This window comes from Heptranchias perlo, chromosome 16 (genome assembly GCF_035084215.1).
Source record: "Heptranchias perlo isolate sHepPer1 chromosome 16, sHepPer1.hap1, whole genome shotgun sequence".
Lineage (NCBI taxonomy): Eukaryota > Metazoa > Chordata > Chondrichthyes > Hexanchiformes > Hexanchidae > Heptranchias > Heptranchias perlo.
In genome coordinates, this window is record NC_090340.1 from 36,060,063 (window position 1) to 36,204,241 (window position 144,179).

Sequence of the window (144,179 nt, forward strand, 5' to 3'; positions counted from 1 at the left end):
CTATTCCCATATCCCTTGATTTCCTTGGTGTCCAAAAATCTATCAATCTCTGTTTTGAATATATTCAATGACTGAGCATCTGCAGCCCTCTGGGGTAGAGAATTCCAAAGATGCACAACCATCTGAGTGAAGGAAATTTTCCCCATCTCAGCCCTAAATGGCCGACCCTTTATCCTGAGACTATGACCCTAGTTCTAGACTTTCCAACCAGGGGAAACAGCCTTTTAGCATCTACCCTGTCAAGCCCTCTAAGAATTTTATAATTTTCAATGAGATCACCTCTCATTCTTCTAAACTCCAGAAAATATAGGCCCGTTTTACTCGATCTCTGCTCGTAGGACAACCCCCTCATCCCAGGAATCAATCTAGTGAATCTTCGTTGCACCCCCTCTAAGTCAAGTATATCCGCCCTTAGGTAAGGAGACCAAAACTGCACACAGTACTCCAGATGTGGTCTCACCAGAGCCCTATATAATTACAGCAAGACCTCCTTACTCTTACACTACAACCTCCTTGCAACAAAGGCTAACATACCATTTGCCTTCCTAATTGCTTGCTGTACCTGCATGTTGACTTCCTGTGATTCGTGTACAAGGACACCCAAATCCCTCTGAATACCAAAATTCCTTGTCTCTCACCTTTTAAAAAATATTCTGCTTTTCTGTTCTTCCTACCAAAGTGGATAATTTCACATTTCCCCACATTATACTCCATCTGCCATCTTCTCGCCCACTCATTTAATCTGTCCATATACCTTTGCAGCCTCTTTGCGTCCTCCTCACAGCTTACTTTCCCACCTAACTTTGTATCATCAGCAAACTTGGATACATTACACCCGGTCCCCTCATCTAAGTCATTGATATATATTGTAAACAGCTGAGGCCCAAGCACTGATCCTTGCGGCACCCCACTAGTTACAGCCTGCCAACCCAAAAATGACCCGTTTATTCCTACTCTCTGTTTTCTGTTTGTTAACCAATCCTCAATCCATGCTAATATACTACCCCCAATCCCATGAGCCCTAATCTTGTGTAACAACCTCTTGTGTGGCACCTTATCGAATGCCTTTTGAAAATCCAAATATACTACATCCACTGGTTCCTGCTTATCTACCTTACTAATTACACCCTCAAACACGATTTCCCTTTCATAAAATCATGTTGACTCTGCCTAATCATATTATGATTTTCTAAGTGCCCTGTTACTATGTCCTTAATAATAGATTCTAGCTTTTTCCTTGCTACTAATGACAGGCTAACTGGCCTATAGTCCCGTGTTTTCTCTCTTCCTCCTTTCTTGAAGAGCAGGTTTACATTTGCTGTCTTCCAGCCCATGGGGACTGTTCTAGAATCTGGGGAATTCTGGAAGATCAAAACCAATGTATGCACTATCTCTGCAGCCACCTCTTTTAAAACCCTAGGATATAGGCCATCTGGTCCAGGGGATCTGTCGGCTTTTAGTCCCATTAATTTCTCCAGTACTTCTTTTTTACTAATCTTAATTACTTTATAAGTTCCTCACAGTCATTAGACCCTTGGTTCCCCATTATTTCTGATATTTTTTGTGTCTTCTATCATGCAGACAGATATAAAATATTTGTTTAATGTCTCTGCCATTTTCTTATTCCCCATTATAATTTCTCCTGTCTCTGCCTCTAACAGACCCACATTTATTTTCGCCAATCACTTCCTTTTTACTTACTTGTCAAAGCTCTTACAAACTCTTTTTATATTTCTTGCTAGTTTACTCTCATATTCTGTTTTCTCCCTCTTTATCAATTTCTTGGTCATCCTTTGCTGATTTCTGAAAACCCCCCAATCCTTAGTCTTACTATTCCTTTTGGCAACATTGTAAGCATCTTCTTTTAATCTAATACTATCCTTAACTTCTCTAGTTAGCCACGGTTGGATCACTTTCCCGTGGAGTTTTTATGCCTCAAAGGTGTTAAGCTTTATGTCTCTGTTCCAATAGCTTTATTAATCCTTGTCTGCCTCTCTAGTCTCAAACCTAGATTTATCTCATTCTGTGCCATATTATCTTAAATCCCCCCTCCCCTCTGCTCTTTTTATCCTCTCTACAAGGACATCGGTGTTGGCTCAGTTCAGGTGAATCTGTCTCTTCGGTATAGCCATTCCTTGTTCCAGAAGTCAGTCCGATGCCTCAAGGATGCAAACTCTTTGGGCTCGATTTTCGGGTCGGGTTACCTGCGGGTTTCCAGCGGGGGGGCCCCGAAAATCCCGATATCCGGTCACGTGACCGGATCGCGCCGAAATCCCGGCCACTTCCGGGTACCGCGCTGACGTGCGGGGCTGCACGCGCAAGCCCCGCTGGTGGGAATCCCGCAGGCAATTAAAGCCAGCGGGGTTCCATTTGAGTGTACTTACCTTGCTTGTTGAGGACAGTTAATGAGCTGAAGCAGCTGTCAATAGAGGAAGTGTGGGATTTTAGGTTCAAGGCAGTGAGTTTCACACACTGGGGGAAACAGTCTCTCTCCAACCAGGCGTGTTGCAGCCAGCAGCCTGTGGCAGGTGCCAAGGTGCACTCCACGGGGGAGAGCCCTCACCCACGCAGGAGGCCACCGCGTCACATAGGGTAACTCCTGCCCCCCACCACCCCCCACCAAGCCAGAGGACAGACCGACACGAAACCGCAGCCCCAGTCCGAGGAACCACCCACCTACCCTGCACAACCCCTCAGACCAACACCTGCCAGTTGGGTGGTGCGTGGACACCCTCGGAGGATGAACAGCATGACCAGCACCAGCTGCCTCGCAGTCCACGCCGTCCGCCGCAGAGACGTGGATCCCCCCAACACGGTGTTGTTGCACGCCCACCTGCACAGCAGGAGGGAGGGCTACCGCAGGGAGAGACGCATCGCAGGGGGCACTACCCTCGCCACAGGGTCCACAGACCGAGGCGCAGCTCCCCGGACCTCTCCGAGCAGCAGTGCACAGGGAGGCGCAGATTCACTCGACATGTAGTCGTGGAGATCTGCAGGCTCTTTCATGCCGAGCTGCTCCTGGCTGGCCCCAGCACCAACTGCTTACCTGTCGCTGTCAAAGTCACCACTACCCTCCACAACTTCTCCTCCGCATCCTTCCAGGGTGCAGCCGGCTACACCGCCGATGTCTCTCAGTCGTCTGCGCGGAAGAGCCCTGCAAATACACCTGCACCTACTCTGCAGTAACACGATGGGTGGCATCAGTGGTGGGTCCTCATAGTGATACCCAGGAGCGGGCATTATTGGACACAACGGACAGGATTCGCGGAGACATGGCAGTGGTGGTGTCAATATAATGTTTGCTGTTTGTTGCTCTGAAATTCAATATAGGTAACACCCAGGACAAACCCTCAGACACCCTTGTGCACCCCCTTCATGCTCACGACACATTTGCCTTACGCTGCCTACTGCACATATGTGATGCATGCCCTGTGGCTGCAGCACAGGTGGTGGCAGGTTGAGTGAGGCTGGCCGTGAGGGAGATGCACGAGAGGGTGAGTATGGGATGGAGCAATGAGATTGTATGAGGATTGGGTTGCGTGTTAGTGGCAGGATGAGTACTGGCGAGGTGAGTAGGTGGAGGTAAGATGAGGATGGGGTTTGAGTGGGTATGAAGGGTGATGTGACAGAGTAGTGTTGGCGGTGCCGAAGGAGATGTGGGGTGGGGGCAGTGTTGTGGCAGACGGAGTGTAGGGGAAAGACTTCGTGTTCTCACTGTGGCTGACCTACTGCGGTCATTGCAGCGCCTCCTGCACTGTATGCAGGTGGGCCATATGTTGGTGGCGCAGGTGACCCCCTCTGCCACCTCGAGCCAGGCCTTCTTGGTGGCAGAGGCAGGCCGCTTCCTCCCGCCCGCCGGGGGGAAGATCTGTGTCCTCCCCCTCCTCCTCACCCCATCTGATGATACCTGGGGTGAGGCATCATTAAACTGGGAGCAGCCTTCCCCCTGGGCTGCTCCATGCTGCAATTTGTTCCATTGGTTGCAGCATCTGTCAGTGGAGGACTGCCCCTTTAACTAGAGAGCCTCCAGCTGACAGATCGTACTGCGCATGCGCAGCCCGCCCGACGCGCAGACCAGCAGCGTGGACCCCGCAGGAGCAGGTAATTGATTCCTATTGGTGTGTTGCCTGCTACGATCGCGCGGGCAACACACTAATTTCGCCGAGCGTGTTGACCACGCTCCCGGAGGACCACCCGCTGGGAACCCGCAGGCCTGCTAAATTCGAGCCCTTTCTCTTGCATCAGTCCTGCAGCCATGTGTTGACCTTTCTCATTTTCTTCCCCATACCTATCCAGCATGTGGCATGTGTAGGAATCTGGAGATGATCACCCGGACTCATTAAGTAGACCTTAGATGTACTTTTATCTATGTCATTGGTTCTAATGTGAGCTGCTGTCCCTACCTTTTCCCTGGCACCAGGGAGACAACATACCATACGCGACCCCCAGTCACAACTGGGAAAAGAAATAAAAACAGATAATGCTGGAGAAGCTCAGCAAGTCAGACAGCATCTGTAGAGAAAGAAACAGAGTTAACGTTTCAGGTCGAAGACCTTTCGTCAGAACTGGAAAATGTTAGAGAGTTAAAGGGCGCTAAATTGGGCCGTGTAGTGCCCATTGTTTCGGTGCTACACGGCCTCTCCAACATCCAAGATAGTGTCTTGGATACGCACACACATTTCCAGCGTGACGTGCGCCAGACTCCATCTCGGTATAGGAGTTAGAGCAGGCACAGATAAAGCACGCTGAAATCATGTAAAGTAGGGAGAAAATGGCTTCAATCAGTGTGCAACGCTGATTTAAAGTGATAGACACCATTTTGGGACTTAACGCTCAACTCAACGCACAGTCTTAACCCCAACCATCTGAACGTGCCTTAGAGTGCCTGGAGGACCCCCATCATCGCTATTTAAAGGGACCATGCAGGATTTACAGGTTAGTGGCTGGATTATTGCTTCTGGCTGCCGAGACATTTGTAACTGTTTTTGGAGGTCTCCTAGACTTGAATATTAGGACGCGAGGACATAGCCTAACATTTAGAGCCAGGACGTGCAGGAGTGAAATTAGGAAATGCTTCTACACGCAAAGGGTGGGAGACGTTTGGAATGCTCTTCTGCAGACGGCAGTTGATGCTAGCTCACTTGTGAATGTAAAATCTGAGATTGATAGATTTCTGTGAACCAAGGGTATTAAGGGATATGGGGCTAAGGCAGGTATATGGAGTTAGGTCACAGATCCACCATGATCTCATTGAATGGTGGAACAGGCTAAATGCCATTGCCACTTGCTGCCTCTTTCTCCTGCAAGAAAGCGGGACGTGTGTCTGGGTGATGTGCCTGTCATGGTTGAATAGCTGCTTCTCAGACTCCTCACTCCAGGTGCTGCTCAATGGGGTCAGGAGGAGGAGGGAAACGTTTTTCCCAGCGGATGGGAGGAAGTGGCCTCCCTCTGCCACCAAGAAGGTCTGGCTCGCGGTGGCAGACGAGGTCAGCAGCAGCAGTAACATTTCCCGAACCTGGGTCCAGTGCAGGAAGCACTTTAATGACCTAACCAGGTCAGCCAAAGTGAGTATACTTACGCATTCTCCCACACTCCGTTTTCCACATCACCTCCACCACCACACAACTCCTTCTGCACTGTCACCACAATGCTCTCGCATCACTCCTCACATCCACTCAACTATCATCCTCACCTTGCCTGCACTTACTCACCATCCCAGTTCCCATTCGAACACTACCACGCAACCCAATCCTCATACAATCTCATGGCTATGTCCCACACGCACCCTCCCATGCATCTCACGGTCACCCCCACCCACACCAATGCATGCAGCGGGTCACTATGAAACCATCACTCAATCACGCCTCTCTGTGTTTTGCCTTGAGAGGAGAAGAGATGTCAAAAGGCCCAGGAGAGAGATGATAGCGAAAGAGGACATGGAAGTGGGGACGCCACTCAAAGCACTCCCACGTCTCACCCATTGCCCCCCTCTCAACCAGTACCCGCAATGCTGCCTCCTCTCCAGGTGGCTGAGCCTGCCCCTGCACAGGTGCAGGTGGAGCAGTCTTTGGAGGGGCCCTCACGGGCATCGAAATCCAGAGGGCGTCCGCGCAAAGCATCTCATCGGTCAGGGCATGGACAAGAGCAACCTGCCACTACCTCTGCTGAAGCCACAGGGATAGCACCACGTTGGGGTTCCCGTAAATGTAAGGCTAAGGTTTTGTGAGCACAAAGGGGATGCACAAGGGTGTACGACAGAATGTCATGTTTTTCATTTAATTTTGTTTGTTTTGCCAAGCACATTAAAATTTGTTATCACCACTACTGCCACATCTTTGCAAATCTTGTCTGGTTTGTGCAATAATTCCCTTTCCTAAGGATCACCATGAAGACCCACACCTGATGCCGCCCATTGTGTCACTGCAGAGTGGGTGTAGGTGTATTTGCAGGGCTCTTTTGTGCAGACGACTGAGAGACACAGGCGATATCCCCAGTGGCACCCTGGAAGGATCCGGAGGAGAGGTTGTTGAGGTCAGTGGTGACTTTGACAGCGACAGGTAAGAAGATGGTGCTCGGGCCAGCCGGGAGCAGCTTGGCATGAAGGAGGCTGCAGATGTCCACGACTACATGTTGAGTGACTCTGACCCTCCATGTGCAGTGCTCCTCAGAGAGGTCCAGGAAGCTGAGCATCGGTCTGTAGACCCTGTGGCGAGGGTAGCGCCTTCTGCGACACATCTCTCTCTGCAGTTGCCCTCCCTCCTGCTGTGCAGGTGGATGTGTCACAGCACTGTGTTGTGGAGCTCCACGTGTCAGAGGTGGATGACGAGGCTGGTGATGCTGTTCGTCCTCCGAGGAGGTCATGACTGCAGCTATGGCGGCCCCCATCCGGAAGATGTACATTTGAGGGGGTCTGCAAGGTAGGTAAATGTGTCTGCACACCGGAGTTGAGATTCCAAGTTGGTGAATTTTAGTGTTAGGAGGAGGGTGGTGCAGGCCAAACTTTGTCCAAAGTGACAGAGTGGCCTCCTGCAATGAGTGAGGGTCTCCCCCCACCACCTGTCAAATGGACCTTTGCAGCTCCCACAGGCTGGTGGCTGCAACACGTCTGTTTCAATTGGGAGTGTTTCCCCCAGTACGGGACACACGCTCAATTGACATGAAAATCGCACCCCTCTTAAAATATCCTTCCAATCAGGTCTGCAAACGACCTGAACTATCAAATTAATTGGTTTAAGTGGAATCCCGCCGGCTTTAATTGCCGGTGGGAGTCCCGCATGCGGGGGCTGCGCGCGCATCTAAGCGCGTCATTGGGGAACCCGGAAGTGGGCGGATTGGAGCCGGGCTCTGGACCCGCCCCGGGAATCCCGAATTTTCTGAGCCCCCCCCGCCACGAACGCAACCTCTCGCCCATCCTAAAATCGACCCCCAAGTGTTTTACGAATAAGAACACTTTGGTTGCATTATTCACAAATTAGTTTGAAAATGCCTTTAGTTCAAGGTAAGCTTACATTACTCTCTCGATTGACTGCCTTTATCTAAGCTAGCAGCTCATGATGTGCAGGGCTGCAGGAGTCTGTTGACCTTTACCAGTGGTTTCACAGTTAACAGTGACAGACGGCAGCACAAAGCTCCCTCGCAGCTTAATCTTGTTGTCATCATCCTATTTCTTCTTTAAAGTTCTTGCAACAATGGCCGCTACTGATGCATATGCAGCAGAAATCTGATAACATAGACTCCAGCACGAGATTCTATTTTTATTCCACTTAGAATCACCATATAATAGCTGTCTCTCTTTTTATTACAAAAATCGTTGTTTTCATTCCCCTGGGTTATATTCTTTTTGTGCTGTCACAGCTGACACACTCCATTAATACTTTATAAAGTCATTCTCAGGGAGGATAGTATGTCAAAATCACACGGTGTAACTGATTCTGCATCTCTAGCCACTGCCTAATTCGTTTTGACTATGTTCTGGACCACAGGTTTCTTGTCGAAATTTTAATAATCAGTGCTGTTTCCACGGCGCATTGTCATTTAATCAGCGAGGTTTTAACTGAAGTTTTAACACTGCTTGAAAGATAAATGGTCTGTTCCTTGAAAAATTATCTGCACCCTTTGAAATAATGCAAAGTAAAAAATAATGTCAGATGGTCTGTAAAATAGGAAAGAGAAGAAATGAGGTAGTGGCAGAAGAAAATACAAACAGAAAGCCGACAAGAGTACAGAACATTTATAAAAAGTTAAGACACTGAAGAAACATGAATTCTTGAGTGTTTAGACAAGGAGAAAGTGTGTTTGACAAAGAAAGAGAACAGGCAACTAACACATGGATATTTAGCACACACTTGTCACTTCAAAATCGCTATGATTAACACAAACTTACTTGTACATTGTAAAGAAACAGGTCCAAGCAATTTCCGGAAATATCACTTCATACAAAATTGCAAAAAAGGTAAATGTTTAATTAGCTCTCATTATTTCACCCCGTCTCCTGTCTTATTGATATTACCATCCAGGAAATAGGCAGCGAGCATACTTGGCATGTATATTTTGGTTCGATATCTGTGAGGCATATATACCTGTCATCCCCAACTACCACCACCCAATGTTATTTGAACATGTATAAAACTATTGGAAATTATCAATAATACCTCATTCAAACCTATTCTTAAATGGCTTCAATCAGATCAGTTTAATTATAATTCATTAATTAGTTAATATGTATGAATCTGAACCAATTTAAAACAACCATTTTGAAATGCCTTTAGGTGATTATGTATCACCCATGTGAGTGAAAAATTAGGGATGCGAAAACCATGTTTTAGGCAGATAATGAAAGGCATGTGAAGGAAAAGAAGTGTTTGATGTACTGAAATTAGATTGAAATAATTCAAAATGCTGCCTTGCAGAGGAACATTTTTAAGCTTTATGTATATTTTGAATTATTTCAAATTCACGTTCAAAACAGTCTAGTCTTTCATCTTGAGAGCACTTTCACTGATCACAAAGTTGCAACAGTATTTGCACTTTCTCATTTATCTGTATTTTAACAGGAAAGTTCTGCTCTGAATCCATTGGAGTAGTTTAATATGTAATGCAATAGGTCAGCATGCAGTCCTCGCAGTCTGAATGTTAACACTCCTTTTACATTTAGTTGAAAAAGTCTAAAACACAAATAATAAGCAATACATTTTATTGTATTCAGCCACTGAGCATTACAAACAAAATATTATGTTATCAGACATCATATAAATTTGAAATATATATATTATCAACAAAATATGCCCAGCATATTATCTGAAAAAAATATGTATTTCATATCATCAATAAACAGGTTGAAAAATAAGTCATTCACCCAGGTGGTATGAAGGCATTACATTTAAGTGAGCGTATATGGAATTTATAACTGAAGCTTTACACCCATTAAGGAGCTTCATTAGACTTTAATGAACCCATTTTCCCTGTAGCAACCTGATTGCTGACAGAAGCACAAAAAAATCTGAGAAAACTTACTTTACCATTGCTGATACTTTCATTAATTTTGCATCTCAAAGGCAGATAGGGGGTCTGGTTCATTTGAAGATGCTTCCATTTCAATTGATAGCAAAGAGTCCCTGCCGACTGGTATAAAATAAGTCATTGCCATTTTTTACTGACTTCCCTGTGGACGCCAACAATATCCTCTGTGCACAGATTTTCGAGTGTACTAATCTGTGGCGATATTTTGGTGCGTCTGATACAAATTCAATTTGGAGACATATTTCTGTTTGATTGTTTCGAATGTATCTGGTGGATTTTGTCAGCAGTTCTTCTTGTGCTGTTATCCAACTCTATGATTTTGAAATAATTTCCCTGTTCTCAGATTCATTGTGAGTGCTTTGTAAACAAAGGCCCTCTTGTCAATTAATCTGGCATCCTTGACCTACTGATGTTCCCTTTTCAGATTTGTTCAGCTGCTGCCTTTGTGACAGAAAAATGGTTTCTGTAAATTGAAATTAAGTCTTGTATTGGCGACTGGATAGAGGAGATTGGGGTGCCTGATTCTTAAAATAATTTTGATTATGTAGTTATATTGACTGAAAAAAGGCATGTAACGTCAAAAATATTTGCCAAAGTTAAAAAAGGCAGCGCAGCATTAAAATGATGCTTAAAGCAGCAACAAAAGCCTTTTAAACTGGGAGTTATCATGGTTTTAATACCAAATGCTGGGTTAGATTTAATGGTGGTTTGTATCATATTTAAAATTTGACAGCATTATTTTATGTATGAATATTTTTCAGAGAAATAAAAGTACAGTATGTAGATTGTTCATTTTGAAAAAAATTATGGATGCATTGTGCTTATTTACTGAGTGATGCCAAGGGAGGTACCTTCAAACCCCCTCAAATGGCCTAGAAATTTAGCCGCACAGCTCCCGTTTTTCATGTGCTAAATGGCCTCCTACGCCTCCAATATTGCGGGCACGCTCATTACGAGCCAGAAGTGCGCCGCTCGCCATATTGGTAAAGGCCAAAACATCGGCATGCAGTGCCTACACCTGCAACAGGCGTTAGGCTCTTTGCACATGCAAGTAAGGGACCTAACTCCTGTTTGAGGCCCTCACTGCAAGATTGGTTTGCCCTGAGGCAGCACTCAGGAAAACCAGGTCAATATGCGGCCTGACAGGTGGTCCTTAAAGGACCGCCTGTTAGTCCATAACCAACAAAGTAAGGTTTCAAAATATACTTACATGAATGTGGAGCCAGGAGGAGCAGCAATGCACCTCCTGACCCCACATTTAAAGTATGTGGGACACTGCCAGAGACTGACCACTGCATCCCCCGCTAGCTACCACTACCTTTTGCTCCCCGGCCACCGCTACCTTCCCCCCCCTATCACCGCTTACTTCCTGATGCCCCCATCCCGATGCCCCCCACCCCCCTTTAATCACTTCCTGAGATGAGCTGCTGGTATGACAGCAGCCCAATCTTAAATCCCACTTCACAGGCAAGCTGCCTATTACTGTTTACAGCTCATAAGATCAATGGTAATGAGGCCCGAGGCCCATTGATGGGTGTGCCTTGGACCTCACCATTCAGGCACAGGGATTGCTCCCTGCGCCCCTCGCTTTCCCAAAAATGTGTGTGCCCAGATTTCTAGGCCATAATGTTTGCATATGCAGTATTTGTTCCACATGCATTTGCCAAATACCCCACAGAAAGGTGTGAGTTGAATAACAAAGGTTTTTGACAACTAATTACCAGGAGACCAGAATATAACCATATTTTTCAGAGTTACATTACCATTTAAATGGATTTAAAAAACACTGGAAGAAGTTTTAGTCACAAATCTGCACCTTGTGAAAATATCAATTGTTTATATTTCTACTTAACGTTAGTGACCAGCAGCAATTAAGATGCGATTAATAATTAGGGCTAGGATGCAAAGAAAAATGACCAACTAGGAGTTTCTACCATAACTTTATTCTCTTTACTGTCTATGAAATGTGTCGAATAATCTAAGAAAGTGCTCTTGTTGTCAATGCTCTGAGCGTGGCATTAATATTTTTGAGCCAATTGTTTTTCATCTTAAGAAATACTCGACTGCAACTAACATATAAAACCAAAGGCTACGTTGGCTGCCTGAATGAGATATGTCCATTATATCCATGAGTCCTTACAGATTATTATAATTATTATAATACCTATTAGTTTGTGTAGTGGTCATCAAATAACATGACAGCATCTGCTCTTTTATTTGTGCCATCAAAAGACGCTCATGCAGTTAACAGTCAAGTCATATTGTCCACACAGTAAATACACAAGGATCCTTAAGACAGTGGTGCAGCACATGAATCAAACTTGAGCAGAAAGTGAAGATACAACACACCAAGGGGTAGTTCACAGCCTGATATCCTACTCCAGTATGGAAAAATGTTTATTACAAAGGGATAGAAATTCTTCCGTGTTATTTTTAATGAATTAGTTAATGCAGTTGAGTGAAATTTCTCTGTTCTTTCTTTTAACAAAGTTGGTAACCTTTGGAAATAAACATCCTAATAGCTTTGTTAAAATAGCAAACAAAAGAGGCAACATTAACTTCAGGTTGGAGTGCGCCCATCACCCGCCCGTTGTTAACACCGTGAGGCCCAAGCCATTTTGAGGCCTGGGCCTAATTTACATGCAGATGGCTAGTTGTGGGCATCAAACCGGTGCTCCGAGGCAGATGGCTGATTGATGTGGGTGGGAAATCAGCCGGCTCCTATGCAATATGGCCAACAGTCGGAGCCTGGAAGGGTCGGGGGGGGGGAGCCAATTGGGGGCAGGGGGGAAGGGGGCAGATTTTTTTGTACAATCCTACTCCTCCTGGCGCCACAAAAATAAAAGTTAAAAAGAAACTTTGGCCATTTTATGAGCGGCCTCGAGCGACCCCTTTAAGGACTGCTGATTAGGTAGCTCAACATCGGTACACAATCTGCCCATTTGGGGGCGATTTTAACTAAGGAAGGAAAAGTGGATCTCGGGGAAGAGTCTGAGAAAATATTAAAAAAGGCTTATAGGCTATTAGAAATGTCAGTAGGTACTAGAGGCAAACATGGTAAAGGTTGTTAAGATAATAAGAAAAGTTTTTTTTTGAATGTTATAACAGTTAAAGAAATAGAATAAGGCAGTAGAGTCTTGGATCACTTGAAATTTAGAGAGGATGGAGGATGGGAGGCCAGCCAGGAAAGCATTGTATCCGTCAATTCTGGTGGTTGCAGAGACAAGGAGGAGAGTTTCAGCAGCAGGTTATGCTGAAGCAGGGGTGGAGGTGACTGATGCTATGGAGGTAGAAGTAGACAGTCTTTGTGATGAAAGCCCCATATGACAACCCTCTCAATTTCATTCACCAAACATCCAACACATGCCAGTCACCTTATCATGCACAATAATGCCCTCTACCTAGCAAGATATAATGACAGTTTTATCATGCAATAATCCACCATATCAGTCCTGATGTCCACATATATTCCATGTATTCCCATTCCTTGCGCCTGCGAGAATCTTGTCAGTCTATAGAATTGGAATGCTTGCTGTCCTTGTTTTGCAGGTTCCACTGAGAAGGTAATGAACTGTGAGACCTGCTTGAATAGAGCAGCAGTGATCTCTAAACAGTGGTGAGCTGCTGCCCGACTAATGTGATAAAGGTCAACTGAGGCTACCTGGAAAGATCCAATGCCAATAAAATTCCTGATAGTGGTCACTTTTACTGCTACAGATAATGCTGATCTCCTCCAAGCATTGGGCTATAGATCTGCAACTAGCAGCCGGCATTACTCCCTAGTAGCCTCGGTGAGAAGTGCAGCCTTCTGAGGCATTGACAGGTAGAGAAATCAAAGTCATCGCTTCTAGGTTTGTAAACCTCACAGAGTGGACATTGACCATACCTGGAGTACTGTGTACAGATTTGGTCTCCTTACCTAAGGAAGGATATACTTGCCTTAGTGGGGGTGCAACCCAGGCTCACTAGATTGAATCCTGGGATGAGGGGTTTGTCCTATTTGGAGAGATTTAGTAGAATGGGCTTATATTCTCTGGAGTTTAGAAGAATGAGAGGTGATCTCATTGAAACGTATAAAATTCTAAGAGGGCTGGACAGGGTAGATGCTGAGAGGTTGTTTCCTCTGGCTGGAGAGTCTAGAACTAGGGGTCATAGTCTTAAGATAAGAGATTGGCCATTTAGGACCGAAATTAGGAAAAACGTCTTCACTCAGAGGGTTGTGAATCTTTGGAATTCTTTACCCCAGAGAGCTGTGGATGCTCAGCTGTTGAGTATATTCAAAACTGAGATCGTTAGATTTTTGGACACTAAGGGAATCAAGGGATATGGGGATAGGGCGGGAAAGTGGAGTTAAGGTTGAAGATCAGCCATGATCTTATTGAATGTTGGAGCAGGCTCGAGGGGCCGTATGGTCTACTCCTGCTCCTATTTCTTATGTTCTTATGACATGTTGGAAACAAACGTCTCTTGTGATGCTTAACTCTAAGTACCTCCAAACTAGCCCTTTCTATTTCCTCATCCTCCTTCTCTTCATAACACAAGGATTCCCATTTCCCTAATCCAAAATATAAAAGTCTCCAGTACTCACTTTAAAAGGCAGGAGAATAATTTTGTGAAACTCCAGCGCTCAAAGCCAAAAAAAATTCTGTCCTGGGAAAATGTTAGAAAGCTGCACTAAATTCAACAGAAGTGGCTTCCTCTATGTGTTATCCACCTCAGGGATACTGCTGTGTAGCTCATACACCACATGTATAATAATGGTGATGTTTCCTGATGTTGGGTTAGGGGCGCTAGTTGGGGGAAATTGTAGAGATAGCTTAGCCACACCCACTCACTATCATTTATATATGGTGGGGTGGAGCGCTGGGGCTGGAGATGTCCAGTGAATAAAATTTTGGGTTGCTATTTTTTGGGGCAGAAAAATGGTGGTAGGTTACATTGCCCTATTTTACTTTTCAAACTGCCTCAAAACTGCCTGAAAATGGGTGGCATTTCAAAAGAAAATCCATCCTATGACATCTCTTTCGGTGTTGCACAAAGTTATTCTATTATCTAATGGGCAAATAATCTATTCTTGAATTTGGATATGCATTTCTGTCAAGGTCTACCTCAATTGGTCCTTATTTGGAGTAGAGGAAGAAACTTCTCATTTCTCTTGGATGGTATCATGTGACCTGTCAGTGCTAATACCGCCTGCACTTCAACAAAAAAATAATAGTGACAATTGCTAACACTGACACATCAATCTTAATCTCTCTGCCAAGCACACAGTGGCATAGTTGCCCCCTGTCTATGCCTTCACCTTTCTAAACATCTCTGCAGCTTCCCAGTACACAGGCTCTAAAATCTATTGATAACAAACAGTGGACTAGCATTTTGCTGTTATATTATTTAATTAGTTTAACAGTGCATGTGTTCAAGATGAGTAATGTGGAGTTGTATAAAAATTAGTGCAAGTATACAGCATTCTTAGATAGAATCTTAATGGGCTTCCCTCTGGACCTGCAAAGATCCACAATCAGTTATAATTACCTTCTTAAGAGTACATCAATAACATTCTTCTTCTGAAGATGAGACAAGGTTGACAGAGTCACAGATTCGATCAAACAAAATAGAAAACAAATCAATATTCAGCAAAACTCGGGCATGACAAGAGCAGCAACAAACTGAGGCTGAGATAGAACTGCTAATAGAATAATAGGATATCTTTTCAGACCCTTATAAACTCATTGAAAGATTACGAATAATTTATTATTTTTTTCATTTCAAGTTAGCTCTATTGTACATTAAAGGCTGTCTCACTTGCACCTAATACTTTTTCCATTGTTAAATGTTTCACATTTTCCTGGACCAAGTGGTTGATAGCAGTGATGAAAAGTAATTTGTTAAATAATTGATTCACATGTGTGGACTGCTAAATAGTCAGTGATATAAATAATACAGATTATGTCTTTCATAATGAAGAATATTGAAATAGGGAAAGCATATCAAAAACATTTCTTAAAACCAAATTAAACACAACAAAAGCAATGTACAACAAACCTACTATGGTAAAATAGATTATGACCAATGCATACTGCTGTGGCAAACAGTAAACCTGGTTTATGGAGATGTGTTTAATTTGTGGATTTATTGATATGGGAGGGGGGATTCTCCTCTGTGACCCTGCCTGAAATCGGGTGGGATCATGGCAGAGAATGAGGGAAAATGTAGGTGCTGAGGCCTACTGCCACCTCACCAGCACACTGGTATTTTCCTTCCTCACCCCCGCTGAGACCGCTGCTGGCCACTCTTTCCCAGTGTATCATTCTACCTACAATATATTAAAAATTTTAATAACTGGTCTGCCCTACTTGACTTGTTGTGATGCACTTTTTGTGTCAACTTTTTCTCATTATATATTCCTATGTTCACATTTTATAATAGGGTTTGCCTATGTAAACATGTCACAATTATTATGCAAATGTTTGGCTGTGGTGCAAATATCTGATTGATCTGCATCAGCTCGGACACCATCTTCATTTCTTTCTGCTCTTTTTAATCTTCTCTCTTCCTTTTAAGTGTCAACCTTGGCTTATTGGTAGCACTCTTGCCTCTGAGTCAGAAGATTGTGGGTTTCAGTTCCACTCCAGAGACTTGGGCCCCGATATTACCAGGGAGGCGAGATGGCAGCAGGGGGGCGACTGGGCGCGTGGGTAACCCGCCCAGTAAAATCCGTCCGTTCCCCACGCGATCGCAGGTAAATTGAAGCCACTTACCCTGGCTTCCAGGTTTCCCCTCGTCAACCTGCGCAGCGGGCGGACTGCACACCCGCATCACAGGCTGTCAGCTGGAGGAGCCCTATTTAAAGGGGCAGTCCTCCAATGCTGCTCCTGGAGCAAACACCCAAAATTATAGAATGGAGCAGACCAGGGGAGAGGCTGCTCCCAGATTTACTGATGCCTCACTCCAGGTCCTACTGGATGGGGTGAGGAGGAGGAAGTGGCCTGACTCTGCCACCAAGAAGGTCTGGCTCGAGGTGGCAGAGGAGGTCACCAGCAGTAGCAACGTCTCCTGCACCTGAATACAGTGCAGGAAACGCTTCAATGACCTAAGTAGGTCAGCCAAAGTGAGTACACTTACTCATTCTCCTGCACTCTGTCTTCCACATCACCACCCTCACCCCACAACTCCTTCTGCACTTCCAACACTACTCTATCACATCACTCCTCACACCCACTCAAAGCTCATCTTCAACTTACTTGCACTACCTCATCACTTCCTCACCTCCCCAGTACTCATCCCACCAATACCACTCAACTCAATCCTCATACAATATCATGGCTCTGTCTCATACTCACCCGCTGATGCATCTCTTTCCTGGTCAGCCTCACCCAAACCAATGCATTCAGCGGTTGGCCACGTCACCATCACTCACTCACGCCTCTCTACTTTCTCCCCTTATAGAAGAGAGCCCAGGATGCACGGGAGAGGGTGAGGACTGGAGGGGGGGCCCGCAACATCTAGTCGTTCTCACAGATGCGGAGCAGGAGGTGCTGGAACTGAGCCGCAGCCTCGAGTGCCTGTCCGTCAGGGACGCTGAGACTGGCACCAGACAAACGGCTGGTGACAGAACTTTAACATTCAGCACACACAATAGCAATTGATGTTAACATGCCTTGCCATCTTCAGCACCTCAACATCTGTCATCATGCTTAATATTGTCTTCTGTTCTCTTACAGGGCCTTCAGCAACCGCTGTGGCGGCGGAGGACGATTCCTCAGAGGACCTGCCGGCCTCTGAAGGGCCACCGTCACATCTGAGCGAGCCATCCACCAGCGCAGATACACACACCTCGGTGGGTCCCCGTCCTCACTTAGTTGGGATCACACATGGTGAGTCACCACACACATGTGAGTACGAGCAGGTACTGGTGGCAGTTGTGGAGAGTCCGCATCAGTGGGAGCACTCTTCTCCAGGCTCTACTCAGCTGAACACAGGTGCTGAATCCTGGGGGCCATGCATGAAAAGGGGTAGCAGTACATTTGCGAGGTGCTGGAACAGGTGCCATATGCACTCTCCACAATCGCACAGAGGATGGAGGAGTCCAACTCCTGCATGAGTGGAATGGTGGCACAGGTACGGGAGGGAATCTCTGAGATACTTTCACAGGGACGTGAGGGCATCTCTGAGATAGTGTCGTGGGTAAGTGTGGGAGTGTCTGCGATGGATGGAAGGCTAGCCTCCATGGAGCTTCAAGCACGGCTCAACAATGAGTCCATTGAGGCCCTGTCAATGGCCCTTCAGGGTGAACAACATTCTGCCACCTTAAACAGGCAGGCAGATACTCTGGCACTGGCCTTACAAGGCTTCACACATGTCCTCCAAACTGTCGTCCAGCAGAGTGGTAGGAGTGGTGTGGGCCTGGCCCAGGGGAAGGAAGATGGCGAAAGGGGACATGGAAGTGGGAACGCCACTCAAAGCACCCCCCATCTCACCCGTTGCCCCCCTCTCAACCAGCACCCGCAATGCTGCCTCCTCTCCAGGTGGCCGAGTCTGCCCCTGCACAGGTGCAGGTGGATCAGTCTTCGGAGGGGCCCTCACGGGTACCAAAATCCAGAGGGTGTAGGTCCAAAGCATCTAATCGGTCAGGGCATGAACAAGAGCAACCTGCCACTACCTCTGCTGCAGCCACAGGGGAGGCACCACGTAGGAGTAGTCGTAAGTGTAAGGCGATGGTTTTGTGAGCAGAAAGGGGATGCATAAGGGTGTTTGACGGTTTGTCATGTTTTTTATTTATATTTGATTTTTGTTAATGGCACATTAAATATCATTATTGTCACCACTACTTTTTTTTTATTATTCGTTCATGGGATGTGGGCGTCGCTGGCGAGGCCAGCATTTATTGCCCATCACTAATTGCCACGTCTTGGCCATTCTTGACTGGCTTGTGTAATAAGGCCCTTTCATGAGGTTCACCATGAACGCCCACACTTGATGCCACCCATTGGATCACTCTACAGTGGGTGTATGTGTAGGTGCGCAGCTATTTTTTTGCAGGGGACGGGGTGGAGTGGGGGAGCTGGTGTGGCTGCTGCTCTGTCCAGGTGGTGAGGACTGGACTCTTCACACTGTCTGATGTTAGGAGAACCGTTCACATATCAGTGATTCCCTGGCCTCACAAGCAGCCAGGTGAGCTGCTATTCTGCCCATGGGTTGCTCCTCCTCCTCTGCCTCCTCATCCTCGTCCTCCTCCTTGTCCTCCTCCTCCTCCTCTGCCTCCGCCTCCTCCTCCTATTCAATATGGGTGGCAGATGTGGATGGGGCCTCCTCCAGCGGCAGCCCTCTCTGTTGTGCCATGTTGTGCAGGGCACAGCAGATGACTCTAATGCATCCCACTCTATCTGGTGTGTATTGAAGCACTCCCCCAGAATGATCAAGGCACCTGAAGCGCATCTTGAGCAGCCCTATAGCATGCTCAATTGTAGACCTAGTAGCGATGTGGCTGTCATTATATCGACTCTGTTGCTCAGTGATGGGGTTCCTCAGAGGTGTCATAAGCCACATGTGCAGGGGGTATCCCTTTTCTCCGAGAAGCCAGCCCTTGCGGGTGTTCGGTGCGTGGAAGTGGGGCGGGATGTTGGACTCCCGGAGGATGAAGCAATCGTGGCTGCTGCCAGAGTATCTGGCGCACACGTGAAGGAATCTCTTGCGGTGGTCACAGATGAGCTAAGTGCTGATGGAGTGATAGCCCTTCCTGTTGATGAACAGTCCTGGCTCATGTGGAGGTGCTCGTATTGCTATATGGGTGCAATCGATTACACTCTGCACCCGTGGGAAGCCAGCCACAGTGTGGAATCCCGCTGCCCTCTCCGTCTGGCTGAGGTCGTCCACGGGGTAGTTGACATAGTGCGAGGCCCTGCAAAACAAGCCATCGGTGACCTGCCTTATGTGCAGCCAACTGAGAGACTCTGGTGATGTCCCTGGTGGCACCCTGGAAGGATCCGGAGGTGAAGAAGTTGAGGGCAGTGGTGACTTTGATAGCGACAGGTAAGGAGATGCTGTTAGGGCCAGCCAGGAGCAGCTCGGCATGAAGGAGGCTGCAGATGTCCGCGACTACCTGGCGACTGACTCTAAGCCTCTGAACGCAATGCTCCTCAGAGAGGTCCAGGGATCTGAGCCTCGGTCTGTAGACCCTGTGGCGAGGGTAGTACCTCCTCCGACATCGCTCTCTCTGTTGTTGCCCTCCGTGATGTTGTGCAGGTGCCTGTGGCGCAGCACTGTGTTGTGGAGCTCCACGTGGCAGAGGTGGACGGCATGCCTGGCAAGGCTGGTGATGTTGCTCGTCCTCGGATGAAGTGATGAATGCAGCCATGGCACCACCCATCCTGACGGTGTGAGTTTGAGGGGGTCCGCAAAGTAGGTAAATGTGTTTGCACAGCAGAGTTTTGGGTATAAATTAGGAATTTTGAGTGGAAAGACAAAGGTGTTGCAGCCAAAACTTTGTCTGAAGTGACAGAGTGCCCTGCTGCAATAAATGAGGTTTTCCCCCCCACCTGTCAAATAATCCTTTGCATCTCCCACTGGCTGCTGGCTGAAACACGTCTGCTCCACAGGGAGAGTTTCCCACAGCACGGGAGACACATTGAGGATTGCACTCCTGCCAAAATCTCCACTCAATGAGGTCTCTCAAGTACCTCAACTATCTACCTAACTCTGTAAAGCAGCAACCTGCCGGCTTTAATTGCCGGTGGGAGTCCCGCATTCGGGAGCTGCGTGCGCACCTGAATGCGTCGCTGGGGAACCCGGAAGTCAGCGGGTTGGAGCCGGGCTCTGAACCCGCTCCAGGATTCCGCCATTTTACGAGCCCCCAATGTGCCTGCACCGCCATCCAAAAATCGGCCCCTTGAGCACAGGTTTAAAGCCGACACTTCAGTGAAGTCCAGAAGTGCTATCTTTTGAATGAAATGTTAAACCAAAGCACTACCTGATGTCTCAGGCAGGTGTAAAAGATCCTGTGGTACTATTCAAAGAAAAGTAGGGCAATTCTCCTGGTGTTCTGGCCAAGATTTATCTCTGAATTAACAGTTTATGTGGACATTTATCTTACTGTTGTTTGTGGGACCTTGCTGTACACCAGTTGGCTGCTGCGTTTGCCTACAAAATACAGTTACCCCACTTCAAAAGTACCTAATTGGCTGTGAAGCACGTTGGTTGTCCCGAGGACATGAAAGGCACTATATGCAAGTTCTCTTTTTCCCTCTAAGCTCTGTCCTTTTCACCCTGCTGTTTTATGTGAATAATGCTCCCACTGCAGCCCTTTGCCTGCCTCTATGCTATGTCAGCCCAGTATGACAACTCCCAGCTGGGCTCTGCTCAGTCTGCCCCCTGTTGTTTCAACCTAGCATCACCTCTCCCCATCTTAAACACCCGCACTGGTCTTGGTGCCCCTTCTTGGCCATAACCTGGCCAGTCACCCACATTGCAGTCAATATTCACTGTGGGTGTGCCTGCCCTCTCGGGTCATGGTTCTGTGGCCCACTCTCAGTCACCACCACTCCTAACCTTGACACTAGTGCACTTCTAAAGTGGAAGGCAAAAAAACTGCATCAAATTGTCTCAGCAGTGAGAAGATTGAATCCAGAGGATTCGATACAAAGCGCAGCAAAGGGTTTCAGCAGACCTATCTCAGAGGCTGCGCACATGATCGAGGAAAAATGTGCATAGTGATGTGTCAGCATAAAACTGGTGTAAATCAGTTACGTGCGAGTATGCTCAGGAAAGAATGGTGCACCGTTACTCTATGCCGTAGTTACACCAAAACGTTCCAGGAAATTCCACGGCTATACTTCCAACTATAGTATAGTATATCATCTATGCCTTTTGGCTTTATAAAGACATTTTGGATTGTGGTCCCCCTTTAACTTATTTTCTGCAATGAAAAGAAGTTCAACTCTATAACTCTCTTCTGATAACTTGAGAGCCCAAAGTCCTGTAATTATCTTTGTCAATCTTTTCTGAATTTTCTCCTGCATATCAACTCCCTTTGGTGCTCAAAGATGTATACAATATTTCAAATGTAGTTTCACCAGAACAATTTCTTTTGATTTAAAATCAAATGCCCTTGAGATGGATCCTATTATTTGATTAACTTTGTTGATAACAGCTTCACAATGACATGCAGGAAAGACTTGCACTTATCTAGAATTGTATCCATTATAATAAACCAGCTTTTTTACTTGCCTGAATTAAGGTATGGGAGTGTGAGGCTACGGCGGACCAGGAGGAGGAGCCGGAGGATCTGGAAACCGATAGCTTGATCAAAAAGATAGAATCATAGAATCATGGAAAATTTACGACACAGAAGGAGGCCATTCAGCCCATCGTGTCCACGCCGGCTGAAAATGAGCCACCCAGCCTAATCCCATTTTCCAGCACTCGGTCCGTAGCCTTGTAGGTCACAGCACTTCAGGTGCACATCCAGGTACTTTTCAAATGAGTTGAGGGTTTCTGCCTCTACCACCCTTTTAAGCGGTGGGTTCCAGACCCCCACCACCCTCTGGGTGAAAATATTTTTCCTCAGCTCCTCTCTAATCCTTCCACCAATCACTTTAAATATATGCCCCCTGCTAAGGGAAATAGGTCCTTCCTATCCACTCTTTCTAGACCCCTCATAATTTTATACACTTCAATTAAATCACCCCTCAGCCTCCTCTGTTCCAAAGAGAACAACTCCAGCCTATCCAATCTTTCCTTGTGGCTAAAATTCTCCAGTCCTGGCAATTCATAAATCTCTGTACCCTCCCTAGTGCAATTACATTCTTCCTGTAATGTGGTGACCAGAACTGTACACAGTACTCAAAGCTGTAGCCTAACTAGTGTTTTATACAGTTCCAGCATAACCTCCCTGCTCTAATATTCTGTGCCTCGGTTAATAAAAGAAAGTATTCCATATGCCTTCTTAACCACCTTATCTACCGTCCTGCTACCTTCAGGGATCCGTGGACATGCACTCCAAGGTCCCTCACTTCCTGTACACTTTTCAGGATCCTCTCATTTATTGTGTACTACCTTGCCTTGTTTGCTCTTCCCAAATGCATTACCTCACACTTCTCTGGAGTGAATTCCATTTGCCACTTTTCTGCCCACCTGACCAGTCCATTGATATCTTCCTGCAGTTTACAGCTTTTGTCCTCACTATCAACCACATGGCCAATTTTTATATCATCTGCAAACTTCTTAATCGAGCCCCTACATTTAAGTCCAAGTTATTAATATATATCACAAAAAGCAAGGAACCTAGTACTGAGCCCTGTGGAACCCCACTGAAAACAGTCTTGCAGTCACAAAAACACCCGTGGACCATTACCCTTTGCTTCCTGCCACTGAGCCAATTTTGGATCAAATTTGCCACTTTCCCTTGGATCCCATGGGCTTGTACTTTTTTGACCAGTCTGCCAATGTAGGTCCTTGTCAAAAGTCTTGCTAAAATCCATGTAGACTACATCAAATGCACTGTCCTTGATTACTCCATGCCTTTCTAAATGATGATTTATCTTGTCCTTCAGAATTGATTCCAATAATTTGCCCACAACCAAGGTTAGACTGACTGGCCTGTAATTACTCGGTCTATCCCTTGCTCCCTTTTTAAACAATGGTACAACGTTAGCAGTCCTTCAATCCTCCGACACCATGCCTGCAGCCAGTGAAGATTGGAAAGTGATGGTCAGAGTCTCCGCTATTTTCTCCCTTGCTTCTTTTAACAGCCTGGGATACATTTCATCTGGCCCTGTTGATTCATCTACTTTCAAAGATGCTAATCCCCTTAATACTTCCTCTCTCACTAAGTTTATCCCATCCAATATTTCACATTCCTCCTCCTTAACTACAGTGTCTGCATCGTCTCTCCCTTTTGTGAAGTCAGATGCGAAGTATTCATTAAGAACCATACCAACATCTTCTGCCTCGACACATAGGTTACCTTTTTGGTCTCTAATAGGCCCTACTCTTTCCATAGTTATCCTCTTGCTCTTAATGTATTTATAAAACATCTTTGGGTTTTCCTTGATTTTACTTGCCAATATTTTTTCATGCCTTCTCTTTGCTTTCCTAATTTCCTTTTTAATTTCACCCCTGCACAGGATGGATTTTATGAAGGCTTTTAAAAGGCGGGGAGATTTGAAAGGGAGTGGATAAAGGAGGGAGTTCCAGACAATGGGGGCTATGCACTTAAGGGCTCTGCCTGGTGGGACGTAGGGTGGGAGGATACACAGAAGGTCAGAGACACAGGAGCAAATGGTGTGTGTGTGTGGGGTGGGGAACATAACAACAACAACAGAAAAAGTTAGTACAAAAAGAAGGGCACCCGACCAGAATAGGGCAGATTTTTAGAAAGGTGGGAAGTGAGCTAGCTGAAGTGAGGTGGGAAGAGAAATTGGCACACAGGGCTTTGGATCAACAATTAGATATTTTTATAAAAGCAAGCAAGTTATGCTAAACCTTTATAAACCACCGGTTAGGCCCCAGCTAAAGTATTGTGTCCAATTCTGGGCACCACACTTTGGGAAGGATGTCAAAACCTTGGAGAGGGTGCAGAAAAGATTTACTAGCATGATAAGAACATAAGAACATAAGAAATAGGAGCAGGAGTAGGCCAATCGGCCCCTCGAGCCTGCTCCGCCATTCAATAAGATCATGGCTGATCTGATCCTAACCTCAAATCTAAATTCATGTCCAATTTCCTGCCCACTCCCCGTAACCCCTAATTCCCTTTACTTCTCGGAAACTGTCTATTTCTGTTTTAAATTTATTTAACGATGTAGCTTCCACAGCTTCCTGGGGCAGCAAATTCCACAGACCTACTACCCTCTGAGTGAAGAAGTTTCTCCTCATCTCAGTTTTGAAAGAACAGCCCCTTTTTCTAAGATTATGCCCCCTAGTTCTAGTTTCACCCATCCTTGGGAACATCCTTACCGCATCCACCCGATCAAGCCCCTTCACAATCTTATATGTTTCAATAAGATCGCCTCTCATTCTTCTGAACTCCAATGAGTAGAGTCCCAATCTACTCAACCTCTCCTCATATGTCCGCCCCCTCATCCCCGGGATTAACCGAGTGAACCTTCTTTGTACTGCCTCGAGAGCAAGTATGTCTTTTCTTAAGTATGGAGACCAAAACTGTATGCAGTATTCCAGGTGCGGTCTCACCAATACCTTATATAACTGCAGCAATACCTCCCTGTTTTTATATTCTATCCCCCTAGCAATAAAAGCCAACATTCCGTTGGCCTTCTTGATCACCTGCTGCACCTGTATACTAACTTTTTGATTTTCTTGCACTTGGACCCCCAGATCCCTTTGTACTGCAGTACTTTCCAGTTTCTCGCCATTAAGAAAATAACTTGCTCTCTGATTTTTCCTGCCAAAGTGCATAACCTCACATTTTCCAATATTGTATTGCATCTGCCAAATCTCCGCCCACTCACCCAGCCCGTCAATATCCCCTTGTAGGTTTTTTATGTCCTCCTCACTCTCTACTTTCCCTCCCATCTTTGTATCATCTGCAAACTTTGATATGTTACACTTGGTCCCCTCCTCCAAATCGTTAATATAGATTGTAAAGAGTTGGGGACCCAGCACCGACCCCTGCGGAACACCACTGGCTACTGGTTGCCAGTCCGAGAATGAACCATTTATCCCAACTCTCTGCTTCCTGTTAGATAACCAATCCTCCACCCATGCCAGAATATTACCCCCAATCCAGTGATTCTTTATCTTGAGCAATAATCTTTTATGTGGCACCTTGTTGAATGCCTTCTGGAAGTTTAAATACCCTACATCCACTGGTTCCCCTTTATCCACCCTGTACATTATGTCCTCAAAGAACTCAAGCAAATTTGTCAGACATGACTTCCCCTTCGTAAAGCCATGCTGACTTTGTCCAATTAAATTATGCTTATCCAAATGTTGCGCTACTGTCTCCTTGATAATAGACTCCAAAATTTTACCCACCACAGATGTTAGGCTAACTGGTCTATAATTTCCAGCCTTCTGCCTACTACCCTTTTTAAATAAGGGTGTTACATTAGCAGTTTTCCAATCTGCCGGGACCTTTGCCGAGTCCAGAGAATTTTGGAAAATTATTACCAAAGCATCCACAATCCCTACTGCCACTTCCCTCAAGATCCTAGGATGTAAGCCATCAGATCCAGGGGATTTATCCGCCTTGAGTCCCATTAATTTACTGAGTACCAATTCCTTAGTGATTTTAATTGTATTAAGCTCCTCCCCCCCAGAGCCCCCTGTTTGTCCAGTGTTGGGATATTCTTAGTGTCCTCTACCGTAAAGACGGAAACAAAATATTTGTTCAGCATTTTTGCCATCTCCATGTTTCCCACCATTAATTTCCCGGTCTCATCCTCTAAAGGACCTACGTTTGCCTTAGCCACCCTTTTTCTTTTTATATAACTATAGAAACTCTTGCTATCTGTTTTTATATTTTTTGCTAATTTATTTTCATAATCTATCTTCCCTTTCTTAATCAATCCTTTAGTTACTTTTTGCTGTCTTTTGAAGACTTCCCAATCTTCTATCCTCCCACTAAGTTTGGCTACCTTATATGTCCTTGTTTTTAGTCGGATACTATCCTTAATTTCTTTACTTAGCCACGGATGGCTGTCATTTCTTTTACACCCTTTTTTCCTCAGTGGAATATATATTTTTTGAAAGTTGCAAAATAACTCCTTGAATGAACACCACTGCTCATGTACCGTCTTACCCTTTAATCTATTTTCCCAGTCCACTCCAATCAACTCCGCTCTCATACCATCATAGTCTCCTTTATTCAAGCTCAGCACGCTTGTTTGAGAACCAACCTTCTCACCCTCTAATTGGATATGGAATGTAACCATGTTATGGTCACTCATTCCAAGGGGATTCTTAACTAGGACATTATTAATTAAACCTGGCTCATTACACAGGGCCAGGTCCAAGGTTGCTTGCCCCCTTGTAGGTTCAGTTACATACTGCTCAAGAAATCCATCCCTAATACACTCAATAAACTCTTCCTCAAGGCTGCCCTGCCCAATTTGATTTGTCCAGTTAATATGATAGTTAAAATCCCCCATAATTATAGCTGTTCCCTTGTTACATGCCCCGACTATTTCCTGATTAATACTTCTTCCAGCAGAGTTGCAACTATTAGGAGGCCTATATACTACGCCCACTAGTGTTTTTTCCCCTTTTTATTCCTTATCTCTACCCAAACTGTTTCATTATCCTGATCCTTTGTCCTAATATAATTTCTCTGTATTACAGTGATTCCTTCCTTTATTAACATAGCCACCCCACCTCCCCTTCCTTCCTGCCTGTCCTTCTGATTGTTAAATACCCTGGCATATTTAATTCCCAGTCGTTGTCACCCTGCAGCCATGTTTCTGTAATGACCACAAGATCATACCCATACGTAGTTATTTGTGCCGTTAACTCGTCCATTTTGTTACGAATGCTACGTGCATTCAGATAAAGAACCTTCAAAAATGTTTTGTGACACTTAGTTCCGGCTTTTTCCCTTTTTAACACTTTACCTTTTACTCCATACCTTCTGTCCCTTCCTGACACGCTTTCCTCTGTCTCCCTGCTCAGGTTCCCAACCCCCTGCCACAGCTTTGATGCTGGGTTAATCGCCTTATGCCTTCTAGTTTTAATTTTATCTGTCGTGCCTAAAGTACACTTTCTTTCCGCTGCTCAACGCTTTTCCCTTTCACTTGTTCTTGAACAACTGTTTGTACTATTTGTATTGTAGATTTCCCCTGGGTCTTCCCCTCTCTTGCTGCTCTCAACTTTATTCCCTTCTGACTCCCCGCTCAGGTTCCCATCCCCCTGCCACTCTAGTTTAAACCTTCCCCAACAGCACTAGCAAACACCCCCGCGAGGACATTGGTCCCGGTCCTGCTCGGGTGTAACCCGTCCCGCTTGTACAGGTCCCACCTTCCCCAGAACCGGTCCCAATGTCCCAGGAATCTAAAACCATCCCTCCTACACCATCCCTGCAGCCACGCATTCATCCTGTCTATTCTCCTGTTCCTATACTCACTAGCACGTGGCACCGGTAGTAATCCTGAGATCACTACCTTTGAAGTCCTGCTTTTTAATTTATTTCCTAACTCCTTAAATTCACCTTGCAGGACCCCATCGCTTTTTTTACCTATGTCGTTGGTACCAATATGGACCACGACTACTGGCTATTCACCCTCCCCCTCCAGAATGCCGTGCTGCCGCTCCGTAACATCCTTGCCCCTGGCACCAGGGAGGCAATATACCATCCTGGAGTCATGTTTGCGACCGCAGAAACGCCTATCTGTTCCCCTTACAATTGAATCCCCTATCACTATAGCCCTGCCACTCTTCTTCCTCCCCTCATGTGCAGCAGAGCCACCCGTGGTGCCCCGAACCTGGCTCTTGCTGCTTTCCCCTGATAAGCCATCTCCCCTAACAGTATCTAAAGCAGAATATCTGTTTGAGAGGGAGATGGCCCCAGGGGGCTCCTGCTCTACCTGCCTAGTCCTTTTACTCTGCCTGGCGGTCACCCATTTCCTTTCTGCCTGCGTACTCTTTACCTGCGGTGTGACCACCTCACTGAACGTGCTATCCACGATAGTCTCAGCATTGCGGATGCTCCACAGTGAATCCACCCACAGCTCCAGCTCCGAAAGACGGTTAGCCAGTAGCTGCAGCTGGACACACTTCCTGCACACATGGTCGTCAGGGACACCAGTAGTGTCCATGACTTCCCACATAGTGCAGGAGGAGCATATCACGGGTGCGAGCTCTGCTGCCATGACTTGCCTTAGACTCTCAGACTCTCCTCCCGCTCTAGGTCTCTCCTTTTATCCTGTCCTCACCTCTCGGACTCTCCTGCCTCACCTGTGACGTCACACAGTAGTTGTCTCTTGTTGCAAGTCTGCTGATACCGGGGAGGAGGGACTTCAGTTATGAGGAGAGACTAAAGAAACTGGGATAGTTCTCCATAGAGCAGAGACGGTTAAAGGGAGATTTAATAGAGGTGTCCAAAATTCTGAAGTGTAAAGGAAGATTAGAAGGGCTAAAGTGTAATCTGATAAAAGGTTAGCAGATAGTATAAAAGGAAAAAGTAAGGGCTTTTATTAGCAGAGATATTAAATAAATGTATGCTCTTTTTTTACAAATGATTGTGGAAATAAGAACATAGGAGCATTAAAGAAAGACGTGGAACAATTGATGAGGCTAACTATAGAAAATAAATTGGTTCTGAAGTATTAGTGGACTTTTAGGTGTACATCCTAGGCTGTTGAAAGAAGTCAGAGAGAAGATCGCAGAGGCTTTAGCCCAGCTTTTTTATCTGTTTTAAATATGCAAATTGTGCCATGGGACTGGAGAGTAGACAATGTAACACCCCTGTTCAAAATACCAGGAATGGGAAATTATAATTATGAGGAGAGACTTGAGATACTGAGACTATTTCCCTTGGCAAAGAAAAAAGCTAATAAGGGAGATTTAATGGGAGATTTTTAAAATTATTGATTAAAATTATAGTTTTGATAGAGAGTATAGGGCAAGACTTTTTCCTCTGGTTAGGGAATCATTGTCAAAGGATCATCAATTTAAATTTATTACTGAGCGATGTGAGGGAAAATTTCTTTGCACAGATCGTTCTTGGAGCATTGAGTGCTTTGCCACAGAAATGGTTGAGGCAGACACCATTGGATATTTTAAGAAAGAATTGGATAACTTTTTGTAGAAAAGAAAATTACAAGGCTAAGGAGAGAGATCAGAGCAATGGTATCAGTTATGGATTGCTCTAGCAAAGACTCAGCACAGACGCAATGGGCCAAATGCCCTCCTGTTTTGTCTGATAATGCCCCTGAGAAGGTGCAATTTAATCCCAAGTTGTTACTGTTATGCTCACGTTTGCAACCTTAAATAGTGCAAAAATATTTTTTGTCACCTGCTCCTAGATTTAGACCACAGGTGAGACTGAATTGTTATGCTCCATTGTCTCCACCCATGCTGCGCTGGTGGTGCTCTTTACTGCAGGATGACCCTATCTTCCAAATAAGATCACCCTTTTTTGTAGGGCTCTTGCAGCAGGGGCTCCAAAGCCTGATTGCTGAATGGGACTATTCAGTTCCTCACTATTTTGCACCTAAAAAGATGCACAGGAATTCCTGCCAACCTTGGCCCACTCATGGTACATATGTTATGAGCTGGGAGCGCTAGCCAATGATGTTAATGAGCTGACCTTGCATTCTCAGGCGAGGCCGGCCTGCTGGGGTGCTGATGCGGCCAGCATTTGATGCGCAAAGGCTCTGGTGTTGCTATGCTAAGACTGAATTATTGGCCTCATTGTTTTCTTGCTTCGAAGCTGAATTCGAAAAGGACTAAAAAAAGACACTCCCTTAAAATTAAAAGCAATTTGGAAAGTTTTTTCGAGTGGGTAATGGCTTCAATTCTGAACAAAGCACTGTGGTTCAATCTCTGTGGTTATGAAGCCAAGGTATTTCTTGCAATTGCTCAAGTTGCATATATAGACACACAGTAAACTGAACCACTACAAATTTGCTGGACCAGATTTTATGAAGATGAATAAAAAATTGCTTTTTACCTTGATTATAAATCTGCCTCAGAGCTACATAAAAAAAATTCACGATTATCAATGGAAGCTGAACTAGGATATATCATTGGCAATCTCATCAAACATGAGGCATAAAGAAGTGCAGCTGACTGCAGATGTGCAGTGTTCTCTTGACTGACTGCAGTCTTTATTGTAAATAACTTAACATTCAGGAACTGACAACATCCTACACCGTGAAAATGTGGTGCTATGAATTGGCTGTCAGTTTAAAACCGTCTATTGGGGTAAATTCAATGTGGGGACTTGATTCCATGGCCCAATTTTAACCCAAACCGCCCAGCAGTAACATCTCACTGGAGGGTGAGCAGTTAAAATTGCAAAAATTGACTTACTGCCCCGTTCTTGCTGGAAAACCTCTGACCGTTATTTTAACTCCGAGCTGACTCAGGTGGCAAATGCACCCGCCGGAAACAGAGGGTTGCCTCATTAATAAATACAGATGTTATTAGGACCCCAACGCAAGTTTAACTGGATGGGTCAGAAGTCCTGCTAAATGGCAAACCCGCTGAATAGCAAACCCGCTGAGTAAACCTTAGCAGGATTGGTTTCATGACTGGAAGCTGGATTTAAAGGGGCACTCACCTACTGGCACTCAGATCATTAGAACCTGTGTGCTAGTGTGAGTAATGCCTTTCAAAGGTCTGAGCCTCCAGTTTGCTTATTTCTGATTTTATTCCCCCTTACTTAGCACTCATTGCTTATCATGGGGGCTGTTTATCCTTTTTTTCTTTGGATGCAGCAAGAGGAAGAGGACCAGCGGCAGCGGCCACCTCAACAACCAGGACAAGCAGCAGGTGGGCCTGTTAGAAGAAAGCAGGTGAAGTGGACTGCTCATAGATGCCTTATGCAGACCACAGGGTCTGTAGGCCAGGAGTCATTTTCTTGGCTATCTCTGATATGCATAGCAGGTGATCTATGCAGTCTGTTTCAGCAGGACCTGCTGCCTGCTAAACCAGGGAGCCAGGCTTTGCCAGTGGCAGTCAAAATCTCTATCTTCCCTTACCTTTTTGCCATGGGCTCCTTCCAGGGGACATCACTGGCATCTCCCAATCTGCAGTACACAGCTGAATCAAGCAGGTCACCAATGCCCTCCTTGCCAGAGCAAACCAGGACATTATCTTCTCAATGGACATCAACAGCCAGAATGATAGAGCTCTGGGATTTGCAGCAGTGGCCGGCTTCCCTCATGTCCATGTAACTATCGGGGCACCAGAAGATGAGCCAGGAACTTTTCTCAACAGGAAGGGCTATCATTCCATCAATGTCTAGCTAGTGTGTGACCACCACCAAAGGATCGTGCAAGTCTTTGCCAGTTTTGCTAGCAGCTGCCACAATGGTTTGATTGTGAGATACTCATCCATCCTCAAACTATTCCACCCCTCCAGGAATGTCAGAGGAGGTAGATAGGAGATACCACAACCTGTTTTCTGTGCCTTGGGTGAATTTCTAACTTATTCCGCTACCCACTCGCCCAAAACCCATCCGGAGTTAATGTTGAGGCCCATGCGTTTACAATGTGGTGCAGCCAATTTTTACCTTCTGGTTACATCAATTGTAAATGGTTTAGAACAGGCCGAAAGCTCAAGTGCAAACAACATCCAATTCTCTAGTCCAAGATCATTTGCATTATTATTCACAGCACCAGAGGGATGACTCCCCAAATGGGTATTCTCAGCAAGGGCTGGATTTTGTAGGGAGTGCTGGTCAGAAAATCGCAGCTTCTGCAGTGCCTGATTTTCCATCCATTTAAATTTCCAATTGTGGAAACAGCTCTCAGGTGCAGACTCAGATGAGTCGAGAGATGAGAGGGTAGATGGGAGAGGAAAATTGGGGTGTAAGTCAAATTTAAATGGATGGGAACAAGGGAAATGTCTCATGGGGTGGGGGCGGGGACAGTGGGGGAAGATATTTAGAAAGATTTTGGAGAACCTTAAAAAACATCTCAACCCATCAGTAGATTTCACAAGGGCTGAAGGGGCAGAGGATTAAGAAGCGGCAGACAAAAATGAAGGGAAAGAGTATTTAAGATGAAGACATGAATCTGCAGAGAGGTAACAGAGCAGCCCAGCACCTTACCCCCTGATTGCTGCAGAGGTCAAGGTGGTGCTGCATGAGGTGCTAGTGAGTAGGTTGCCCTCTGACCCACTGCACGATACCATTCTCATAAGTCAGCACTGCATCAGGCATGTATGAAGATAGAACTAAATTTCAGGCTATGGTTAACCATTACTGTCCTTTGCATGTCCCAGCCTTGTGTTGGAAGGTAGCTGCAGCTACCACTGCAGCTCTTCAACTGACTCTCTGCTAACCCAGACCCTGAGAAGTCTGGTTCCCAGGGCTTTTACCAGGTAGGTGTCCCAGGGCTTGCAGAAATGGTTGGTGGTATTTCAGTGGGTGTGGCCGATCGGGTAACACTGGCTGTTCATCAACCAGCATAATGGTTAGTCAGGCATTCACATAATGTAGTGATATCATCAAGGGTCTACTGGCACAGCTCCCTTTGGGAAGAGGAGCTTTCACCAGCACTGTCTGCCAAAATCAGATCATTTCACCTCTCTTTGCAAATGCAGGTGTGTGGGTGCCAACGAGGGGGGAGGGGCTGAGGGACCACTGAGCACTCTTGGGAAGTCTGGCCTGCCTGGCATCCCTCCATAGTTCCTCCTCTTCTTCCATACACATTAGCGCAGAAGTTTCCCACTAGTATCAGAAAAAGTGCAGCAGGCAAAAATAGAATCAATTAGAATCATAGATCCAGCACGGAAGTAGGCCATTCGGTCAATAGCATCTGCTCTAGCTCATTGTTAGAACAATCCAAAAATAATCCCGCCGCTCTGCTTTCTCACCAATGTCCTGTATCTTATTCCACTTGAAATGCTATCTACTCCTCCCTTAAAAGGTGCAATGGTGCCTGTCTCAACTACTCGCTGTGGCAAGTGCTCAATGCTCCTGCAATTCTCTGCTGAAAGAAATCTCTCCTCACGCTTTGATGGCAATTTTAGATTAATGAAGCCATAGGAAATACTTTTTATTCACTCTATCAAAACCTGTCATAATTTTAAAAACCCCTATTAAATCTCTACTTAGATTCCTCTGCTCCACAAAAAAAAGCAGCATCACAAATCTCTATAGTTCCTCATCCTGGTGAATCAACACTGTATCTTCTTTATGGCTTTAACGTCCTTTCTATAACGGGGCACCCAAAATTGCACAAAATACTCTAAATGTGGCGCAACCATTGACTTGTACCAATTTATCATTCATTACCTCTTTGCTCTTGTGCTCTATGCCCCTATTTATAAAATCCAAAATGTTGTTGGTCTTTTTTATGGCTTTTTCATAGTATCATTGTACGTGCAGCACAGGAGGAGGCCATTCGGCCCATTGTGCCTGTGCTGGCTCTTTGAAAGAGTTATTCAATTAGTCCTATTCCCCTGCTCTTTCCCCATAGTCCTGTAAATTTTTTCCGTTCAAGTATTTATCCAATTCCCTTTTGAAAGTAACTATTGAATCTGCTTTCACCACTCTTATCTGCACTTGCATTTTCATTGAATTATATATTTGCACCTCTAGATCTCTAAGTTCCTCCACAACCTTCAGCATCTTTCCACTGAGTGTATACTCCTATTCCTTGTTTTCCACTCAAAATGCACTGCAAGACAGTTTTCCATATTAAATTGCATTTGCCACTGTCTGCCCAGTCCAGTAACCCAGCTATGTCCTCCTGAATTCTTTCACGGTCCTCCTCACTGTTTACCAAATCCCATACCTTTGTATTGTCAGCAAACTTTGATACTGTGTTTCCTATGCCCAAGTCTGAATCCTCTCTGTACACTGAGAACAAAAATAAACCCTAGGGGTACATCACTTCCAACCTTTTTGCAATTCCCAATCTAAGTAATAACCATTAATCCTATCATGTTGTTTCCTGTCCATCAACCAACTTCCTGTTCATACAAGTACATTTCCTCTTACACCGTATACCCAAATTTTTGTAGCAATCCTCTCGTAAAACACCTTATTGAATGCCTTCTGAAAATTCATATATTGAGGCCAAATTTACAAAGGCTTATGGAAACTTAACTACCAGCAGAATAAAAGCAGTGAAACTGAAGGGAGGCTGGAAATGAGATAAGATTAATTTCTGTTTAATTTCCTGCTTTGTTCCACTCCTGTTACATTTGTTTTTGGGTGCAAATAGGGCAGAATGGACATCTAAATCATCCCTTGGGGCTCAGTGTTTCGCACAACTTTACAGAGACCAGGGGCCCGATTTTACCAGGGGTGCGGGTTCCCGGCGGGTGGGCAAGCAGGCACGTTCGTAACGCGCCCGGTGAAATTAGTGGGTTTCCCGCGCGATCGCAGCAGGCAAACCACTAATTGGATTCACTTACCTGCTCCTCCGGGTTCCCCGCTGCTGATCTGCGTGTCGGGTGGGCTGCGCATGCGCAGTAAGATCTGTCAGCTGGAGGCGCTCTATTTAAAGGGGCAGTCCTCCACTGACAGATGCTGCAACCAATAGCAAAGATGACTGCATGGAGCAGCCCAGGGGGAAGGCTGCTCCCAGTTTAATGATGCCTCACCCCAGGTATCAATACATGGGGTGAGGAGGAGGGGGAGGACAGAGATCTTCCACCCGGCGGGCGGCAGGAAGCAGCCTGCCTCCGCCACCAGGAAGGCCTGGCTCGAGGTGGCAGAGGGGGTCACCTGCGCCACCAAAATATCGTCCACCTGCACACAGTGCAGGAGGCGCTCCAGTGACCTCAGTAGGTCAGCCAAAGTGAGTACACGTAGTCTTTCCCCTACACTCCGTCTGCCACATCACTGCCCCCACCCCACATCTCCTTCGGCACTGCCAACGCTACTTTGTCACATCACCCCTCATAACCACTCAAACCCCATCCTCATCTTACCTGCACTTACTCACCTCGCCAGTACTCACCCCGCCACTACCACGCAACCCAATCCTCATACAATCTCATGGCTCTATCCCATACTCACCCTCTCGTGCATCTCTCTCATGGCCAGCCTCACTCAACCTGCCACCACCTGTGCTGCAGCCACAGGGCATGCATCACATATGTGCAGTAGGCAGCGTAAGGCAAACGTGTCGTGAGCATGAAGGGGATGCACAAGGGTATTTGAGGGTTTGTCGTGGTTGTTACTTATATTGAATTTCAGAACAACTCACATCACACATTATATTGGCACCACTACTGCCATCTCTACGCCAATCCTGTCCGGTTTGTGCAATAATGCCCGCTCCTGGGTATCACTATGAGGACCCACCACTGATGCCACCCATTGTGTCACTGCAGAGTGGGTGTAGGTGTATTTGCAGGGCTCTTCTGCGCAGACGAATGAGAGACATCGGTGATGTCCCCGGTTGCACCCTGGAAGGCTGTGGAGGAGAAGTTCGGGAGGGCAGTGGTGACTTTGACAGCGACAGGTAGGAAGATGCTGCACGGGCCAGCCAGGAGCAGTTCGGCATGAAAGAGGCTGCAGATGTCCACGGCTACATGTCGAGTGACTCTGAGCCTCCGTGTGCACTGCTGCTCAGAGAGGTCCAGGAAGCTGAGCCTCGGTCTGTGGACCCTGTGGCGAGGGTAGTGCCCTCTGCGACGCATCTCTCTCTGCGGTAGCCCTCCCTCCTGCTGTACAGGTGGATGTGTCACAGCACTCTGTTGTGGAGCTCCACGTGTCAGAGGTGGACGGTGTGGATGGCGAGGCTGGTGAGGCTGGTGATACTGTTCGCCCTCTGAGGAGGTCATGACTGCAGCTACGGTGGCCCCCATCCGGAAGATGTACATCTGAGGGGGTCCGCAAGGTAGGTACATGTCTCCAGACCCCGGGGTAAGTGTGCAGGTTGGTGACTTTGACCGTCAGGAGAAGGGTGGTGGAGGCCAAACTTTGTCCCAAGTGACAGAGTGGCCTCCTGCAATGAGTGAGGGTCTCCCCCCACCCCACCTGTCAAATGGACCTGTGCAGCTGCCACAGGCTGACAGCTGCAACACGTCTATTCGATCTGGGAGTGTTTCCCCCAGTGTGGGAAACAGTCCCATGTTGATCCAAAATCACACACAGTCCCTTAATCAGGTCAGTCAATGACCTGAAATAGCTAAGTAAATACTCTCAAGTGGCATCCCGCTGGCTTTAATTGCCTGCGGGATTCCCACCAGCGGGGGCTGTGTGCGCACGCCGGCGCGTCAGCAGGGAACCCGGAAGTGGGCGGGATCGAGGTGGGATCCGGTCGGGATCCTGGATTTCGCAATTTTCGAGGCCCCCCCGCCGAGAACGCACCCGATAGCGGGTGCTAAAATCAGGCCCCAGGTCTTGATGTAGCGTATAAAGGGTAGTTGCTTACCTAAAACAGGAACAAAAAACCTGGTAAGCATAATATTGCCTATTGTGGTCCTAAAGAAATAGTTGATTTGAAAATGTTGATAACTTTAAGATACTAACTTTTGTTTTGACTGACGTAAATGTAATAATTTAACAGATTCTTCTGCAGTTGTTTGTGGAAAATAAAAGTGATTGTTTGGGCTCGATTTTAGGGTCGGGTTACCTGCGGGTTTCCAGCGGGGGGGCCCCAAAAATCCCGATCTCCGATCACGTGACCGGATTCGGACAAAATCCCGGCCGCTTCCGGGTACCTCACTGACGTGCGGGGCTGCGCGCGCAAGCCCCGCTGGTGGGAATCCCGCAGGCAATTAAAGCCAGCGGGGTTCCACTTGAGAGTACTTAACTTGCTCGTTGTGGTCAGTTAATGAGCTGAAGCAGCTGTCAAAAGAGGAAGTGTGGGATTTTAGGTTCAAGGCAGTCAGTTTCACACACTGGGGGAAACAGTCTCCCTCCAACCAGGCGTGTGCAGCCAGCAGCCTGTGGCAGGTGCCAAGGTGCGCTCCACGGGGGAGAGCCCTCACCCACGCAGGAGGCCACCGCGTCACATAGGGCACCCCCTGCCCTCCACCAACCCCCGCCAAGCCAGAGGACAGACCGACACGAAACCGCAGCCCCAGTCCGAGGACCCACCCACCTACCCTGCACAACCCCTCACACCAACACCTGCCAGATGGGTGGTGCGTTGACATCGTCGGAGGACGAACAGGATGACCAGCCCCAGCAGCCTCGCAGTCCACGCCGTCCGCCTCGGAGAGGTGGGGCCCCCCAACACGGTGCTGCGGCACACCCACCTGCACAGCAGGAGGGAGGGCAACCGCAGAGAGAGATGCGTCGCAGGAGGCACTACCCTCCGCACAGGGTGTACAGAGCGAGGCTCAGCTTCATGGACCTCTCCGAGGAGCAGTGCATACGGAGGCTCAGAGTCAATCGCCAGGTAGTCGCCGACATCTGCAGCCTCCTTAACGACGAGCTGCTCCCTGATGGACCAAGCAGCATCTTCTTACCTGTCGCCGTCAAAGTCACCACTGCCCTCAACTTCTTCGCATCCGGTTCCTTCCAGGGTGCCACCGGGGACATCACCGGGGTCTGTCAGTCCTCTGCACACAAGTGCATAAGGCAGGTCACCGATGGGTTGTTCCGCAGGGCCTCGCACTACATCAACTTCGCCATGGACGAGCGCAGCCAGATGGAGAGGGCGGTTGGATTCCATGCCATGGCCGGCTTCCCACGGGTGCAGGGTGTAATCGACTGCACCCACATCGCAATACGGGCACCTCCGCATGAGCCAGGGCTGTTCATCAACAGGAAGGGGTATCACTCCATGAACGCCCAGCTCATCTGTGACCACCGCCAGAGATTCCTACACGTGTGCGCCAGATACCCCGGCAGCTGCCACGATGCCTTCGTCCTCAGGGAGTCCGCCGTCCCGCCCATCCTGCAGGCACCCAACGCCGGCAACGGCTGGCTCCTCGGCGACAAGGGCTATCCCCTCCACACGTGGCTCATGACACCTCTGAGGAACCCCATCACCGAGCCGGAGCGTCGGTACAATGACAGCCACACTGCTACCAGGTCTACAATTGAGCAGACCATAGGGCTTCTCAAGATGCGCTTCAGGTGCCTTGATCGTTCTGGGGGAGCGCTCCAATACACACCATTCAGAGTGGGACGAATCATAGTTGTCTGCTGTGCCCTGCACAACATGGCCCAACAGAGAGGGGTGCCGCTGGAGGAGGCCCCATCCACACCCGCCACCCACATTGAGGAAGGCGAGGGCGAGGAGGAGGAGGAGGAGGAGGAGGAGGAGGGGGAGGAGGAGGAGGTGGAGGAGGAGGAGGGGGAGGAGGAGGACGCGCCAGAGGATAGTGGACGACCCATGCGCTGAACCACGACTCACCGGGATGGTCGCCGGGCCAGGGAGGCACTCATACGTCAACGGTTCTCCTAGAGTCAGACACTGCGAGGCGCTCGCATCTCCTCACCTGCACATGCGAGCGGCCATACCAGCCACCTCCACTGAAGAGTGCTGCCAGTAATCCTGCACCCACAGCAGTGTGCCCAATGGGTGGCAGCAGGTGTTCGCCGGCATGATGGCCTCCACGGAACGCAACTATTGCACAAGCCGCGGAAGAATGGACGAGAGGTGGCAGGAGTGGTGAGAATAGACTATTTAATATCTCCAATGTGACATTATATAACAAACAAAGTACAAAATAATAAACACCCTGGTGTATTCCCTTTGTGATTATAAGGCCTTTGCAATTCTTCTCCGGGAACCCCTACGTGGTGCTACCCCTGTGGCTCCAGCAGAGGTAGTGGCAGGTTGCTCGTCTTCTTGCCTTGACCGGGTAGATGCTTTTGGCGGACGGCCCCTGGTTTTCGGTGCCCGTGATGGCACCTCCACAGACTGCTCCTCCTGCACCGGGGCAGGGGCAGACTCGGCCACCTGGAGAGGAGGCACCATTGCGGGTACTGGTTGAGAGGTGGGCGACGGGTGGGACGTGGGGACGCCTTGAGAGGCGTCCCCGCTTCCATGTCCCCGGTCACCATCATCCCTCTCTTGGCCTCGGCCCACATCACCCCTTCCACCCTGCTGGACGGCAGTTTGGATGGCATGTGTGAGGCCTTGCAAGGCCACCCCTAGTGTATCCCTCAGCCTGTTGGTGGCGTCGGAATGTTGCTCACCCTGAATCCGTACAGACGTTGTCAGGGCCTGCAAGGACTCGAAGTGGAGCTGCGCGTGACGCTCGAGGGAGGCCAGCCTGTCCTCCACCGCAGACAGTCCCGCACCTACCCGCGACACTGTGTCGCCGGTACCCTCCTGTGCCTGCGCCACCAATGCCCACATGCAGGAGTTGGACTCCTCCATCGCCTGCGCTATTGTGGACAATGCGCGCGGCACCTCTCCCAGTACCTCAGCAATAAGCTGGTGCCCCTCGACGACTCTCCTTTTCACTGGTGGCCCCCTGGGTTCAGCATCTGGGTCCGGCTGAGCAGAGCCTGGAGATGAGTGCTCCCTCCGTCGCGGACCCTCCGCGGCTGCCCCTGCCACCAGGGTCTGCTCATGCTCACTCGTGCGCAGTGACTCACCAAGTGCTACCCCAACTAGTTGGCGAGGGGGACCCACCGAGGTGCGTGTCTCTGCGCTGGTGGATGGTTGGCTCTGATGTGACGATGCACCCTCAGAGACCGCCATGTCCTCTGAGGAATCGCCCTCCACGCTCGCTTGACCCAAAGACGGACCTGCAAGAGAACAGAGGGCACTTTGAGGCATGTGGACCAACTTGACAGTGCGCCTGATGGCAGGTGATGAGACGGTAACTCGCGATCATGGGTGTTGAGTGTCAGCTTTCCCTTACCGGCCGTTTCGGCAGCGACACACTCGCCATCGGCCACCGACAGGCAATGTCGCGTGCGGGCGAGGTCGAGCGCCTCCACCTCTGCGTCGGTGAGCTCCACCACTTGCGGCGGCCCACCTCCGGTGCGTGCCCTTTCCCTATTGTTCTTGCTTCTCTTCTCCTGTGAAGGCAAAACACAGATGTGTGAGTGGGTGCGTATTGCATCGTGAGACGCATCGAGCATCGGTGTGGTTGGGTTGAGCGTGGCGCGGAACGGATGGGGGGAAGCGTGGGCCACGTGGCCATCCCATTGCATGGGGATTGGGGTGTGTGGTAGTGTTCGGGTGGGGTCAGGGACGGTGGGTACTTGCGTGCACGGCGAGGATGGTGAATGAGTGGCTGTGAGGATTGCTGATGGAGCGCAGTGGTGGCTGTGCAGGAGGGGTTGTGATCTGCTTGGCGTGATGGTGGGGACGGGATGTGGGAGGGTGCGTTGGTGTACTCACCTTGCCAGACCTAGTCAGGTCATTGAAGCGCTTGCGGCACTGCTCCCAAGTCCTTGGGGTGTTGCCCCTGCTGCTCACCTCCGCCGCCACCTCTGCCCATGCCTTCCTGGTTGCGGCGGCAGGGAACTTGCGCCCATCTTCTGGGAAGAGTGTTTCCCTCCTCCTCCTCACGCCCTCCAGCATCAGCTGCAGTGCTAGGTCTGAAAAACGGGGCGCAGCCTTTCCCCTTTGTTGAGCCATTCTCCCAGACCTCTTGCTTGCAGCAGGAGGGGCTTTGGGAGACTGCCCCTTTAACTGGAGCTCCTACATCGCGTCGACGGTACTGCGCATGCGCAGCCGGCCGGCACGCAGCTGGGGAGCGCAGAACCCGGAAGCAGGGCTTAATGGGTCCAATTATCCCGCGATCGCGTGGGGGACGCACACAATTAGCCGTCCGCGTTTTTGATGCTCCCGGAGGACCACCCGCTGGGAACCCGCAGGCCTGCTAAATTCGAGCCCTTTGAATCTGATGCTCTTAAAATTTCCGAGAATGGGTGAATTGAAACATGACTTTAAGGCTTCTATGCCCATTAGAAAATTATAAACCTAAGGTTACTTTTTTTAACACTTGGGTTATTTTCTTTTCACAGGGACGGAATATTATACCAGTTAAAAATAATTGAAAACCTCTAGTTTATAAATCCAGAAATCCCTTGAGGTACCCACTGAAAATGTGGAGAATGAAATCTAGGCATAACAAAGAGTTTATTAAAATACACAGATTCTTATCGGTCACAGTTCTTATTATAGAAGTATAAGATAAAAGCCTCAAACCATTTGCTTATATATTAAAGATTAAATGATTGTCAAGAAATAGAAAATGCTTCAATACAATAGAGGCTGTGATCTAGTTTTCATTTTTTTTACATTGCAGTTGAAAAACAAATTATAGAAACATTGAATTACATATAATATGTGACTGTTGTATTCAGTTTGTACACACTGAAAAAGGTTTACTGAAATAATAATTAATTTAAAAAGAAGCTCCACAGTTTCTGGTTCACACAATTGTAATACTGGTTTAAACAAACAACAGATGTTAAGGAGTTCCATGACACTACTCTTAATTTAATCATACAAATCTTAAAGGAGCAAATATAACTACTTTATTTGTTCAACCAGATGGCTGGCACATAGAGACTCATTGCAATCATTAAAAGTCTGCCAAACAACATATTCAGAAATCCATATAAGTGGAGTTTCTACTTCATCTTTCTGTGTAGGGATGCACCCCAATAACCGAAGCCCAGACAACTCAGGCATTACTTGGCAAGAGCCAAGGCTTCGATGCCCTCAGGTGAGTGTTGGGCTACTGCTGGGTTTAAACCAGCTCAAACCATGTAGCTTACCATTACAGCAGTTTTCTGCTGCTTGTCCAGCCAGGATTAAAGTACTCATTTAAACAATTGTTTCAAGAGTTGAACGGAAAGAATTCTAGCCCCAGGACACGCTGGATCTTATAAATGAGCCAGGCTGGCTGGTCAATCATCACTAGTGCCATGAAGAACTGCAGACCTGCCTGGCTTCGTATTAAATTACTGCGTCTGTCACAGTGGATTAACTCAGTTCCAATCTTCCATTGACAAATATGTCAACAAGAGACAACCCAATCCTAAAGAGATCCTGCTTTAACTCTGGCAAACTACCCCCAATTTCCCATTAGTATTTGCTCAATAGAATCATAGAGTGGTTACAGCACAGAAGGAGGCCATTTGGTCCATCGAGCCCAGGCTGGCTCTCTGCAAAAGCAATCCACCTAGTCCCACTCCCCCGCCCTTTCTCCGTAGCCATGCAATTTTTTTCCTTCAAGTACTTATCCAATTCCTTTTAGAATGCTACAATTGAATCCGCCTCCACCACCCTTTCAGGCAGTGCATTCCAGGTCATAACCACTCGCTGCCTAAAAAGGTTTCTCCTCATTTCGCCTTTGGTTCTTTTGCCAATTACCTTAAATCTGTGTCCTCTGGTTCTTGTCCCTTCTGCCAATGGGAACAGTTTCTCTCTATTTACTCTGTCTAGACCCCTCATAATTTTGAACACCTTCTCAACCTTCTCTGCACTAAGGAGAACAACCCCAACTTCTCCAGTCTATCCACGTAACTGAAGTCCCTTATTTCTGGAACCAGTCTAGTGAATCTCTTCTGCACCCTCTCTAAGGCCTTCACATCCTTCCTAAAGAGCAGTGCCCAGAATTGGACACAATACTCCAGTTGTGGTCAAACCAGTGTTTTATAAAGATTCTTCATAACCTTCTTGCTTTTTTACTCTATGCCTCTATAAAGCCCAGGAAACCGTATGCTTTTTAACTGCTTTCTCAACCTGCCCTGCCACCTTCAGCGATTTGTGTACATACACCCCCAGGTCTCTCTGTTCCTGCACCCCCTTTAGAATTGTACCATTTAGTTTATATTGCCTCTCTTCGTTCTTCCTACCAAAATGTATCACTTCACAGTTCTCTGCATTAAATTTCATCTGCCATGTGTCCACCCATTCCACCAGCCTGTCTATGTCCTCTTGAAGTCTATCACTATCCTTCTCACTGTTCACTACACTTCCAAGTTTTGTGTCATTTGCAAATTTTGAAATTGTGCCCTGTACACCCAAGTCCAAGTCATTAATATATATCAAAAAAAAGCAGTGGTCCTAGCACTGACCCCTGGGGAACACCACTGTATACCTTCCTTCAGTCCAAAAAAAACCATTTATCACTACTCTCTGTTTCCTGTCACTTAGCCAGTTTCGTATCCATGCTTGCACTGCCCCTTTTATTCCATAGGTTTCAATCTTGATGACCAGCCTATTATGTGGTATTTTATCAAATGCCTTTTGAAAGTCCATACACACCACATCAACCGCATTGCCCTCATCAACCCTCTCTGTTACCTTATCAAAAAACTCAATCAGGTTAGTTTAAGCATGATTTGCCTTTAACAAATTTGTGTTGGCTTTCCTTAATTAATCCACACTTGTCCAAAGAACTGTTAATTATGTCCCGGATTATCATTTCTAAAAGTTTCCCCACCATCAAGATTAAACTGACTGGCCTGTAGTTGCTGGGTTAATTCTTACACCCTTTTTTGAACAAGGGTGTAACATTTGCAATTCTCCAGTTCTCTGGCACCACCCCCGTAACTGCAGATGTTTGGAAGATTATGGCCGGTACCTCCACAATTTCCACCCTTACTTCCCTCAGCAACCTAGGATGCATCCCATCTGGACCTGGTGACTTATCTACTTTAACTATAACCAGTCTTTCTAGTACCTCCTATTTATCAAAATTTTAGCCCATCCACTACCTGCTCTTTTACTGTGACTTTGGCAGCATCTTCTTCCTTGGTAAAGACAGATGCAAAGTACTCATTTAATACCTCAGCCATGCCCTCTGCCTCCATATGTAGGTCTCCTTTTTGCTCCCTAATCAGCCTCATCCCTCCTCTTACTACCCATTTACTATTTATATGCTTATTAAAGACTTTTGGATTCCCTTTTATGTTATGAATGGATATTGAATATATGTGTTAATGATATATTAGTACAGTACAATGCATCTGGCTACATCATTATCTTTTCCTGATCAGTACTGTTTGCATTAGTATACTAGGATAAGCAAATGAGATTTTATATTATTCTACAGAACAAAGTACGTGCAGCCTTAGCTGTGAGATTGTAGGAACATAAACTTAAAAGACCCGTTACTTAATGAGCTCTTTATGACAAAATCTAGATGTAAAAACATTCGCCAGAAATTTCTTCGGGCAGTGAGGGGAAGGGGATTTCTCCTGATTGTCCGCTGTAACGTTAGCAGAAGATTGTCGGAAACTCCGTTTACATGGTCTATCTGGGTTACTGCTGATCTTCCGCTGAAGTTACGAGGAAATTCCCAGCGGTTGAGTCGAGTGGCCATTTTGTCCATCACACCTGGGTGTCACACATTAGGCCTGTCTATACTCATGTTTCTGTGTCACACTTGCACTTGATGGTATACCAATTCCACACTGGATCGCTTGGCATTATATCAAGCTTTATTTCAAAAAGTCCTGAAGGGTCCCTTGGATTGCCCGGGCACTTTATAAACGTACACAGAATTGTTTAAAATATTTGTGATGGCCACCCATGTTCTCAACATATTTAACATTTAGCAGCTGGGAGCAGAGGTCCTTATATGTGTTTTTTTGTTTTTGTTCATTGGATGTGGCCGTCGCTGGTGAGGCCAGCATTTATTGCCCATCCCTAATTGCCCTTGAGAAGGTGGTGGTGAGCAGCCTTCTTGAACCACTGCAGTCCGTGTGGTGAAGGTTCTCCCACAGTGCTGTTAGGATGGGAGTCCAGGATTTTGACCCAGCGACAATGAAGGAACGGCAATATATTTCCAAGTCGGGATTGTGTGTGACTTGGAGGGGAATATACAGGTGGTGTTGTTCCCATGTGCCTGCTGCTTTTGTCCTTCTAGGTGGTAGAGGTCGTGGGTTTGGGAGGTGCTGTCGAAGAAGCCTTGGCGAGTTGCTGCAGTGCATCCTGTGGATGGTACACACTGCAGCCACAGTGCGCCGGTGGTGAAGGGAGTGAATGTTTAGGGTGGTGGATGGGGTGCCAATCAAGCAGGCTGCTTTGTCCTGGATGGCGTCGAGCTTCTTGAGTGTTGTTGGAGCTGCACTCATCCAGGCAAGTGGAGAGTATTCCATTACACTCCTGACTTGTGCCTTGTAGATGGTGGAAAGGCTTTGGGGAATCAGGGGGTGAGTCACTCGCCGCAGAATACCCAGCCTCTGACCTGCTCTTGTAGCCAAACTATTTATATGACTGGTCCAGTTAAGTTTCTGGTCAATGGTGACCCCCAGGATGTTGATGGTGGGGGATTCGGCGATGGTAATGCCGTTGAATTTCAAGGGGAGGTGGTTAGACTCTCTCTTGTTGGAGATGGTCATTGCCTGGTGCGAATGTTACTTGCCACATATCAGCCCAAGCCTGGATGTTGTCCAGATCGTGCTGCATGCGGGCTCGGACTGCTTCATTATCTCAGGGGTTGCGAATGGAATTGAACACTGTGCAAACATCAGCGAACATCCCCATTTCTGATCTTATGATGGAGGGAAGGTCATTGATGAAGCAGCTGAAGATGGTTGGGCCAAGGACACTGCCCTGAGGAACTCCTGCAGCAATGCCCTGGGGCTGAGATGGTTGGCCTCCAACAACCACTACCACCTTCCTTTGTGCTAGGTATGACTCCAGCCACTGGAGAGTTTTCCCCCTGATTCCCATTGACCTCAGTTTTACTAGGGCTCCTTGATGCCACACTCGGTCAAATGCTGCCTTGATGTCAAGGGCAGTCACTCTCACCTCACCTCTGGAATTCAGCTCTTTTGTCCATGTTTGGACCAAGGCTGTAATGAGGTCTGGAGCCGAGTGGTCCTGGCGGAACCCAAACTGAGCACTGGTGAGCAGGTTATTGGTGAGTAAGTGCCACTTGATAGCACTGTCGACGACACCTTCCATCACTTTGCTGACGATTGAGAGTAGGCTGATGGGTCAGTAATTGGCCGGATTGGATTTGTCCTGCTTTTTGTGGACAGGACATACCTGGGCAATTTTCCACATTGTCGGGTAGATGCCAGTGGTGTAGCTGTACTGGAACAGCTTGGCTAGAGGCGCGGCTAGTTCTGGAGCGCAAGTCTTCAGCACTACAGCCGGGATGTTGTCGGGGCCCATAGTCTTTGCTGTATCCAGTGCACTCAGCCGTTTCTTGATATCACGTGGAGTGAATCGAATTGGCTGAAGACTGGCTTCTGTGATGGTGGGGATATCAGGAGGAGGCCGAGATGGATCATCCACTCGGCACTTCTGGCTGAAGATGGTTGCAAATGCTTCAGCCTTGTCTTTTGCACTCATGAGCTGGGCTCTGCCATCATTGAGGATGGGGATGTTTACAGAGCCTTCTCCTCCTGCTAGCTGTTTAATTGTCCACCACCATTCATGACTGGATGTGGCAGGACTGCAGAGCTTTGATCTGATCCGTTGGTTGTGAAATCGCTTAGCTCTGACTATAGCATGTTGCTTCTGCTGTTTAGCATGCAAGTAGTCCTGCGTTGTAGCTTCACCAGGTTGGCACCTCATTTTTAGGTACGCCTGGTGCTGCTCCTGGCATGCTGTTCTACACTCCTCATTGAACCAGGGTACGCAATGTTCTCCCCTGGTCCTGAGAATTTTATTCACAGCCAAGCAGCATAAATCAGATTCTGTTAAGGCTAGAATGATAATTACCAGCTGTTACAGTATAAAAGAACCTAATAAAGAACTTGCATTTTATATTTAGTCTGCTTTCCCCTTTAAATAATGGCAGCACGGAAGACTGACACAAAATAAAAGCACCTTGGCTGCTGCCAGGGTATTGCATGTTAACTTGCATTATTTTGTTCTTGTGATGTGAAACTATTTTTGCATTCATGGAATGAATTGGGCCAAAGGAAACAGCAATGGCCTAAAAAAAAAATTAAAAATGAGTTTAAAACATAAATACCAATGCAGGAAAATGTGCTGGAGTGAAAATATAAAATGCACTAACTGGAAAAAAAACACCAAAGACAACAAGTAAAAAAGAAGCTGAATTGTGCTGTTGAGTCTCAAAGCCTTCTCAACTGGCCCCACCACCGTCTCAGGGCAACTAGAAATTGGAAATAAATGTGACCTTGCCAGCGTCGCCCACATCCTGAGAACAAATAATAATAAAAAAACAAAAAGTAAAACAGATACAAGAGCAAGAAGAAGGAAGTAAAGATATTTCTGAACAGAGTAATTTGGAACCACAGTGAAAAGCCGGTTAATGGACTTGTGTTGGTCAGTTTGTTTATAATATCAAGATAAATAAAATCAATTGAAGGATGAGCAAGCCACCTCACCTGGTAGATTCAGATTCATTTAATCAGAATCAACCAGAACCAATCTACTTCAGGACCAAATCTGTTCTGTAAAAATTGTTGTTTCAGCCTAGAAATCAATGGCTAAGTGAAAGCTTGGCTCTGCTTGAAAGCCAGATAAAAAAAAAACAGATTCCATCACAGTAAAATAAATTCCAGCTTAACTGAGGCGAAACCAAGCAAATCTTGTTTGGTTAGGCTCCATCAAACCATCCATATCTGGATTAGGTCCAGTTTGCAATCTCCGTTAAGACAGAGCTACACTCCTTAATGAGAAGCAAAAGTGCTTCCTCTAGTTAAGGTTAGTCTGGTGTCACTGGGGATAATTTTGTCTTTGTGCGATAGTCTAAAGAGGATGATAGCGAATCGGCAGCCCGATTTACATCTCTCCCGATTTGAAGTCAATGGAAATAAAAATGGGGAGAGGTGTAAATCGGGCTGCTGATTCACCATCACCCTCTTTACACCATCGCACAAAGTCAAAATTACCCCCACTGCCTTTTTACAAAAAATATTAACAAAATTCAAAGTGTTGTTAAATTAGCTCAGCTAAAGAATTTCTATTTTTTTAAGCATTTTGATTCCTTACCTCCTTTCAGATTCGTAAAGTCAGCAGTAATTTATCTTGAGGAAATTAATGTAAAACAGGAAATTGACTAAACCAAACTATCAGAGACACCAAAGCAAAAATACAAAGGTTCTGGGCAGGTTAACATTTAGTGGCATTAAAAATTTCACTAGATATAATTAAGCTGTTTTCCTTTGATAGATGAATACATACAGAGATGTGCTGAGTATATAATTTCATTAATAAGGAAAGCAAATTATATGGGGTCCATCTTTAAATTAAAAATAAATCAAGGTATTGTTGAACTACTTCTATGCGAAAGCAAAGTGATGGATTCAACAGTTAAAATGCTGATAATGGTTACATTATCAATAAGACAAAGGATAGCGCTTCTAAACTTGCTGGAATGGAACCATTTTGCTTGTTTTCATTCAATTTAATCTAACATTTTGCAGCATTATTGTTTTTGATTAAATGTAACACAATGACAGTTTTATGTCTGCTAAAAAAAACTATAGCATTTTTGTATTTGGCTAAATTTTTAAAGTTTTAATACATTATTTCATTAACACACACAAACACAAAGTATACACTTCTGTGTTTGTAAATTTTACATCTCCTTCATTACGGATTTTTGCTATTTATATCAACACTTCTTCACTTACCAACTACATGTAAGATTTAAATGGCTTGCAAATAGCATTTTAATGTCGTCAAATTAGCTACACTGAACGATAAATGGGAAAAGTAAAAGTTTTGGCATACAAACTATAACAGTGAATTTATAAAATAGCTAAAGGAGGCAACAGCTCATCTAACAATACTGAGCCTTCAGGAAAAGGGAAGATTCATTTCAGCAAGTGGAATGTTTTGGTGGCAGAATTCATTCAGAACTAGTGACAAGCATTTAAACAGCAATGTGTTCAGCAACGTTATCACCACATAATAAAGGGAAAGAGGTGAGAACGTATTAAAATACTTTACAATGAAGGGTGTAGCAGTAGCTTCCAAAGATAAAAAGCAGGCACAAAATGGTGGCACCTCAGTCTGCTGATCTTCCTAGTTACACAATTGACAAACATGAGCTGAGCTCACACAGCTTTGAGTGAGGGATCATTCGCCGAGTCTCTGTCAGTTTCATTCAGATCAAATCTTTTAGGCTCCTCTGGAGAGTTGTAGCCTGAGCAACATTGTCTGGCAGAATGCTCTGCGTATCTTCATAGCAAACTGGGTACCCCAGCCAGGCTGTCCACTTAGGCAGCATTGCTCTTCCTTCCTGCTTGGGTAGCTGGAGTATTAGTTCCAGAGCCCATCACAGCCAGGTGTGCTAATTCTGCATTACTTTGGCTGCACTTGTCGCACATGCTACCTTGAGATTAGGATTTAAATAATTTCCTAATAACATGTCATATGGTAACATTGATATGACCCTTAGTCATTGAAAATCGACAATTACAGATTACTTTTTCTAAAAAACCTTCTTTTGACCCTAAAATATCATGGATGTAGGAATTTTTTCCTTCTCAGCACTTAACACCCCAAACCGTATGTAGGCATAATAATGTGAGATTACATTCTGTATCATGTAGGTCTAACTTGGCCTGACATAATTTGTCATCAAACCATTGATTAATTTAACATTATTTCTAGACCTTGGGAGAGCAGTACCAATTGAAACAACCATAAACCCTATTAATTATCAGCATACGATTAAAACACCTGCCTTGAACTGCTGCAGTCCTTGTGGTGATGGTGATAACATAATGGTGTTAAATAGGTAATTTCAGGATATTGACCCATCAGTGATGAAAGAATAGAGATATATGTCCGAGTCAGGATGGTGTGTGACTTGGGCGGGAAACTTGGAGGTGATGGTGTTCTCACAAGATTGTTGGCCTTGTCCTTCTCAGTCATAGAAGTCGAAAGAGCAAGCTTGAAGTAACCTTGGCGAGTTGCTGCAGTGCATCCTGTGGATTGTACATACTGCAGCCAGTGGTGGAGAGTTAGATGTTTTGACTCCAGTGGCAGAGACATCAATCAAGTGAACTGTTGTGTCCTAGATAGTGTTGAACGTCTTGAGTATTATTGCAGCTGCACCCATCGAGTGAGTGGTGAGTATTTCATTACGCTCCTGATATGAGTTTTGTAGATGGTGGAGAGGCTTTAAGGGGTCAAAAAGTGAGCTGCTCATCACAGAATACCCAGCCTTTGCCCTGATCTTGTAGCTACGGTGTTGATGTGGCTGGTGCAGTTCAGCTTCAGGTCACTGGTGATCCCCAAGATATTGTGGTATGGGAATTGGCAATAGTGGTGCCCTCGAAGGTCAAGTGGAGGTAGCTGGGCTATTGCTTGTTCATGATAGTCATTACCTGGCACTTATGTGACAGAAATATTATTTACCACTGGCGTACGCTAGCATGGGCAGCTTCATTATCAGAGAAGTTGTGAATGGAGCTGAACACTGTGGAATCATCAGCAAACACCTCACTCCTAAATGTATGATGTAGAAAAATTTATTGCATCCCAATTTAACAGTGGGGCGGCCTGTGCCTAATCGGTGGAGGCGTTGTCCTACTGGTAATTCTAGGGGCCCAATTTTTAGGCATCCCGGGTGAACGCCTAAAACAAGCATATGCTCCTTGAATATGTCGATGAGGGGCCTAACACCCATTGAAGAACCCCTTTACCAAACTAGTTATCAAATCCTGCCCCTCTCAGGATTCTCCAGCGCCATCCTGTGGTCGCCAGCAAAAGATATCCTTGTGTTCAAATCCATCCATGGCTTCGCCCCTCCCTCTATCTGTAACCTACTCCAGCCCTACAACGCTCCGAGAACTCTGTGTTCCTCCAATTCTGCTTGTGCATCACTGATTTCCTTCGCCCTTCCATTGGCAGCCGTGCCTACAGCTGCCTAGGCCCTAAGCTTTGGAATTCCCTCCCTAAACCTCTCCACCTCTCTACCTCTCTCATCTACTTTAAGACGCTCCTTAAAACCTACCTCTTTGACCAAGCTTTTGGTCACCTGTCCTAATACCTCCTTATGTGACTTAGGTGGCAGATTTTGTCTGATAATGCACCTTCAAGTGCTTTGGGACATTTTGCTACATTAAAGGTGCTATATAAATGCAAGTTGTTGCAAGTTGAGGTGCAGAAGTGTTCCCCGCGACGCTGCAGTCCTGCCGATCACCTCCCAGCACCCACCCCCACCCCCGCCATTGCCCGCTTCAACCCCCGTCCCGGAATTTATCTGAGGGTCTCTGCTGGAGAGGCAGGCGGCCTGAAATATGTTATTTTCATGGGGCGAGTTGTCTATGGAGGCGCGACAAATGCCGGCAACGATGGTGGAAATTCCATTCAGCTCGCCACCTGCTGAGAGCGGGCACAGGTACTGTTATAGGCTTATCAAAGGCTCCGAAGAGGGATTGATTAACGCAAGCAAGTATTCCTTCCATTCCTTAAGTGGAATGAATAAAATTTGAGCAGATTTCTTTAGCTGGTTCCCTTTGTTGAAAGCGGTAAGGTTCTGCTCTGAGCTCTGCCTCCTTTGTGGGGCGGGTACCTTTAGGCAAGGTAGGCACCCGCCCAGGATATTTAAATAACCCACAACTTACAATCTGCAATAGCCTGCAGACCATTCTTTGCCTGAAATCATTAATTGGATTTATCCGCTGTGTCCTTGTTGCATTCCCAGTTGAGTTCTTGTTCTTTCTATGTGTTCAATCATTTAACATCCATCTGCAGAATTCCAGGCCAGACCATAGAAACATCGGAGCTGATAATGGAGTTCTGGGACCACTGTGCATTGGGTACTGGCTGTGCCTGGACCATTACGCTCGTCTAATGCAAGGTCAACTAATTTAAATATGTAAATAGCACTCCTAGCATGTAATGAGGTCACAGTGGCAGGTGACGGCAGCTGTTAATGGGCTTTTGGCTACTTTCAAAGATGTTCCTGTTTTTTTTAAAAAATGGCTTGCAGTAAAAAGGCCTGATTCACAGGTCGGCCAATGAAGATCATGATATTGGAGGTCCTGCGACAAAGGGTAGCCCCATGTGCAGGAAAGAGCCACCCAGCAATGCAGGCTTTTGTTGGCCTTGTTTGAAGGACCCACTGCTGAGTTCCTGGAATGCTATACAGGTGCTTGAGGCACATTATGGAGCTTGCCCTAAATTAGCATCAGAATAGGGACATTGGTGAGCCTTGAGCTCTTTTCAATGACAGTGCTTGGGACCATTACTATAGGATGACCTCAGAGCACAGTGCCTGATAATGTGAGGAGCCTGCGCCTGATGCACAGCAAAACTTTGGGCTTGTTATCTATTCCATTGTGTAACATAAGAGCATAAGAAATATGAGCAGGAGTAGGCCATACGGCCCCTCGAGCCTGCTCCGCCATTCAATAAGATCATGGCTGATCTTTGACCTCAACTCCACTTTCCCGCCCGATCCCCATATCCCTTGATTCCCTTAGAGTCCAAAAATCTATCGATCTGTCTTGAATATACTCAATGACTGAGCATCCACAGCCCTCTGGAGCAGAGAATTCCAAATATTCACAGCCCGCTGAGTGATGAAACTCCTCTTCATCTCAGTTCTAAATGTCCGACCCCTTATACTGAGACTATGTACCCTTGTTCTACACTCTCTAGCCAGAGGAAACATCCTCTCAGCATCTACCATGTCAAGCCCCCTCAGTATCTTATATGTTTCGATGAGATCACCTCTCATTCTTCTAAACTCCAGAGAGTATAGGCCCAGTCTACTTAATCTTTCCTCTTAGCACAATTCTCTCATCTCAGGAATCTATCTGGTGAACCTTTGTTGCATTACCTCTAAGGCAAGTATATCCTTCCTTAGATAAGGATTGAGTAAAGTATTGAGTTTTCAAAGGTTTATCTGACCTCCATTCTTTAAAAGCCAATCACCGCTGGATTCAGGCCAATATAAACATCGTCTAAACTAATTAGTGATACCTGAAAAGGTGGGCGGGGGGGAATGGATTAATGGAAGTTTTTCATAATGTATCTCAATTTGTGTGCATAGAGGCTGAAACGACTGAAGAGCAGAGGTACTGAGGCTCTATAGGATTAATTCTAGCATTTGCATTTTATTTACAGTTCAGAAAGCAAAATTATATACTAGCCAAATACTACTGTACTGAAACTGAAACACCAGCATAGTGCTCTACTGATTGACTGTGTTATGATTTAATTCCTGCTGCTATCAGCAGTAGTACTACTAACTATGTAAATTAGTACATCTATACCATGCGTTGTACTGTGGCTTAAGCCAACACTACATCAAATTAATTTTCACCTTACTGCTTTGAATAGATTTCCTTTCAAAATGTAAATCAATTGTGAAAACATGATCAAAAAACATTGTAAACTCATGCAGACAGTTGGAACACAGAGGATTCGGAATTGCAATTTTTGTAACATCATTCTTTAAAAGAGATAGAATTTCCATTTACAAGCCAGAAACAATAAAGAATTAGAGAGCTCTAATTCAAGGTCACTTTTAACAGCACATATATAGCACATTTTCAGTTTTCCAACTCAGTGGCAGACAGGCAATGGTTCTTCCTGCCATTAGTGTCATTCAGAAAAGCCAAAATTTGATTGATGCTAGGTGAGTGGATAAACAGAATCTGGTAGCTGTGACTTTGTTGATTAATGCTCTTTAGGTAATTAATTTAGAAAAATACATTTAAATTATGCTGTGAGCCTGGAAGAGTATTTATTGAACAACCACCTCATTTAGTATCACAGTGCAACAGATTAATTATCAGCAGTAACCTGCATTTCGAAATGGTCAAATCAGGATCCAAGCAGATATTTGACAAGTTTAAAAAGATGACATTTAAGCACCAGCAGTAGACCACTGCATTCCGTTCAGGGAATGACACTTCAAACTCAGCACTTTTCTGTAGTGAAATATTATAAGTTTAAAGTTAAGCAGCGAGGTAGAAGATCTTGTGATACCAAAGATTCCCATCCTGGAGGTAGAGAGCCATTTTGTCGAGAGACCCATATCTTCCTGTAAAGTGCATCACCTGTTGATTGATATGGAACAGTATTGATGCAGGCAGTGGAGAGTCTGTGGAACGACTAACTGAGATAATTCGCTGAAGGACATGCAGTTTGGATAAGAGAAGACACAGAATGATTAAGCAAACTGAATTCATGAGAAACTTTTTGTGTTATTTAATTTGCTGGTTAGTTGACAAGCCATAATTATTGAGGAGTTCCAGCATGTGATTTGTTGTTAAAATTATTCAGAAGTTTATATCTTATATCAAGATAAGGGCTCACAAAGACTCATACTTTGGTTTCTGTCTATTTCCGAATCACTATGATCACTGTTTTAAAAATTATAATAGGGTTAGTCAAAATTCACTCCTTATTTGTATCAAGCACATTCATCCCATTTTATGCCATATTATGCAAACGATTAGTTAAGTAATTGAGAAGGGAATGAATTCAGAGAAGTGACCAAAGAAGATTATGGATTGAACAACATGTACAAATTTCAGCTGTTTTAAATAGAAACACTCTTTTAATGGCAAGCGATTGTCCATCTTTTAAAGATATTTGCCAAATGATAAGTCTCTTAAGTTCTATCGATAGAGCTTAATAATCTTTGGGAGAGGGGTGGAAGAAATTAAACATAGATGGGTCAGAATTGGTCTCTAAAGTAGCCCATTCAATTGACATTGTCACGGCATGGCCACACTTGACATTCAACGGCATTACCATCGCCGAATCCCCCACCATCAACATCCTGGGGGTCACCTTTGACCAGAAACTTAACTGGACCAGCCTCATAAACACTATGGCTACAAGAGCAGGTCAGAGGCTGGGGATTCTGTGGCGAGTGACTCACCTCCTGTCTCCCCAAAGCCTTTCCACCATCTACAAGGCACAAGTCAGGAGTGTGATGGAATACTCTCCACTTGCCTGGATGAGTGCAGTTCCAACAACACTCAAGAAGCTCGACACCATCCAGGATAAAGCAGCCCGCTTGATTGGCACCCCATCCACCACCCTAAACATTCACTCCCTTCACCACCGGCACACCGTGGCTTCAGTGTGTACCATCCACAGGATGCACTGCAGCAACTCGCCAAGGCTTCTTCGACAGCACCTCCCAAACCCGCAAACTCTACCACCTACAAGGACAAGGGCAGCAGGCAGATGGGAAGAACACCACCTGCATGTTCCTCTCCAAGTCACACACCATCCCGACTTGGAAATATATCGCCGTTCCTGCATCGTCGCTGGGTCAAAATCCTGGAACTCCCTTCCTAACAGCACTGTGGGAAAACCTTCACCACACGGACTGCAGCGGTTCAAGAAGGCGGCTCGCCACCACCTTCTCAAGGGCAATGAGGGATGGGCAATAAATGCCGGCCTCGCCAGCGATGCCCACATCCCATGAACAAATAAAAAAAAACACCTTGGTGTACACCAGCCTAATGGATCTACCTCTACTGAATGAAATGATTGTCATACACACATCATGCATGTGCCCTATAAACATAAATATTTTAAAAAAGATTATTTGAACAAAATTGAAACTATAGATATAATTTGTAGATTTACCATCAAGAATCATAATTCATACAGTTAGTTTCTTCTTCAATGGGGAAAAAGGACTAAACATATTTTATGAAACTGGATATTGTTTTAAGTGCTTTTGATTTATATTCCCAGTGCCTTAAATTATTTTATTTTATTATGGTAAATGCATATATTTTTAAACAACCGGCTAAAGCTCTGGTACATATAACCCCTCTTCAGCAGAACCTGCACTATCACCATAATGGAGTGAACCGCAATGTAAATTGTCTGGCAGTTGAGAGCTCCAAATTTGGGTCTTCCATATGAGGTACAGTGCAATGAAATTAAGTTATGCTGGTGCTCTACAATGCACTGGTCAGGCCACATTTGAAGGTAAAAGTCCTGATGGTGGCGATACGGGGGCAGAAACAGAGTGGCGAGACTTCCAACTGAATATTTGTTTCTGCTTGAACATCTGGTTCAGTTCAAATAATATATTTATGACCAGTGCACATATTGGGCACATTGCGTTCTACTCCTCTTCCATGGTTGCCAGTCCTCTGCAACATAGTTCCTCCATTCCTCCATCACTCAGCTGTATTAGCAAAACTGGTGAATAGGCTTTGTGATAAAATCATGTTACCAATTCATTCTGATATGTTCTATCCACCAACAGTGTGGCTCTATTCGAGGCGTTCAATATGGTCAAACTTTCCTGATTCTTTTGACTTTTCCTTACCAACTCGCTGGCGTGAAGAGTGGACAGTAGATGTTCTTATAAATCACCATATCATCTCTGGCCCTACAGACCATCGACCAGGATTTAACTGGCCACATCATAGTTGGGTGCTTCTTAACCACTTTCAAACTGGACAGGAAGAGTGCGCCTCAAATTTTCAAGTATGGGGCTTTTGTGACGACAACGAATGTACTTGCAGACAAATACAAACATAAGAAATACGAGCAGGTGTAGGCCATACGGCCCCTTGAGCCTGCTCCGCTATTCAATCAGATCATGGCTGATCTTCACTCTCAACTCCACTTTCCTGCCCGATCCCCATATCCCTTGATTCCCTTAAGTCCAAAAATCTATCTATCTCAGCCTTGAATATACTCAACGTCTCAGCATCCACAGCCCTCTGGGGTAGAGAATTCCGAAGATTCACAGCCCTCTGAGTGAAGAAATTCCTACTCATCTCAGTCTTAAATGGCCGACTCCATATCCGGCGACTATGCCCTCTAGTTCTGGACTCTCCAGCTGGGGAAACAACTTCTCTGCCTCTACCCTGTCAAGGCCCCTCATAATCTTATATTTCAATGAGATCACCTCTTATTCTTCTAAACTCCAGAGAATATAGATCCATTCTACTCAATCTTTCCTCATAGGACAACCCTTTCACCCCAGGAATTAATGTAGTGAACCTTTGCTGCACCGACTCCAAGGCCAGTATATCCTTCCTTAGGTAAGGACACCAAAACTGTACGCAGTACTCCAGGTGAGGTCTCACCAAAGCCCTGTACAATTGTAGTAAGACTTCCTTACTCTTGTACTCCAACCCCCTTGCAATAAAGGCCAACATGCCATTTGCCTTTCTAATTGCTTGCCGTACCTGCATGCTAACTTTTTGTGTTTCTTGTACCAGAACACCCAAGTCTCTCTGAACACCAACATTTAATAGTTTCTCACCATTTAAAAAATATTCTGTTTTTCTATTCTTCCTACCAAAGTGAATGACCTCACATTTCTCCACATTATACTCCATCTGCCACCTTCTTGCCCACTCACTTAACCTGTCGATATCCCTTTACAATATCCCAATACAAACGTGTCTGACGTCGTTGAATCATGCCCACTAACTAAACTATCTGGTGGCCAATGTGCTTTGCATGCTGATGATGACAGTGGTCTAAGACAGCTGGAATTACGTGCTGAGTCTGCATATGCTAAATAAATCTGCAAAGTGGGCACAGTTTGGAAGCTCACATTCACCTGCCCTAGAAATTAACAGTATAGCATGAATGAACCAAATGGAGTATCAGAACCACAGAACATTCAAAATACATTTGATAAAGTACCATATAATAAACTTGTTAGCAAAATTAAAGCCCATGAAATTAAAGGGACAGTGGCAGTGTGGATACAAAATTGGCTAGGGAACAGAAATCAGAGAGCAGTAGTGAATGGTTGTTTTTCAGACTGGAGGGAAGTTTACAGTGGTATTCCCCAGGGAACAGTATTAGGACCACTGCTCTTTTTGATATATATTAATGACCTGGACTTGGGTATAAAGGGTATAATTTCAAAGTTTGCAGATGACATGAAACTCGGAAATGTAGTAAAAAATGTGGAGGATATTAACAGACTTCAAGAAGACATAGACAGACTAGTGGGATGGGCAGGCACATGGCAGATGATATTTAATGCAGAGAAGTGAGAAATTATGCATTTTGGTAGGAAGAATAAGGAGAGGCAATATAAACTGGAGAGGCATTGAGCACAAAAGCAAGGAAGTTATGCTGATCCTTTATAAAACACTGGTTAGGCCTCAGCTGGAGTATTGTGTTCAATTCTGGGCACCACACTTTGGAAAGGATATCCATGCCTTAGAGAGTGTGCAGAAGAGATTTACTAGAATGGTACCAGGGATGAGGGACTTCAGTTATGTAGAGAAGCTAGTTCTCCTTAGAACAGGGAAAGTTAAGGGGAGATTTGATACAGATATTTAAAATCATGAACTGTTTTGAGAGTAAATAAGGAGAAACTGTTTCCAGTGGCAGAAGGGTCGGTAACCAGAGGACACAGATTTAAGGTGATGGGCAAAAGAGTCAGAGGCGACTTGAGGAAACGTTTTTTACGCAGCGAGTTGTAATGATCTGTAATGCACTGCGTGAAAGGCTGGTGGAAGCAGATTCAATAGTAACTTTCAAAAGCAATTGCATAAATATTTGAAGGGAAAAATTTACAGGGCTAGGCGGAAAGAGCAGGGTAATGGGACTAATTGGATAGCTCTTTCAAAGAGCCGGCACAGGCATGATGGGCCGAATGGCCTCCTCCTGTGCTGTACCTACTGTGGTACTATGATATGATATGATCTGCAAGATTCTGTAGTACAGCAATAGAGGTTCTGCTCTATGAGCCACATACAAATATGATCGCCATGTTTGGGATTCCAAGGTGCCCTACCCAGGAAAGAGTTGTGCTCAATACCTGGAGGATGACTCCTGCAAAAATGAATGGAGTCTCCAGCACCTGCAGGAGATGGATCAAAATGCTGAAAAAGGCTTTAGATTTAAAGAGATAAAGCTATCCAAAATGGTGGCCTGGAGGAAGACAAAGACAAAATATTGAGGGCAATGCTGACAATGACTGCAACTGACAGTGCTGTCCCAGTAGTGGAGGTTGTCTCCATGTATATCTGCAACAGATGAAACAGCTTTGTAACTGCCTCTGTGCTGAACCCGAGCTTCAAAAGGCAGTTGTCCTTTGACATTGCCATGTGGTAGTACCTTGCCCTGTAGAGACAGCTGTTTGTGTAATGGTGGGCTTGGACAGTATGCCACTGGTGCAATCTCATCTCCCTTATTTGATCTTACGTGTACTCTTCTATCAAATCTAGTAAAGGGGGGAAATGGATCAATCACTATAGCTTTCAAATCAAATGTAATTCAACAGTTTGTAGCAGTCTAGCTTCAAGAAATACCTTGCAATAAGGCCAGTGCATAATGGACCATTAACACTTAAGCCCCAAAACTCTGCTGTAGTTCTGGTAAGCGTCTGCTGTAACTTCGGTAGGAGTCTGCTGGAATGGCCAGAAACTAGGCCTAGGATGTGAATATGCTGGACCCCAAGCTTGTACCCAAGTATCCAGGTGGCCTTGTGGGAACAGAGCCTCTGTCCAACTAAAACAAAACTTGGAGTAAGGGGGCTGGGACTCCCTACATCAGCCCAGGACATCTAAAAATGGGTGCAATAATCCATGCCAATATCTACCCCTCTGTCTCAGAGGCCTAATCCATTGGCAGTGACCATTTTTAACTGTCAACAAAACACAGATGAGGTAATCAGTTGGCTTCAAAATTCAACTGTTGTTTTTTTCTAATTGCAAGAATGTTCCATAAAGAAAGACGCACTCCTTCTTAATACTATCATGGTATGTTGCAGCACAGAACGTGGCCATTTGGCCCACCATGCCTGTGCCAGCTCTTTGAAAGAAATATCCAAATTGTCCCACTCTCTTGCTCTTTCCCCAGAGCCCTGTGAATCTTTTCTGTACCCTTTCTAAGGCCTTGACATCCTTCCTAAAGTGTGGTGCCCAGAATTGAACACAATACTCTAGCTGAGGCCTAACCAGTGTTTTATCAAAGTTTAGTATAACTTCCTTACTTTTGTAATCTATGCCTCTCGTAATAAAGCCCAGGATCCCATATGCTTTTTAACAGCCTTCTCAACTTGTCCCGCCACCTTCATTTGTTTATGTGCACCCCCAGGTCTCTCTGTTCCTGCACCCCCTTTAAAATTGTACCATTTCGTTTATATTGCCTCTCCCCATTCATCCTGCCAAAATGTATCACTTCACACTTCTCTGTGTTAAATTTCATTGCCATGTGTCTGCCCAATTCACCAGTCTGTCTATGTCCTCCTGAAGTCTGTTAGTATCCTCCTTATTGTTTATTGCATTTCTGAGTTTTGTGTCATTTGCAAACTTTGAAATTATACCCTCTATACCCAAGTCCAGGTCATTAATATATATATAAAAACGCAGTGGCACTAATACTGACCCCTGGGGGACACCACTGTAAACTTCCCTCCAGTCTGAAAAACAACCGTTCACTGCTTCTCTGCTTTCTATTCCTTAGGCAATTTTGTATCCATGCAGTAACTGAACCTTTAATCCCATGGATGCTAACAAGTCTATTATGTGGTACTTTATCAAATGCCTTTTGAAAGTCCATATACACAACATAAACCATACTACCCTCATCAACTCTCTCCATTACTTCATCAAAGAACTCAATCAAGTTAGTCAAATACGATTTTCCTTTAACAAATCAGTGCTGACTTTCATTTATTCGCCCATACATCTTCCCCTTAACCCTCTTTCTCTTTCTCTGTGACCCCCGTATTGCTCTTTCTCAGTTTCACTTTTTAATTCACTTTTTATCTCTCTCATGCACAGGAACTTTGAAAATACTCAATATGAATTTTACTTCAGTGAAGTTTTTGAAATTTGTGGTCTACCTTTCCTTTAACCACCTGTGACAAACTTTTGAGCTGAAATTGCTGGAAGCTAAATAGAGCATTTTCTGTGGTATAGCTGACTGAATAGCACTGATGCATTCTGCACATGCTTAGACTGCCCAATTCAAATCCAGCTCACTGCAGCACACTCTGGGCAAAGAAATCAACTCCGAACCATTACTTTTGAGGGAAGGTTCAGGCCTTTATGTAAAATCTGTACTGAATATATTAATAGACACAATAGATATTTCAAGATAACCTTAACCATTATATTGTAAAATGTATAATTTGGGGAATTTTTTATTTTGATTAAACCCTTATTTTGGACATTAGAAATTTCAGTTACTGAGGAAAAAATGGCGGATGAAAAAAAATTAGAAAGTATTTTGAGAGAATTATGAAAACCGAATCGCCAGATTGTGCAATCAGAGTGCCAAGTTTACATAGGTGTTTACCATTATAAATGTCACATCATTATAAATGTCGACATAGGAATTCATAATGGAAAAGTTGACACAAGTGTAACAAAAACATAACAGCAGTAAATCAATTAGTATAACAGGAAGTGCATGTAGACATAAGACTTTTAATATATTACAGATATAGATAGATTATACGATAGACAGACAAACATACAGACAGATAAATAAAGTAAATGCAAAAGATTTCTTCAAGTTAAACCAGATAAATATTTAAATTGGTGCAAAATGTTTTTAAATAAAAATTAAGAAGAAATATTTTTACTCAAAAAGTGTTAATAGTTTGGGTTAATCTGTTGGATGGGATAATAGAGTCAACAAATAGGGGTACATTAGATCTAACTGGATCTTACATTCGGACAGCTGGAGGTACAACCTTGATGATCATTGATGGGCTAAATTTGCCCTTTCTCATCCTGCAAGAATCAAGCTAGGCTCAGTACGTAGCGCACTCTCCTCTGTGTCATAAGATTGTGAGTTCAATCCCCACTTCAGGACTTGAGCACATAATCTAGGGCAACATTTCACAAGGACTGAGGGAGTTTTGCATTGTTGCTGTCTCTTCAATGAGACATTGAGGCGTCATCTGTTCATTCCTGTGGTTCAACTGGGTGTGAAAGATTGCATGACACTATTTGAAGAAAAGAGAGAAGTCCTGGCCCTCAATAAATGTCACCAAAGCAGATTAACTGCTCAATTATTTCATTTGCTATTTGTGGACTTCGCAGGGTGCAAGTTGGTTGTTGCATTTACCCACAAAAAACAGTGACCGGACTTCAAGAGTAATTCATTGGTTGTGAAGCACGTTGCTTACCTTGAGGTCACGATAAAGCAAGGGATTTTAATCACTCCACCATTAGCAGCCATGCCTTCAACTGTCTAGGCCCTAAGCTCTGGAATTCCCTCCCTAAACCACTCCGCATCTCTACCTCACTCTCCTCCTTTAAGACGCTCCTTATAACCTACTTCTTTCACCTGTCCTAGTATCTCCTTATGTGGTTCGGAGTCAAATTTTGTCTGATAACAGCTTGGGATGTTTTACTATGTTAAAGACGCTATATAAATGCAAGTTGTTGTCATTATTGTAAATGCAATTTTTTTCTACCTTCTTTACAGCTCCTATGTTCATATTTTCTAAGGCAAGTGCAATATGAATAATAAATTAATATATTATTTCTTTGCTTGTAAGTTTGATTTATTTCAGGTAAGAGGAGAGTGATTTTACCGGGCTGTGAAATAAGGCAATGTCTCCTGCATGGCTTTGTCCTGTGAAAATTCTGTCTGAAAGTCAGAAAGGTGGATAGTGGGAGTGCAGATAACGTAGGTACTGAAATCCTTTTAATGGAACCTGTTCCAGTGAGATCATTTTAATTGACAACCGTATATTTTTAAAATCGTTTCCATAGTTAGCAAAATAGGCACGCTTCTGCCACTGATCGTAGAGCATCATTTCAAAACTTTTGTTATCTAACAACAACCGTCATAGGTAAATACAACCCACAACTGTAGAAAAATGGACCAGAATTATGTGAATATTTTTCTTTTATTTATAGTTATCTACTTCATTTCAGGCAATGTGAAATGAAATACAGTACTCTCAGCACACAATTCCATTATTTTTTTATTGGCATTAGAACAGCCCCATTTAATGACTGCTAGCTTAAATGGATACAGAAGGAAAGCCTTGAAACTGCATGCATGAAATGCTGAATGCATTCGTAACACACCCAAAATGGACTCATGCCTCCATTAAAAAAGCACACAAAGGAATTCCATATTAATGTGCTAAACATTCACATGCTAATATTCACACAATGTAATTTCAAGGTCCAAATCTTCAAAATTGGGTAACTCTCAACAACCATTAAAACCCCATGTCCAGTAAACTAAAACAAAATGCTAGCTTGGAGAAAATCCTATTATATGGTGTTTGATAGATTTCAGTTAAGTGCAACTCCACAGGTTGTAAATGCCTATATAATGTTGTAATGTAATGCAATAAAGTACCAGAGATGTGGAATATGTTATTAAAATATTCTATTCAAAGCATAATGACAGTAGAAACTGTTTTATTTGAACTTAACTATATTAATGATTCCAGTGAATTGCTTTGAAATGATTTGGTAAAATGTATTTCTCACGTTTGGTCCTTAATACGCTCCCAGATATAAAAGTAAAACATGTAATTTTAAAGAATACTGTACATACCATTCATTCAATTATACCTACAAATCACCATTGATATTGTACAAAATAACTCCAGTAAAGTGCAAAAATCTGCCTCTCAGTTAGTTATAGGATCTACAAATTTATAAAAGTAAATAAAAAGCGAGTAATAATAACGCTGATATTATTTCAGATAATACTGTGAATATACTTCACCAGTAGTGTGGGCACTGCCAGTGTAAGCTTTTCCATCTCACTGGAGAGAACACTTTAAGGGGTCGGGGGTGGGGGAGAGATTTTCAGGATCCACAGAGGAAATAAACCCTCTCCATTTTGAGGAGATTTAAGCTATGCTTCAGATAAACAATTTAGATTTGAAGCACTAGAGTGCTTTTCCTTCAACTTATTTCGGCATTTAGGCATAATGTATGTACTTTGAATCAAAGCTGTATTCTTGTATTGGTCTCCAGTGAATCTTACTGCAAGTCAAACCTTAATGTGCTCAGCACAACATATATTTCCTCAGCTATACGTAGTACCAAAAGAAAATAGTTTCCAGTCTGCAGTGTCACTGTATAAATGCAAAATCAGATTTTTATGTCGTTATTTATATTGATTGGGTGTTTTCTCTCTCCATGTTGCCTTCAGTGATAGTTGAGAGCTGAAGTATTTCATTTAAGCCCTTAGCAAATTTTAGTCACATTTTCACACAATATTAAATTTGAATTTTATGGTGTATTCAGAAAACATTAATCCTAAAGGAATGATCTGCATCTCTGTTTCTCCAATTCTACCTGATAAAATTCAGCATCAAAAATGTGCAGAAATCTTTTTGCAGATGCTATTAGCATCTTAATTACAAGAGCTGCAAATGATATTCAGGGCTCCAATGGTTAAATCACACCTCAGATGAGTGGTGTTAGATTAACCTCTTGAAACGTATTAATATTCATAAGATGAGCCATACCAAATAAATTAGATGTCACAGCCAACAGGCTACTGAACAAACAGTAGTAGTAATTTTACACATATGCCTGGCAGTCCTATATGCTGCAATCATTAAATTGATCTAGTGAGTATCCTCTGTGGGGGATGGGAAGGGGAGAAAAATGGATTTCTTTGAGGTAGAGCTGTCTTCAAAATGACATGTTTGACAATAGGGGGATGATTTTAACCCCATCCTGCCTGTCTGGAACGGGGCAGGGGGACCTTTAAAATTAAGCGTTTTAACTTCCTGCCCCTGGAGACAAGTGGGTGCTTTATGAATGCATGCACACTGGGGTTCTGATGTCATTAGGACACCGATGCGAATTCAACTGAGCAGGTCAGAAGCCTCGCTCAGCGGTCAACTCGCTGAGTAAAACCTCGTAGGATTGGCTTCAGAGCACATGTGGTGGCCTTGAAGGTGGTAGAGAGGACCATCGGTGTTCTGACAGCTCGCTTCAGGTGCCTGGACAGGTTTGGAGGGATGGGGGGATGCGGAGCTCCTACAGTATGTGCCCAAAAGGGTGGCAAAGATTTTAGTGGCCTGCTGCGCAATGCACAATTTCACCCTGTGGGTAGGGCTCAACCTGGACTTGGCAGACAAGGAGCCCATGGAAGCTGATGATCCCAGCTTACATGTCCCCGAGGTCGGGGTGGGGATGATCAGTGATTGCCCCCAACTTCGGAATAACCCTCCCTCATGACAAGCCAGCTGACTTCAACAGCGTGAGGAAGTCTCAACCATACTGTTCCTGGGGGCTATGAACTCAAAGCCTGACAGACTTTCAATAGTAACTTTTAAAAGAGAATTGGATAAATACTTGAAGGGAGTACATTTACAGGGCTATAAGGAAAGGGTAGGGGAGTCGGACTAATTGGATAGCTCTTTTGAAGAGCCAGCACAGGCACGATAGGCCAAATGGCCTCCTTCTGTGCTGTAACATATTATGATACAAGATAGTGCAAGGAAGAATAAAACTTTTATTCAACGGACAGTAACAAAACTTTGTTCAGTAAAGATCAGCAATAAAATTTTGATTCAACAAACAATAACACATTTATTCAACAAACAACAGTTAACACTAAGGGGTCGATTTTGTAATGGTGGCGGGTTGGCAGCGGGGAGGGGGAGTGAAGGTGCGCGTGGCAAATCCGCATGAACAAAACTTACTTGATTGACAGGCTGGCTACCGTCAGGAGCTGCAAAGCGAGGGGGCGGGGGGCGAGAAAGAGAGAGAGCGAGACATCGTCCGATGCTGGAATGGAAGATCGTGGGGAGAGTGGAAGATCGGGGGAGGGAGAGTGGAAGATTGGGGGGGGGAGAGGGGAAGATCGTGGGCAGAGGGGAAGATCGGGGGTGAAGAGGGGGACATCGGGGGGGGTGAAGAGGGGGACATGGGGGGGTGAAGAGGGAGACATCAGGAAGATATTGGGGGGGGGGGGTGAAGAGGGGAGATCGGAGAGGGAGACATCGGACATCGGAGCAGGGTGCAAAGGTAGGTTCATTTTGTGTTTTAAGTTCCGTCTATGGCTTTTTATTTAATTTATTTAGTTTCACCAGGCGTGAATCAGAAGCGGTGGGCAAGTCACCCAGGTAAGTTAAAAATCATTACAATCACTTAATCTGTCACAGGTAAAGTGCCTTAAGTACCTCAATGAGGTATGTTTGGCTCTTTAACTGTTGTCCCGCCAGCTTTAATTGCCAGCAGGACTTCTGGTTTTGGGTCACCCGCACGCACACAGGTGGGTCCCGGGGAACTCGGAAGTCGGCGGGTTGGAGCCGGCTTCTGAACCCGAACGGGATTTCCCCGATTTTCGGAGCTCCCCCTGCCCCCAACGCACCCGCAATTGCCCCCTAGAATTGAGCCCTAAGAGACTTTCCTTCTGCACTTTCACTGTTTTTTCACATTCCATTTCTGAACATAGTTTTATAATGGTGTTACTGTGCTAACAATCATGTATGCAGACGCGCCTGTCTTAAAAACTTTCTTGAGCATGTACTGTGAGGGTCTTCAGAAAGAGGATCCCCTTCCCCGGTCGACTTGCCTTCCCTTACAAAATGCGCCAATTTGCCCCACAGAGACAAAAGAATGTATGTGAGGTGGTGCACTGTTCTTTGACCTAGTGTGCAACAGGTGCAGGTGTCAGGGTGTCAGTTTGCGTGGGGGTTCAGTGGAAATAAAAATTAGGAGAACTGTAAAATGGGCTGTCGATTCATTATCACCTGTTTCACACTTTCGCACAGTCAAGATCTACCCCAGAGTGACTGAGCACTTGAACAAGTATGAGCTATCAAAGAGAGTCAGCATGGATTTGTGAAGAGTAGGTCATGTCTGACTAATGCAGTTGAATTTTTTAAGAATGTCACTAGCATGGTGGATAGGTGAATACCTATGGATGTTGTCTATATGGACTTGCAGAATACATTTAATTAGATTCTTTGCAAAAGATTATTAGCAAAAGTGAAAGCGCACAGAATTGGAGGTAGCCTTGTGACATGGATTGGTAATTGGTTGGGAAGTAAGAGACAGAGACTAGCGATAAAGGGAACGTTCTCTGATTGGTGGGATATGACAAGCGGTGTTCTGCATGGAACTGTAAAAAGAAAAAGAAAGACTTGCATTTATATAGCACCTTTCACGGCCTCAGGGCATCCTAAAGTGCTTTTCAGCCAATTATGTACTTTTGAAGCTTAGTCACTGTTGTAATGTAGTAAATGCAGCAGCCAATTTGCGCAGAGCGAGGTCTCACAAACAGCAATGAGATAATGATCAGATAATCTGTTTTAATGATGTTGGTTGAGGGATACATATTGGCCAGGGCACAGGGTGAATTCCCCTGCTGTTCTTCGAATAGTGCCGTGGGATATTTTACGTCCATCTGAGAGGGCAGACAGGGTCTCGGTCTAACATCTCATTTGAAAAACGGCACATCTGACAGTGCAGCACTCCCTCAGTAGTACACTGAAATGTTAGCCTAGACTTTATGCTCAAATCTCTGGAATGAGACTTGAATGTCCAACCTTCTGACTCAGTGCTACCACTGAGCCACAGCTGACACCTTTTACTGGGGTGTCAGCTTTTTACTTTATACATTGATGACTTGAATGAAGGAATGGAGAGTTGTGTATCCAAGTTTGCAGATGACACCAAGTTATATATACGCACAATATGTTGTGCAGATGAGAGCAGGACATTGCAAAGGGAAATAGACAGATTAAGTGAGTGGACAAAACTATGGCAGATGGAGTTCAATGTGGATTGTATTCAATTGTATCTGAGAAAGACGAATCCGAATATTTTCTTAATGGTGAGAAGCTGTGGAGGAGCAAGGGGATTTAGGTGTCCAGGTACGCAAATCACTAAAAGCTGGTGCACAGGTACAAGGAATAATCAAAAAGCGAATGAAATGTTGGCCATTATCTTAAGGAGGATGGAATACAAAAGTGAGGAAGTGATGCTTCAGTTTTACAGAGCCTTGGTCAGGCCCTATCTAAAGTAGTCTATTCAGTTTTGGGCACCGCAACTCAGGAAGGATATATTGGACTTGAAGGGGTACAGTGCTGATTCACCAACATGATGCCAGGGCTGAAAGAGTTAAATTATGATGACCGATTGTATAAAATTGGTTTATCTTCCCTGGAGTTTAGATGGTTGAGGTGTGATCTAATTGAGGTCTTTAAAATGATAAAGGGATTTGATAGAATAGATACAGAGAAACTATTTCCTCTGTTGGGGAAATACAGAACAAGTGAGCATAATCTTAAAATTAGAACTTAAATTATGTTTACATAATATTTACCAAAGCAAATGACACCTACATCTATTAATGATTTGAAGGGCTTTCTGATCACAATATACCTTTTAGTTCAACAAATTCTGGACTGTGCAATGGTATATATATTCTCAATTATCTGGAGCTTTACATCTCACTCACAATAGCTTACTGTCTGCATTCAAGTCATGTTGTCAAGGTCACTGTGTCTACATTCAGTAACAGAAAAACGCACTGAGAGTGATTGAATACAGAACACCCTGCATGAAATCACATCATTAGGTTGCTATTATGAAGGTCTTATGTAATTAATTATTTTTTCTTTAAATGTTGGTGAGCATTTCAAACTGTGAGGGACATCTTGTTGGCTCACTGAAAGGATTATTCAAATAAATAAGCCTGCTGGAAAGATTACTAATTTTATCAGAAAAAAACAGTCGAGTATAATATGTAGATCTGTGCAAAATGCGCTGTTTGATTTTTATAAGGAATTGTGTCCTTTATTGCTTTAGATACTATAAATGATAAATGTTTAATGCTATAATTAAATGTTAATTGTGCAGCAGAACTACATAGGTAACCTTTATTTAAACAAAAGGGCTTTCTCTTTCATTTTAGAGCAACACTTCGATCTAGAAATTAGTCTAGGCTCGTTTTCAGGCCCAGATTTGGCATGTGCGACTGGCGCGTGCCCAAGTCAAGAGGCCCGAGAAACGATGGATATTGTTCCTTGGGTCTTGTCAGTACACTTGGCGTGAGCTGCCTGTACTGGTCACGCCTCCATAGGCTTCTTGTCTGAGTAAAGACATCAATGTTGGGCTGCCTTCCTCATTTGGGAAGGAGATAGTGGAGCGGGCTACATGTGTAGGGTGGGGAGAAATGATCGTGATTCCTGGGGAGTCGGAGGAACACTCTTACTCCTCCTGATTCTACTTTCTTTTTTTAACTTATGTGGGATTGGCCACTGTGGGGACTGCTGAAGAATCCTGAGCGAGGCAGGCCTGATGATTGTCCCACTAATCACCAACTAAATTCTCAATGGGGTCCTTCAACAGGTGTTAGGCCCCCGATTTACATATTTAAGCCCCAGATGCGTAAATAAAGGGCCTCATGAGTTCAGCAGTGGGATCAACACCTACGTAGATTGGGTGCAGGCTGTGCCACTGCTAAATTGGTATGTTTTGCGCCATTTTACGCCCGAGAAGCGGGCATATCACATACCAATTTCTACCCCTACGTCTGAATATCTGACTAAAAGTACTTATTTCCATTCTGTATAAACAGTTAAAATAATGTATCATGAACTTCAGCAGTAGGGTTAGATATAACTATTTTCTCTTTGTCGGCACTAGGAACACTTGATGTTTGGAAAAATGTTAACATTGTTTTGCCCATGTATTTGCATCACGCGGTTTTCTTCATATGCATTTGCAGACTGCATCATTCTGCAAGACTAGTTTTCTACTTTGTGCATGCATTAATTAAAGGCGTTATCAGTCACTCCACCTGTTTTCCACTCCAATTTCATGGATGAATTGTGAACGTTAATAAGACCTTAATAAACCAGGTCTTAAGTATTTGCTGCAACACTGAACTATAGAAGAATAATGGAAAATTAGGGCATGGACAGGAAATGGAGGAAGATGAGTTATCTTCTAGTATGGAAGCATCAGCCCGATACCTTCAGAAATATAGGCTGTCCAAGCAAACAGTTTAAAGTAAACCTCTCTCAGGTGCTGAAAGCTGATTTGGATAAACGGATTTTCTGGTGAGCACAGCCCTTCCAGTGACAGTGAAAATTATGGCTGCTGTCACCTTCTATTCTTTTGGAATCTTTTAGGCTTATGCAAGTGTTATTGTTCATCTCAATCTTGCATATCTAATTGCATAACTTAAGTTTCAGCTGTCTGCTTAGGGTCTCGATCTATTATCTGTTTTTCTGACAAGGGAAGAAATGTTTCTGCCATAGCTGGGGATTCTGGGACTACGAATTCCAGTTCCAATACAATTTCAATGCATAATTTGAAAATGAAATGTTCAATGAATGTGCAAGGGATTTGTGATGCAAGAATGTCATCCATATTTGGGAATTTTACAAGATAATATACTGATGCGGTTAGTCTGTCTCCGTTATCTCAAGTGCCTTGAGACAGACAATTTCTTATATTGCTGGCTATTAAGCAAGTAAAACCAGCTTTAAGGCGATTCATGAGTTCTAATGACCAGGATTGGCAATTTTAATAAAATTATTTCTTTATGATATCTGTCCTTGGTACAGATTTCAGGTAACTTAAAGGGGTGCGGGCGATCCCAGGGGAAGGCAGCGGACGATCGGATAGTTGAGGGGTCAATTTTTGCAGGGCCAGTTCGAGCATTAATGCTGGATTTTAGGAAGGTGTGTGACACTATCCCACTACATAAATCCAAACCTATGGGATAGTTGGGAATATATAAAAATGGATCGGCAAATGGTTGGTTGGTAGACAACAACGAGTAGTAGTGTGTGGGCAGGTATCTGGTTGGCTGCTGATCCCATGTCCGCTAAGGGGCAGCATGTAGATGAGGGAGAGGAGTGGGCCAAGGATAGATCCATGCCAAATTTCAGAGTTAATATTGCAGGGGCAGGAAGAGAAGCCATTGCTGGAGATGCCCTGCTATAATCAGATATCTAAGAGTGAGGGCAGATCTACTGGGCTGGAAAATGGTGGAGAGGTTTTGGAGGTTACTCTTTAAACCTGATGGTATCTTGAATATGGTCCTTGGTATTTTAGCTGGGATCTCAATAAAACAAATCTCAACTGTTACAATGCATATATAGTTTGCCAGTTTATAACAACATGCAGCGGAGTTTACATTGAGAAATACATTTGTGTGGGCTATCCTGGGGTTACTTCTAACTAATAACCATATAAACATGGTGGAATAGAAGCCTTTAAGTTGAATAATTAAAGACCCAAGCAACTTTGCACAAATTAAGTAATATTTCTTGAGTAGTACTATAGTTGTACACTGTTAGCTTGCATTGTTTCTGAAATTAGATCTAACACATTACACATGAATAAAATGTTTTTGTTACAGGCAGTGAATAAATGTTTGGAATAGTAATATTAGTAATATTCAAGAAGTGTAGTATTGTCTTCCACCCAAGTCACAAGTCAGTCACAATGCTCTGTTCCGACATCTCCAACTCTTAGATTTGAACTGAGCCTGCTGCTGTTAACCATGGAGGGTCACATAATAATTATTGAGAGGCTAGTGACAGTTTATCCCATCTTCGCTACTGGATAAGGATGCTTGATGGCATGTAATATTTGACATGTCACATATGCGTGGCCTGCAAGGGGTGCAAAACAAAATGAAAAAATTAAATAAAACAAAGCCATTAACTGTAAAATTACATTCATTCCTTTTTTTCAGCAACAATGTAGAAGGTGGCTTTCCACAACATTTTCTAATGACATGATTGATTAATGTGGGCGAGTTTTATACTTTAAATATACACTTATCAGGGCTAATTATAATAGAGATATCCAAATGTTTAAAATTGCCATATTTACACACTTCAGTGGTGTTTACTGCATTAAGTCAAATACGTGAGATTTGAGGCTGTATCACGCCATCATGGAACTGCTGTTCTTAGATGTTGAATTTTAAATGATAATATTAAGTGAAATGTGTGATGATGTGCGGACTAATAATCCCTTCTCAAGATGCCTTTAAGATTGTTCATGCAGCAGAGATGAGAGGATGAAGGAGATAATCAAATTCAGTACACAAAATAGCTTGAACTGACCTTTTCATATGTTGTTGCTTGGTGAAAAATGTTGCTCCATGACGTGTGAACAGATTGCAAGTCAACAGTTTTGAGTGAGAGAATTTTGTATATTCTTTCTCAAAAATTAGTGGTAAATTTTCTATTTTATTCAGCTGCTTTTCTTCCCCTTCCAAAAATCAGTTGTTCCCTCTTTTTTAAAAAGGTGACCTCCATTCAACCATTGTTTAACTTGGATGGTGGACTAGCAGGATATAGGGCTAGAAATTTGGGTACGCCCATTTTCGGGGGCTGCAAGGTACTATCTCTGTGCCTGAATGGTGAGGTCTGAGGCACCCCCGATATTGGGCCTTCGGGCTCATTTCCATGGTGTTGGCGAGTTGCTGGTGAAGCGTCATTGAAGATTGGTCCAGTGCTGGTGTGAATGCCGGGGGGAGCGATCAGTGACTGGGGGTGCGATAGCCGGGTCAGGACGATTTGTAGCCGGGAAGTGAGGGGGAGCGGCCCAAGTTCTTTTAATGTGGGGTCGGGAGGAGCACTTGCTCCACATTTAGATAAATATGGGGGGCTTCCTGCCGGTTAGCAGGTGGTGCTTTTGAATTCCCTCCCTAAACCACTCTGCTTCTCCACCTCCCTCTCCTCCTTTAAGACCCACCTTAAAACCCACCTCTTTCCTAATCTCTCCTTCTTTGACTTAATGTCCATTTTCCTGATGCCTCTATGAAATTCCTTGGAGTGTTTTCTATGTTAAAAGTGCAAAATAAATGTAAGTTGTTGTTATGATACAAATTGTTCCAAGAGCTTCTTGTTGCTAAGCGTCTTTAAACAGATTATTGAGATTACATTAACAACATCCACTCATTCATTTCTCCATCTTGTGCTCTGAAGCTAAATGAAAAATTGTAATTAGTAATGATAAAGCAACTCTGCAAATTGGCAGTGAAGATAAGTACATTCATGATGTAGTGATTTACTAATCATCATTTCATTCTGGACCGATGCATAGAAATGACTACTGATTTTGTCATTCGGTCTTTATGGGTCAATGTTTATTCACAGCATCCTACCCTCTGTTAGAATTCTAAACCTAAAAACAACTTTCATCATTTTCTTCAAAGCACTTAGGGCACTTCCACAATTGTTATCATTTGCACAGGAGTACAAAGTGTATGAGGGGAGGAGAGGATGAGTCTTCATGTACACTTTTATATATATAAAAATGATACATTTTTATCATGTTTTACAGTAAGCCTTTAGAAGAAAGGACAGGCAACAATTACTCTTTTTCCAGAGAAAAACAACGACAATTATGGATGTTCCCTGAGCAAAACAGTATTTCATTCTAGTCATCGCCCATGTTTTTATCAATTCAAGTTGTGCCATTAGTAGAAAATTTCATGAATGTCTCCCTCTAGGTTGTACGCTCTTTGAACACAAAAGGTTGAGAAGGGACCTAAGTATACCTTTGTATAGTTGGAAAAATAATTTACAGCAGCACGCATTCTAGAAGATAGTTATAATTATTAGCGGCTGCCTTTCGAAGTCAAGGTTACAAGGTTACCATGACGTTCACACACACGCACACACACACACACTTAAAGATGAAGCTTCATTCTCAAGTGTTTGTAGATATGAAAATAAATGCTAACTTTCATGCAGTTACAAAGTAACTGTCAAACTGGCTAGTTTTTAAATTCAACTGGAAAGAAATATAATTGCATTCTGCTGCTTCTGCCTTCAACCCCACCTCCCACTGGGTTATATGGTTACAAGAGCTACTGATCTGCCACCATACATCCATCAAACCATATTTGTGGCTCTTTCTAATTTCACAGCCTCTTTAAACACCTTCTTAACATCTAGAAAACAATGTGCAGGCGCAAGAAAATATCCCTCAAGTGACAGAGTACTGGTTATACAGTGCCACCAGCGGGATATTTTATAGGTTGTCAACCTTGGCTCAGTGGTAGCCCTGTTGGCTCAGAACATTGTTGGTTCAAGTCCCACTCCAGAGACTTGAACACACAATCTAGGCTGACATTTCAGTGCAGTGCCACGGGAGTACTTTGCTGTCAGAGGTGCTGCCTTTCAGATGAGATGTTAAACCAAGGCCCTGCCTGCTCTTTCATTTGGATATAAAGACCCCGTGGCACTATTCGAAGAAGACCAGGTGATTTTTCCTGGCCAACATTTAGCCCTCAACTACTTTCACTAAAATGGATTTTCTACTCATTTACCTCATTGCTGTTTGTTGGAGCTTGTGTGCAATTTGGTTGCCACATTTCCCTACATTACAATAGTGACCACAACTGAAAAGTAATTAATTGGCTGTGAAGAGCTTTGGCTTATAAAAAATGCTCTATAAACGCAAGTTCTTTCTTTACCAAAGTCATTGTTCAAGTTGGGTTTAAAAATTGGATGCAGACATCTGTGATTACTGTAATTATATAGGGCCTTGGTGAGGCCGCACCTGTAGTATTATGCACAAATCTGGTCTCCTTACCTAATAAAGGATATACTTGCCATAGAGCGAGTGCAACAAAGGTTCACCAGACTGATTCATGGGTTGGTGAATCCTTGGAATTCTCTAACCCAGAGGGCTGAGGAGGCTCAGTCATTGAGTACATTCAAAACAGATAGATTTCTAGATATTAAAGGCATCAAGGGATATGGGTATGGTGCAAGAAGATCAGCCATGATCTTGTTGAATGGCGGAGCAGGCTCGAGGGGCCGAATGGCCTACTCCTGCTCCTATTTCTTATGTTTTTATGTTCTTAAATATTGCTATGTATGACTGTGGTTAGTGTCACTGCAATTAGGATTACGTTAGGAGGCACTGAGATCATAGGAATCACCAATGAATAGATAACTATGCATAGATTATGTGGCTAAAAATGAAATACTTTAAGTATAACATTTCAGCATTTCAGCAATGCTTTTCCTGATGTGTAACAATATCAAATTAAAGGTACATATTGAATAGACCTGACAGAGCCACTTTTAAGCTTGTACCTACAGCTTGAAAGGACTACAATTATCTAGTTAAAATTTATTTTTAAAAATCAACCAGAATTTAACACAAGGGATTGAATTCTCCTGTTGTTATGACAGAGTGAATAGTCTTGGAAGCCCTGTGAAGTGTGGTGTTCAGGCTGACTCTCAAGGCATCTATTGAAGCAGTGGGAACTGCCATTCCCGAAGCCACCAATGTCCTCAAAAGCTATTCCTGACGTATTGACACTGCAGAAATCTCCCGGGCTGTCACTGTCTCCGAGGTGCTCTGAAAATCATAGGAAATCTCCCACAATGTGTTGCAAATGTAGGTAGTGGGCTGCTTTCATTTGTCCATCACCTCAACCATATGTGTGGAAACTGTCTCCACTGCCTGCACATGGTATTGATGTTCCCTCTTGTGAAGACTAGGTCCCTGGAATCTGGGTCCCTAGACTGCTTAGTCAAGGGTGTTTGTCGAGAGTGAATAGCACTCTCTCTCTCTTTCACTTCCAGCTCCTCATGCTCACTACTGCTCACCCAATAAAAACCCTTCTGACTCATTAACCATTTCCTGCCAAGTAGATGTCTCTATGCTGGCACTTGTGCAAGTAACATGCCAACAGTTGGCATATTTTCCTAATAGCCTCTGGGGGGAAAGGCAGCTGTCCGAGGCATTGACAGTCAGAAAGTCTAAGTAAGACCTTCTCGGTCTATAGACCCTGATGACTGTGTATGAATGTGTAGGGAAGAGACTCCTTCTGTGATACTTCACTCTAAATCCTGTAGTCTAGCCTCTTCCAGGCCCTTAGCCTCCTCTTCATAGCATAATAATAAGCAAATTCACATTGGAAAATCCATGTCCCCAGTGCAAAGCTGTGCTTTGAACAAAGCTGAATAAAATTAACAGCAAAAGTCTTGACTGAACCCCCAAAGCGCTAAAATGATCACTATGCAGGCAAAGTAACAATAACCTTTAGTAGTATCAAAATCATCTCCTCAGTGTAGTATCTGCCGCAAGATACCTTCCTTCAGCTCATGTTGCTACTTATATAGTGGCAGTAATTATTTGGGGCAGAAGTTAGGTGGAATGGGCTGGCCAGGTTAGCCACAACTCCCTTGATCTGATTTACAGGAGGCAATCAGGCTCACAGCAGACCGTAAAGGGGATTAGTGCTTTATTAGAGGATAATTCAAGTGTAATTTTTTAGTGGTGGATTTGAGACAATGTGCTTGATTTTAAAAGGGCGGCGGGGGAGGGGGGGGGTCAATGGGCGTGCAGCAAATCCGAATAATAAAGCCTTACCGTTCCCCACGCGATTGCGACTTAGTTGGTGCCCCTTAATCTTGTTTCCGAGGTTTGCCGTCCAAAATCTGCACAGTGGACGGTCTGCACACCCGCATCACAGGCTGTCAGCTGGAGCGTCTCGATTTAAAGGGCCATTGGTCCAATGGATTTTGCTGGAGCAAAGATCCAGAAGACCCAGTGGAACAGCACAGGGGCAAGGCTGCTCCAAGATTCAGCGATGCCTCACTTCAGGTGCTACTGGCCAGGATAAGGAGGGAACTATTTTACCCGGCCAACAGGAGGAAGCGCCCTGCCTCTGCCATCAAGAAGGCCTGGCTCGAGGTGGCAGAGGAGGTCACCAGCAGCAGCAACATCTGCCGCACTTGGGTCCAGTGCAGGAAGCGTTTCAATGACTTAACTAGGTCAGCAAAAGTGAGTACACTTATTGATTCTCCTGCATTCCATGTTGCACATCACCACACTCTCCCCCCAACTCATTCTGCACTGCCAAGGCTACTCCATCACATCACTCCTCACACCAACTTAAAACTCATCCTCAAATTACCTTCACTTCCTCACCTCTCCATTTGTGACCCCACCACTACCACTCACCTCAATCCTGATCCAATGTGATATCTCTGTCTGATGCTCACCCTCTGATGCACCTCTTTCATGGTCAGCCTCACCCAAAGCAATGCATTCATCGGCTGACCACTTCACCATCACTCACTCACACGTCTGTACTTTCTCCCTTTCTAGGAGAAGAGAGCGCAAAATGCACGTGAGAGGGTGAGGACTGGAGGAGAGCCACAACAAATAGTGGTCCTCACAGAGGCAGAGGAGGAGGCCCTGCAGGTATGCTGCACCCTCAAGTGCCTGTCTGTCGGGGATGCCGAGACTGACACCCCACAAACGTCTGGTGACACAACTTTGATATTCATCACGCACAACATGAATTGATGTTAATAATGATCGGCATGTTGAACACCTCAGTATGCTCATCGCAACATGACACATCTATGATGATGTTTAATATTGCCTTCTGTCCTCTTCCAGGCCCACCAACGACTGCAATGACAGGAGAGGGCGACTCCTCAGAGAAGCCCCCAGCCTCGGAGGGCACACCGTCACATCTTAGCGAGCCATCCACCAGCGCAGGTACTCACACCTTGGTGGGTCCTAGTAGTCAGTTAATTGGGTTGGCACCCGGTGAGTCATCACACACAAATGAGCACGAGCAGACACTGGTGGCAAGGACAGCTGTGGAGAGTCCACGTCGTTGGGCGCACTCCTCTCTAGGCTCTGCTCAGCTGGACGCAGGTGCTGAACCCCGGGAGCCATCCTTTTAAAGGAGAATGATTGAGGGACAGCAACACATTTGCAAGGACTGGAAGAGGTGCCACATGCACTCTCCACAATAGCGGAGAGGATGGAGGAGTCCACTTCCTGCATTAGTGGAATGGTGACACAGGTACATGAGGGAATCCCTGAGATACTGTCACAGGGACATGAAGAACTATCTGAGATAATGTCGCTCGTAACTGCCGAAATGACTGAGATAGTGTTGCCGGTAAATGTGGAAACGTCTGTGATGGAGAGAAGGCTAGCCTCCATTGAGCTTCAAGCAAGGTTCACAAATGAGTCCATTCAGGCCCTGACAATGGCCATTCGGACTCACGGTGGACAACATTCTGCTGCCTTAAACAGGCAGACAGAAACTTTACAACTGGGCTTCTAAGGCAACATACATGTCCTTCAAACTGTTCTCCAGCAGGGTGGTAGGAGTGATGTGGGACTGGTCCAGGAGAGGGATGATGGCAAAAGGGGACATGGAAATGGGGACACCACTCACAGCACTCCCACGTCTCACCCGTTGCCCCCCCTCAACCAGTACCCGCAAAGCTGCCTCCTCTCCAGGTGGCTGAATCTGCCCCTGCACAGGTGCAGGTGGAGCAGTCTTTGGTGGGGCCCTCACGGGCTCCAAAACCCAGAGGGTGTAGGCTGAAAGCATCTAAGCAGTCCGGGCATGGACATGAGCAACCTGCCACGACCTCTGCTGCAGCCACAGGGGATGCACCACGTAAAAGCGATAGGAAGAGAAAGGCTAAGGATTTGTGATCACGAAGGGTTTGTACAAGGGTTTCTGACAGACTGTCATGTTTTTCATTTATATTTGGTTTTTGTTAAAGTCACATTAAATGTTATCGTTCTCATCACTACTGTCACGTCTTGCCCATTCTTGACTGTATTTTGTAATAGCGCCCTTTCATGTGCTTCATCATGAACGGCACACTTGATGCCACCCAGTGGGTGACTTTACAGTGGGGTATGTGTAGTTGCAGGACTGTTTTGTGCGGGGGGTGGGGGGGGGGTGTGGGGGGGGTGGGCTGGTGTGGGCTCTGCTCTTTCCAGGTGGTGTGAGGATTGGATTATTCTCACATTCTGATCTTACGAGAACCGTTCACGTATGAGTGACTCCCTGGCCTCACAAACAGCCAATTGAGCTGCTGCTCTGCGCATGAGTTCATCGTCCTCCTCCTCCTCCTCCTCCTCCTCCTCCTGCTCCTGCTGCTCCTCAATGTGGATGGCAGATGTGGATGGTGGATGAGGGCATGGGGCCTCATCAACCGGTACCCCTCTCTGTTGCGCCATGTTGTGCAGGACACACTACTATAATGCAATCCACTCTCGCTGGTGCGTATTGAAGCGCTCCCCCAGAATGATCGAGGTACTGAAATCACATCTTGAGCAGCCCTATCGCATGTTCAATTGTAGACCTGGTGGCGATGTGGCTGTCATTGTATCGACACTGTTGCTCGCTGATGGTGTTCCTCAGAGGTGTCATGGGCCACGTATGCAGGGGTTATCCCTTGTCCCCGAGGAGCCAGCCCTTAAGGATGTTCGGAGCGTGGAAGAGGCCCGGGATGTTGGATTCCCTCAGAATGAACGAATCATGGCAGCTGCCAGGGAATCTGGCGCACACGTGAAGAAATCTTTTGTGGTGGTCACAAACGAGCTGAGCGTTGATGGAGTGATACCCCTTTCTGTTGGTGAACAGTCCTGGCTCGCTGGAGGTGCTCGGATTGCTGCATGCATGCATTCATTTGCACTCTGTACACGTGGGAAGCCAGCCACAGAGTGGAATCCCACTGCTCTCTTCATCTGGCTGAGGTCGTCTATGGGGAAGTTGATATATTGCGAGACCCTGCGAAACAAGCCATCGCTTTATGAACTTGTATGCAGATGACTGAGAGACCCCGGCGATGTCACTGGTGGCCCCTAGAATGATCCGGAGGTGAAGAAGTTGAGGGCAGTGGTCACTTTAACAGCGACGGGTAATGAGATGCCACCGGGTCCAACCGGGAGCAGCTCAGCATGAAGGAGGCTGCCGATGTCTGTGACTACCTGGCGACTTACTCTCAGGCTCTGTATGCACTGCTCCTCAGAGAGGTCCAGGAAGCTGAGCCTTGGTCTGTAGACCCTCTGACGAGGGTAGTGCCTCCTGCGACGTCGCTCTCTCTGTTGTTCCCCTCTCTGCTCATATGCAGGTGCCTGTGGCGCAGCACTGTGTTGTGGAGCTGCAAGTGGTGGAAGTGCATGCCGTGCCTGGTGAGGATGGTGATGTTACTCGTCCTCGGATATACTGGTGAATGCAGCCATCGCGCCCGCCCATCCTGATGGTGTCAGTTTGAGGGGGTCTGAGAGGTTGGTAAATATGTGTAAACAGAACAATTCTGAGTGGAAAGCAAGAATTTTCAGTCTAAACACAAAGATCTCCCAGCCAAAAGTTTGTCTGAGAAAACTGAGTGCCCTGCTGCAATAACACATCTTTTATTCCCATCTGTCAAACAGGCATTTAAATGTCCAAATGGCTGCTGGCTGAAACACGACTCGTTCCCCATGGCGTGTTTCACACAGCACGGGAAACACGCTGAGGCAGTGTTGAAATCGCTTGCCTTCACTCTTAATTAAATTCATGTACATTTCAAGTACTTCAAATACTTGAATTGCTTGTTTAAATATCGTCCCGCCAGCATTAATTGCTGGTGGAACTTTCGGGTTTGGGAACGGCGCGCACACCCAGATGACACTGGGTCGTTTGCGTTCTTAGGCATGTTGGAGCCGGGATTTCTGCCCGCTCCTGGAAATCGCGATTTCCTTCGACCCCCCCATGCCCCCAACATGCCCGCAGTTCCATTTTAAAATCGAACCCAATGGCTTTACCTATTGCAGATTGGCTCGGCCCAATTTTTCTCCTGCACGGTCTGTCTCATTTTGGGAAATCTTTGTGAGGGGACTGATAGAAAATGACTTTTTCCCCATCACTTCATGTGTGCTAACATGCTGTGCCATTAGTTTGTCCTGATTTTATATAAACATAGTAAACAAAAGTTTATAATTAACACTGCCAATGATAATATTGTACATTCTATGCCATAAGGTAGCCCCGATTTACCACAGACGACCTACCTTACAGGTTCCTTTAATGTGATATTTGAAATAGGAGCATCGCTACTCATGTACCTAACCATTAACTCTTCCTTTACAATAAAAGATATGATCGAAAAAAGAAGAGAGATCAGTATGTGGAAAAGGGAAACTGAAATGTTGACAAAGATTTAACACCAAAATGTTTCCTGACATCCATTAAAAAAAATGGGATTGGTTTGCTACTGCATATGTATATGTGTCAAAATCATTACTTACTACATAGCAATAGCTGATGATATTTGACACTGTTTTTAACATTGGTCACCAGTATTAAGTATGGGCCAATGCAGTTAGGCAGCCAGAAGGAAAAAGCAGGAGGCAGTCATTGAGGCACAAGGCACCAGATGGGACACGAGCTGTCAGTTCGAGAGACAGTGCAACATGGGAAATGAGCCAGCAGTTAGTAGAGAATTAAGGAATGCAGTGAAAGATATTATAGTCTTGTTCCTATGGGAGCAGCTGTTCTTTTCTAAAGCTTTTATTACTTTGTGTTTCATACCAAGGTTAATGTATAGTTATCTTGTTATTTCTTTAATTGTGTATACTATTATAAAGAAAAAAACAACGCAGAAAGATCTGCAATAACGTCTTATGTAACCAAACAATCGCTAAATAGGCCACCCGGTGTGAATGTATTCAAATAAATAAAAATAATCCTCCAACTAAAACATGGTTGGTGTAAAAGGATCACACCTATTAAATCCTCCTTTGCCATGACAGCAGTAATGCATACTAGATCCTCTGTCATTTTCTTACAAGAGATGTTGTTATGAGTATGTTCCAGAAGGAACTGAAAACATTTTACTATCTTATTTGAGTCTCACTAATGTTTTAACTACTGCAGGGACATTATACTGGTACTAATTTGTTAACGTAGTGTCCATGATGAGGCATGAGTGCCATAAGTGTGGCACTTACTCGAGCTAGAAGCTGCTAAATTAGCACTTTGTTTCCAATTCTTATGAAGGACACAGGGATGTGAAACCCTACGTTAATGTGGCACCTCAATAAGAAGTAACTGAAATGTAAAAACTGAATATTGTTCCTGTGCTGGTCTTTGACCTGTTTTTCACTTCAAAACGTGGCCACTACATCACCAATGTTTTCTTTTTGGGGAAAATAAATTTGCAAGCCTGTTACCTAAATAGGACAGAGATATTCAATGGTTTTTAGACAACAGCCAAAAGGCCCCCGACTACTGTGGTCTTCTGGGAGGCCTACAGCAGTGGTTGGTTTGCCTCCCCCACTTCAGGTACAGGGACCTGCCAGGGGATGGGTCTGTACCAGGGGATTGTCAGAGCCATTTAAATAACCTGAACCCAAAAACACTGGTGGTTTCAGGTCATTGGAGGTGAAATACACTTTGCATGCACTCTACCTGCCTAGTGCCCAGGCGCAGAAACAACAGGAAAATGGTCCTACCATGTGATAGGCTTTTCACAATGCACTTGGGATGTAATTTCCTTAAAAAAGCCAAGGTAGCATCTTCCCCTTCTGAATGCACATTTGTTGCTGTTTTCTGGATTATTGTTATCTAGATGATAGACAATCCTCAAATTTACTTCTCACAATCAATTCTCAATATTTTACACGACATTGAAGACTAATGAACCCATAATTGTCTGAGTGTCCTTTGTCACCCTTTTTGAAAATGGGCACCGCATTAGCTGTTTCCGATCTTCTTCAGTATCTCAATTATTCCTCTGGGATAAATACCATCTGTCTCTGGTGATTTATTTGCTTTGAATCATTTAAGCCCATCCTGTTCATATCAAAGTTGTTAATTCTACTTGGATTGTAGCAATTTGGGTCCTACCTTTTCCTTAATGAATCCTTAGAAGAAGTAATCATTTAAATTAAAGTATTGGCTCTACTGAACAAAACATGACTCCATGGACTGATGAGATATTCAGTAAATATTTACTTCCTCCAAGTATTCATTGCTTGATAAGTCGATGGATAGCCAATTGCCTTCTCTGCTAACCTGGAGGAAGCCAGAGGCATGGAAGTTGAAGGCTGTGGTCATCTTGACTGCCATGGGCCATACCTATGGTGGACCTTAGCTGCAGATCTTCGTGAAGCAGGTGGCACCTCTCTGCTGAAGTTGATAAATGTCACCAATGTGCCTCTGGAACCACCTGATATCCACCTGCACTGTTGTAACTGTTATGAGGTGAAACTGGAGAAACTTGGGCTTTTCAGCCTTCAGAGGTAACTGAGAGATCATTTTCTTTGGTCCTATTGATCCTCTTCCATTAAATCAAGTGAGAGGAGTACAGTGAAAGTAATCCCCATAGCATAAAAGTATTTGTCAACAAAAATACATTAACACTGCTGTCCAAAGTGCACTGCTTTAATTTTCTACATTGAAGGTGCTACAGGGAAAGGTTTGTGAAATCCCATGCAAATGTTTCTTTATATAAATATAGACTGCTGTTAGGTTTCAATTCCCAACGTGGAAGAACCTACCTGATCTCCACACCTATTTTAAATGGGTGAGGCAAACACACTGCACATGTGGTGCCTGGACCTTACAGATTCCCCCTTAAGCAGTATTCTGATTTCAATTCATAATGAGGTGAGTACAAAATCAGTGAAAGTGCTCCATCGACATAATCCTTGCAGGAATTTTCAGCTTTGTAGTCAGTGGGCAGGAAGCGGGTGAGTTCATAGTATCATAGTATCATTAGGAGATACAGCATAGGAGGAGGCCATTCGGCTCATCGTGCCTGTGCTGGCTCTTTGAAAAAGCTATCCATTTAGTCCCATTCCCCTGCTCTTTCCCCATAGCCTTGTAAATGTTTTCCCTTCAAGTATTTATCCAATTTCCTTTTGAAAGGTACTACTGACTCTACTTCCACCACCCTTTCAGGCTGTGCTTTCCAGATCATTACAACTCGCTGCGTAAAAAATGTTTCCTTATGTCGCCTCTGGCTCTTTTGCCGATCACTTTAAATCTGTGTCCTCTGGTTACTGACTCTTCTGCTACTGGAAACAGTCTCTCCTTATTTACACTGTCAAAACTGTTCATGATTTTGAATGCCTCTAGCAAAACTCCACTTAGCCTTCTCTGTTCTAAGGAGTACAACCCCAGCTTCTCCAATCTCTCCAAATAATTGAAGTCCCTCATCCCTGGCACTATTCTAGTAAATCTCTTCTGCATCCATTCTAAGGCCTTGGCATCCTTCCTAAAGTGTGGTGCCCAGAATTGAACACAATACTCTAGCTGAGGCCTAACCAGTGTTTTATAAAGGTTTTGCATAACTTTCTTGCTTTTGTACTCTATGCCTCTATTAATAACGCCCAGGATCCCATATGTTTTCTTAACAGCCTTCTCAACTTGCACTCCTACCTTCAAAGATTTGTGTACATACACCCCCAGGTCTCTCTGTTCCCACACCCCTTTAAAATTGCACCATTTAATTAATATTGCCTCTTCTCATTCTTCCTACCAAAATGCATCACTTCACACTTCGCTGTGTTATATTTCATCTGCCATGTGTCTGCCCATTTCAACAGTCTGTCTATATCCTCCTGAAGTCTGTTACTATCCTTCACATTGTTTACTACATTTCCAAGTTTCATGTCATCTGCAAACTTTGAAATTATACCCTCTATACCCAAGTCCAGGTCATTAATATATCAAAAACAGCAGTGGTCCTACTACTGACCCCTGAGCAACACCACTGTATACTTCCCTCCAGTCTGAAAAACAACCGTTCACCACTTCTGTGCCTTAGCCAATTTTGTATCCACTCTGCCACTGTCCTTTTAATCCCATGGGCTTTAATTATGCTAACAAGTTTTTTATGTGGTACTTTATCAAATGCCTTTTGAAAGTCCATATACACAACATCAACTATACTACTCTCATCAGCCCTCTCCGTTACTTCATTAAAGACTCAATCAAGTTAGTCAAACATGATTTTCCTTTAACAAATCCATGCTGACTTTCATTTATTAGCCCATACTTTTCCAAGTGCCTCAAAATTGCTGCCACCACCCACACAATTGTCATTGGCATGAACAATTACACCAACAGCAATTTGCAATCTATAAGCCCTTACCTATCCAGTGCTGTGAAGCACATTCTCTCAATCTGCCATCATTACAGCAGCAACAATACAAAAAGGCATGCCAAAATACATTAGTTATTAAATGACTTTACTCCTCTATACTATGCTCTGATTTATACCACCAGGCAAAGCAGAATTTTGGCAGCATAGCTTAGGTATATTTCTTCCCCAAAAATTATATGGCATAATCTGAGCCAAACATGTCAAACTTTTTCAAACCACACTGCGCCGTGAACAAAGGTCACTTTTCCTTAAAGGGCTCATTTTATCTGTTTTTAAAATCATTTAATTCTGAAGAATAAAATTCCAGCTGCACAGGGAACATGTAAAAACACATTGCTCGCTGTTAAAATAACAATCCACACTGAAAGAACAGACATCAAAACAATATTCTATAAAATTCATAATTAAATGACAATATTAAACTAGGCTTCCAGGTCAGGTTTTTGAAAGCTTGTTTGAAAAGGCAAGTGTTGATGTATGCTTCAAGTGTAATGTAGAGCTTTACTTTCACAGAATTAAGATAGGATGAACATGTTTCACACTCCTGGTGCTGCTTTTACACTTGCGCTGACAACCAACACAACTTTAGAAAAATGGGTGTCATTCTGTTTTAAAAAGGTTTTATAGTTAAAGCACTGAAACTGTGATCATAGAAAAGAAATATAGATTTAAAAAAACATAGCCTGAGAGTTACGGACACTTCATTGTAATGGCCATCCACTCTGAATCACAAGGATTTTGTTTTTCAGTTTCTTGTATACTTTTACCATAATGCAATATTTTGCTGCTGGCTACAGTGAACAGTAATCTCTTTCTTTAAGTTTGGATATTTACTCAATTTAAAAATATATTTTACATACAAACAAATGAAAAGAAGAGTAGGCCATCACGTCCATCAATGCTCACCCTATCCTACTGTGCAACCTTCTGCTCGGAAAGGCAAAAAATTGTGGCTTAATGTTGGGAAAACTCTAGGAAATTGCTCTCCAACTCATAACCTTTTTGCATTTGTACTCTATGCCCCTATTTATAAAGCCCAAAATGCTATTGGCCTTTTTCTTTACAGCTTTATCTACGTGCACTTGCATCTACACGACATTATGTATTTATGCCATTGGGTTCCTCCACACCCTTCAAGTATCTGTCCATTAATGTATACTTCCATTCCTTATTTTTTCTCCCAAAATTAATTACCTCTCATCTTTCCACAATAAATTGAACCTGCCACATGTTGACCCATCTATGTGCTCCTCAGATCTTTTACAGTTCTCCTCGCTGGTTAACCCTAACCCTTTGTTTTCTATCAATCTACCCAATTAGAATGACAGGATACCGTTCCAATTTCCCAACGCTTCTTTGGGCCAGGGGCCTCTGCCTACAAGCTTAGGATAATAGCCCCAATTATTTAAATGACCCTGTCACAGGGATTTGGAATGGAGTCTACATCTTCTGCTGCAGGCGGCCAGGAGTGCTGCTCTGTCACACTTCTTGTGGCAAAGCAGGAAACTTGGAATTTCAAGCCATACGTATATTAAATCTGTGGAGTTCCCCTTATCATCCAGTGCCTTTATATTCTCCAAAAAGCTCAAGTAGATTTGTCAAGCAAAATCTACCGCAGTATCGCAAAGGAGATTAATTTAAATTTAGAAAAGAGGAAGTTTACAGTGGATCAGTCAGAGAATGCAAAGGGTAGTTGCTAGGCTATTTATATGGAAAGGGGTGACTGTCGAGATACCACAGGGCTGGGTTGTAAAGCTATTGTAACGACTTGACTGATACTTCACTATTCTTTTTCTCAAGGTGGTTTCTATTATTTTACCCATTATTGTTGTCAAACTCCAAGCTCTATAGTTCCGTGGGCCATCCTCCTATCACTTTCTATACATTTGCCCCTTTCTCATCCCTTGCACAAGCATAGTCAGTGATTCTTTGGAACTATCGGTCACATCCTTTAATAATCTTTTATCATGTTCTTGTCAGAGCCAAGTGTCTTGCTTTCTTTTAGTGTCCTTAGTCTGTTTATTGGCTATTTTTGGATCTTTTCTTATTCTTTCCCTTTAAAGTCTAACTGTGTATAGAGAAGATGATCTTCAGATTCACTTGTAAACACTGACACAAAGAAGTTATTAAGGATGTGTTTCTTTCCTTGGTCATTTGTTATCATGGCCACCCTGGAAATTATGATTAATTGCTGATTTTTTGTTAAATTATTTTTTGTCATTGTTTTTCTCTTCTCTTCCCTCCTTTCCTCACCTCAAGGCATTGACTCCTTGCTGGTATTTAATCAATAGGCCTCAACCAGCCACCTAAGTGGCTATTTTTCAAGTATAACCCTTAGCAGTGAATGTTAGCTGGCTATTCTACTGCAATGGCCATCACAGCATGTACATGCATGCATGCACACACACACACACACACACACACACACATACCTGGAGCCGGAACTTTGGCTGGTTTATGTCCACCATACTTCAAGGGCACTGAGACCAATTATAATGCCAGTACTGGTGGTCAGGCTGAAATCAACAAACTCAGCGAAGACTAGAGATCAAAGCTGATGCTTTTGTGGTCTGTAAGGCACAGCTATTCACTCAATAAACTCGTTGAGCCATTGGAAGCCCAAATAGATTATTTATTCATAATCCTGAATAAATGAGATCACAGCAGTTTTCCTATAGTGTGAATATCTCACATAATAAGAACAGGGTGTAAACTGACAGTCCAAGGCAGTGATGCCAAAGCTGTAATATAATTTTTGAATTCAGAGGATGGTGACAAGCATCTTGAGCTTTGCTCTACCTTTTTATGACAGCATAAATATTGCAGAAGCGGTGACACCTTCCTAATTTGCACATTTGTTTTTACATCTTTTTTCCCCATAAGCTCTTGCAATTTTATTCTCTCATCCTCCTACAATGTGTATCAGCTGAAGGGGTCAGTGAGCAAGCCACACAGAGATAGCAATGCAGGTCCATACTCTCCCAATAAATACTATGGTCTAGAAATTTGATCGCGCCTGAAAACAGGACCGGGTGAAATACGTGCTGCCATTCTCATGAGTCAAGCATGGAGCCAGCTTTACCTACGCTACTTATTGGCTGTGCGCCTGTTTAGGGGTGCTGGGAAATTGGGCTTGACTGATGCCACTTAAAGACAGCCGGCACCTCTTAAAGGGAAGGTACACTCTGGCTGCAGACAGCAGGAAAACATTCTCAAAGGGTTGAAAAGGCTGAAAAAGGTGCAGAGTGGGCACCCACATTCTTGGAAGCAGCTTTGGAGACCTTGGTCCGGGCTGTCGACAGTAGGAGGAGATCCTGTTCCCATCATAGGGCTGAAATCCCTCCAGGCAATACCTCTGCAGCCAGTGGGAAGAGGCCGCTGAGGAGGTCAATGGCAGGATTATAGCCCATAGGACATGGCGGCAATGCAGAAAAAAGTTAAATGACCTCACCAGAGTTATCAAGGTAAGAATCTTACCTCTCATCATTTAATCTCTCTTCATACCTACACCATCTGCAACCACAATACTTCCCACTCCCGCTTCCCTTCACTCTCTTACAATCACTGCACCACATTTCACCTCCTTCTCCTCCTACACACATACTCTACACCTCTTACTCTCACCACTATTGCAAGCCTCACTTCCCCACACCTCACATCTTCCACACAACATACAAATAATGCGACCATGACAGGCACATAATCACTTCACTTGGCTGCCACTAACACACTCCCTTTTTTGCAGGAGAAGGTTGCGCGCGACATGCGGCAGGAGGTGGCAACCAGAGGAGGCTGAACCCACCTGCACACCCTCTCCCTCGGAAAAGAAAACATGCTAACCGTCAGGGGCAGTGGTAGAGTCATGGCTGTGTTGGTGTTAATATTTGTAGTGAAGTTAGGGAAAGACCCTTAAGGTTGGACTGAAGGAAAGCAATCGGATGGTGGTATTAAGAACAGCGGTGATAAAGATTTCAGGACTGTTGGTGTATTGGGGGTGGGAGTGATGGTTCACGTGAAGTGCTCTTGGATGTGCTGCTCTCTAAGAGCTCTGGCAGCTACAGGCACTGGTGGTCGATGGTGCTTTTGCTCTTCCTCCTCTTTGTGCTGCTCTTCCTCCTCCTCCTCCTCCTCCTGCATTTCTTGCTGCCCAGGGGGTGGTAAGGTCTGGCACCTCGTTATTGCAAGGTTATGCAGCATGCAGCACACGACCACAAACCTGGAAATACATTCAAGGCTTTATTGCAAAGATCCTCCCGGACGGTCCAGGCAGCGGAAGCATTGTTTGAGCTCGCTGACGTTTTGCTCAATGATGTTTCTGATGGCAGCATGGCTGTCATTGTAGACCAGCTCTGCAGCGATGCCCGTGTTCCTGACAGGAGTTATACATAAGCCATGTATAAAGGGGATAGCCCTTGTTACCCAGTAGCCAGCCTGTGACCTGACGGCTGGATTGGAATAAAGGCAGCACAGAGGACTGGCGCAGTATAAATTTATGATTGCCGCCAGGAAACCGCTGCCTCTGGTCATAAATCAACTGGACATTGAGGGAGTGGAATCCTTTTCTATTCAGAAAGATGTCAGGATGGTGATGGGAAGCATGCAAGGAGATGTGGATGCTGTCTATGGCACCTTGGACCCTGGGGAAGCCTGCAATGTAGGTGTAGTCTAGTGATCTCTCATTCTGTTTTGCTCTGTCCATTGGGAAAGTGATGTAGAGAGCCTTGGTGACCTCCCAGATACAGTGGTGCACAGCAAACTGGGAGATGTCGCTGATGTCTGACGTGCTGCAGCATGGAAGGAACTTGTTGCATAAAATTTGAGGGCCATTGTGACCATGACAGCCACAGGCAGCGTTGTCCATGCACAAGTTTGAGGCTGGAGTTGTGGCTGCACCAGGTGACACAGCTCTGTGACTGTCTCATTGGTAAAGCAAAGGTGCCTGACACATTGCTCTTCAGGGAAGTGGAGGTATGAAAAGTGTTCCCTGAAGACTCACTGTGGGAACGGCCTCCTCTGCAGTTAACTCCTCCTCCCAACTTCTCACAGCTTCTCCTATTCCCTTCTTGGCTGCTCCCCCTCATTCTACAGCCCTAAAGGCAGCCCTACCTCACCACCCATGACTGCAATAAAACCGTTTTCAGGGCAGACAAAAGCAGTCCAGCACCAGCAAAAGTCAGAATTCGATTGTAGAATGCAGAAAATAGGCAAAAAAATGCACAGAAGTTAACCAGCAGCCTAAAAGGACAAACCAGCAATAAACCTATATGGAATGGCTGAGGCCTTTAAATAGTGCTGCTGCAGGGTCCTTCCTGCCTGTTAGCGTCATGATTTGCTGAGCGAGTTTATCACATGGCAAGTCAGGCATTGGGGCATCAGGCGTAGGACCTTTATTTTCATATTATAAACAGCATTTTTAATACTTACGGCGCATGCCCTGGACACCTACAGAGGAGCCCAGTAGGCAGGTGGTGCATTTCCAGCGCAGAATGAGCGCGCACACGCCCACCATATTGGACTCTTATGCGCCCGTTTTAGGCCTATAAAATGGCAGAGCGTAATCAAATTTCTTAACCTTTGTTTTGCTTCTGGACCTAGAGTGACTTGAGTACCACCACCTGTGGGTACATGTTCATTGTCAGCAGAATTCACACTTCAGCAGAACCCACATCTCACAATTTAGCTACACAGGCATCCTGGACAGACATAAGTGTGTTGTCAGGAAATAGGCCATGTAGATCAATTTTGACTTGCAGTATTGATCTAGGGCCATGTTGAAGCTGCCTCAACATCAAAGCTATGCTGGCTAGAGAAAGGTAAGTGTTTGTTCTTGTATTTCATCAGATTGGGTGGCCTTGCTTCAAAGTGACATCCACAGTCTGCTCACTTTAGAAGGAACTCTGTAGAGTAAACAGAGTTTTTAACAGCTTATCCCACTTTACATGACACCATGATCACCTGGAGTGGTTTCAAAGGCTCACTCTGCACAATTATGTTTGCAGATTTTGGCCTTTATCCATGAAGTATAGTCATTTTATCACCGAACTGGTTTAAAAGAGAAACCTTGTGGTAATTTTAACCTAACTTTATTACAATAGTGAATACACTTCAAATGTACTTCATTGGCTGTGAAGTGCTTTGGGACATCCTGAGGACATGAAAGGCGCTATATAAATGCAAGTCTTTCTTTCTTTCTTTCTAACTTGCCTGGTGGGAAACTGATGCGATTGGATCGGCCACCTGTTTGACTTCAATAGAAAGTAAAATTGGTCAGTGTGTAAAACGGGTGGCCGATCTGATGGGGTCAGTTTCCTATCGTGTGAGTTAGGTTACAATTACCCTGAGCTTGTGTGAAGAATTGCAACTTAGAGATGGAACCATTTGTGACCAGTGTAATTTTCATCTTATATGTTAGATTACAACTTGTGACTCAGATTGCTGTTACAATGGGAAATCATTACTTAAAATCTGATTGAAGTTCTTTTTGTTTTAAATTTTTCCTCTTCTTAGGCATAAATTAATTTAAGAATGTCTTTAATGTAAAAGTGCATTGCTTTTTGCCCTTATAAATCTATTGTGTAGGAAGGTAGGAGGTCTCTTCAGGAACTCATGGGTGGGCTTGAGTCTGACTTCATTTCCATCACCCCCCTCTTCATCATCATCCTCTTCATCTTCCTCCTCATTATCATAGTTCACTAGGAAGTAGCTGGGTCTCTGTTTCTCCTCTTACTCCCCCACATCCTCTTTTTCCTCTTCCTTCTCCTCATCATCACCATCATCCTCCTCCTCCTGTGCTCCCTGCTGCTCTGGTTGGATCTACAGGAAAGTAAGGTAGAAGCTAAGAATGCGCGAGCATTACCTGGCAGAATTAAGGAAATAGACAAGGGGGTGAGAACTTGTAGTAGTTCTGTGGTTCCTCACAGTGATGCCACAGTGACAGTATAGATATTCAGTCACCAACTAGTGCCGGCACTATGCCCCTGACCTCACCATCTCCCATAGCAAGAGCAGAGTGCCTTCCCATGAACTCCATGGCCTGCTCCTCGTAGGGTGTGAGGTGTTTTAGATTCTGCATGTCCCCTCTGATGGACTGCTTCTCATGGGCATTGTGCTCTATCTTCCAATGCAGCAAGATTGAATAAATTAAATGAGAACTAGAAATTGAGGAGTGTGAGCTAAGTGGCATGGGAGAGCTGAAGTAAGAGATGTGGTGGTATCACCCAGTTAAAGTGAAGGAAGACTTTTTAGGATTACTCATTCAAGTAGTTGCTGTGAGGAGAGATAGCCAGCTGTAAAGTGACAAATTAGTGCCCCTCTTAACCAAAGTGCATTGTGAAGGTTTGATTGTACAGTTGATACTTCTAAAGGATGGAGTGTGCTAGTGCCCAGGGTGCCCCAGGAAGAAAAGGGAGAGCGGACAGTGTGTTACCTTGCCTGCCCTGGTTATGTCATTGAGCTCTAGACCATCCCCAGACCATCGGTGGGCACAAGTTATTTTCCATTGACTTAAAAATGGTGCAACTCAATGCATGGAAATTCTAGGCCTCTGCGAAGATGACAGCCCTGCAGAGCACCAGGTTCACTCCAAATGGCATCCACACCACATTCATTCTACTAAAAGCCAGGGAGTGTAATTAGGATTGAGATGCTGTGCTGCTGAGGCATCCCACCCACATGTTTGAATTTTGAGCTTAAATACTGCAAAAGCTGACAGAAAGATTTTCTGCTTCAACCAATAAAGGTCTGAATTTAATTTCAGAAAGGAGCAGAAGTGCCACACACCTGTCATGGCTGGCATGAATATTCAGTTCTTTCTGTGCATCAGGGACACGATATTGGATATTAAAATAAAATCTATAATAAAGTGTTTCAAATACCTGGACTGAATGTGGAAAATATTGGCATCTCATTTGAATGCCAGTGGAAAAATTTGGGCGAAGTGTGCTCGTCTTCTACTGGATCATTGATGTATAAAATTGCACCATCAGACAAGTATGCTGAGTAAAAGTTTGTTACTCATAGACATTGTATTCCTCTCAGCACACAATCGCTAAGTAATTAATTCTATAATATCGACATTCCATTACAGATTAGAGTGAGCAGTTGTTGGACTGCTGCCTGGCCACATGTACTCACATGATTCAATTTGAAGTGACTGCAGTCTCACAGACGATGCTGCGGTTCCAAATCTTAACAAGGTTTTGTTTACACTGCTTTTCCTTTGCAAGGTTTCTTTGAGGAGCAAAACCAAAGTTGTAATTTATTTTTCTACCTACTCCTGCACTGCTGTTCTATCAATTTCTTTTTACTGTCCTAAGTGCTGATAACAAAGGACAGACTCAGGAGAAACTTTGCAGCTAAAACTCGATTAAAATTATTGAGTTGTTAAACTAACAACAGATGTAGGAGAAAATTTCAGACAGATTAAAAGAAAGGAAACATAGTTAATTTTAATCCCTAAACTATTACATCACCAGTATCACCATAGAAACTGTTCTCTAGCTTTTTAACATAAATGTTAATTTTTTAATGCGATTTCTAATTGATTTTGCAGTAGTGTGATTCGTACAGCTGTATTTCAATTGTAGCCCAATCATGGGTGATGAAGGTTATTTCTCACTCAGGACTACATGAAGATCACTAATGAGATCATTTGTTAGTGGCCTCAGTTTGGTGTCGTTGTCCTGTATACAGTGGTTTACTAAAGCTGAAAGCAAAATAAAAACATCAGAAGAGGGCAGATCTGGTGAAGAAGTTATTTTAAAATCATTTTTTTTTTAAAAGACAATAAAAAATAAGATCACAAGAAAAGTCAAGGATGAGAAAAGGCCATTTGGCCCATTGAAGCTCATTCCTGTCATATCCAAACCCTTTCATTTTACCATGTCAAAAGCAATAATTCACATTAATAAAATGTGAGTGAACAATACTTTGTCTGGTATATTCTTTTGGATACCAAATTTTAGATGCCAGAAATTGTACTGAATACTCCCACAATTAGGAATGGATCATTGATAGCTCTAATAATTCCAGTAATTTGTTGCATCGACTTGGCTTGTATTCTCTTGATTATAAAAGGTTAAGGGGTGATCCAATTAAGGTGTTTAAGATGATTAAAGGATTTGATAGGGTAGATAGAGAGAAACTATTTCCTCTGATAGGTGAGTCCAGAACAAGGGAGCATAACCTTAAAATTAGAGTTAGGCCATTCTGGGTGATGTCAGGAAGCATTTCTTCACACAAAGGGTAGTGGAAATCTGGAACACTCTCTCCCAAAAAGCTATAGTCCAGCAGCTTTATTTGAAATCACAAGCTTTCGGAGCTTTGCTCCTTTGTCAGAAGGAGCAAAGCTCCGAAAGCTAGTGATTTCAAATAAAGCTGTTGGACTATAACCTGGTGTTGTACGACTCCGTACATTTGTCCACCCCAGTCCATCACTGGCATCTCCACATCATCCCAAAAAGCTGTTAAGGCTAGGTCAATTCAAAATTTCAGAACTGAGATTGTACGATTTTTGTTAAGGGTATTAAGGGATATGGAACTAAGGCGAATAAATGGAGTTAAGATACAGATCAGGTATGGTCGAATTGAATGGCGGAACAGGCTTGAGGGGCTCAATGGCCTACTCCTGTTCTTATGCTCCTAATTAGTAATAAGGAATTCAGGAGAAACTTCTTTACTCTGAGAGTTGTGAGAATGTGGAACTAGCTACCACATGGAGTGGTTGATGCGAATAGTGTAGATGCATTTAAGGGGAAGCTAGATAAGTACATGAGGGAGAAAGGAATAGAAGGGTATATTGATAGGGTGAGATGAAGTATGGTCAGAGGAAGCTTGTGTGGGGCATAAACACTGCTATAGACCTGTTGGGCCAAATGGCCTGCTTCTGTGTTGTAAAATTCTATGTAATTCCAGTAACTAAGTGGTTACCAAGCCTGGTGATCATCAATAAGCCTAGGAAGGTGAGAATCTACATAGATCCCAGAGAAATTAACAGAGCTATAAAGAAAATCCACTGGGAAGATCCCTAATGTCAGAGGAAAGAGATATGGCAAATTTAGAACAGATGTTAGGAAGTACCTCTTTACACAAAGGATGATCAATGGCTGGAATGGATTGTCAGGAGGCCAGAATGCAGGATTTATTTAAGAGACAACTAGGTGCTATAATGGGAAGATGGCAGTATTGTTATACTGGAAGGATTTGACCAAATGCAATTATCTTCAATTGTGGAACTAGGAAAGATGCAGAATTTTGATCCAGAGGAGTGAAAGATTAACACATCACATGTACACAGTTCTTTTGATGATAGATCAGGATCCTATAAGGGTGGATATTTTCTTCCTGTTCTTTTATTTTTCATCGTGGGATGGAAATTATATGTGAATTTGTACTCTGCATATTCATTTCCTCTTGCTTAAAGTCCTACTCATTTTTCATTTATAAATGTAACCAATAGAACTCCCTCAATGGCTTAGTAAGTAAAGATAGCCTGTAACCAAGCCATGCAGGCCTGCACTGCATTAACTGATAGTCAGGGTGGCAACAGTGTGGGCATTACAATTGGCGTAAGCTACCTCAGCTTAGAGAAGGGAAATGGGTTAACAGCTCTGTTAAAACAGTGGACAAAGGAATTTTATACTTGGCAAAAGTAATTCCTACCTTTTAATGTCCAAGCTCACATATGAAGGATGTCCACTCGGGTAAGGTATCAGAGAGTGACTCATGGAACTGAACCCCTGTGGAAGCTCCACCTTCAATACATGAATAAAAAAGAAAATTGGCAAAACAAAATCTATGTTGTTGCCAGTCACGGTTAAAAATAATCAAAATTACATTTGTTTAAATTAATTTGAAATCTGTCTTGCTCTCTGTGATCATAAATCTCACACTTAGCATCTCCTTGATGTTCTAGCAGTTGGGTGTTGAATTATCCATTTATGAGAGATACTTGCATCATATTGTCATCTACAGGAAATTAGCTCATCCTCTTTGGTGGAAAAAACTGCCTTTACCACCGTTCACTGGTCTCTTTTTAGGAATGGACTTTTGTGAAAAGTTCAAAGGATATTTTACATATATATTTTAAAATGACTAGAATTGAACTGATTAACTCAGCTGGTCTCTTTATTTACTGGTCTGTAACAAATTACATTGTGGTATTAAAAATAAATTTTTGAACAAACTATGGAACTTTTCTCAAAGTTGAAATGATTTGATTAAGTATGTGGAGCTAAGAATGAACTCTTTGTCATTTTGCCATACAGTCTAGTTGAACAAGAGAGAAAGGATGCAGTTGTCTAAATCTAAGCAGACTTCACACAACCTGAAATACTTTGTGCTTGGTTTGGTGGGTATGTGGGAAGACTGTAAGTCAAGTGACATACTTTTGATTTGAGTATTGTGGTAACTATTTTGTTTCAGTGGTATTGTTTTTATTTTTTTTTTAAATCAATAATTTGTTTAAACAAAGCACCAGGGGAGGAGCCCCAGGTTTCAGTACAAAAACGGGAGCGGAGCGGAGTCAAGAGAAGTGGTCCTGAGCACCAGAGGAGGAGCCCCATTCACTAAGAACAGAGAGAGTGGCATCACAGTGACGTCACAGTGATCAGAGAGGAGGAGCTCTGAGGGACCCAGAATAAAAGGGTAGGTTAATCGGGGTAAGTAAATTAATAATAATCGAGGGAGTTTAGGAAAAAATATAATGGACCAGCAGCTGAGACCCATTGCCTGCAATTTCTGCTCCATGTGGGAACTTCAAGATGCTTCATGTGTCTTGGAGGGCTATGAATGCAGGAAATGCCTCCAGTTGCTTGAGTTCAGGCTGAAGGTTTCTGAGCTTGAGGGGTGGCTGGAGTCACTGCAGGGCATAAGGGAGGCTGAAGGTTTCTTGGATCGTACGTTTCAGGAGTGTGGCACTCTCAAATTGCTGTTGGAAATATGCTATTAATGTTACCAAGGTTGTTAATCCTTCTTAATAATAACAGCCACAATGATTCGGGCCCTAGTATGACTGAACATGCAAGCTTTATTATAGACACAAGAACAACGTTCTAATGCGGTTATACCGACAACAAATATTTATATAACAACTTTCTAACACAGTTATATCAAATAAACAAGGATGGTACAACCTGTACCTAGGAAGATTCAAGCTGATCAGGCCTGGTATCAGAGGATGTGTGGACCTCTGCTGTCCCGAGAAACTGCTTCTAACTTTTAGTGGGACAGTGTCCCAGTTTATACATCTTTCTGAAGCATAGTTGCTTCTAGTAGCATAACATGATGTCATCTGTCCCGAACATCTCCCCCCACCAGAGTGCCCATTGTTCCAGACGTCTTTCTGTTGTCCATTCTATGGTGTTAACTGTTGTCCATTCTATCTACCTTATGGGGGCGGGGGGGGGGGGGGGGGGTGGGGGGCACATGCCCTTATTTTCTGTGTATTTTGATTGTTCAGATGCTGACATTTAAGATGTCTCATCCTGAATATGCCAAGTTACCTAATTGTTTGAATAAAGCTCCTGCAATTAAGATAACAGGATTAGTCTGTGTCCAGGTTCTGAGTTTTTGATTATGCCTTGGAACGTTTTGTTATCTGTTTCTGACTATTTGGTCTTCAATGCGTCTGTTCGGTTTTATTATCTTTGCAATAATCTCAATCATTTTGCCTGATGTCAGGTATATCATTTCCTGTGGGTTGCTGGTTCCCTTTGTATTCTCACAGATGCAAGACTTCGCTTTTTAGCCCCGCACCTAAAGCTTTGCAGGATGGGATACATGACTGTGACTTGGTCTAGAAATCGTATTTCTTACACCGCCGACTTGAGTCCCGCATGGTGTATTGCCTCCCTGGTGCCAGGGTAAAGGACATCACAGAGAGGGTGCAGAACATTCTGTCGGGGGACGGGGAACAGTCAGAAGTCGTGGTCCATGTGGGCACCAACGACATAGGAAAGGAATGGGATGAGATCCTGTGGTCAGAGTTTCAGGAGCAAGGGAGGAAGTTAAACGGCAGGACTTCAAAGGTAGTAATCTCTGGATTACTCCCAGTGGCCACACGCTAGTGAGTACAGAAATAGGAAGTTGAGGCAGGTTAATGCGTGGCTAGAGACATGCTGCAAGAGGGAGGGCTTCAGATTCTTGGGGCATTGGGACCAGTTCTGGAGCAGGAGGGACCTGTTCAAGACGGACGGGTTGCACCTCAACAGAGCTGGGACCAATGTCCTCGTGCAGAGGTTCACTAGTGCTGTGTGGGAGGGTTTAAACTAATTTGGCAGGGGGATGGGCACCAGGATGTAGCATTAGAAAGGAGAAACAAGGTGCATAAAGGATTGAGAGAGACAGATAGCACTAGAGTAAGAAATAGTACAGTATTAGGTGGGATCAGACGAAGAGAGAATACAAGAAGGTCTAAGATAGGTTTAGATTGCATGTGTGTAAACGCACGAAGTGTAAATAAGGTTGGTGAGCTGCAGGTGCAAATAGCCACATGAGAATATGATGTAATGGTGATAACAGAGACCTGGCTCAAAAAAGGACAGGATTGGGTACTAAATATTCCTGAATACAAGGTGGTCAGGAAAGATAGGGAAGGAAAGAAAGGAGGTGGGGGAGTTGTTGCAGTATTGATTAAGGAGAATATTGCAATGCTGAAGAGGGAGGATGTCCTTGAGGGGTCAAAAATAGAATCTATTTGGTTAGAGTTAAGAAACAATAGAGGTGCCATTACACTACTGAGTATATTCTAAAGGCTACCAACTAGTGGGAAGGATATAGGGGAGCAAATTTGCAGGGAATTTACAGAGAGGTGCAAGAACTATAGAGTAGTGATAATGGGGGACTTCAACTATCCTAATATATACTGGGATAGTAATAGTGTAAAGGGCAAAGGAGGGGAGGAATTTCTGAAGTGGGGTTTTTTAATTCATTCATGGGATGTGGGTGTCACTGGCAAGGCAGCATTTATTGCCCATCCCTAATTGCCCTGGAGAAGGTGGTGGTAAGCCGCTGCCTTGAACTGTTGCAGTCCGTGTGGTGAAGGTTCTCCCACAGTGCTGTTAGGTAGGGAGATCCAAGATTTTGACCCAGCGATGATGAAGGAATGGAGATATATTTCCAAGTCAGGATGGTGTGTACTTGAAGGGGAACGTGCAGGTGGTGGTGTTCCCATGCACCTGCTGCCCTTGACCTTCTAGGTGGTCGAGTTTGCTGGTTTGGGAGATTTTCAGGAGAACTTTCTTAGTTGGTATGTTTCCGACCCAACAAGGAAGGAGGCAGAGCTGGATTTAGTTCTGGGGGATGAAGTGGGTCAAGTGGAGCAAGTGTCAGTGGGGGAACATTTAGGGAACAGTGATCATAATATCATAAGGTTTAGATTAGTTATCAAAAGGGACAAGGAGCAATCCAGAGTAAAAGTACTTAATTGGAGGAGGGGCAATTTCAGGGGTTGAGAACAGATCTGGCCTAGGTAAATCGGAATCAAAGATTGGCAAGCAAAACTGTAATCGAACAATGAGCAGCCTTTAAAGAGGAGATGGTTTGGGTACAATCTAGGGGCGTTCTACAAGGGGGAAACGTAGGGCAACCAAAGCCAGAGCTCCCTGGTTGTCGAGAGAGATAGAGAGTAAGATGAAGCAGAAAAAGATGTCAGGTTGATAATACAAGTGAGAACCTGGCTGAATATAGAAAGTACAGAGAAGAAGTGAAAAAGAAATAAGAGGAGCAAAGAGAGATTATGAGAATAGACTGAAGGCTAACATAAAAGGGAGCCCAAAAGTTTTCTATAGGCATATATATAGTAAATGGGTAGTAAGAGGAGGGGTGGGGCTGATTGGACAACAAAAAGGAGGTCTACACATTGAGGCAGAAGGCATGGCTGAGGTAGTAAATGAGTACTTTGCATCTGTCTTTACCAAGGAAGAAGATGCTGCCAAAGTCACAGTAAAAGATGAGGTAGATGAGATACTGGATGGGCTAAAAATTGATAAAGAGGAGGTACCAGAAAGGCTGGCTGTACTTAAAGTAGATAAGTCACCAGGTCCGGATGGGATGCATTCTAGGTTGCTGAAGGAAGTAAGGGTGGAAATTGCAGAGGTGCTGGCCATAATCTTCCAATCCTCCTTAGATAGGGGGGTGGTGCCAGAGGACTGGAGAATTGTAAATGTCACACCATTATTGAAAAAAGGGATAAACCCGACAACTACAGGCCAGTTAATTTAACCTCGGTGGTGGGGAAGCTTTTAGAAGCGAAAATCCAGAACAAAGTTAATAGTCACTTGGACAAGTATAGATTAATAAAGGAAAGCCAGCACAGATTGGTTAAAGGCAAATTGTGTTTAACTAACTTGATTGAGTTTTTTTGACGAGGTGACAGAGAGGGTTGATGAGGGCAATGTGGTTGACGTTGTGTATATGGGCTTTCAAAAGGCTCCCTTTTATGTTAGCCTTCAGTCTATTCTCATAATCTCTCTTTGCTCCTCTTATTTCCTTTTCACTTCTCCTCTGTACTTTCTATATTCAGCCTGGTTCTCACTTGTATTATCAACCTGACATCTTTTTCTGCTTCATAATAGGCTTGTCAGCAAAAGCGAAGCCCAAGGAATAAAAGGGGCAGTGGCAGCATAGATGCGAAATTGGCTAAGTGACAGGAAACAGTGGTGAACGGTTATTTTATGGACTGGAGGAAGGTATATAGTGGGGTTCCCCAGGGGTCGGTACTAGGGCCACTGCTTTTCTTGATATATATTAATGACTTGGACTTGGGTATACAGGGCACAATTTCAAAATTTGCAGATGACACAAAGCTTGGAAGTGTTGTAAACAGTGAGGAGGATAGTGATAGACTTCAAGAGGACATCGACAGGCTGGTGAAATGGGCAGACACATGGCAGGTGAAATGTGGAGTGATACATTTTGTTAGGAAGAATGAGGAGAGGCAATATAAACTAAATGGTACAATTCTAAAGGTGGTGCAGTAACAGAGAGACCTGGTGGTATATGTGCACAAATCTTTGAAGGTGGCAGGACAGGTTGAGAAAGTGGTTAAAAAAGCATTCGGGATCCTGGGCTTTATAAATAGAGGCATAGAGTACAAAAGCAAGGAAGTTTTGTTGAACCTTTATAAAACACTGGTTCAGCCACAACTGGAGTATTGTATCCAATTCTGGGCACCGTACTTTAGGAAGGATGCAAAGGCATTAGAGAGGGTGCAGAAAAGATTTACTAGAATGGTTCCAGGGATGAGGGACTTCAGTTACGTGAATAGACTTGAGAAGTTGGTGTTGTTCTCCTTAGAACAGAGAAGGTTGAGAGGAGATTTGATAAAAGTGTTCAAAATCATGAGGGGTTTAGATGAAGTAAATAAACAGAAACTGTTCCCATTGGTGGTAGGGTCGAGAACCAGAGGACACAGGTTTAAGGTGATTGGCAAAAGAACCAAAGATGATATGAGGAAAAACTTTTTTACACTGTGAGTAGTTACGATCTGGACCGTGCTGCCTGAAGGGTGGTGGAAGCTTTCAAGAAGATATTGGATAAATACTTGAAGGGAAAAAGCTTGCAGTGCTATGGGGAAAGAGCGGGGGAATGGGACTAACTGGGATTGCTCTTACAAAGAGCCAACATGGGCTTGATGGGTCGAATGGCCTCCTTATTTGCTGTAACTATTTTGTGATTCTAATTCAATACCGTAATGAATAAATCTCTGGAAAAAAACTAAAACAAATCACTGTTCGCTGCTGTAGCTGTTATATTATTAAAAATGAGCTATAGTGATGTTTTTAATGTTTTAATAAAACAAAAACTCTGAAACTAGCTACTACAAATAAAAATAATTGAGTGGGGGAGGCTGTCATTTAGTCATGTCTTTATGGAATTTTATGCCATTAACCTCGGTTAAACAAATGTTTAGACACAAGGCTGGTGAGGAGGGATAGGCAAAGTAGGTAGAACCCTACCTGCAAATTTAACACACCTTTCAATCAACCAGCCTTATGTTGGAAATGTAAATTTAGCAAAAATTGCTAATTTTTGCATCCATCTAAATCCCATTTTTTAATGTTAAAAATGATAACGATCCCATTTTTGAAACTCCTGGTTTCTTCAGTACTGACCCCATTATTCTATTATTGTATCCATGTACTTCAGTCCCCATAACCACATTAAAAACTAAGATGTTGTGGTGACTCAGTGCATTGGAGCAGCACAGGATACAGACATAGTCTCCCAAACTGTTGAAATCTGAGTAGCACAGCTTGAGAAAACACTAATAGGCATGCAAGCATCACCTCAAGGCAACAAGATAAATAGGAGGGAATGTCATTCTCACACTACTATCACTACTACCGAAAAAAAGTTATCTGTTTTTAATACAACTGATCATTCTCTCTCTCTCTGTGTCTTTCTGATTTGACCACTTGTGACCCCTCCTCAGTGTTTTTGGATGTAATGTTTCCCTGACTAACCTGTCTGAACACCATTCACTCCTTTGATTGCTGTGATTATCTCTCTGCCGAGGTGTGATAAAGGATAGTTCGAAAGATAATCTGTAATCACCAGGCATTGTTCTCTGATTATATATGCTGTGCCTTTATGCAACTCTTCACTCACCTGACGAAGGAGCAAAGCTCTGAAAGCTTGTGATTTCAAATAAAGCTGTTGGACTATAACTTGGTGTTGTGCAACTCTTTACATTACTATCATATACACCTCTCATTGGCTGTCTCATAGTGACATTGTAGAGGTCTAAGAGCAGATATCCCAAATGTCCTGTTAGCTGAAGACATTGAGTGGGAGACAAAGGGGGAAGTGAATTGAGGGATATGGTATTCTATCCAAGAATTAAGATAGGAAAAAGAAAAAACCATTGAGATTACTTTGCTATTTACAATGAAGTATGACAATCACTCCAGACTATTTCACCTTGATCCTGCTTCAGTGGCAAACGGTGTCCCTCAATCAGGAATGTATCTTCTCTTGAATTCTTCAGCTAAGTCTACATTCATTGCAGTAGGCAGCAATGCATTCCTTAGATTAATGATTTTAAGGGGTGATGTTCCTATTTTTCCTTTGAAAAATGGATAATTGCTGGTTTATTATTGAGGTTAATGAGTCACGAACTAAATCGCAGGAAAGCCTGTTTTTGGAATGTTTGATGTCTGAGAATTCAATTTCATTATTGGTAGCAATAAAATAGCAGCAAAGATGACACCCCTACAATTATGATCCTTTAATGTTTCTCAAGCAGCAATTGAGCCGCTAAACAGACATAAATCTTGAATAGTAGAGTTTTGAAAATGTCATTATGCATGCCACGATGAAATAGATAATGTCCTGCAGAAAGCAATTTCCATGGGCTAAACCAATATGCCTTAATGCCACTGCTCTTATGTTCCAAGGCAAAACTGGTATATAATCAGAGCAAATGGTAGAACAAACGATGGACTATGAGACCATAAGCTATTGACTCCCTACGAGAAAACTACTGTTGATCTGTTCAGAAGGGAATCCTTGGAAGGCATCCAGTCTGTAGAGCTTGGGGGAACAGAGCAGACCTCAAGTAAGAACTACATTATTCAGATATTCAGTGATGTGCAAAACATTTTATGGTCCAATATAGTGATTGTGCCCAATTTGTTGAGCATGTAATGAAAATATATATGGGTAAGGGTGCTTATTTACTCACAATGTACCATCTCTGATCCACTGAAAAATACCTACCAATGGCCAACACATGCATGGGGCTGAATTTTCCTGAATCCACCCCATGTGGAAGTGTTGGATGGAATTTCTATCTGCAGTTCTGATCCTGCCATGACCCTGGCCCAGTTTCCTAGGTCAGAGGTCATTAAGTATCAGGATCTGTAGCCATATTCTAGATCCTATTGTTTAATGTTGCAGCTGTAATCAAGATCCTATTCCTTAATATTGGATTTGTAGCCATTGTCTAATTCATGTTGTTTAACATTGGGATTGTAGCTGTAGTCTGGATCCTATTGTTTATTTTGGGGTTGTAGCTGTAGTCTAGATCTTATTGTTTAATATTTTGGTTGTAATCAAAATCCTATTGTTTACTATAAAAAGGCCAGTGATAGTATGGGAACTTGAGGAAATCTACAACTGGGAGAAGATTAAAAATCTATTATTGACAAAATGCCGCTGGTCATTGCATTGAGCATAAGTCAGGCAGGTATATTGTAAATATCAATCAACATTGGCTACTGCAGCACCAATGACTTCTTACGTATATCAGTCATCTAAGAACATCCTAAGCCTCGGCCCTTGAGATTTGCTGCAGTCAAACAAGGAGCATATCACAGATTTAACTTTCGTAAAGACGTACAAGTCCTAAAAAAAATGCTCCCCACACTCTTTGTTATTTGCTGTGATCGTACTTCTTGTTATAATGAAGTAAAAGCCTGTGTGGGAAGGACAAAAACTTCTCTATGATTTAATGGTTCCAGGTGCTGTGAGTCAGGCTGTTTGAATTAGCCGATGTTCAATGCAATGGCTGAGTGTTCTATGATGAAAAATTATTCCTTTTCCTTGGATCTGAGAAGCAGTACAATTATAGCTCTAATCATTCTAAGCCAAGATTTATCTTACTGTGCAAAGTACATAGTCATAGGCCAATAATTTATGTTTGTGTTGCATACACGTGGAAGCTTTACATGAAACCTGGGAGTTTAGATTAAAGTGACAGAGCAGTGTTTAATGCATCTAAAGGATCCATGTTGTACACAGTGGGCTTCACTCAGAAGGATGTGATTTATTTTTCTCTGTTCTTATTGCTAATGTTTTGACAAGATACTTTGATTAGCCAGCTCCGAGTCTCTGAACAGTTACTTACTGTCCTTCTCAGCACTTTTATTAACATTCCCAGGCCATCAGTAACATTTCTGCACCTGAATAAAGCCAATAACAGGATTCCAAACATCTACTTTATACCAAGGACACTTTGAATTAAGAAATGCTCCACAATTGTGTATGTTTTTCTATTTTATACACAATGGGCCCCTAAATCAAATTGAATTTTTATGAAGGAAGAATTTATTTCCATTAGATTTAGCTTTCTTCAAATTTTTGTTGAGATTAGTCGATCTCCTGTGACATTGCACATGGGGAGTCAAGACCAATGGCATATTTCAGGTCAAGCAGGGTTATAGGGTGGAGAGAAGTAATTGTACTAAGGCAGGAGAGGGCAGAGGAGGCAGTAGGAGTGGGATGGAGAGAGGAGGAGAGTCGGGAGTCAGAGAGAGGTGAGGGGGAGGGTGGAGAGAGTGAGAGGACTGTGGAGGGAACTGAGGATGGGGTGACACGGAGAGGGGAAGAGGGAAGGAAGGTGAAGGGGCAAAAAGAGGGAAGTGGAGAGGCAAGGAGAGACGGGGAGGGGAGAGGGTGATGAAAGGTAGGAGGAGAGATAAAGGGAAGGGGGAGAGGAAAGAAGAAGAGCAGAAGGAAGGGGAGAATGGGTAGGAGGAGAGAGAGACTGGGGGAGGAAGAGAGGGGGCAGCTGGAAGAGAAGGAGGAGGAGATGGAGCAGAGGGAAGAAGAAAGGTGCAGGTGGGGGAACAGGAGCAGGGAGGAGGGGGGAAGTTAGGGAAAGAGATGCACAGAACGGGGGATGATTTCCTCCTGTAGGGCTGTTGTACTAGGCCATTTTCTCCTAAATAGGTGAGGGGGTTTATTTTCTCATTGGTGTTCCTCTGTGGGGGAGGGGCTGTCGGTAGGCCATGTTCCCCTGAATGGGGAGAGGTCAATTTTCTCTTCAGTGGAAGGAGATTAAATACACAGCAGTGGGATTGCTGGGTTCCTTTTATTCCTCAGCTAGGGGTGGGAGGAGTGGCCAATCTTCTCATTAGGTTAGTGCACAGAATAACGTAGGTTGCACATGTGTGATTTTCTGGCAGGTGAGGCTCCCCAATCGAACATGCAAGTGGAAAATTTAGAGTCATTATTTTATTTTTATTCGTTCATGGGATGTGGGCGTTGCTGGCAAGGCCAGCATTTATTGCTCATCTCTAATTGCCCTTGAGAAGGTGGTGGTGAGCTGCCTTCTTGAACTGCTGCAGTCCGTGTGGTGAAGGTTCTCCCACAGTGCTGTTAGGAAGGGAGTTCCAGGATTTTGATCCAGCGACGATGAAGGAACGGCGATATATTTCCAAGTCGGGATGGTGTGTGACTTGGAGGGGAACGTGCAGGTGGTGTTGTTCCCATGTGCCTGCTGCCCTTGTTCTTCTAGGTGGTGGAGGTCGGGGGTCTGGGAGGTGCTGTTGAAGAAGCCTTGGCGAGTTGCTGCAGTGCATCTTGTAGATGGTACACATTGCAACCATGGTGCACTGGTGGTGAAGGGAGTGAATGTTTAGGGTGGTGGATGGGGTGCCAATCAAGGAGGCTGCTTTGTTCTGGATGTTGTCCAGCTTCTTGAGTGTTGTTGGAGCTGCACTCATCCAGGCAAGTGGAGAATATTCCATTACAATTCTGACTTGTACCTTGTAGATGGTGGAAAGGCTTTGGGGAGTTAGGAGGTAAGTCACTTACCACAGAATACGCAGCCTCTGACCTGCTCTTGTAGCCACAGTATTTATGTGGCTGGTCCAGTTAAGTTTCTGGTCAATGGTGACCCCCAGGAAGTTGATGGTGGGGGATTCGGCGATGGTAATGCCGTTGAATGTCAAGGGGAGGTGGTTAGACTCTCTCTTGTTGGAGATGGTCATTGCCTGGCACTTTTCTGGCGCGAATGTTACTTGCCACTTATGAGCCCAAGCCTGAATGTTGTCCAGGTCTTGCTGCATGCGGGCTCGGACTGCTTCATTATCTGAGGGGTTGCGAATGGAACTGAACACTGTGCAATCATCAACAAACATCCCCATTTCTGACCTTATGATGGAGGGAAGGTCATTGATGAAGCAGCTGAAGATGGTTGGGCCTAGGACATGCCCTGAGGAACTCCTGCAGCAATGTCCTGGGGCTGAGATGATTGGCCTCCAACAACCACTACCATCTTCCTTTGTGCTAGGTTTGACTCCAGCCACTGGAGAGTTTTCCCCCTGATTCCCATTGACTTCAATTTTACTAGGGCTCCTTGGTGCCACACTCGGTCAAATGCTGCCTTGATGTCAAGGGCAGTCACTCTCACCTCACCTCTGGAATTCATCTCTTTTGTCATTTTTGGACCAAGGCTGTAATGAGATCTGGAGCCGAGTGGTCCTGGCGGAACCCAAACTGAGCATCGGTGAGCAGGTTATTGGTGAGTAAGTGCTGCTTGATAGCACTGTCGATGACACCTTCCATCACTTTGCTGATGATTGAGAGTAGGCTGATGGGGCAGTAATTGACCGGATTGGATTTGTCCTGCTTTTTGTGGACAGGACATACCTGGGCAATTTTCCATATTGTTGGGTAAATGCCAGTGTTGTAGCTGTACTGGAACAATTTGGCTAGAGGCGCAGCTAGTTCTGAAGCACAAGTCTTCAGCACCACAGCTGGGATGTTGTCGGGGCCCATAGCCTTTGCTGTATCCAGTGCACTCAGCCGTTTCTTGATATCACGTGGAGTGAATCGAATTGGCTGAAGACTGGCTTCTGTGATGGTGCGGATCTCAGGAGGAGGCTGAGATGGATCATCCATTTGGCAGTTCTGGCTGAAGATGGTTGCAAATGCTTCAGCCTTGTCTTTTGCACTCAGTGCTGGACTCCGTCATCATTGAGGATGGGATTGTTCACAGAGCTTCCTCCTCCTGTTAGTTGTCCACCGTCATGTATGACTGGATGTGGCAGGACTGCAGAGCTTTGATCTGATCCATTGGTTGTGGGATCGCTTAGCTCTGTCTATAACATGCTGCTTCCGCTGTTTAGCATGCATGTAGTCCTGTGTTGTAGCTTGACCAGTTTGGCACCTCATTTTTAAGTACGCCTGGTGCTGCTCCTGGCATGCTCTTCTACATTCCTCATTGAACCAAGATTGGTCCCCGGCTTGTTGGTAATGGTAGAGTGAGGAATATGTCGGGCCATGAGGTCACATAATATTAAATAACTGATGCTTGGTTATCATGCAAACAAGAGGGAAGAAGCAATGGAACAAAAAGTAAAGAAGATGCAATAAAATCAGTTTTCCAGTGAGCTTTAGAATTTTACTTTGTGTAGGCGTTTTCAAGAACCCAGTACAATAAGAGCAAAACAGTTTTTTTTTATTTAACCAACATGATTGCACAGCCTTTGACATATCTGCCATCATTTGTAGGCAGTGAATTTTGAACTGAAACTTTTTCATTTTCTGCATGAAGTAAGTCAGTTTCTCTTTTTTTAAGTTCTCTACTCCCTGTACTATACTTGACTGGTTCCAAGCAATCTGCCAATTCTGTTTCTGAACTGGCTGATTTGCTGACCTTCCAATTTTCTCTTTCTTCCTCTTTCAACACTTCCACATGTGCTATGCGGCTCTCGCCGTGCAATGAAATAATTCATATCGGCTAAAGGGACCCTTATCTTCACAAAACGGTGTTTGGCATTTCTTTTGTTTATTTTCACATTCTCTCATTGTTGACCTGTGACTCGTTGTATGCAGAAAGACATGGGATTCTTTTGGTTCTTTTCTGTCCACAAACAAAAAAAGTTGCCAAATACTTTAATGGCCCTTTAATGGAAGACATGCACACATACATGAAAGACACACAAGACAATTAATTTAATGACAACAATGTTTAGAATCATTTCTTTGGGTTGGTGTGCTTTAAAATTTTCAGTATTGTTGTATATAAAATACATATACTTAGGATATACTTACAAGTTTAGTGTCACATTGATCGTATAACTCTGGAATCAGGGCGCCACCAGACTCCACAGGACATAGTTTCACACCGCTTCAGTTTGACAACATGGAGCGTAAATGGAGTGCAGTGCGAAACCTAGTTTACAGGTCAGATGGTCAATTTAAATGTTTAGGGGGGAGGAATTCTCCCCTTTCTCCTTTCTAAATGTTGGGAGAGAGCTCAGCCAACATCTGTATCCAGGGACGTGCACTGCTCTCACCCAAGCAGGAGCTAGGCAAAGTAAAGGCGGGTCTACTTGGCTGGAATCCGAAACGTAGCTATGGGTCTCAGAGCAGTAGCTGTGGTGTATATACACGTTAAGGTAGAGGCGGAAAGAGGAAATAATCCTATACTATGGAAGGAAAGGGAAATAACAATAATATACTCCATGGATTGAGAAGAAGTAGGTAATAATTCAGCTTAATGTGGAGAGCAGGGAAAGGGTCAGAGTAGGTCCTCAGTACACACCAGAAATGGCATTTTGGGACCTGGGATACCTGTGAGCAACACAATGGGAGTTCTAACCAGTAGAATATACTTCATTGGACAATGCTGACATTAATACAGAAGGGAAGGAGAAGAATGTTTGCTGTGCTTTATAGTTAGTGCTTTTTTGCTATAAAAAGTGACAAGATACTACTTGGTCATCCATTGGAAATCTTTGACACTGTACAAACTTACTGCAGATTATTTTAATGTTATGAGTGTGTGGATGCTTTGGACTGTGCTCTCATTATTTACTGGTTGGTGCAATGCTCTTTCCATGCTGACCTCAATGAGAGATCCGGTAGCACGTATCGTGCAGTATAACTGTGGTTAGCAGAGTGCTCATTGCAATTGACAGCAGCATCACAGTAGATTAAATCTGATTATTTATATTTCTGAAAATCTATATTAAGTGGTGAAAGTTATTACATCTTCTTTTTCCTATCTGCACTTTACAGTGGAAATTATATTAATTAAGAGAAAATTCTTTAGATTGAGTTAAATATTTTTTCTTAACAGTGCTTTGTATATATTTCCACAAAATCTGACGTAGCCTTATGAATGCAAATAAGAGTTTATTTTTAAATATACACCTTCAGCAAAAAAGGACTAAAGGTGGGATTGGACATAGATTTATGGTGCAATTTCACAAGATGTTTGGGCAGACTGTTAATTAGGCCTGTTAAATAGTGTGCAATATACTATGAAAAAAAAACGATGGACTCTAGGAGTTTTGACAGAATCACATAGCAACAAACTCATATAACCTATGAATTATACAGTCATCAACAATTTATGCAGCAAGTTTTCTGGATAATCAGACTTTTTAATCAAAGATTTATCTACAGTGTACGTTAGTTAGATTCTAATTTACTGTACATATTAATAAAACACATAAAAATACATAAGTCCGCATTTTATGCACATTTCTTCTTATTTTCACTCCTTGATAGTTCTGACCCATAAACCCTAAACAATAGAACAATATGCACAATTCAACCTTTTTCCTAAGGAGAGGCTGGACAATGTTATAACTTAGGTCTTTTTCTCAGAGAGCTATATTCTTGGAAGGTTTCGAGAACTTCACGTAGTTTACAGCTGTAGGTAAAACTGGAACCTGTGCTGCTCTGTGGATTAAAATTAATGGATAGAAATTTTTTGCAGGATGCACTGCCCCTTTACACACAAGTTCCCGATAAGTGCCCCATTATACAAAGCTCTGCGTTCAGTGCTTAATTCATAAAATCTACCCTGACAGTTCACAACAAGCCATGGCATATCCTTTTCATGGGGTACCTTTAATATTTCACAATTATAATATTATAATTTAGGGAACTTTTTGACACTGCTCATTTGATCATATTAATCACTTTTCTCCTCTCCTCAGAGATGTCTGGACACTATCTTGAAACCCCTTGGTGAAAACAAAAGTTAAAAATTAGCAGTCAATACAGTTCTAAAATAGTCGGTTTCAACCATTCATTGCAAAATTAGTTTAGGTTTCTTGTTTCATGACTGATTAGGAATGGGAATAGTTGTAAAAACGAGCTGCAGTTAAACATCATGGGTTTGTAGCCTAAATACTAATGATCTGGTTCAGTCCACAGAGCAGCTTTCACAGATCTGCTGAATGCAGATCTGAAGCAGGGAGTGAGAAAAAGGAAACTATTTTTGCTTAGGCCTCAAACTTTATAGGAACATGTGCACATTTGAAACATAGTCCCAGTTGCTTGGAAATTTCCTCTGTGATGATAATGATAACATTATAAATATAAAAAATTAAAGCATAGGAATGATCTCGCTGATATAAATTGTACTACAACAGTACAATACTGCCGAGTACAACTGAGTTCTAAGTGTAACCAAAATGAAAAAAAGGCTCATAATTTAGAGTTAGTCTCCGCCCCGCCTGAGCTCATCTGCTGCTGAAACCCTCATCCATGCCTTTGTTACCTCTAGTCTCGACTATTTCAATGCTCTCGTGGCCTCCTCCCACCTTGCACCCTCCGTAAACTTGAGCTCATCCAAAACTCTCCTGCCCGTATCCTAACTCGCACCAGATCCCGTTCACCCATCACCCGTGTGCTTACTGACCTACATTGGCTCCTGGTTCGGCACAGCCTCATCCGTGTTTTCAAATCCCTCCATGGCCTCACCCCTCCCTACCTCCGTAACCTCCTCCAGCCCTACAACTCTCCGAGATCTCTGCATTCCTCCGATTCTGGTCTCTTGCGCATCCACGATTTTCATTGCTCCATCATTGGCAGCCGTGCCTTCAGCTGTCTAGGCCCTAAGCTCTGGAATTCCCTCCCTAAACCTCTCCACTTCTCTACCTCTCTCTCCTCCTTTAAGACACTTCTTGAAGCCTACCTCTTTGACTGAGCTTTTGGTCACCTGTCCTAATATCTCTTTATGTGGCTCAGCATCAAATTTGGTTTGATAACGCTTGTGAAGTGCTTGGGACATTTTACGATTTTAAATATGCTATATAAAGGCGAGTTGTTGTCGTCGTCGTCGTCGTCCATAAATGAACTTTGACTGATGCAAGTTAGAAGGCCATGCAGTATGCTAGGACATTAAATGGTTAATTTCAATGGTTATCCAATATTGACATCCATATCTCATTTCAAATAAATTGTGCCTCTTTATAAAATTCATTCCAGTAACGCTATGTGTGGAGGGGGGGGGAGGAGGGGGGAGGAAAGAGGGTAAACAAGAAGAAATAAAGTCACCTTGGCAAGTTGTTACAGTGCATATTGTAGATAGTACAGGGTGCACCAGTGATAGAGGGGGCGGATATTGACTTCAGTGGCAAGTGAACTGTTCTGTCTTGGATGGTGTTGAGCTTCATGGGTGTTGTTGCGGCTGCTTCCATCCAGGCGAGCAGTGGGTTTCCATTCCACTCCGGACTTGAGCCTTGTAGATGGTGGAGAAGCACAGAGGGATCAGAGGGTGAGCTACTCATTTCAAAGTAACTAGTCTCTGCCTGGCTCTTGTAGCCACAGTGTTAATATAGCTGTTGCAGTTCAGCTTCTGATCAATGGTCACTCAAAAGATGTCAATAGTAGGGAACTTGGTGCTGGTGGTGCTCTTGAAGGTTGGGGGGGAAATGGTTGGGCCTTTTCTTGTTAAAGATAGTCATTGCCAGTTACTTATGTGATGCAAATGCTACCTGCCACTTGTAAGCTCAAGCCTAGATGTTGCTTTAATTCTGCTGTGGGCTGGCATGAGCTGCTTCACTAACGGAGAGGTTGGGAATGGAGCTGTCAAATCATCAGCATATTACCCCATCCTGATCTTATGATGGAGGGAAGGTCATTAATGAAGCAGTTGGGTGGAGGAAACTTACCTGAGGAACTCCTGCTACATTGGCCTGGTCCTATGATGATTGACCTCCAATACAATTACCATCTTCCTTTATATTAGAAATGAATCCATCCCCTGGAAGGTTTTTGCTTTGACCCACCATTGATTTCAGTTTTGCTAGGGCTCCTTGGTACCATACTCAGGTGAATGCTCACCGTTCCTTTGGCATTTAGCTTTGGCGTCCATGTTTGGATCAAGGTTATGAAGAGGTCTGGAGTTGAGTGTTTCCATCGGAATCCAAACTAAACATCGGTGAACAGTTATTGGTGGGTAGGGAATGCTTGACGGCACCATTGATGACTCATTCCATCACAGGCTTCGCTGTGTCCAGTGCACTCAGTCATTTCTTAGTGTTACGTGAAGTGAACTGAATTGGCATAACACTTGAATCTATGATTGTAGGGACCTCACGGGGGTTACGTCTGTAGGGAGCATTTTGAACTCTATAATGCTAGAATGAAGTACTATTATTAGTGGTGAGAGCAAGTTGAGATTATAAATTAAGATGATCACATGTCATTAAAACATATTGGATTTAGTGCAATTTTTTTCCCTCTAGTTTGGTAGCAATACTAAATAAATCTTGTGACAACCCTACGATCTTTAACATGGATATGTTTAATTCCCTGTCAGTCTAAAATTCATTTTAACTTCTAATAAACTTGTCATTGCCAGTAACCCATAAAAAAGCAGTGACATAATAATCAGGATTTACCTCAATGTGCTGCTGTGCTTTAACTTTAAATTAACTTGGCTTGTCAAGGTTGTCTAAATAATAATAGTATTGATTTAAATGGAGTGTATTACTTGTCTGAGTATCAGGACTTAAAGATTGTTCCTTAACTCCAGTAAATGCTGTACCAATTGGATATACATTGAAGTCAGCCAGTCCTAAATTAGTAAAGTAACCGTGAGTTGGTGAATCTCTGTGTAAAATTATTTTCAACCATTATAAATCTAATTGTTTTTTTCTTTAATACTGGATTACTAGGAACCCATAAACAATAGCCTAGATATTACAATTGGTGCTAAGCATTGTAACCAACAATATCAGGAGTGTTCTATAGTGCTTGCTCTTTATCTGCTTTCTGGTTGTTACAAAATTACTGTTTGGAGAATTTTCAGCTCAAGTGCCAATGCACCACTCAAGATATGTGATAGGCCAATTAATCTAGTTGAAGCTGGCAGATTAGGTAGTTAAAAGTGAAGTGCCTCATAATGGAATACTCTTGTTCGATGCGTTCATATCACTTCAATGGAATAGGTGTTGCTAGAGAGGCCCCAGTGAAAAATTGGAGTATTCATTTATACGTGAACTGCTGCAAATTTTCTTTCCATAACCCTAGAGTTTTGTACGCTGTGGGATGGCATTCAATGTTCCACTAGCACTGGACTTGGAAAAAGAGGACCAGCAAGAGAAAGAAAAGGCCATTCGAGTTGTCAGATAGCATTTCAGACTTACTGTCAAGTCACATTTTTCCACTACATAATGAGTCTACTGTACTTGGCATGCCACATGGTAATGACAGTAGAAATGTGCCTAAAGCTCCTGAGGTTTAGCAGGTGGCAGTGACAGAACTGTGCTATTTACTTCAAGGAGAGCTCCAGACAACATGTAACATCCATACAGCACTGACTATGGCTGTCAAAGAGTTAACCATGTAGATATGTACAGGCCAGACTGGGTAGGGGCGGCAGGTTCCTTTCCCTGAAGGAAATTGAAGTCAGCATAGCTATAAATTTTATGCATCAATTTCTTTCTAGGTGTGACAAGTGAGTTTTGCATTTGAAGTTGTGTATTTGTTCGTTTATTCTGTGTTATGTGGTTGACTCTTCATGCTCTGTGAAATGACCTAGCAAGCCATTGAGTTGTAAAAACAATTGCCACAGAAGGCCCTCCAACACCTTTTCAGAGTAGCTAGTGAAAAGGCAATAAATGTGGCTTTGTAAGATTGTCCATATCCTCAAAGAATATTTATAAAATCATAGATGCAGTTAAATAAAGAGCAGTTAGCTAATGTATTTCTGTGTCTGACTTCATGTTTGATCACTCTGACAAATGGGAGCAAGCCTTTGACTTAGTCATGGCATTCCTGCTTCTGAGTCAGAAGTTGCAGGATTCGAACCCCACTCCAGACAGACCCAGCGAGTGGAGACTGTGGCCCCAGCTCTGAATTCTGGGTTGACATCCAACGGGATACTTCATCAGGTGGGTATGGGTGGTCCCCCCTCACTGTATGGGTTGTGGGAAACCATAAAACTCTCCTACCATATAGGACTAATCACCCTATTGGCAGGTATAAAGATGGTTACAGCCGTGGAAGGAGCATTCACAGTTTATCCGCCTGTGAATCCTTCCACTATTTCGCACTATTCTCCAAAGGAAGAGTGTGAAGATTTGAAAACAACAACTCTAAATAAGAATTAATTACACTTCACTTAGTGCTATACTGTGACCACATTGTGATTGGTTTGGCTAATGTGAACCAGTTGGGTTTTTACAACAATCCAGAGCTTTCATGATCATTATTTTCTAGTGCTAGCCCACAAATTACTAGGTTTACTAAATTCAATTTCACACCATACTTTAGATGTGATTTCAACTTTTAATCTTTTGATTACTAGTTGAGTACTATAACTACACTGCTATGTTATAACACATTTATTGCCACAGCATTATTAAACACTGAGGATTGCATAAAATACTTGGATAGCAATTACTAATCAATGGAGTCTAAATCAAAATCTGCACTAAGTGCATCATATCAGATCGTATTTCGCTGTGAGCAGCGAATGAACAGTGGCGGCCTTACATACGACTTGCACTTGCCCATCGACTTTCTATGAGCTTTTGCACGGCAAGTTCCCATCAATGGCACAGCTAAACGATGTGGTGCCGTTTATAGGGCATATAGGACCTGTGTGAATAGGGCAAGCAACTGTGTATCCTTCTAATCAATCAGACTGAAGAATTGTTAATAACAGCGCAGAGCCAGGACCAGGAAGTGTAAGTTAGAATAATGAATTCAATGTGAAATCGGGTACAGTGAGGGAAAGAAAGATTGAATTACGAGACAGAGATAAAAGGGACAGGAAGAAAAAGTTTTTTGAAAATGTATTTACATTTTTAAAAAAATGTCCAACAATAATTAAAAGCTGAAGGAATGAGACGCTACGCTTGTAAAAGTTTATTTTCAGTGCTAGAGAGGTTGTTTGGCAGTAATTAAGACTTACCACACGTGAAAAATGTACTTCGACTTGAAATGACTTGACTTAACTTTCCGTGGCGAGTTTAGTCTGTATGTATGAGGTAAGTAGAGGAACTTCACGCCGTTCAATACATTTGAATGGTGAGTCAGCTAGCCAGTTGCTGTTTTCGTGCAGCTTTTGGAGGAGTATCGCATCTCGAATAGCAACTTCCCGATTTCTGCATTTAACTACTGGTCGCCGGAAGTTACTGTTCGATTTGCACATAAATAACGGTAAGCGCTGTTAGCCTCCCCATTATTTTCACAGCAAAATCCGGTCCAAAATTTCTCAGTATTAGCTGGGTTTTGCTTAATAACAGTCTAATAGAGTCATTTTCAATGTCCAAGATCATAGTATGACTTAGCAAGGTTTACTGTTTATATTTAATGTATCACTGATAAGTTTCTGGTATTTATCTAGCCTGCTGTGATATAAGCACAAAACATACAACTTTATCCTTTTATTGAGCTGGTTGTTGTGGCATTGGGTCGTTCTGCCTTCCTAAAAGATGCTTGGCTTCATTTTGGGGGTGCATGTGGTAAGTCACCCCTCATGGTCATTATATTCTTTCTTCAGTTATCTTCTCATATTAGCTTAACAAACCTTCCATGTATGTATTTCTGTTACTTTACTTTGGATTCAGTTACCTAGGCTATTAACTAATAGTTGTGACACACTCTTTTTTGGTTTTTGGCCTGTTCAAAAGCCAAAAAAAGTGTGTCACAACAATTGATTTCATTTAACCTTCTATTCTTCCGGAAAATCTTCCAAAAACTTTCCTGAAATCTTCTACTTTCGGTGTGCAAAGAATAACCTTAAATACTTTAGAATATCCCAATGGAAATCCCATTTGAGGGACATAACCATTAGTGACCAATCTTGAAGTAGCACTTCAAATGTCTGGACAGATCAGGGCAATCTTACAGTACAATTCCCACCCCACAATGAGCCCTTGGTTTCTAGCTTAATTACCATTTGCTGCATACTCCATAATTTTGCACTAGAAAGAGGTCTCAGCACGCAAGTCAATGTCCAGGATGGGAAGGCCAACGTAGAGTAGGAGAGTGAAAATGTTAATGTGTAATTTAGCAACGGTACCTGCGACACAGCAAGGATATATAACTGTGTATTTATGGCCCCGATGACTCAGTTGGTAAACTATTGTACTGAACCATGCAGATTGAGAAATCCCTAAGTTTGATTGTCATTCTCTGCTGAGTTAGCTAATTGACTTTAGTGTTCAGGTGTAGTATTTTCCTGACTATTAATTTCAGCAATGCCTGTATAGACATCAGGCGAACACAGATTTGGGCTTGGCCTGTTCTCTCAAAGGCCATTTTGAGCAAATATTGTTTCAGTCTTTATGAAGACTCAAAATGGCTTATGTGAACATCAGGACTTGGGCTGGTGAACAAATTGTCCAAGGTAGAGATTAACCCAAGCATCATCTCCCTCTTCCTCTCACATACTTTCCTATAAACAAGTGGACAGATTAGGCATCAGCAACAACTTAGACCACTACAGTTGTAGTTCAGTTTACATTTGAAATGTGTAAATTTAATTATTCTTGAAATAAATTAAATGTTGCACAACTACTGCAGTTAGTGAATATCAGAAAATTGTGTTTATTTGGAAAGTAACGATTTTTGCAGTAATTCAGAGCATGTATTCATGAGATTTAATACTGGAACTCACTAATGTTGCACAGTACCAGATCTCAATCAAGTATTACCGTTACCAGGTGTTTAATGTAGCTTAGGGCACTTTTGCACTGATGCAAAGCAGGTTTGGCTGCATATCAATGTGAATGTGCCAACATAACTGAAGGCCTGTTGCTAATCTAACCCCAAAGTGCATGAAAGATGTGAGACCACATAGAAATCCACAAAATCCGATTGCACAGTCCAGGTGCGGGGCTTTGCCTACCAGGAGTGCAGATTGGGAAATTGTGAGCACACAGTCCATGATTTTCCATCCATCTTAATGGATAGAAAATCATTTCCCATATTTATTTCCAGCAGGCAAGGAGCTGCATTGGGAGTGTACAATCAGAAATTTTACTCACACTACTTGGAGTTCACACCCAATAAACACTTAATTTTTAAAATGCCCGGGTATTTAATTCAGTCGAGCTGTGTGCACTTGGCTTTAGATTTAAGCTGCTAGCCAGATTTTCCACATCTCCCATTGGCCTAATTTCAAAAGCAAAGCCATAGCTGTGCTTTTAAAAGAGAAGTAGATAAATATTTGAAAAAAAATTAAAAGGATATGGGGAAAGTACTGAGAAATGGGTCTAAATGGATAGTTCTTTCAAGGAGCTGGTGTAGACACAATGGGCCAAATGGTCTCCTATGCTGTAAAAATGGTCTCCTAATCTTGACTTACATCCTACTTTAAACCATCGTGAAAAGAACAAAAGTGTTCAAAATCTTAGAGTCCTTTTCAAAAGTCTTTATGAGCCTTCGATGATCGTAACATAAGCTGCTTCCTGCTCATGCAATTCCATCTCGCTGCTGTGACATGGAAAATAAGCTTTTAAAGTAAGGGAACTAAACATCCTAGAACAGCTGCTCAGATATACTTTTACCTTCATTTGAAGTGGAGACTAGCTTCTTTGAACAGCATTCCTAATCGAAGCACTAGGCTTGCAAACATGTTATTAACTGATTTTATCTTTGAGGCAGATAGAGCGTGAACTGCCGACTGCTGGCATTTGGATGGGTTTTGAATCTTGAAACACTTGACTTGAATATCAAATAGATCGGCCCTAAAATGTCCCCTAAGTGACCACTCTGTGCCTTCAAGCTATCGCATGCACATATTGTTTCACAGACCGGAGAGAGTTCAGTGACAATTAACATGTAAAGTTAATTTTCTGATTTCATGTTCGTGAGGGGACAGGAGAACATGCTGTGCATGGTTTTCCGAACAGAACAATGGTCAGAAAATCATACACCGTGCATGTCCGATTTTCCAATATGCTCTCTCGGTGGTCAAGGTTCCCCGCCAGGAATGCAAAGTCAGAAAATTCCCCCTGTAATGACTTCTTTTGGGGGATAAACTGATCACTACCCCTGATACCAATAGCTGAAGTCTGCCCAATGTTAGTATAGTGACTTTAACCTCAGGCTCCCAGACAAAATAATTCCTTTCAGAGTACAACAACTGAATTCTATTTAAATTCATAATACTTGGCTTAGCTAAAAATTCATTTGAAAACATATAAATATGAAGCAGAATGGAGTTCTGCAGTAGGACAGATATGTGAGAGGAGAGTCAATTATATTGATGACTGAAGAATGACTGTTGATTTGTTCATCATCCCAGATGGGTAAAGCACTATTGCATATGGAGTATGACCCCTGCATGAATGGCATATAGCTCCTGTAAAATATGCTTGGGATGTGTATATAATACATGTAGTTGCCTTACTTTTGCACAACGTATACAGTATGGTACATCTATGATGTGAAGTGAATAGGCATTATATTTTTGTTGGGGATAAGGTAGCTGGGTCACCTGAAGTGGGAGTGGAAATATATTTTAGTTTCAAACGGTCAAGCTTTATCTATTTATATATTATTTTTAAAAATGTGTTTGTGTGAATGTAATATGGTGGACATCTTACCCCATCGCTCAATGGTCTATGCTAACCATGTGACACTGTAGATCAATTAGATTCTTACAAGAGTAGGTAAGATAAGAGTATTTTTTTTATTGTACCTTCATTTTTATTTTCAGCTTTTTACTTTTAGATTTAGCCCTGAACCCAGCCTGTCTCATTTTCTGCCTGAACCAACCTCTCTGTCTAGCCCAATCAGGAACCAGCCCAGCTTCTCTCCCTGACCTGATGCTGATTCTACCTGGTACCTGGTGTCTTTCCAGTCACCCAACTTTGAATGGCACCTTTCCAGTTTTTTTTAACTTTGCTTTAACTTTCTTGCCCCCTGTTCCTGCTATTCCTTCCACAAGTTGCAGAAGACAAACTAAAAGTTGGCCTGAGCGCTGTCAGCCAGGGTGATAGTAGGGAGGCCGGCCAGTACAGTACATGCCATTTAGGGTCAGCTGGCCATGAATGCACCTATCCGGACTGGGTGGCTGGGAGTACACCAGTTAGGGTCAGGTGGAAAGGTGGCCAGAGGATATGGCATTCAGTCTTAGATAAATAAGTGAAGAAACCTGAGTTACTTTTGATTTTATTAAAAGATAAGACAAATGTTAGCTGAGATTTATTTGGATTGTTTAAAACTATTCCAAAGAGCGTAGGCTGGGTTATTGAGAACATGCATCTAATGCCCATAGTTCATGGTACTGCACGGTACATCTGACCTCGTTATTTTTTGAAGCTGGTATTAAATTTTGTGAAACAGAAATATCACCTCACACTACCGAAACCTCAATCTGAGGCCTGGCCTGAGTCTCAACCCCAGCCTTTGGACTGAACCACCACATTCGAAAAAACCCAGGTTTATATCTGGATGTGTACATAAGAAATAGGAGCAGGAGTAGGCCATACGGCCCTTCGAGCCTGCTCCGCCATTCAATCAGATCGTGGTTGATCTTTGACCTCAACTCCACTTTCCTGCCTGATCACCATATCCCTTGATTCCCCTAGAGTCCAAAAATCTATCGATCTCAGCCTTGAATATATTCAATGACTCAGCATCCACAGTCCTCTGGGGTAAAGAATTCCAAAGATTCACAACCCTCTGAGTGAAGAAATTCCTCCCCATCTCCGTCCTAAATGGCCGACCCCTTATCCTGCGACTATGCCCCCTAGTTCTAGAATCTCCAGTCAGGGGAAACATCCTCTCAGCATCTACCCTGTCAAGCCCCCTGTAAAGATCACATACATGCATATTTACAATTCAAAATATTTTTATTTATTACATTTATACAATAATGGGGGGATTTTAACTGGGAGCAGGTTTCAGGTAGGTTGGGGGTGGGAGGCCAAACTGCCCCACCCCTACCCCCAACAGCATCAATTTGAGGTCCAGGCTATTTTAACACCCAGGCCTCATTTACATCTCATTTACATGAGAGCTGCCTGCCTGAAATGGACAGAAAGAGGCAGCTCTCGGCGGCCGGCTGGTGAAAATTGCCTGGCCTGGATGGAAGGTAAGTGGCAGGGAGGGGGTTTCAGCAGGGACTCGTGGGAATGTGAGGGGAACCTGGGGCAGACTTTCCTTGTGGAATCCAGAGGAATACTCCTGCTCCTCCTGGTCCCAAAAAGGAAAGTTTAACATTTACATTTGTGGCCTCTTCAGTCCACAGAGCAGCTTTCACTGAGCAAGGTGGCAGCGGCCATCGAGGTCCTATTGACATCATAGGACTCCGATTTACATACTTGTATGAAGCTTCAGCCTGATTTAGGCAGGCACCCTGTCTGCCGCCAAAAACTGCAGCATTAAAATACCCGCTCATTTTTAACTGCCTCTGCCTGGTTTCTGTGTTGATATTTGTGTGTGTGTATATATATAATGTATGTATGTATGTATATATATGTAGAAACCTGGAAAAACACTGAAATTACAGCAATAGAGCGGGAGAACTCTCACAGAAATCAAAAACGCATATGTATATAATTGAAAATAACTTGATAGAAGTATATGTGAGCTAGCAGATCAGCCGCCCTTATACAACCTGCCTGACTTTTTTTACATTGCAATCAATGGAAAGGAAACTGGATCAGGGAGTATAACAGGCAGCCGATATCTGCTACTGCCCATTTTGCACCCTCACTAAAATTAAATTTTACCCCCATAGTTCCATAGATTTTACTATGTATGTTTATATTTTGTATATTTGTGTTCATAGTCTGTACATTTCTTATGTCTAGTTGTTCCATTTCTAATTCTATATTACAATGTACAGATCAGACACACAATTTAATTTATTTGTGTAACTGTGATGTCTCAATGACACACATTTATTTATTTATGTAACTATAGGCACATTGTGCGCACAGATTTATTTGCTTGTGTAACTGCAATACCTGAGGGGAACATATTTATTTCTTTATTTACTCACAGTCTCTGAGGAAACTCCTTTATATCTTTTTTAATATTTACCTGTGAGTAACTTCACTCAATTGATAGACCTGTGATGTAGTCCAATTTGTGCAATCCTAAGTTAGCCCGTTCCACGTTGCTGTGTCCTATGGCTATATCAGTAAAACCGGTGATGGCTTAGCAGAAATTATTTATTTTTGCAGGTTTTGTCTTTGGCTGAAGAGACTCCAAAGTCAGTGTATTCGTGAATGTGATCCAATCACTCAGCTTTTCCTGATGTTCCTTTATAGAGTGCCAGGCAACACTGATGCATTACTCTGCAGTAGATTGCCAGGGATCAAACACAAGATTACTCGGATTGCTAGACAGGAAAGAGGCAGCTGCACCACTAGGCCAGCGGGGAATCAGATGACCAAAAATTGAAACGCCCTTTCTTCCCACAGCTTCACTAGACCAGCAGAGATAAAAAAAAAGAGAATAAAGCGATCTTTTTTTAAGTTGCCACTTTCTCTATACTTCACAGCTAGACTGCCACAGATCAGATTTTTGTCCTGCCTCCACAGATGTACACCTGGAAAATGATGGCCTTTGTGATATACTAGAAGTGCTACTGAATTCTAATTTCTTCATGCAGTTTGTTTTTCAATTAAATTTCAGTGGCATTGCTCACAGACAGGCTAGGACATGGGTGAAGGTGTGTAGCATTTGGTTAAAGAATGGTGCATGGAGAAAGGAGCAGAGCAGGTGGTGGGGAATGCAACATGTGACCAAGTAGCACAGCAGTTGTGTGAAGTGGGAGCTGGAGCAGAAATGAAGTGGAATATTAGGTGTCAGTCGAAGCAAGTTGAAGCAAAATTTGTTATCTGGCGATTGGGAATAGTAAAGTCCAAGATCTAAGGTGAGCAGATGTGATCTGGGGCTAAGACCAAGAACGGAGATGTTCCTGGGATTGTGACTATGTAATCCTAGGACTGAACCAGGAGAGGAGGAGCTGGGACTACAGCTGAGTGGATATGTTTCAAGGACTGAATCTAGCTGTGGAGATATTCCTGGGATCGAAGCCAAGTGGGAGTGTTCCTGAACTTGAGGTGAGGAGCAGAAGTGTTCCTGAGTTGGGTTCAGGACCAGAGGGACTCTGGAGTTGAGGCTGAAGAAAAAGGGAAGAAAATGTGATTTTAAAAAGTACAATTCTAAATTAAACTTTCAAAAGCAATAACAAAACAAAATGCACCTAAGTAAAAACAGCAAACCAAAAATGCAAAAGAACTTTACTCTTTTGTTGCAGAACCCTAATCTCTAACTGATGGATGACATGACAGAATTATGATCTTCCAGAGCTGTAGGGGCAGATCCTTTAAGCCCCTCCGTTCTGAAGACAAGAAGTGATTTTGGAAGTTCAGCAGGTTTTATATGGGCGCTCCATGAGGATCAAGCATTTCAGGAGTAAACCTGGGAAATGTGGGGGAGGGGAGCCCGGCCTTAACTACAATATTTGTTTGGACCTTTATTGAGGCTACTCTAGCAGTGTGAGGCTCCTGAGCTTCCAATGCTTTGTGCTTGGAAAATACTGAGCAGCATTCTCTTGGAGCATTTTGCAGCACTCTGACTCCACTCTTGATTTTCCATCACCTAGCACTCAGCATGTGTTTGCACCACTGTTGCACCACAGCAGAAAATCATCCCTTTACTTCCCAGCTCCCACTTTCTTTTGTTCTACTGGCTTGTGTCAGTGAATGTTATAAGAATCCTAACCACTTTAACTGACTCTTCTTCTGGACAGATTACTTCTATCTGCTACTTGTTACCCTGCTACAAATTTGTTTTGCCCGATCACCGTTACTTTTTTTTATCACTGTGTTATTTTCATGCTAGATGGTTTCAGCCCAATGCAATATTCAGTTGCTATTGATTGAAGATCTAATCGTCCACAAACTTGTTTTGTCTTAATTATCTATTGAATCATAATACAAAGCTGTTTGATATTTTGTCTTGATAATTCAAGCAAAATGAGTTAATGTGCCTAGAGAATTTGAACACAGTAGCATGCATCGCTCTAGAAACCAGTGCTGATCACAAGATAGGATTCTATTAATGTGTTATCAACAGTACAAGAAAAATGGAAGTCTCGCATCTCCTTCATGCCATTTTTTAATCTCACATCAAGCAGTAGCCTGCAGCACTTTCTAGCTCAATAATAGTCTCTATGCAGCAACAAAAGAACTCATTACTCTGGGTAAATTACTTTATATACCCCAATAGTTGCTGTTTAAATCCAGTGGGAAACGTAGCCAGGCCAGTATTTAATATTAACCATAAAATATTTAAACCCCCAAGACATCAGTTAGAACTATTTAGGAAAGTAAGCTGTGACCAAAGTATTTGCTTTACACCAATGCATTAAAGCTGATTGAATAGACTTTTAATCACAACATATCTATTCTGAGACAATCAATTGCCCACAGTAAATTAAATGATAAATTAAGTTTTTATTCAGGACACCTGTAAATTTTAATTTTGCAGTTTAATAATTTAATAATAGGTTCCAAAACCATTTCAGAAACTAATCATTACCATGTTTCAGATCCATTATTTTTGTTTCTATTTCGTTAAAATCAAAGTTACTGTGCTGTTGCTAAAGGATTTATAAAAATTCATTTTCGGAATATATGCTTCGCTGGCAAGGCTGCATTTATTGCACATCTCTAGTTGCCCTGAGAAGATAGCAGTGAGCTGCCCTTTTGAACCGCTGCATTCCATGTGGTGAAGGTACACCCACAGTGCTGTTAGGGTAGGGAGTTCCAGGATTTTGACCTAGCAAAAATGAAGGAACAACAGTATAAAGTCAGGATGGTGTCTCACTTGGAGGGGAACTTGGAGATGGTGGTGCCCTTGTCATTCTAGGTGGTGGAGTTCGTGTGTTTGGGAGGTCCAGCCGAAGCAACCTTGGCAAGTTGCTGCAGTGCATCCTGTAGATAGTACACCCTACAGCCACGGTGCACCAGTGGTGGATGTCTAAGCTAGTGGATGAGGTGACGATCGAGTGGACTGCTTTATCATGGATGGTGTCAAGCTTCTTGAGTGCTGTTGCAGCTTCACCCATCCAGACAGGTGGAGAGTATTCCGTCACACTCCTGACTTGTGCCTTATAGATGGTGAAGAGACTTTGGGGAGTCGGAAGGTGAACCACTCACCACAGAACATCCAGCCTTTTACCAGCTCTAGCAGCCACGCTGGTCATGTGGCTGGTCCATTTAAGTTTCAGGTCAAGGGTGACCCTCAGGATGTTGATGGTAGGGGACTCGGCAATGGTAATGTCATTGAATGTCAGGCGGAGGTGGTTAGGTTCTGTCTTGTTAGAGATGGTTGTTGCCTGGCACTTGTCTGTCATGAATGTCACATTTTTTTTTAATCGTTCATGGGATGTGGGCGTCGCTGGCGAGGCCGGCATTTATTGCCCATCCCTAATTGCCCTTGAGAAGGTGGTGGTGAGCCGCCTTCTTGAACTGCTGCAGTCCGTGTGGTGACGGTTCTCCCACAGTGCTGTTAGGAAGGGAGTTCCAGGATTTTGACCCAGCGACGATGAAGGAACGGCGATATATTTCCAAGTCGGGATGGTGTGTGACTTGGAGGGGAACGTGCACGTGTTGTTGTTCCCATGTGCCTGCTGCTCTTTTCCTTCTAGGTGGTCGAGGTCGCGGGTTTGGGAGGTGCTGTGGAAGAAGCCTTGGCGAGTTGCTGCAGTGCATCCTGTGGATGGTAAACACCAAAGCCACTTATCAGCCCAAACCTGGATATTTTCCAGGTCTTGCTGCATGTGGTCGTGGACTGCTTTATTATCTGAGGAATTGTAAATGTTGCTGAACACCGTACAATCATCAGTGAACAGCCCCACTTCTGACGTTATGATGGAGGGAAGGCCATTGATAAAGCAGCTGATGATAGTTGGGCTGAGGATGCTGTCCTGAGGAACTCCTGCAGCGATATCTAGTGGATACGATGATTGGCCTCCATACTGGGTAGAATGCTGTCCTGATGTCAAGCGCAGTCATTCTCGCCTCACATCTGGAATTCAGGTCTTGTGTCTATGTTTGGACCAAGGCTGTAATGAGGTCTGGAGCTGAGTGTTCCACTGCAGAACCCAATTAGCATCAATGAGCAGCTTATTGTCACATGATAGCACTGTTAACGACTCCTCCCATCACTGTGCTAATGATTGGAAGTTGGCTAATAGGATGGTAATTGGCCAGGTTGGATTTGTCCTGCTTTTTGTGGATAGGACATACCTGGGCCATTTTCCACAGTGTCAGGTAAATGCCAGTGTTGTAACTGTACTGGAACAGCTCAGCTAGAGGTGCGGCTAGTTCTGGAGCACAGCTCTTCAGTACTACACTCGAGGTGTTATTGGGGACCATAGCCTTTGTTGCGTCCAGTGCACTCAGCCATTTCTTGATGTCACATGAAGTGAATCAAATTGGCTGTAGACTGTTATCTGTGCTGGTGGGGACCTCAGAAGGAGGCCAAGAAGCATCATCCACGCGGCATTTCTGAATGAAGAAAGTTTGAAATGCTTCACTTTGTCTTTTACGCTCAAATGCTGGGCTCCACATTGTTGAGGATGGGGATGTTCATGGAGCCTCCTCCTCCCGTTACTTGTGTGGTGTGGATAGTTCGGGGTGGGTGGGGGCAGAGAGATTGGAGTGGGGCCATAGAGATGGGGGGGTTCGAGCGATCGGGGAATCGGGGTGGGGCCAGAGAGATTGGGGGGGCGCGGAGAGATCGGGGTGGGGATGGCCAGAGAGATTGGGGTGCGGGGGTGGAGAGATCGGGGTGGGGGGGGGGGCAGAGAGATTGGGGTAGGGGGGCGGAGAGATCGAGGTATCGGGTGAGGCCAGAGTGATCGAGGGGGGTGGAAAGATCAGGGTGGGGGATGGCCGGAGAGATCGGGGGGGGTGGGGGGGTGCGTAGAGATTGGGGTGGTGGGCCAAAGAGATTGGAATGGGAGTCCGGAGAGATTGGGAAGGGCACAGAGAGATCGGGGTGGGAGGAGAGATCGTGGGGGGGGAAACGGAGAGATGGGGTGGGGGCGGAGAGATCGGAGTGGGGGTCCGGAGAGATCAGGGATGGGGCCGGAGAGATTGGGGGTCCGGATAGATCTGGGTGAGGGGATAGATCTGGGTGAGGGGAAGGTGGACAGATGGTGGGCCAGAGATCGGGGTAGGAGGGGCATGGAGAAATCAGTGGGGGTCTGGAGAGAGGGGTGGGTTTGCCATGGATAGATTGGTCGGGGGCTGGAGAGTTCGGGGGTGGGGGGGGCGTGGAGAGATAGTCTGGGGCAGGAGAGATCGGGGGCGGGGGGCCGTGAATAGATCACGGGGGTCCAATCGTGGCGGGGGGCTCCGATCTCGGGGAGGGGGTCTGATTGCGGGGAGTGGGGGGGTGGCATCGGATCATGGGGTCCGATCGTGGGGAGGGAAGCAGGTTTGTTTGAGTGGCCAGGGGGAAGCACTGCTGCTCCTCCACAAGCAGTGCTGGAAAAGTACTTATCTGCTGGATCCGGCCATTCTCGCCTCCCTCCAGCTGCCGAGTTTCCTGAGCCCTGGGAAACCCAGCCTGCAGCCATTAAATTTAAAATATAGCTAAAACTTGAGGCACGCAGCCTCATTAAAATATTTAAATTAGGGACCCCCCCCCCCCCCCACAACTTGCTTCCGTTAAAAGCGGATTGGGGTCAACCATCCCATTTTTCAAGTTTTAACCATTCACCCCTGTCCCGCCCATCCTGGGGTGGGGGGGGGGGCGGTTAAAATTCCCCCCAATATGTTGGTTGTGTGATGGCTTAGCTCTGTTTATAGCATGCTGTCTTCACTGTTTAGTTTGCAGGTAGGTAGTCCTGAATTGTAGCTTCAACAGATTGGCACCTTATTTTCAGCTGCTGCTCTTCCATACTCCTCAATGAACCAGGGTTGGTCACCTGGCTTGATGTTGTTGGAGGTGTGAGAAAATTGCTGGGCCATGAGGTTACAGATTATGGCAGAATACAATCCTGCTGCTGCTGATAGCCCACAGAGCCTCGTGGATGCCTAGTTTTGAGCTGCTGCATCTGTTCTTAATCTATCCCACATAGCAAGGTGCTGGTGCCACAGGACACAAAATTGGTCAGGCCCTGACAGGCGAGCTACAATGGTGTGCCGGATTGGCCTCCGCAGCTTGCCAGAATTATGATGAGGAGGCCCAAGGATGAATTTAGTCATCAGATTCTCTGTTCTGACGCATCCTCACTACTTGCCACCAAAGCGCACCTGGTTTGAGGCAAATTTAGACCCCCAATATGTGGATGTTCATAGCAAAAACAAAGTTGGTCCCTGGCAGGGAATTTCCATTACTAGAAGTCATTCTCAATACGGGATTACCACGCCAATCTCCCAGACTGCACATCAGCGCCATCTTGGTCAACAACAACAACAACTTGCATTTATATAGCGCCTTTAATGTAGTAAAATGTCCCAAGATGCTTCACAGGAGTGTTATCAAACAAAATTTTGACACCGAGCTATATAAGGAGATATTAGGACAGGTGACCAAAAGATTGGTCAAAGAGCAAGGTCACCCTGCTCCTGTTCCTCTTCTTGTGAGCCTGCAGCCCCGTGGGCCACCTCATCATTCTGCCGCATGCTGCTTCCTCTTTAATTGGCAGAATTGTGTGAGATGCAGCTGCAGGAGAGATTTTGGAGTTGCTGACTGGAGAGTAGAGCAGCACTGCACCTGAGTGGTCCAAACATTGTTGTATCAATCTCCCTGTGATGTGCTCGACAGTAATTCAGACAGTGCAACTGGTCTTAATGTATTTGTTATCTAGTGTTGTGTGAGGGTTTCTCACTGGGGTCATGAGCCATGGCTGCACAGGGTACCCTAGTCTCCCAAAAGCTACACATTCATTCTCCCTGAACCTTCAAATAATGAGGACACCATAAACTACTGAATAACGAAAGCATTGTTCAGGCCATCAGCTTATAGGTAGGATCAACACATAGTGCCTTGGCTTGCCCAGTAGCTTAGTAAATTTATGCAGTGAGTAGCTGGGTGATTTAGACTACAAATGTCCCTGGTTTCATCCTTGGCCTCAGCTGGGCAGCAGTAAGAATTTGCTATTGGCCTTAAAACCCCCCGTTAGGAAGGGGAAAATTGGTTAGACTTTCTGCTGTATGGCAACCCATGCTGGAAGGCCATCAGGTAAGGATAAAATAAGGTTCAGCTATGATGTCCCCTGTGAAAGAATAACCTGCTGCCACTTTGTCAAGACTTACACATAAAGAATTGCTGCTTGGTGAAGTACCAGTTCCCAGGCGGTCTGTTGGATGACCTTTTAGTTTTCTAATGTTAGCAAAGAAGGTACAGGACAGTCAGCTCTTTTGTAACATTAAAAAAAATCAACAGAAGGTGAGCAGTATTCTGTGCATGCATGAAAGTACACATGCTCTACTTTCTCTGACTAGAGCATGATTTGGAGAATGATTTGGAGCCAGCATCATAACTGTAAAAGCTTCTATAGAAATGTAAAAAGGAAAAGACTGGAGAAGGCAAATGTGGGTCCCTTACAGACAGAGATGGGAGAATTTATAATGGGGAATAAGGAAATGGCAGAGAAATTAAACAAATACTTTGTGCCTGTCTTCACGGAAGAAGACACAAAAAATCTCCCAGAAATACTGGAGAACCAAGGGTCTGGCGAGAATGAGGAACTGAAAGAAATTAGTATTAGTAAAAGAAAATAGTACTAGAGAAAGTAATGGGACTGAAAGTCGATAAATCCCAAGGACCTGATGATCTACATCCCAGGGTTTTGAAAGAGGTGGCTATAGAGATAATGGATGCATTGGTTGTCATCTTCCAAAATTCTATAGATTCTGGAATGGTTCCTGCAGATTGGAGGATAGCAAATGTAACCCCACTATTTAAGAAAGGAGGGAGGGAGAAAACAGGGATCTACAGATCGGTTAGCCTGACATCAGTGGTAGGGAAAATGCTAGAGTCTATTATAAAGGATGTTATAACAGGACACTTAGAAAATAATAATAGGATTTGGCAGAGTCAACATACATTTATGAAAGGGAAATCATGTTTGACAAACCTATTGGAGTTCTTTGAGGATGTAATTAGTAGAATAGATAAGGGGGAACCAGTGGATGTGGTATATTTGGATTTTCAGAAGGCTTTTGGATAAGGTCCCACACAGGAGGTTGGTGAACAAATTTAGAGAACACGGAATTGGGGGTGACATACTAGCATGGATTGAGAATTGGTTAACAGACAGAAAGCAAAGAGTAGAAATAAACGGGTCTTTTTCAGAATGCCACTCTGTGACTAGTGGGGTACCGCAGGAATCGGTGCTTGGGCCCCAGCTATTCACAATCTATACCAATGATTTGGATGAGGGGACCAAATGTAATATTTCCAAGTTTGCTGATGACACAAAAGTAGGTGGGATTGTGAGTTGTGAGGAGAATGCAAAGAAGCTTCAAGGGGATATAGACAGGTTAAGTGAGTGGGCAAGAACATGGCAGATGGAATATAATGTGGAAAAATGTGAAGTATCCACTTTGGTAGGAAAAATAGAAATGCAGAGTATTTTTAAATGGTGAGAGATTGGGAAATGTTAATGTTCAAAGGGACCTGAGTGTCCTTGTACATGAGTCACTGAAAGCTAAGATGCAGGTGCAGCGAGCAATTAGGAAGGCAAATGGTATGTTGGCCTTTATTACAAGAGGATTTGAGTACAGAAGTAAAAATGTCTTACTGCAATTATATAGGGCCTTGGTGAGACCGCTCTTGGAGCAATGTATACAATTTTGGTCTCCTTACCTAAGAAAGGATATACTTGCCTTAGAGGGAGTGCAACGAAGGTTCACCAGACTGATTCCTGGGATGGCAAGATTGTCGTATGAGGAGAGATTGAGTAGACTAGGCCTGTATTCTCTAGAGTTTAGAAGGACGAGAGGTGATCTCATTGAAACATACAAAATTCTTACAGGGCTCGACAGGGTAGATGCAGGGAGGATGTTTCCCCTGGCTGGGAAGTCTAGAACCAGGGGCTACAGTCTCAGAATAAGGGGTAGGCCATTTAGGACTGAGATGAGGAGAAATTTCTTCACTTAGAGGGTGGTGAATCTTTGGAATTCTTTACCTTAGAGTGCTGTGGAGGCTCAGTCACTGGGTACATTCAAAACAGAGATCGATAGATTTCTAGATATTAAAGGCACCAAGGGATATGGGGATAGCACAGGAAAATGGCGTTGAGGTAGAAGATCAGCCATGATCTTGTTGAATGGCGGAGCAGGCTCGAGGGGCCGGATGGCCTACTCCTGCTCCTATTTCTTATGCTCTTATGTAACTCAAAGCTGCCGGTTCACATTACTCTAAAGCTAGCACTGGGGTTAAGCCCGAACCTCCAGTATAATTGGGACATAAATGCAATGAAAAACATCATCTTCATTGAGAGGCTGACATATCCTGGAGCTATATAAATATAGTAAAAAAATTGTTTAAAGTACACTTCAGGGTTATTACAGTAATCAATCAAGTATGCACTGTGTTGTCTAATTATGCTTAATTTTGTACATTAATTAATGGTTGCACTTGTGTGCATGATGCCAGAATATGATTCTAGATCCATTGTTAACAAGTGATAGAAGGGAGGTGAACGATACAATCATCCAATGTATGAACAGTGAGGTCAGGCACATTTATGCTGACAGTTGAGATAATTTCTCCACTGTCACCATAAATGACAAACTTACCTGTGGATTAGCTAAGATATGCTGAAAGTATTTCTTTTTGTCTTTTTTGCTAAAACATAGAGAAATCTAGCTAAGTCCTAGAAATCTGCAGGAAACAAATGGCACAAATCAGCACCTGCGCACAGAGGCCTCTGCGATCTTGGAGTCTAACATTAAAAGATGGGCCCTAATCTTAACTCTGGGTGAGTTTTGGTTTCAGTTTAAAACTCACCCACTGCAGTAAACATACCGGGTATTTTAATTCCCGGGCCTCATTATGACCTCACCAGTGACTTTCCCACTGAATTGGTTAACCCGACCAGAAACTCGTCCACTTTTGAGAAGCCAGAGGCCTATTTAAAGAGGAAATGCACCTCTTAAAGCATGGTTGCATTACCTTGGGCTTCTTTTGTTTCCAAGGAACTGGAAGAAGAATCTTCTCTGAAAAGAGTCTCGGGCAAGCCTTCAGGTTCCCAGAAGCGTCCCTGGAGGTGCTTGTGGAAGAAGTGAGGACAAGGAAGGATTTCCTATTCCCTAGCTGTGCCAGGAGGGTTGCCAAACATGGTATCTACCAGGCATGGATAGGGATTTCAGAGGCTGTGTGCTCCTAGGACCTGGATTCAGTGCAGGAAAAGCTTCAGTGATCTAACCGGAGTAGCAAGGGTGAATGCTGCTCTTCATTTATCCCTCTCTCGCTACAGCACATGGCAGCAGTCCTTCATCCCCCTGCCCCAATACTCTCAACCATTCCATTCCTTCCATCACTTCCGTCATCACCCAGCATAAGGCCATATTATACCACCTCTTATTCTTATTACAAACACAAATTCACCTCTTCCTTGCTCCTGTCAAACCAGCCATTAGCACTGATGGAATGTTAGTACTGAGCTTTTTATGATTTTCATTGCTTCAATCAGTAATGTTGCGAGTTGAGCTCCTAATTACTCAGAAATTTTGTTTATGGTCATTTGCAAAGGGGCTGAACTGCCAATTTCAGGAACTAAGGGCTATACTTTCCCGTTTGGAAAAAAAAAGGAACAAATTGCTGTTTCTCTTCATTATTACTACCCGGCTAATGAAATCACAAGAACACGACTTTCGTATTCGGCGTTGAACGGACGCAATATTGGCGATGCGCCCCAGGCACCCGATAAACATGACAGTTAGGAGGCCTCAACTACTTTCAGGTTCCGGCCTCGCTAACATTTTGTCAGCTAGCTGCAGGCGTCAAATGGGTGCCCTGCTGCGGCTCGCTAGTTTCCTCAGCAGGAAAATCAGCCAGCTACTCCACGTAGCCGTTTGGCAGGTAAGGCCTGTTGGGTAGGGGCTGTGGATGCAGTTGGGGGGTGGGGAGCGGAATCGAGAATGAGCTGACAGCAGGCTATAAGATTTTTGTTGGGCATTCTGCTCTGACTTTTCTGCCTTCAAGTCCTCTTATCCTTCACAGCAACTCCTCCATCAATACCCATCCTTGCCATCTCACATGACCTTCAATGTCTTGGTCTCTGATATGGCCATTTCTGACTGCTTCCTTGTCTCTCTTACCTTCCATACCTCCTTGCCTGCCTCCAACCCCATTACCCTTACCATTGAAAAAGAACCCTCCAGCTTCCTTGCTAATACTCTCGCTTATTCCTAATTCCCCCTTCCCTGACTTCACCTACTAAACAGCTGCTTCACTTCTACCATTGACACCATCATTCCCACCGTCACTCACAATCTTCCATACTGAGAGTGCAGCACTTAAACCCGAGAAGTACACATTAATAATGATGTTATGTATGGCCAGGGTCATCTTGGGGATGAATACAAGAAGCTTGCATGATTCATATTGAAGGTAATAACCACGACCACCAAAAGAACCCAATGTGCACCCAAACCTAGGTTTGTGTAAATCACAGCTCTGTCTGTAAGAAGAATTACATTGTTATTTGAAGATAGCTATAAGTAAATACAACACGTAGACCACATGGGAACAACACCACCTGCATGTTCCTCTCCAAGTTACCCACCATCCCGACTTGGAAATATATCGCCGTTCCTTCATCGTCGCTGGGTCAAAATCCTGGAACTCCCTTCCTAACAGCACTGTGGGACAACCTTCACCACACGGACTGCAGCGGTTCAAGAAGGCGGCTCACCACCACCTTCTCAAGGGCAATTAGGGATGGGCAATAAATGCCGGCCTCGCCAGCCACGCCCACGTCCTATGAACGAATAAAAAAAAAATTCATAAGGTTTCAAGAATTATTGTGCAATATTATTAAATCTGTAGGGACAAATTGACCAAGAATTTCTTCTTCAGTGCAATCCATGGTGGAAGTGTGGAAGGGTGGGTTTTCTGCGTGCTCTATTAACCTGCCACTGACACTAGCAAAGTTTCCAGGATATTTAAAATTTTTTGGCAGGATTCCTGCCTCACTTAGAGGTTCACCAATGTGGTGATGGCAAGAAGTGGCTGCTGCTGCCGCCTTCTTGAACCGCTGCAGTCCGTGTGGTGAAGGTTCTCCCACAGTGCTGTTAGGAAGGGAGTTCCAGGATTTTGACCCAGCGACGATGAAGGAACGGCGATATGTTTCCAAGTCAGGATGGTGTGTGACTTGGAGGGGAATGTGCAGCAGCTTAAAGGGCAGATAGATTTGTAGAGAAACAAAAATTCCAGGCAACTATAAATGAGCAAAATCCAGTGGTGTAGAACTGCCAATCTACTGTGTCCAAAACCATTCATCATTCTCCTTTGGCCCTCCACATTTTTTCTGCTATTTTGCCTCCCTTAGCAATGGTGCACGACAATTGTCGTGCACCATTGCTAAGGGAGGCAAAACAGCAGAAAAAATGTCCAGCATTGCCAGAGTGAAAATGTCAGGAAGTGTGACGTACATCACTCCATTGTTAGCGTCTCATTTGAATACATCTGTCTGTATTTGGGCAGGTGCTTCTGGCGTCTGATGTAAGTGACACCTGAAGATCCTTACATAAATGAGCACGGACCCAGTGGAATGAGTTCCACCTCCTCACCTCCACCCCCCCGCTATCTGCGTTACACTGGAAAACTGGTTTTACTCCGGAGCATATTTATACACAACAGTTACCAGCAGACGGGTCAGAAGGGACAAATGATCCATGACCAGGGCCAATGGAAGTCTGCAGAAAATGGAATCAAAGTCCTCAAGAGATTTTACTCCAAAAATCCTGCAGAGATCCTTAACAGCTGCAAAGATGTGAGGTGCCAAATGAATCATCCAAAGTTTTACTTGCTAGTAGGTTTTTTATTAATTGTACTTTTCCAAAAAGAAAATGTAAGTTCAGGGAGTTTTAGAAAGAAAACATGAAAGTTTTAATGTAGTGGTTTCTTAAACTTTAGCGTTAAGAGCAGCCTCACCTCACCGTTGCAAATTCACACCAACTACAAGATATGCACAGAAATGTGCAAATGAAAACATTCACAGGATAAGTAATCTTGGTTGCTATCAGCAGGCACTCATTGGAGGTAAAATAGTCTTCTTTTCTTTGGCAGTCCCTCAGGGTCGAGGATGACTTGCTTCCACTCCGGGAGGGTGGGTTCTGCGGTGGCTGAATAGTCCAATCCTGGAGCCACACACTCTGCCATAGGTGGGGCAGGTAGTGTTTAATAAGGCGGGTGGATGAAACGCTCTGGATTCTGCGCGCTCTTTCCGCTGCTTACGCTTGGCCTCCACGTGCTCCACACGGTGACGCTCAAGGTGATTGGCGCCTTCGCACGTGCTTCTTCTCCAGTTTGGGCGTTCTAGGGTAAGCAATTCTCACGTGTCGGTGGGGATGTTGCATTTTTTTAGGGAGGCTTTGAGAGTGTCCTTATAGCGTTTCCTCTGCCCTCCTAGTGATCGCCTGCCATTGCGGATCTCAGAGTAGAGCACTTGTTTAGGGAATCTTGTGTCGGGCATGCGGACAATGTGACCCGCCCATCGCAACTGGTTGAGCGTGACCAGTGCCTCGATACTGGGGATGTTAGCCTGGGAGAGAACGCTCACATTGGTACGCCTATCCTGCCAGTGGATTTGCAGGATTTTGCGGAGGCAACGTTGGTGATATCTCTCCAGGGATTTGAGGTGTCTGCTGTACATTGTCCATGTTTCTGATGCGTACAGGAGGGCAGGGACCACGGCTGCTCTGTAGACCATGAGCTTGGAGCTGGATTTGAGGTCTCGGTCTTCGAACACTCCGTTCCTCAGGCATCCGAAGGCTACACTGGTGCATTGGAGTCGATGTTGAATTTCATCGTCGATGTCTGCTTGCACTGAAAGGAGGCTCCCAAGGTATGGAAAATGATCCACGCTGTCCAGAGGCTCACCGTGGATCTTGATGGTCAGGGGACAGTGTTGTGTGGCAGGAGTGGGCCGGTAGAGGACCTTTGTTTTCCAGATGTTTAGCCTGAGGCCCATTCTCTCATACGCCTCAGTGAATGCGTCAACGATGGTTTGTAGCTCGGCCTTTGAGTGTGCGCACACACAGGCGTCGTCTGCGTACTGCAGCTCGATGACAGAAGTTAGGGTGGTCTTGGTTCTGGCCTGGAGGCGTCGAAGGTTGAACAGTTTCCCGCTTGTCCTGTAGGTTAGCTCCACTCCGGCAGGGAGCTTCATGGTGATGGGGTGGAGTGTTGCAGCGAGGAAGATGGAGAAGAGTGTTGGTGCAATGACGCAGCCCTGCTTGACCCCAGTTTGCACTCGTATTGGGTCTGTGGTGGATCCGTTGGTGAGGATCACGGCTTGCATGTCATCGTGGAGCAGGCGGAGAATGGTGACGAATAAATGCTGGCAGCCGAATTCGAGGAGGATGCTCCACAATCCCTCACGGTTGACAGAGTCGAAGGCCTTTGCAAGATTGAAAAAGGCCATGTACAGAGGTTGATGCTGCTCCCTGCACTATTCCTGGATTTGCCGCACGCTAAAGATCATGTCCTTGTGCCTCTTGATGGGCGGAAGTTGCACTGAGACTCAGGGAGGAGCTCTTCGGCCACTGGAAGGAGGCGACTGAGGAGGATTCTCGCGATGACCTTTCCTGTGGTGGACAGTAGGGAAATCCCTCTGTAATTTCCGCAGTCGGACCTATCTCCTTTCTTGAAGGTAGTCACAATTATGGTGTCACTGAGATCTCCCGGCATGCTTTCTTCCTTCCAAAGGGTGATAGGGTCGTGTATTTGTGTCAAGAGTGCCGCTCTGCCGTATTTTAGTACTTCAGCGGGGATTCCATCTGCGCCGGGGGCCTTGTTGTTTTTCAGCTGTCGAATGGCTTTTTCGACCTCACAGCGGGCTGGGGTTGTGCTGAGATGGTGGTGGGTAGCGTGTTGCGGGATGGGCATTTGCATCGAGGACTGCGTCTTGGTTGAGGAGGTCCTCGAAGTGCTCTCTCCAGTGGGCGTTGACTACCTCTCTGTCTTTGATGAGTGCCTCTCCATTTTTGGCTCTCAGTGGGGTAGGTCCCTGGGTACTCGGGCCGTAGATGGCTTTAATTGCGCTGAAGAAGCCGCGCACATGGTGGTTGTCAGCGAGTTGCTGAGTCTCCTGTGCTCTTTCCACCCACCATCTGTTCTTTAGGTCACGGGTTCTTTGTTGCACCTCGGCCTTCAGTTACCTGTAGGTTTGTTTGCTCTCGCTCGAGTTTTGGTGGAGCTGCCAGTTCAGGAAACACTTTGCGTTTGCGGTCTAGGAGATCCTGGATCTCCTGATCATTCTCGTCGAACCAGTCCTAGTGCAGGATATCCCGAGTGTACTGATATATTGAGATCAGTTTCTTGAAATAGCTTAATTAATTGTACAGTAGACAATCACAAGAATAACTTATGAATCTGCCTGTCAAGGTTTATTGTAAACTGCAAGCTGATTAGATTATTGAATCTTCCACTGAAGGAAGATAATTATTACTGCCTACTAGGTGTCATGTGAGTATCTGCTTACAACCTAGTCTCAGCAGACTAATCTGTACTTGTTCCGTGAACGGTATTTACCTGAAAGGTTCACATCTGTTCTATTTACAGATTCTGCCTGACCCGTTAAATGTTTCCATCACTTTTTGTTTTTGTTAAACTAAATTGTCTGCCTGATCAGGTACCTTGGCATTATTTGAAGAGGAGGGAGTTCTCCTGGCCAAAACTCCTTCCTCAATAAACACCAGTAATACAGATAAACTGATCATTCTTTTTACTGCTTTTTATGGACCTTGTTGTGTGCAAATTGGCTACATAACAAAGTGGCTGCACTTCAAAAGTAATTCACTGTAAAGTGCTTTGGAATGGCGTGAGGATGTGATGAGATGTTTTGTAAATGAAGTTCTTTCTTTCTGTATGAATTGCAGACCGTGTTTAATTTGGTAGCATTGGGGTAAATTTTAACCCCCAAGAACAGGTGGGTTGGGGGAGCGGGTCAGAGGTTAAAATAACAGGTTTTTGGAGTGGGACCGCATCACAGCTCCAACTCGCCCACTTCTGGGTTTAACCCCACAGCAGACACCAGGAAATCCCACCCCCACTTAAAGCCGGCGGGCCGATATTTAAAAGGGCAATGTACAACTTGAGGTACTTAATATTTTGTGTACTGGAAAATTGAAATGAATTTAACCTTATCTGTTTGGGTTTCCCATCGCTTCCGAATCACGTCAGATTAAAGCAGACGGGAAGGGCTGGATCCATGAGGTGAGTGTTTTTATTGCACTGCTTGTGGGCCCCGAGGAGCAGGAGTGCTTCATCCAGGCCCAATGTGGTCACCTGGCCGACAGGATCCCTGCGATCGGCTGACAACCACCCCTCCACTGATGGAGGACCCCCCTCCTCCCCCGCCGATGCTGGACCCCCACCTGATGCTGGATCCCTCCTGATCTCCTTTGCTGGCTGGACCGCCAATGTCATCATTGGCTGAACCCACTCCCTCCCCAATTTCCATTGTTGGCTGGACCCCCCCCCGATGTCATCGCTGGCTCACCAACCCCCCCGATCTCCATTACTGGCTGGACCCCCTGATCTCCGATGATGGCTGACCAGCCCCCCACCCCTGATGTCGTCACTGGCTGACCACTCCCCCCCTGCAAGCGGTGTTGTCCACATCCCCTCCTTCCGCTTTTTTCCAGTGCCCACGATCTCTCTCTCCCTCTCGCTGATTTGGAACTCCTCTGATTTGGAACTCCTTTCACCGGAAGTGCAAATACTTACCTTCAGTTGAGTTGGGATCACAGATTGCGATGCACTCAACTGGCTTCCAGGTTCCCCACGTGAATATCTGTGGACGTGCTGGGCTCTTGGTTCGGAATAAAAATCTTGCCCGTAGTCTTTTTAGCTGAAATAGATAATAACATTTACAAAAGAAGATTTTAATAAGTCAGAATAAGAAAAGGCCATTCAACCTATTGACAACTTAATACGAATACCCATGTGAATGTAAATCCTTTCCAAATCATTTCTGTGGAAAAAAAATCCTAAAACATGATAATAATATTTTACCACAGAGAAGGAACATCTTTTTCACCTTCTGTCCAGCTCATCCTTACTGAATATTTTATCGAGACAAGAAGCAATATTGTTGTTCTGAAGAAGGCTAAAAAACTCTTGTAGAGTTGGGGGAACATATCACAATCAAACTTTCTTGATAGCTATTGACTTCTTAGCATTGGTTAATGTACCAGCTTGTAGAATTCTATTTATTTCTGAAAGCAGTGATTTGGTAACATATATTATATATGTTGAGTTAGTCATCTTTATAAGGGGATAGCATCATTAGCAAAGGGAATAAGAACATAAGAAATAGGAGCAGAAGTAGGCCATATGGCCCCTCGAGCCTGCTCCGTCAGTCAATAAGATCATGGCTGATCTTCGAGCCAAACTCCACTTTCCCGCCCGATCCCCATAATCCCTTGATTCCCTTAGATTACAAAAATCTATCGATCTCAGCCTTGAATATACTCAACGACTGAGCATCCACAGTCCTCTGGGGTAGAGAATTCCAAAGATTCACAACCCTCTGAATGAAGAAATTCCTCCTCACCTCAGTCTTAAATGGCCGACCCCTGATCCTGAGACTATTCCCCCTAGTTCCAGCTCTCCAGCCAGGGGAAAGAGCCTCTCAGCGTTTACCCAGTCAAGTCCTCTCAGAATCTTATATGTTTCAAAGAGATCACCTCTCATTCTGCTAAAGTCCAGGGAGTAGAGGCCTGCTCAGTCACTCCTCATAGGACAACCCTCTCGTCCCAGGAATCAATCTAGTGAACCTTCGTTGCACCCCCTCTAAGGCAAGTATATCCTACCTTAGGTAAGGAGACCAAAACTGTACACAGTATTCCAGGTGTGATCTCACCAAAGCCTTGTACAATTGCAGCAAGACTCCCTTATTCTTGTACTCCAACTCCCTTGCAACAAAGGCCAACATATCATTTGCCTTCCTAATTGCTTGCTGCACCTGCTTGTTAACTTTCTGTGTTTTGTGTACAAGGATACCTAAATCCCTCTGAACACCAACATTTGATAATTTCTCACCATTTAAAAAATATTCTGCTTTTCTATTCTTCCTACCAATGTGAATAACCTCACATTTTCCCACATTATACTTCATCTACCACCTTCTTGCCCACTCACTTAACCTGTCTATATCCCTTTGCAGGCTCTTTGTGTCCTCCTCACAGCTTACTTCCCCACCTAGCTTTGCATCATCAGCAAACTTGGATACATTACACTTGGTCCCTTTATCTAAGTCATTAATATAGATTGTAAATAGCTGGGGCCCAGCACTGATCCTTGCAGCATCCCTCTAGTTACAGCCTGCCAACCTGAAAATGACCCATTTATTCCTACTTCTTGTTTTCTGTCCATTAATTCAGCTTACTGATGAAAGTGAGCCCATTTTAACACTGTAACAAATGAAACAGCCTCATGGAACTTAGACACCCCGCCTGATTTTCTTGCCCTTTGATAATGGCCGGCCAATCCGCTACCACCAGCTGTGCGCCCCCACCAAAGTTGAATTTCATCCTCCTAAAATGTAAACCGCAAGGGCTCGATTTTCACCGGAAAATGCGGGTGCGTTGGGGGCAGGGAGGCTCCGAAAATCGGAGGAATCCCGTTCAGGTTCAGAGGCCGGCTCCAACCCGCCGACGTCCGAGTTCCCCACGGACGCACCTGTGTGCGCGCAGACGTCCTGAATCCGGCAGTCCCGCTGGGAATTAAAGCTGGCGGGATGATAGTTAAGGAGCCAAATGTACCTCATTGAGGTACTTAAGGCACTTTACTTGTGACAGATTATGTGGTTAGAATGATTTTTAACTTACCTGGGCGGCTTTCCCCGGCGTCTGATTCACACCTGGTGAAACCATGCGTGAAGGGCCGAATCAGGCAAAAAGAAACTAAATAAATTAAATAAAAAACCATTGCATAAAGTTAAAACACAAAATCAACCTACCTTTCCACCCTGCTCCAATGTCCGATGTCTCCCTCTCCGATCTCCCCATCTTCATCCCCCCGATGTCCCCCTGATCTTCCCCTCTCCCCTCCCCCCCCGATCATCCCCCCCACCATCACGATCTTCCATTCCAGCACCGGATGACATCTCACTCTCTCTCTTTCTCTCCCCCCCCCCCCCACCCCAACCCTTGTCAATGAGGCTGGCTGCCGGGCACGAAACCCAGAGAGCACGTTAATCACCATCAATTACGATCAAATGCGATCGCGTCAGAAACGGTAAGGTTTGTTTATTCGGGTTTGCCATGTGCATCTTCACACCACCCCCCGCCGCAACCCTGCTGCCCACCCACCACCATTTCAAAATTGAGCCCTTGAAGTCTATTACTATCCTCCTCACTGTTTATGTCCACACTTACTGTCTGGGTTCAGGAGAACACTGGGCTATCCTCATACTCACATACTTACTGTCTGGGTTCAGGAGAACACTGGGCTGTCCTCATACTCACATACTTACTGTCTGGGTTCAGGAGAACACTGGGCTATCCTCATACTCACATACTTACTGTCTGGGTTCAGGGGAACACTGGGATATCCTTATACTCACATACTTACTGTCTGGGTTCAGGGGAACACTGGGCTATCCTCATACTCACATACTTACTGTCTTGGTTCAGGAGAACACTGGGCTATCCTTATACTCACATACTTACTGTCTGGGTTCAGGGGAACACTGGGCTATCCTTATACTCACATACTTACTGTCTGGGTTCAGGGGAACACTGGGATATCCTTATACTCACATACTTACTGTCTGGGTTCAGGGGAACACTGGGCTATCCTTATACTCACATACTTACTGTCTGGGTTCAGGGGAACACTGGGCTATCCTTATACTCACATACTTACTGTCTGGGTTCAGGGGAACACTGGGATATCCTTATACTCACATACTTACTGTCTGGGTTCAGGGGAACACTGGGATATCCTAGATACATTCCAATGAAAAAGAAAGACTCTCAGGAAAGGACGTACCATCCGTGGCTAACTAAGGAAGTTAAAGATAGTATCAAATTGAAAGAAAAAGCATACAATTCTGGCTGGTCAAAAGATTGGGCAGAATATAAAAAACAGCAAACAATGACTAAAAGAATAATAAGGAGAGCAGAATTAGAGTACGAGAGAAAGCTTGCTAGAAATATAAAAACAGATAGCGAGAGTTTCTACAGGTATTTAAAAAGTAAAAGAGTAAGTAAAGTGAACGTTGGTCCTCCAGAGAGTGAGTCTGGGCAATTAACAATGGGGAACAAGGAAATGGCGGATAAAATGAACAGATATTTTGCATCTGTCTTCACTGTGAAGGAAACAAATAAGATGCCAGTGAATCAAGAGGTGAAAGGGAGGGAGGAACTTAAAACATTTACAATGACCAGGGAAAGGGTTCTGGAAAAATTATTAGAACTAAAAGCTGACAAGTCCCCAAGTCCTGACGTACTTCATCCTAGGGTCTTAAAAGAAGTGGCTGCAGAGATAGTAGATGCATTGGTATTAATTTTCCAAAATTTCCTAGATTCTGGAAGATCCCATCAGATTGGAAAATAGCGAATGTAACTCTTCTATTCAAGGAAGGAGGGAGACAGAAAGCAAGAAACTACAGGCCAGTTAACTGAACATCTGTCATAGGAAAAATGCTGGAATCTATTATTAAGGAGGTTATAGCAGGGCACTTAGAAAATCTCAATGCAATCAGGCAGCGTCAACACGGTTTTGTGAAAGGGAAATCATGTTTGACTAATTTATTAGAGTTCTTTGAGGAAGTAACAAGCAATGTGGATAAAGGGGATCCTATGGATGTGGTGTATTGGATTTCCAGAAGGCTTTTGACAAGGTGCCACATCAAAGGCTACTTCACAAAATAAGAGCTCACGGTGTAGGGGGTAACATGTTAGCATGGATAAAGGATTGGTTAGCTAACAGGAAACAGAAAGTAGGCATAAATGGGTCATTTTCAGGTTGGCAAGATGTAACGAGTGGAGTGCCACAGGGATCAGTGCTTGGGCCTCAACTATTTACAATCTATATCAATGACTTGGATGAAGGGAACGAATGTATGGTTACTAAATTTGCTGGTGACACAAAGGTAGGTCAAAAAGTAAGTTGTGAAGAGGACACAAGGGGCTCGAATTTAGCAGGCCTGCGGGTTCCCAGCGGGTGGTCCTCCGGGAGCGTCGAAAACGCGGACGGCTAATCGTGTGCGTCCCCCACGCGATCGCGGGATAATTGGACCGATTAAGCCCTGCTTCCGGGTTCTGCGCTCCCCAGCTGCGTGCCGGCCGACTGCGCATGCGCACTACCGTCAACGCGATGTAGGAGCTCCAGTTAAAGGGGCAGTCTCCCAAAGCCCCTCCTGCTACAAGCAAGCGGTTTGAGACGATGGCTCAGCAAAGGGGAAAGGCTGCGCCCCGTTTTTCAGACCTGACACTGCAGCTGATGCTGGAGGGCGTGAGGAGGAGGAGGGAAACACTCTTCCCAGAAGATGGACGCAAGTTCCCTGCCGCCGCAACCAGGAAGGCATGGGCAGAGGTGGCGGCGGAGGTGAGCAGCAGGGGCAACACCCCAAGGACTTGGGAGCAGTGCCGCAAGCGCTTCAATGACCTGACTAGGTCTGGCAAGGTGAGTACACCAACGCACCCTCCCACATCCCGTCCCCACCATCACGCCAAGCAGATCACAACCCCTCCTGCACAGCCACCACTGCGCTCCATCAGCAATCCTCACAGCCACTCATTCACCATCCTCGCCGTGCACGCAAGTACCCACCGTCCCTGACCCCACCCGAACACTACCACACACCCCAATCCCCATGCAATGGGATGGGCATGTGGCCCACGCTTCCTCCCATCCATCCGCGCCACGCTCAACCCAACCACACCGATGCTCGATGCGTCTCACGATGCAATACGCACCCACTCACACATCTGTGTTTTGCCTTCACAGGAGAAGAGAAGCAAGAACAATAGGGAAAGGGCACGCACCGGAGGTGGGCCGCCGCAAGTGGTGGAGCTCACTGACGCAGAGGTGGAGGCGCTCGACCTCGCCCGCACGCGACATTGCCTGTCGGTGGCCGATGGTGAGTGTGTCGCTGCCGAAACGGCCGGTAAGGGAAAGCTGACACTCAACACCCATGATCGCGAGTTACCGTCTCATCACCTGCCATCAGGCGCACTGTCAAGTTGGTCCACATGCCTCAAAGTGCCCTCTGTTCTCTTGCAGGTCCGTCTTTGGGTGAAGCGATCGTGGAGGGCGATTCCTCA